Source organism: Chiloscyllium plagiosum, unplaced genomic scaffold (genome assembly GCF_037043375.1).
Source record: "Chiloscyllium plagiosum isolate Xiang-an unplaced genomic scaffold, Cpla_swu_hap1 HiC_scaffold_3, whole genome shotgun sequence".
Classification (NCBI taxonomy): domain Eukaryota; kingdom Metazoa; phylum Chordata; class Chondrichthyes; order Orectolobiformes; family Hemiscylliidae; genus Chiloscyllium; species Chiloscyllium plagiosum.
In genome coordinates, this window is record NW_028270141.1 from 61,509,128 (window position 1) to 61,653,306 (window position 144,179).

Genomic DNA, 144,179 nt, shown 5'->3' on the forward strand with positions numbered 1-144,179 from the left:
TATTTCACTATGAACTCAAAGCTTTGTGTTTGTTCAAAACCTGGGTTGTGCATGTGAATTCTTTGCTAATTTGTTTTTACCAAAAATAAGGAGGAACAAGTACTGCACTAACGTTTCTTTGGGGTTAGTGCACGACAATGCTTTTGAAATTACATGTAATAACATGAGTTATAAAAAAAAATTCGTGCTGACAAAATTTTTGATGTCTGCCAACTTTGTTCCTTAGGTTCCATTGATGTAGATTTTTATAATACAGATGGGTGGCATTCAAATTCCACGTGTAAATGTGATTTGGCTATTTTGCATGCCGTATATAGTCAAGTAATAGCTGATCTCATGTGAAAGTTGCCCCCTATTTTTGGCCAAAAAAATCTGGAATTTTCCATAAATCTCATGTAAAAGTCAACCCAAGTTATTCACAGAAAACAGATCACATTTATGAGTCAGTGTGTCAGCTGTTGTGCTCTGCTCTGAGTTTTCAGAATTACCATAATTCATTGAAAGGCATGAATTTCAGCCACTCAAAAGTATTATCCATGTAGTCGTCGACCCCATAAATTTAAAAAGTAGTCAAAAAACATTGGCCAGTACTCGAATATATACGGTAATTAAGAGTTAATCAAGAAAATTGCAGGAGGTTTCTGCCTTCTGAACAGGAGCATTACTAAAGATTGGATGGAGTGACACAGGTGGCATGCCTGTCACCTTTCTGCTTGAATTTTGCCCTTGATGGGTAAGGTGGCAGCTGATACCCCTGCACTTAAGCAAATTGAGATTCTGCAGTGGCTAAGGAAGACCAATTTTAACGCAAAAGCTTGCTGCCAGTAATATTTTACCCACATTTCGCTACATGGAGAGATTCCCAGGCATATTCTGCTATCCTCTATGCAGGCTTGGGGTTCCCTCTTGAGATTGTGAAAGTTGTTTTGTAAATGTCTACTCTTTGCAAGTGCTTTGAGCAGCCTTAAGTTGATTACCAACAACAGTTTAAATACAAATAAGTCAAATCACTGTTCAAGGTAGATTCAGAAAAGGGAACACTGGCTAATTTGTTTACCTTCTAATTTATAATGCAGTGGAATTCATTTCATTGGGGCACCTTTCTGGAATGTTCCTGCTCTGCCATACAATAATGATCATGACCGATGTGCTTATAGTCTGAATTTCACTGCTCCTCAACTCGTGTCCGATTAGCAGTCTGCAAAGCCATTCATCTGGTCGCACTCTCCTACCTTTTCCCAGTAACCCTGCAAATGCTTATTTTCAGATAATTATCCTTTTGGAAACAATGACAATTTGCCACTGGTTTGTATTCCAGATGCTAACCACAGTATGGGAAGTAAAGTTTTGGAGCAAGACCAAAGAGTGAAATTGTCAGAGACAGCAAGGCCCAGGAGTGAAATAGTCAAGGACAGCAAGGCTTGAGAATGGAACAGAAGTGGTGAGAGGAGCAAACATATCACAAAGACAAGGCAACTTCTGAAATGAATATTTGGTAAAATTTACATTTAAGATAAGTTAATAAACTATAAAATGAGATTGGATCAATTAATTACCAGAAATACATTTGATAATACATTTAAATACAATTTGTATTAAACTAATTAATCGCATAGGGGTTCCAATTAAAATAGTTCTATGATTCTGTAAGGAATTGTGAGATTAAAGGACTATGAATTTTTGAGTGAACTAAAAATATAAGATATACAGATAATAAGAGTTGAGTAAAATACTCAATTAATTTCTATAAAATGAAGTCACATCAGCTGATTGGTGAGTAGCTTCTGAATCTTTATTCAAGTGCTACAATTTTTATATCTAATCAGTTAATAGTCTGTTAAACAAAGGAATGATAAAGAATCTCAGGCCCATCCTGCTCCACACTGGAATTTGTGATGAGCATGAAGTGTCATTAACTGGTGGCTAATGTCATGATGGTGCATTCTCAAAACTGAAGGTTTCGCAGATAACAGATTTCTGGATATTACAAATCAATAGTTTAATGGCATGAAAGTAGGGAGGAAATGAGTGATCAGCAGGCAATCAAGAAGGAGAAAGCTGCTATCGCAGAAGTTCCCTGAGTGCACCTTGCACTCGAACTGGTACTGGTGAGCATTATACATCCCCCAGGGCACAGATCAAGAGCTAAGTTTGTGGAGTAGGAGGTTAGTGTAGGGTTGGAGGGAGCGGGGGGGGGGGGGGGGGGGGGGGGGGGGGTTAGTGAAGGCAGGGAGTTTGGGATGCAGAAATTTGAGAAAGAAAAATTTTATGACGTAAAATAGTTCCATAGTTGATGATTGTTGCCCACGTAGGTACCAATGGCAACAATAGAAAAATAGTGAAATCTTGCTTGAAGAAAGAAATTAGCAAGCAGGATCTCAAACATAATAAGCTCCAATCCAGTCCCGGAGACACATGCCTAGGCATATGAAATTGGATATGACAGATGAATGCATAGCTGGTGTACTGATGCAGAAAATTGGGCTGTAGATTCCTAAGGCATTGGGACTGGTTTTGAGAGATGGAACCTGTTTAGGCATGACAGGTTGCATCTAAATACAGCAAAGTTTAATATCATAGGACAGTTTCCTAGTGCTGTTGGGAGGGTCTAAACCAACTTGGCAAAAGGATGAGAACCAGTGTGTAGCATGAGGAAGAGGAAGCAGAACACAAAGGATTAGTTAGCACTAGATTAAGGAATAATCAAGTATTAAATGAGGTAAGAGTAAGAGGGAATGCAATAGGGTACAACAGAAACCGTTGCCGAAACTCAGCAGTATCTATGGAGCTAACAAGAGTAAACTGTTTTGTGCATCTTCTTCAGAACTGTTCCTAAATATCTGAAAGGAAGAGAAAATGTTTCTTGTTAGATTGTCGATTGAGTCAGAAAATGAAGTAGAACTTGGGGAGCAGGACAGCTATGAATTAGCATGAGGATGGAGAGAGAGAGGTTGAGAATGTGCATATCATGGCACATGGCACTGAGTGTGGATTTCAAGATGAGGCAAGAATGTCTGTCCGAGGAGCGCTTTATGTCAAGGAGATACCCGTGATTCAAAACTGCAGCTGGAATCCAAATGGGGTGAACCTGAGCTGGAATCAGTCACTGAGGAACGAAATATGACTGTGAAAGTGAGTTTTGGCAAATACTTTGTCAAAAACAAGGAGTGATAATGAAAGTAATGATTGTGAACAGGAAAAAAGACGAGAAGTGAAATCCTGTTTGAGAGATGAGCAGAAGTTCTTCAATGTGGCCATACCTGGAAGAGATGTGGCAGAGACTTAAACATTAAAGTAAAACAAAGAACTGTGGATTCTGAAGATATGAAACAAAAACAAACATAACAGGTGAAATTCATCAGGTCTGGCAGGATTTGTGCAGAGAAAGCAGAGTTAATGTTTCGTATTAACTGACCCATCTTCAGAACAGGTTCTGCATCTTAATATATGCTACGAGTGTAAACAACTAAGAGGGGAAAACCTTTCTGGAGTACGTGCAGAGGAATTTTCTAGATCATTATGTTTCTAATTACATGAGGAAGAGATCTACTGTTGGATCGATTTCTGAGAAATGAGTTTGGTCAAGCGGATCTAGAGTCAGTAAGGGACCATTGAAGAAGCAGTGATCTAGTATCATAAGGTTACGTTGGTTATAGAAAAGGACAACAATCTAGAGTAAACTAATTAATTTGAGGAGGGTCAATTTCAATTGGAGAGAATTCCAACTATTTCGCCTTGATAATCAATTGCATTGACATCTCTTAATCCTCCAATATCAATATCCTGGGTGGTTACTGTTGACCAGAAACTGAACCACTCCAGCCATAGATGTACTGTGACTACAATATCAGGCCAGAGGCTGGAAATTTTGCAGTAACTCGCTTCCTGTTTTCCCAAAGCCTGTCTACCATTTACAAGGCATAAGTTATGTTTCAATAAGCACTAGGAGGCCAGTTTTGAATGACAGCAGATTTAGTATGGACGCATTCACTCCACAGGAAGCAAGATATCATGACATCACAACAGTCAATAAGATGTTCTGGATGAAATTGATTTCTGTTTGTACCTCAGGCATGTGTTTGTTTCTTCCATTGGCTTTAACTTCGTTCTGACAATGTCACAGTGGACTTTCTGTACTTTATTTAACATGTTTCCTGAGCTGTGGTGGAATGTTGACCATCACTCCCATAGGAGACATCCTGCTTGTATGGATTGTTCTAGATTCACGTGACATATAACTTCAGCTCTGGGTTATTCCTATCTTCTTGCCACAAAATATTTCAATTTTGATAGCAGCGGATCACCTCTTGTGTCTGTCTTAATTTGTTCTGCCATTACTAGAGTCTTCTCTACTTGTCTGAGATAGAAAACATCTATAAGGACTGTTTCTCATCATTCATTCGGCAAAGGTAATCTAAAAAGTCCATCAGCATTCCCAAGAAAATTTGGCTGCCAATACTTAATTACGTAAGTATGAGCTGATAATATTGCCCATCTCTGTATAAGAGTAGCTTGCTAGAGAAAGTACCCTGTATGAGGCCCAAATATTGTGGTCAATGTTATGCAACTTGTTAAAAGGGTAAATTCCTGACCATATAGGTATCATTGGCATGGTGTAATGCCCAAAAATAGTTCAGAGAATTTCTTTGTCAATCTGTGTTTGGTTCATTTCTGCTTTAACGATCTGGACGTAAATTGGCTTCTCTTCACCATGAGTGAGAAATGACTGCTCCCACTCCAATTAGTGTTGCATTACTTGCAAGTTCCAGCAGTAACTTTGTGTCAAAATAAGTCAGGATTTCTCAATTAAATAAAGCATCTTTGTCTTGTGTAAAGGCTCTTTCATATTGTTCTTTCCAATTCTAATTCTTGTTTTGTCATAATAAATGTCCAATCACTTGAGAATGGTTGGAAAATTTGGGTCAAGCCTACCACAGTAATTTAACAAGCTCAAAGATGATCATAGTATGGTTTACATTTCTAACTGCTGGTATCTCAGTTATCATTTTTACTTTTGAAAGTGACTTCTGTAGTCCCTTAAGATCAAAGGCATGGCCAAAATATTAATAGGAGGATTTTAAAATTCACCTTTGTTTTTGGATATATTATCCCTACAGTGTGGAAACAGTCCCATCAGCCCAACAAACCCACACCAACCCTCCGAACAGTAACGTATCCAGACGCATTCCCTAACCCTATTATTCTATATGTACCCCTAATTAATGCACCTAATTCACGCATCTCTGGACATTACGGGCAATTTAGCATGGCCAATTCACCTAACCTGCACATCTTTGGACTGGGAGGAAACCGGAGCACCCGGAGGAAACCCACACAGCCACAGGGAGCACATGCAAACTCCACACAGTCGTCCGAGGCTGGATTTGAACCCGGATCATTGGTGCTGTTTGGCAGCAGTGCTAACCACTTGAGCTATCGTGCCACCCTAACTCATACATTTTCTCACTCATACGGTCATACAGAATGGAAACAGACCTTTCAGTTCAATAGTCCATGATGAGCATAATCCCAAAATAAACAAGTCCTACCTGCCTGGTCCTGGCCCATATCCCTCCAAACCTTTCCTATTCATGTATCTGTCCAAATGTCTTTTAAATGTCATGATTTTACCCACATCCACCAATACCTCAGGAAGTTCATTACACGGCAACCATCCTCTGTGTAAAAGATTTGCCTCTCATGCCTTTTTAAAAATCTCTTTCCTCTCACCTTAAAAATGTGCCCCTTAGTCTTGAAATCTTTCATACTAGGGTAAAGACAACTACCATTAACTCTATCTATATCTCTCATTATTTTATAAACTTCTGTCAGATTGCCTCTCAACCTCCTACGCTCCAGTGAAAAAGGTCCTAGTCTATCCAGTCTTTCTTTATAACTCAAACCTTCCACACCTGACAACATCCTGGTAAATCTCTTCTGAACCATCTCCAGCTTAATAATCTTTCCCATAACTGGGCAACCAGAATTGGGCACAATATTCCAGAAGAAGCCTCACCAATGTCCTGTACAACCTCAACATGACTTCTCAACTCCTATACTCAAAGGACGGAGCAATGAAGGCAAGGGTGCCAAACACCTTTTAACAACTGTCTCTATATGTAATGCAAATTTCCAAAGAATTATGTACCTGTAACTCTAAGTACCTGTAACCCTTCAACACTAACCAAGGCCCTACCATTAATTGTATAAGCCCTACTCTTGTTTGTTGTACCAAAATTATCCAGATTGAACTCCATCTGCCATTTTTCAGCCCATTGACCCATTTGATCAAAATCCCTTTGAACTCTTAGAAAACCTTCTTCATGGTCTACTAGGTCACCGATTTTGGGATCATCTGCAAACATATTAACCATGCCTTCTACATTCTCATCCAAATCATTTATATAAAAATGACAAACAAAAGTGGATGCAGGACACCTGTGGAACACCACTGGTGACAGACCTCCAGTCCGGAAAGCAACCGTCCACCACCACCCTCTGTCTCCTGCCATTAACCCAATTATGTATTCAATTGGTAAGCTCACCCTGAATCCCATGTGATCTAACTTTACTAATTAGTCTCCCATGCAGAACTTTGCAGAAGGTTTTACTAAAATCCAAATCAACATCTACTGCTCTGCTATCAACGATCTTTTTGGCAACTTCCTCAAAGAACTCAAGTTTGTGAGACAGGATTTTCCTCACACAGAACCATGCTGACTATCCCTAATCATTTTTTGCCTCTTTAAATGAACATAAATCCTATCTTTTAAAATCACCTCAAAACACTTACCCACAACCTAAGTCAGACTCACAGGTCTCCAGTTCCCGGTTTCTCCTTACAACCCTTCTTAAACAAGGCACATTAGCCACCCTCCAGTCATCAGGTAACTCACCCGTAGTTACCGATGATGCAAATATTTCTGCAAGGGGTCTCATAACTTCCTACAACATTCTAGGATAGATTAGATAAAGTCCCGGAGATTTATGCGCCTTTATATTCCCTAAGACACCCTAAAATTCCTCTTCTGTAATGTAAACTGTTTTTAAAACATCAAGGTGTATTTCTCTGCATTCTCTAGACTCCATTTCTTTCTCCACAGTAAAAATTGATGCAAAATATTTAGTATCTCTCCCATCTCTTGGTGTTCAACACAAAGACAACTCCTTGATCTTTAAGAGGCCCTACCTTCTCTGTAGTTACCCTCTTGCTCTCAATGTATTTGTAGAAGCTCCTTAATTATCCTTAACCGTAATCTGCCAGTGCTATCTCATACTCCCTCTTTGCCTTCCTGATTTCTTCTAAATATAAAAAGTAAAAGCAGCATTCTTAAGGGATACAACTGAACCAACCAATCATCTTGGTAACACTGGATTTCTTTCAAACTACTTAAAATCTGATCATGGCATGGTGGAATAAAGTAGGTGCAGATATGATTTCAAATGGAAGTTTCTTGTATTTCAATGTGTTACAATGTGTTTGAGGTGTACCTGCTGCCTTAAGAACCTCCTTCCCACCCTTAATTTGATCTTAAATCACAAGACAGACTCTCTAATGGATACTTCTGGGAAGACTGTGCACGTAGTTGGAACTCTAGGGTGGGGAAACTACAAATTGTCCTGTTACGGAGAGTGTAAGATCAGAAAATACTGCAGTGTAAACCTAACATTTTCACCAATTCTTGAATTTGATGCTTTTCTGCATTACCTCAATAAATGAGCTACACTTTCAGTTGTGATTCACTGAAATCACACTTTCCACTTTCACTTCCTCGAACTCTTTCAAATTTGATGGTAGTAAACACTGAAAAGCATGGTTTGGAAAATGTTAAAGAATAAACTTGCAAATATATTTGGATTTTGAATGCTCTTTTATTTTTTTTAAATATACAAATTGAGGAAAAAAGACATCAAGTCCAATAAAACCTTCAAACGCAAAAATCTGAAACTTAATGCAAAATTGTTGCTCGATATAAAAAAAAGTAGACACGTTTTGCAATAAAGTGGCCACCAAGAACTTTTAAAGACACACATACTCCTCATTTAAAAAAAAATGCATAAAAGTAATGGAATTGCTTTTTCATCTTTGACCATCCATCACTATACTGACGTCAGTTTGGTTTACCTTATTATAAATTATAGAATTTGCACAATTATGCCAAAACATCGGAGGCCACTCTATCCTTATGAAAATGTAGCTTTTAATGAAGTGCTATAGCATGAAAAGAAGTCAGAAATGCAAAACAAATGTTTGCACAATATCCAAAAACATTTACGCTATGATTAATCACCTTTCATAGCGTACAGAGTGTTTGATCAGATGATGGATGTTTTGAGATAAACTGCATTAATTCTTTACAGAAACAGAATCAGGTTAAGACATTCAATTTTGTAAATAGTCTACAAAACAAAATTCTTCAGATTAAATAAACTGCAAGTAGAATACAGCTTATTACACAACTCATTCAACAACATTATTAAATAACCTTCAGCTATCTCCATTTTTAACTTGAGTACTGAAGAATATTTTAAGGCTCTAATAATAATTTTTAAAAGATGAATTGAACATTTACTCTTTCCCTCCCATCTTTGCACAAAGTACACATTTTATCAAGAATAAAATTCAGAACTGAAAGTTTATAAATAAATAATAGTTCAAATGAAATACTCTGCCCTGTATGTTGGCAGCCCTTTGTAACAGCACTCTTCATCTAGACCAAACACTTCTTCAGGTTACCATCAACCATTACATTTTATATTCTTGCTGCACAAGGTGCGCAGCGAGCCATAGCAGTCAGCCTGGTTCAAGTAGAGAAAAAGGACTATTTACTCAAAAGTGATCTAAATTTTGTCATCTAATGATGTTCTTATATACATTGGATCCCCTTGTAGATTCTGGTCCTTCAAAAATCTTTCATTTTTCTTTAATTTGTTTGCATCAGCCTGCTATCAGTTGTATAGAAATTTAGCATTGTGCAGACCAGCTCAGAAAGATCATATTCATGCTTCCAGCCCCAGTCTTGACGAGCATTGTGGTCATCGAATTCCATTGGCCAACTATCAGCTAAAAACAGACAGACAAATGGTAAACTTGAGAAAAGCTTTGAACATTTCTACGTGCCGCAATTGTGGATAAGGAAGCTTGTCCAAGATTTTCCATCATTGCAGATGATTATTCTTAAATTCATGACAAGTCACCTTTATGGACAAATTCCAGAGTATCTGTCAGACTACATATCAACTTGTACCTTGATAACAGACTCAGCATTAAAATCCAGTAGCTACATCTACCCATTACAAACATAACTGAAAAATTGTTGGAGCTGGTACGTTCATATCTCAGTGAACTTTTACATTTTAATGATAATTCATAATTACTGCAAAACATTCTCTCTGGCTCTGAATTTTAATTTTATAAGGGTGCAATTCCATTTCTTCAGAAGTTACTGTTGATTAGATCTGTGAGGATTCTTCAAAATGGATTGATTGAAAAGCCACTATGGCAGTTGCCTGACTTATTAATTCATTCATAAATTAAACAGAATAAAGTTCATTTTGAATACAGTGCATCACAAGGTCAAAATATACATTCCAGGGATGAATACAAATCAACCAAAATATACAGTGTAATCAGAATTATGTACCAGATGGATCTGCAAACTCTACACCACACAATACTGATTGTTACACATCACTTACCAATTGCCTGGCGCATTTCATCAATTTTGTAGGTGATCTCAAGGTCAGTCAAGTGCTTTCGAACGTCAGCCACCAGCTCTTCAGGAGTGAAGCTCATAGCACTGATATTATAGGTTCTCATGGTGAGCTGTTCCGCTGGTGCTTCCAGGATTTCTAATGTTGCACGTAGGCAGTCGTCAATGTACATCATGGGAAGCCTTGTATCAGGCTTCAAGTAACATTCAAACTTCCCTGTCTTTACAGCGTCATGGAAAATTTGGACTGCATAATCTGAAAAAAAAAGCAAACGTCTAATGGTCGAATGTGGCATGAAAGCTTTCATGCTTCAGTTAAACTGTGAAAAGATTTGCAGTGTAACCATTGCAGTTAATCACCTTGTTTACGTGGACATATAATCTGAAGAAACATTTGAGCTTTGAAGCTTCACAATTAGCAGGGTCAGAGATGCACAGCACAGAAACAGACCCTTTGGTCCATCCCAAACAGATATCCTAAATTAATCTGGTCCCATTTGCCAACACTTAGCCCATATGCATCTAAACCCTTCCTATTCATATACCTATCCAGATGCCTTATAAATGTTGTAAATGTCCCAGCCTCCACCACTTCCTCCGACAGCTCATTCCATACATATACAATCTGCGTGAAAAAGTTGCCCCTCAGATCCCTTTTAAATCTTTCCCCTCTCACCTTAAACCTATGACCTCTAGTTTTGAACTCCTCACCCCAGGGAAAAGACCTTGTCTATTTACCCATCCATGCCCCTCATGATTTTATAAACCTCAATAAGGTCACCCCTCAACTAATGTGGCTATCCACAAATAAATTCTAATATGCCTTCTTGACATCGTTTATCAATTTGTAAACTTGGAACTAAATAATGTTTGCTATTGCTTCAATTCACCATTATTTCAAAATGTTACTCAGCTTTTGTTAGATTTTGAAGGAATTTAAATTTAACGTTTTCCATTGTGCTGTCTAATCACCTTCATGTGCGCTAAATATGGATTATGGAATGGGTAGAAGTCATATTGCAAAAGATTTCCCCCTCTCCATCCCCAATATGCCTCTACCCTCTAGCAAATTCACTTTGCCTCTTCTTTCATAAAACTTGCTAACCAAAGCATCTTTACAAAGTTGTGAGAAAATTTCTAGCTCAGGTAGGTTTACTCGCTCAGCTGGAAGGTTCGTTTTCAGGCATTTCATCACCATACCGGGTAACATCTTCAGTGAGCCTGTGAATAAAGCACTGGTGATGTAGCTGGCTTTAACAATTCTTATAACAAGTGTTTCCCCAAAATTCATAAACCAAGACCCTCCCACAGACCCACAGTCTCACTACCTGGAACACCAACTTACAGTTTGGCCAAGGAGCTGCAATAAAGACTAAAACACTTAGTAGGAGACTCATGCCACTCCATCCACTCCACCCAAGAATTCCTGAAGGCCAAAGACACGAAGATAGAAGAGGATGAATAATAGTCTCCTTTGACGAAACCATCTTATTCACATCCATCAACATCAACGTAGCCAAGGAAACACTGACTACACTATTAGAAGTACCAAAGACATATACACCAAACACCACCAACTTCATCAACAAGGAGAATATCATCAAGCTAGTGGACCTGTGCCTTACCACCCACTTCACCCTCAACAACAAAACCTACCAGACAAACCAACAGAAAACCCATGGGATCTCCGATATCAGGGTTCTTAGCAGAAGCAGTAATGCAGAGACTCAAACAAATAGCTCTGCCAACCATCCAACACAATCTTTGGGTCCACTACGTGGATGACACCTTTGTCATCACTAAACAAAACAAATTAGAGGGAACCTTCAATACCATCAATAATACCCTTACTGGCATAAAATTCACAAAGGGGAGAAAAACAACAACAAACTGCCATTCATAGATGTTGCAGTAGAGCAAACAGCCAATGGGGAACTTCAAACCAGTGTCTACAGGAAAACACATGCAGACCAAATATGGAACTACAGAAGCAATCATCCCAACATCCACAAATGAAGCTGCATTATTTCAATGAGCCACTACACACTGTAGAGCAGAGGAACTATGAAGAGCAGAGGAAAATCACCTATACAGTGTATTCAAAAAGAACGGGTACCCAACGAACACAGTCTGCCGATTTCTCAGCAACAAATCCAAACAAGCAGACAAGACACACCCAGAAACCCTAGCCACTCTCCCCTACATCAAAAACATCTCAGAAATGACTGCCAGACTACTCAGACCCCTTGGCATCATAGTAGCCCACAAACCCACCAACACACGAAAAAGGCAGCTAATGAACTTAAATGTCCCTGTACAGACAACAAGCAAAAGTAGTGTCATTAACAAAATACCTTGCAAGAACTGTAACAAACACTACATTGGACAAACAGGCAAAAAACTAGCCACCAGGATATATGAACATTAAATCAGCCACAAAAAGACATGACCCATTCTCACTAGTATCCTCACATACAGGTGAGGAAGGACACCATTTCGTCTGGGCCAACACATTCATCCTAGGACAAGTTAAACAGAGAGACAGATGAGAATTCCTAGAAGCAAGGCATTCCAACCAGAATGCTAATCAATAAACATATTGACTTGGATCCCATTTATCACTGAGAAAAAGAACAGGAAATGACATCACCAACCCAAGAAAACCCAAACATATAAACAGAAAGCAGGCTAGACCACCAGTGCTTCATCCAGAGGCTCACTGAAGATTTTACCTAGTATGGTGACAAAATGTCTGAAAACAAACCTTGCAGCTCAGCAAGCAAACCTATATCCAGATGCTTTGGTCCATGCCTTTGCCCTACAAATCCATCCTCTCATTCAGAGCCTGCTGATTTATGCTTAAGGAATGATAAAAAGGATGTCAAACAACTGGATGTTGTTACTAAGTTTTTAGCAACAGATCAGGAAAAAACCTCCAATCTATGCCAAATTTTCTCAATCAGGATTCCTGAAACTCTCAAATAATCTACAAACACTGCTCATAAGTAAATTAAGGCAGATTTCAGTAACAACCACAACTGGCTTTAATACTCAAGAGCATTTTGACAGCATAACAATTTATGGAAGTTTCACAAAGGATTTCAGGAAAATACTGAAGAATAACACTTTCAGAATACGATTATCATAACTACTGCTTTTTACTTGATTTTTCAGTTTTTGTTAGGTGCTGTCTCCTTAGAAGTATTCTTTATTCTGATAGTGAATTGCCCTGGATGATTCTTCGAGTTATAGGTGCTAAGTACAAGTCATTTATAACTGTAAATGTTAATTTGCTTCAAATAAAAATTGCAGATACATTTCATAGTTTATCACAGAAACTAAACAGACTAGTTTCAGAATTTATTTTCTGGACTTCACAGAATTATAGGGTCCCTGCTGAATTCAATGTTAAATCAATTATGAGTGCTATTAAAATTTAAAACATAAACACTATTATTTGTTTGTAGTAAGTTAATTGCTAAAACTCTCACGGGTTTGGTTTATCTAAGTACAGATTATCAACTATGTCCGATGTAGATAGTGAAAACAGTCTAAAATTACTTGACTGTAATAGAGCGGTTTCAGGAGGTAGTGTGTACGTGCTGGTTTATTTTGGGACTTAATTGCAAAGGATCCTATTTCCTTAAGTTTCAAATGTTGTGTTTCTTTTTGCCATGCCATACTGTACAAATCAACACAATCTGACTACTGTAAACTTTGGCTACATTATTTTAATTTATATACAGAGCCTTTATTGTTACAGGACTTTCCTGCCATTCCACAAAAGTTTATACAGTTTCTAAATCTATTTACCTGATGGTAACAATGCAAAAAGGAAACACAATGTTTGCAGAAAGAGCTGGAGTCAAAAGATAAGAACAGGATTCGATGGGGAGAAACAGAACTTTAGGGAGACAGCAGAGAAAGTTCAGGAGAACATAAAATGTCAAGTTTTATGTCAAATGCACAAAAGCACGTGGAACAGTGATCTGGGAGTTTTCATACCCAGCTCTGACTCCTTTGACTCTCTTCCCACTAAACTGCTTTTCATCTTTCTTATTTGCTGGTCCTCTCATTAGCTGATTTTGCCAACAATTCACTATTCAGATATTCTCCTTTTCTTTATTTAGAAGTCATTATTATCTGTGATCGTTTTTTTCTGAAGATATACTACTATCCCGTATCCTATCTTCATTTGCGAGAGTGTTGTCACCTCTCAAATACCCACATTTCCTGGATTTCTTTGTTTCAATTCCTTCCATCTAGTTTTTGTTCCTATCCCAGTGCTGAAATAGTTCATGAAAAAGTCACAAGTGATATCCAATGCAATTGTGACCATAGTAACCTTTCCCTTCCAGTCCTCCTTGATCAGCCTGCAGACTTTGACAGGGATGACCACACCTTTTTGTTTCCAGCACCTCTCCATCATCCTGCTGGTTGGGAAAGCACTCAGCCTAGTTCCAGTCTTATCCAATTATTATTGAAGCAACTGAAATAGCTCATTTTCACTCTTGCAGCTACCTTGAGCGTTGCCAAAAAAATAACCAATTCTTAGTCCTCTTCCCGTGGCGATGTCACCAATGAGCTTGTAATACTTATCAGAAATCTATTAATCACAGTCAGTTCTGTTTCACTAGTACTTCTCTACAATTACTAAATTCTGTCAGACTGCTTGCCCAATAACCAGTACTGAATAAGTAAAAAAATTCCTACAATGAAATATTGAAAAGATCAAACATGTCAACATTTGGTCTCCACTTCAAACTAGCTACTGACTCCACTACCTCTTTCACTGTCACTTGAGATTCAATGAACTTGGTAACACCAAGATTGCAAACAATATGGGACTCTAACCACACATCTACACATTAAGATCACATCCACCTTCTGAACCTTGTCAGAATCTGCCTCTGCCTGTCTCAGTCGATCTGCTGCTAAAATCTGTGAACAATCTTTCTGTTACCTCTATTCTTGAAAATCCCAATGCACTTTGGCCAGTCTCCCATCATGTACCCTGTATAAATGTGGTCATTCAAATGTCTGCTGCTGTGTGCTTACTCACACCAAGTCTTGTTCACACATCATGCCTTTGTTTGCAGACCTAAAGTGGGATCCTGATAAGCAAAACCTTGATTTTAAAGTCCACACATTTGTTTTCAAATATTTATATGGTCTTATTCCTCATCTATAATCCTCCTCAGCCCCAAAAATGCATGCTTAACTCTGGCATTGAGCACCCCAAGTTTAATTCTCCCACAGTTGGTGGCCACACTCTCAGCTGGACAAATCTTAAGCTCTAGAAATCTCTCTTTACGTCATCTCAATTCATTTTCTGCTTCGAGTCCTCAAAACCTGCCTCTGCCGAGCCTGTTGGTCATCTGCTCAAATGTTACTTTATTTGGTTCAATGTCCAGTTTTGCTTTAAATGTGACATGCATTGATGTTGTTACTTTAAAATACACCATATAAATGCTCCTTGTTGTTATGTTCTTACATTTTGTAGTGTAGTCAAATCTCTGATTAACGATGGCAAATACAAAACGTTGTAGAAGCAAACAGGCTGACACAAACATTTAGAGAAGATGAAGTAATCAATTTTACTACTGAACAGAATATGTGATTTTCACCTTAAAAAAGGTAGGAAAGAATTTCAAGAAAGCAAACAGCTTTGCTTCAGTTCAAGTACGTAGCTTGGAATAGAAGTTAGGTGAAGTCAGTGACACAAAATATTTGTAGTGTTAGCTGAAATAGTTGCTTTAGTTTTTCCTGACGTTGAACTGAAAGATGTCACTCAGTCAGGATTAAGCTCCACAAAGTACATGTAAATCAACCACTATAAATGACCTGAAAAAGAGTAGCACAAAGATAAATAGGAGGAGCCAAGAAGTCATACATCAGAGCTATCAATTCAAGGCAGGAACTGAAGGAATTGCTCAAGATGCACTGGTTGCACTCAGATAAGATGAAGCAGTACATGAGAGGGACAGATGATAAGCCACATCAGGTTTCCTAATTATTTGAAATCACATGCAGTCCCCTAAATGAACAAGTCCTCCACATGCTTTATGGTTTTTTTTTCAAAGATTGCTCCTGATCTGACGTTTTAGCACAAATCCTTCTTAAAATAACAAAGCATCAGCTATAACAATTGAGATCAGCGGGGGCATTCTCGTAAATATGCTGCTACAATGGAGTCTAGATTTAAATGCAATGCAGAATGCAGGACAGTTAAAACTCTATTGGCTGAGAATTCTGATATACGATGGCTTTTTCCACACCACAGTTCTCCACCACAGGCAGTTCCCGGATTGTGAACAGGTTGTGTTCTGGATCCGTTTGAATTGTGCAGAATTTGGAACCCAATGGAGGGCAGCTGTTTCTAAGTACAGGAAATGTTCGTACACCAAATCTTTAAAATTACAATCATGCATGGCATTACATTTGTAAATGAACATTCATAAGTCAGATGTTCATAAACCTGCACTAAATATGTCTTTACATGATGCATAACTAGTGAGTATTGTATTAAATCAATATTGTTCATTGCGTAAAGATCACAAAAGAAAGCTGATATACCTGTTGTGCCGCCACCTGGTTGGGTGTCTGCAGAAATTATGCCAGGATACCTCAGACATCGAAAATCCATGCCGTACTTGTGATGGTAATACTATTGAGCAAACAGCATATATTTAAATTCAGCACAGAAAGTAAAATTCTGCTCTACCACTGATATTGTTGCATAATTATATAAGTAATTTTTAGTGCAAGCTGACAGGATTTAATCAAACTTGTTTTGATTTTGCTGGTTCTCTGCAGATACAAATATAAAAGGGACTGAGTTAATACTTCTCTTCGGAGTAGCCACAGTAGCAAATAATTGCTCCCAAACAAAATATGTTGCATGCACAATGATACATCAGCTGTACAGGCTTTGTAAATAGAATTGGAAACAATTTGCCTGGAGCGGGGATCAAATGGAAGGGGAGAGATATTCTGGAAGAAAAAGTTACAAAAAAAAACTTAAAAGTCAACAAAGGAGGATTTATGGTGAATCACATCAGAATAATTAAAATTGAACAAATACTTGTTCATTCTCAGACCATTCATTGAATCAAGCATATTCTTGATTTAAATATTTAAAAATACATCCTTATTAAAACTAGAATGGGTTTTATAGGGTAGAGTGTTTTGAAGATACAGAGCACTGAGATACATACCTCACCCATAAGCTCAGCATGCACTTTGGAGACGCCATAGATTGTTCTAGGTCTCTGTACGCACAGATCAGGAGTTGGGTTTCTGGGAGAAGTTGATCCAAATGCACCAATTGTGCTGGGAACAAACAGGCGAAGGTTATGTTCCGCAGCAATATCCAGAATATTATGCAGACCTGTTAATAGATAATGTTACACATAAAACTTCAGAAACACATTGAGAGATTTGTTCAGTACAATTCACTAATAAAACAAAACAAAATACGTTGGAAGAACTTTAAAACACCTCAATTAAATATGTCACTTATAAAATGACAAACTAAAACCTTCATTTTCGAAAACAGATTTGCTCTTGCAGAAGTGTAGCTCAAAGTTATACTTGCAAACAAAACATTTAAACTGCACCTTGGTGCATTATTTGCCAAGTTAAAATTTCAAACAGAGGTCAAATTCAGCTAAATATATAAATGGAATATTTACAGAAGTATCAATTGTTGCACATTCCTCACCGGTTATATTGACATTGCGTGCTAGAGGGACATTTGCTTCCCCAACTGCACTCAGCAGAGCACTGTAGTGAATTAGCCATGTGATACGATTGTTGACGACAATTTCACGCAGATTCTTATAATCCAAGATGTCAGAATATATACATGGTCCTAAATAAGCAAGATGTGATTTGTTAAAAATAATCTGAATGTCTCTTTAAAAAAATGTGTTTTCTGCTTTTAAAGTCTGAGCACTTACCACTGTGGAACACATGATCTGGGGGTTTCCTGATGTCAGAGAGAATTACGTTGTTTTTACCAAAGCGATTTCTGTTGAAAGAATCAATATATTCTTGTTAAGATGTTTAACTGAGGTATATGAACAAAGAAAATTACAGCCCAAGAACAGGCTCTTCAGCCCTCCAAACCTGCACCAATCCAGATCCTTTATCTAAACCTGTCGCCAATTTTCTAACAAGCTGTTTCCCTCTGCTCCCAGCCCATTCCATGTATACATGACTAATCCAAAAAAAAACTTGCACTTTCTCAAAATGTTTTTCTTGCTCACTTTATGGGCACATCAATAAAATCTAGAATCTATACAAATTAGCCACAGAAATTAAGTAAAAGGTTCCATTTGAATAGATATCATAAAAATTTGGCATGCTTTCCTTAATCTGAAAGCTTTAGACAATTTACAAGACCAACTGGCATGAAAAGATTAAGATTATTCATTATCAGTAATGGTCTGATTCAGGCTAATTAATCTTGAAAGAGCATGGAAAAACACCAACACAACTGGTTCCAGGTCTAGTTCATTTAACTTAACGTTTTCTGATCTTCTGTTGGTTTGACAGATTCCAAACAGCTGAAAAGGTACAGACTGCCCCATCTGAGTGGGAAACTTATCTGCAGTCTTGTCAAATACATAAATTGTTGCACATTTATCATTTAAATTGCGTGAACTTTCTATATTTCAAACTTTACTCACATACCTTAACAAGTTAGCAAGCCCCACACCAAGCTGTCCTAAGCCACCTGAAATACAGAAGGTTATTAGCACAAAATTTAAAACAACGCATTTAACTTTCACTAGCAGTTTTGCTTGCTTGGAATAAATCCATATGCAGCTATTGTGGCAAGATCAGTTCATCCTTCAGGTAAGAATTCCAAAAATACCCAGGTCAGGTTCAACAATTGTTCATCTTGATAGATTAGAAAACCGCAAGAGTGACTATAAGCACGATTAATATGACATTAGTTGCACAGTGTGCAAAATGAAAGTTGATTTATACAAACAGTACACAAACAAAATATACAATTCAACAGGCTGCATGACTTAACATATTTAGGCATGAGAATAGAAAGCTGATTTACTTTGATGCACGAAACTCGTAAATATGATGTTTGAAGAGCTCTGCTCACTTGCACAGTGAACACCAATTTAGCAGAGGAACATGCAGCAATTCGGAAGATAAGTGTGTGTTGGTTTTATTATTGTAACGAGATTGGAATGAGAATACAGAAGTCTTTCTACAACTGGGCAGGGCTTTGGCGAGAACTACCTGGAAAACTAAATGTTTTGATATTTAAATTCTGATAACTAAATTGCATATTTAATTTTCATATACTTGTATTTGAGGTGGTGCAGGAGAGGCCTGTTAGATTGGTACCTGAAATGAGAGTTGTTCTTTACAAGGCTGAGCAAATTGGGCCGATACTGGAGTTAAGAATGAGAAGTGATCTTATTTAAATACAAATCTCTGAAGGGATTTGATAGCATGAACATTGGAAACAAAATGTTTCTCTGGCTGAGAAACCTAGAATTTGGGGGCACAATCTCAGGATACAGGGTATGAGAAATTTGGTAAGAATTCTTGAAATTCTCTGCTTGAGAGGCTGCAGAAGCTTCATTGTTTGTTAGACTTAAAACTGAAATGCTTTTTGGTTTGGGGAAAGGGCAACAAAGATGGTGAAAATTAGCCACAACCATATTGAGTGACAGACCAAATTCTAAGAGTTTTACTGTTCACTCCTGCTTTTACTTTTGAGATTTATTATATAGCTACAAGTATTTATGTAAACAAACAAATATATTCATAACCGAATTGTTCCAAGACAATTGTTAGATTGTCACCGATGTAGAAAGATGTACACAGCTACAATCTCATCAGATAAGAAAGACTATTGTGCAGTAAATTTCATTTCTCTGATCTGGAGTGATTCCTGTAACCTGTTTACTTCATTTGTTTTTTTTTGTATAATTTTACGATGTAGTGTGAATACATTTATTAGAATGAACTTGAATATCTGGGAACTAAAATCTCAAGTCTTCCAACACTGGAGACAACAGCAGTGCCTCTGATGATTGAGAATTTTATATTGGGTATGCAGACTACCTTGTATTAGTTGTATTCAGCTGTAGTTGACATGGGACTCTTACAACGGTTCTCAAGTGTCCTTGAATTTGGATAGAGTTAAAAATGTTAGCTGGATTCTGATTTCAAAGTGACTCAAGCACATGTGGTTTGGCATTTAAAAGGAGGACATCAGATATAATCATGCTAAATATTGTAATCAAATACACTGTTATTATTCACAGCTGCAACTCGTGCTTCAGGAACAAAAATTGAGCATGGTGTTTGGAAGGCGGTGGATTGGGAAGAGAGAGAGCGCAGTGGGGTTATCTATAAAACCATATCCAAAAGATGATAACTAGCTTCATAGGGGCAAGACAGAAAAAATGCACAGAAATGAAGTAAAACATAAACCTGGGCTGGAAAACCTGTACCTATTGCACATATCATGTTTTAGATTAGATTAGATTAGATTACAGTGTGGAAACAGGCCCAACAAGTCCACACCGACCCGCCGAAGCGAAACCCACCCATACCCCTACATTTACCCCTTACCTAACACTACGGGCAATTTAGCATGGCCAATTCACCTGACCCTGCACATCTTTGGACTGTGGGAGGAAACCGGAGCACCCGGAGGAAACCCACGCAGACACGGGGAGAACGTGCAAACTCCACACAGTCAGTCGCCTGAGGCGGGAATTGAACCCGGGTCTCTGGCGCTGTGAGGCAGCAGTGCTAACCACTGTGCCACCCACGGTGTTAATAGTTAGCAAGATAGTAAGTTGTTTTCTTTCTCCTCCAAGTCAAAGATTAGAATTTAAGGTAATACTAGTGTCTAATTTTATATAGGCTTCTTTATTCTAAGTATCGAAATGAAATCAAATTTAAAACACCACATACCTGTGATAAGAACACGGGGATGATCCGATTCAGCAAAAGACACAGAGTGAAAGCTTGCATCTACATTTATTTGCCTTGGAGAGCAGCTCATCAGTCTGACTGACACAGCAGGAATCTGGCAACTACAACCATTGCTCAGTAGCACTTTTTTAGCAGTCTTGGCCAAATTCCTGAAAACTGGCATTCTTCACGTCTGAGAATAAAAGATGTAAGTTCAAGTAGGCAGTTAAAGTACTACTCCAAAACATATTCAGTAATTTTAAATGAATCTTTATTGACATGCTTAAACAGTCTACAAAAGAGAAATAGATCATTCTAGAAATAACTCATGCCATTTCACACATCAGCCTTACTCCATTCCTCTTCTTTTGTCAGCAGATCCTTCCAATAAACTTACCTTGTTCACCTATCTTCCTCTCAAATTCAGGAGTGGCATGTATCTTCACAGCTATGTTATATTTGCATATCCCTCGTTCTCAACACTCCTGGCTAAAGAATTTCCCATTTGATATATTATATTTAATGTTTATAATTTCTAAACTTAGATACTCATTTGGTTTAAAACAAATTATGTCCTTTGACCTTGCTGTTCTATTCAAGTTTCAATGCACATTATTTGCTGGTACTATTGATTGCTCCTTGGATTATTCCAGTAATCCATCCAATTCTCATTCCTTCATGAATATGTAAAAGCAAATATCTTAGTTGATGTGTTTATAATGCAGCACTTGACAAGTACAACACTGGCATCATATCAACATCTTTACCAGTAGTAAATTCAGTGTAAAGGATATAGCCAGCTAGATTGAGAAAAATTACAAAGGGTAAAAACATTGGTAAATTCATGCTGATCGAGGAAAATTACAGATTACAATGCAAAAAACAAAAACAAAAGATAGAAACAATATTGTCTGCATGCTATGTATATCCAACTAACAATTCAAAAAAAGGGTGCATATAGAGAACAATGCCTTTAAAACAGTGATAGCAAGTAAAACATCTACATCAATTGTCTGACACTGACTGCACCACTGCAAGATGCCCTCTTTCTTTATAATTTTAAATTGTTAACCATCAATGCTTTCAGCAAATGCTTCCAGATGTTATTTGCTTATGCATGCTGATGTCTGTGGAACAAATTACTCTGAAACACACTGCACCTAAAATAAGCTGAATAAACAAAACAAGTTATGTGCAACATTGGGCGGCACGATGGCACAGTAGTTAGCACTGCTGCCTCACAGCGCCAGAGACTTGGGTTCAATTCCGGCCTCAGGCGACTGACTGTGGAGTTTGCACATTCTCCCCGTGCCTGCGGGGTTTCCTCCGGGTACTCTGGTTTCCTCCCACAGTCCAAACATTTGCAGGTTAGGTGAATTGGCCGTAGTGTTAGGGGAATGGGTCTGGGTGGGTTGCGGATCAGTGTGGACTTGTTGGGTCTAAGGGCCTGTTTCCACACTGTAAGTAATCTAATCTAATCTGATCAAAAGTTCCAACCTCGTAAATAATATTACCTTATACCAAAGTGTACAAAACATTCTGTTGATCCTCACCAGACTACATCCATTTTTATTTGCTGTAATGGTAGCTGATCAACAATATCCACAAAACAAATCCAATTGGAAGCTGGTCAAAACTTTCGATGACATCAAGTATCAATCTAGTTCATAAATCAGAATTCAGTTGGTACTAACTGCTGTACCAACTATTGCCTTATTAGTAGTCTGCAAACAGTGTCACACTTTTCATTGCTCTATAACAAAAGGTTTTAACAGCTGCCAAAAACTGAGATTTAACTGGATTAATATAGTACTGGGACCAGATAGGCTAAAGGATATTCAGTTCTGTAGTTGGAACTTGACAATGTAGACCAAATTCTTTTCTGAGGACCCATTACAGAGCTATTTTATAAAACATTCAGATTTCACAAATTTGTAAACATTTAGCAGCACAAAACCTCTCCCCCGGAGATTCACTGCTCTCGGGAAAAACTACAAGGCAAGAGGTCAGATAAATTAAGCTTGCTGTTATCCAGGTGTCTACTCCAAACACCATTCAGTACCCTCTCTGCTCCATTTATCAGCTAAATGGACAAACCTACAACATGAGCAGAAAATGTGTTGCTGGAAAAGCGCAGCAGGTCAGGCAGCATCCAAGGAACAGGAGAATCGACATTTTGGGCATAAGCCCTTCTTCAGGGATGAGGAAAGTGTGCCAGCAGGTTAAGATAAAAGATAGGGAGGAGGGACTTGGGGGAGGGGCGTTGGAAATGCGATAAGTGGAAGGAGGTCAAGGTGAGGGTGATAGGCCGGAGTGGGGTGGGGGCAGAGGTCAGGAAGAAGATTGCAGGTTAGGAAGGCGGTGCTGAGTTCGAGGGATTTGACTGAGACAAGGTGGGAGGAGGGGAAATGAGGAAACTGGAGAACCTACAACATGATAACATTTCAGAAATGTGCGTGCATTTTGCACTTCTTGAATTCCCCAATCGGTTGTAAATCAAATTATCCTGTAGAAACAGCACCAGTTGTGTAAAATGCTTGCCCCTATAGTGATGCCATAAAATGTTGTACTCTGTGGAAATGTTGGCACCTGTTGTACTTTCATTGCTTTACTTCTCTCCTGGAATATGTACAGTGCTGGCTGGGCAGCATTGATTGCCTCTGCCAAGTTACCCATGACAATTTGAATTTGGGAGTTACTTGCGCATGCCCACTGTGAGCAGTGCTATTGGGAGCATATTAATAACAAATGAAAGAAATTCGCAAATCCATGCTAATGGATTTTAATGTAGGGAAATGGGAGGTCATCTAGTCTGGACTGAAACAGAGAACAAAAAATCACTTCCAAAGTAGTTTAAATTCAGAAACAGTGATGGTCCAAAACAAAACTTGGACATTCACATACACCGATAATTAAAAACATCATTAACAGGTCACATAATAGGTCAGATGACCAAAGCTTGGTTAAATACATAGCAGTTTAAAGGAGGAAAACAGGGTAGAGGGGCGATTAGGGAGGGGAATTCCAGAACTCGGGACCTACACAACCGACAGCATAATTTCTGGTCATGAAACAATCAATATCAGAAATATTCAAGTTCGTGGAATGATATCTAAAGTCCAATTTTTAAATTGCAAATGCAGATTACACAAACTAAATGTTATTCCCTGGAACTTAGGAAGTTGATTTGATGAATATTAAAGCTATCTACCCTATTTTTGTTGGTGAGGCAACTTAAAAATAGAGGTCAAGAGTTCAATAATTTGACACAGCCCTTTCAAGGACAAGCCACTTCTACACTTGAAAGGTGGAACATTCTTCCACAATAGATGAATCAATGTTAATTTTAATTCTGAGTGATTAATTTTCCTTAGCCAAAATATTTAAGGTATACAGAGTTAAAGAATTTTGAACAAAGAACTGCATTGACCGGAAATCTGAAACAATAACAGAAATTGGTGGAGAAACTCAGCAACTGTGATTGCTTTCTCTGCAGAGAAAGCAGAGATGGAGCAGAGCAAATATGGAGTTAGATCACAAATTAGGTTTCCCATCAAATGGTTAAAAAAGGTTGTGAGGGATGAAGAGCTTCTAAGTGGAGGAGCACAAAGGATGGGTCAGTTCTGCAAATGTACACCAAATATTTCTATTACCACTCTACTGGGTATTTATTACTTAATTTGAACATCTTCCTTAAATGCAACAACTATTTGGGGACCTCAGATGAGCGCATAAAATATCAATGCAAACCTGAATCTAAGACTGCAAAGGAAAATAAGAGTCTTAATTGAAACTCCAAAGTAAGTGACTTTGTTTGGAAATAATTTGCAAGTTTCACATAATTAACACAATAAATGCCACTAACACTGACAAAAGCTAACTGGGGTAAATGTTTCTTCCTCACCTTACCCTGTTTAACTATTAGGTAAAAACAATGACTGCAGATGCTGGAAACCAGATTCTGGATAAGAGTGGTGCTGGAAAAGCACAGTGGTTCAGGCAGCATCCGAGCAGCAGGAAAATCAACGTTTCGGGCAAAAGCCCTTCATCTATTCCTGATGAAGGGCTTTTGCCTGAAACATCGATTTTCCTGCTCCTCAGATGCTGCCTGAACTGCTGTGCTTTTCCAGCACCACTCTAATCCTGTTTAACTATCGCTGGAGTCGAAACACTAAGTCTGATTTCTCATCACAGGTGCTGCCACCTCCTGCTGAGCTTTTCCAGCAATTCCTGTTTTTGTTTTTGACTTACAGCAGTTGATCTGCAGTTCTTTTTCCTCATCTATTTAACTAACTTCACCTTGAAGACATCTGTTACTAGCCTCAGTAAGTCACGTGTGTTAGTGCAATCTACATTCTAATCACTTTCTGGGCAAAGATATAATCTCCTAAATTCTTTATTGAATTTTTGACAATTATTTTACGACTTTTATTCTTGGTCCTAACATAACTGGAAAAATCTTAATGTCTGCCCAATCAAATTGGGAAGATTGATAAATGCCCTTGTACTGTCAAACCTAGAAACCAATTCAGCGGAATTAAAATATTTATAAACAGCTGTGGATCAAATTAATTTTGATTCTTTGAGAAAACATCTCTATCAATTTCTTAAGTGTTCAATAATAGATTGTAAAATTCATGGGCTAATGGGAAAGTTTGGAAATCGCCTTTTAGACATTTACAGAATAAAAATGAAACTGTTTGCCAGTACACACATTTAGTATTACAAATAGATGTAAACTTTTTTCCCCCCTTCTTTGCCATTGTAGTGTCACTTCAGATAATCTCTGTTCTTAATTCTCTGAATCATATTTATGGTGAGGATGATCTTCAGCCACTTATACTACGTAATTCTTTCCTCGGCCACAATAGTTACTTCCTCTTAAAATTTTAGGTTTTCGAAATCCAGGTCAAACGTCATTTCATTATTACTTCCTCGTTCCATTTCGATCACTGGAACGGATGCGCGCTCCCTTAGAAAGGAGAGACTGACGGACACTGTCACAGAAATATCATTCTCAATGACAAAGAGAGCAACATTGCCCTGTCTTCTCACTGATGTAGTTCAACTAACGAAAGGGCAGAATCACATCATGGGTTTCCGCTTTTAAAAAACCCAACAGCGATAACATTGGGGATGAAATTAATCGGAAGGGGTTCTTGAAGCTGCAGTACCCATTCACATCGGAAATGCAGTTCGGTTCTCATTCAGCTGGGGAGAAACAGCTTCTGAAGAAGGTCCCATAAATTACAGAACACACTGACAGGCAAATAACCCTGAATGTACATTACGTTCAGGCACGTAAGGTGTCTAAAACGCTGCAAGAGATTACCACAGTGAGACAGACATCCGCCTGCGACATAAAGTTTCCGCATCCACACCCCGCCCGCGGCCAGAGCCGATCCCACCGCCAACGGGGCGTGAAAGGTATTACCTCCCGCTCAGCAGCAATGGCCTCTGGCAGGGAAAGAGGAAGCCAAAGTGGCACTGCCCTGCCCGGCCTAGCTAAGCGCATGCTTAAAGCGGGGCGGCCTAGAGCCCGTGCCCGGGAACACCAAGCCCTACCTCAGACGCCTCGATCACGAACTGTCTGGCCCCAATCTGATTGCATCAGCCGCTCCGCACTACTCTTTTAAATGACGGGTGTGGGGGTGGGGCCAACACCTGCCCGCGATTGGTTGGTGGTGCCCTGCCTCCCGGTCCATTGGTCCATCGGGAAGAGCCTCGCCTGTTTCTGTCCCGCAACCACCAATCGGTTTGCAGTAACCGCGGACCGGCTTCCCGGCCCCCACGTGGCGCCGGCTTTCCCGGGTAGAGGGCGAAAGACAGATGGGTACTTTGGAGATAAATGCTTCTCTTCCCTTTGTCTGAAACACAACTAAGAAGTTCCACTTCTAGGGTAAACTGTAGCACGTCGTTACTGTTATCAGTGTCACTGAGAAAGCAGGTGGCGAGTTAAAACAACATCTTTAATTCTGACTTATCGCCTCCATCCTCCCGGGCAGGGCAATGCCACTTTGGCTTCCTCTGTCCCTGCCAGAGGCCATTGATATCGATTGGGAGGTAAGCCCGTTGGCGGTGGGATCGGCTCTGGCCGTCGGCGAGGTGTGGATGCCCAAACTTTATCAACTTGCCCTAACGCACCAGAAAACTTCCCTTCCAGCAACAAAATTTACACACAATTCCATAGTACAGTGAGTCACAAAAGTTAGTATGTAGGCGTACTAAGTGATTAAAACATCATAAAAGCTAGAAAAAAAACTTTTACAATCTTTATCTAAGGTAGGACCTTTGCAGTCAAACAGGAATTTATAATAGGGAACAAAGTTATGAACTAAACTTATTGTGAAAATAGCAAAGTAAGGATCAAATAATGTACCAGAAATAATGTGGAACAACAGAGGGTTTAGAAAGAGGAAGGAACTGAAGCAAATCTACATTAGTACAGAACTTGTGTTGAACAAATTAGGATTGAAGGCTCATGAATCCCCAGGTCCAGATAATCTGCATCCAAAGTACTGAAAGAAGTAGCCAGAGAAATATGGATGCAATGATGGTCATTTTCTAAGATTCTTTAGTCCCTGGAAAAGTTCCTACAGATTGGAGGGTAGCTAATTTAACCAGACTATTTAAAGTAGAAAGTAGAGAGAAAACAAGCAACTATGGACCAGTGAGTCTGACATTAGTCTGTGAGAAAGATACGAGAGTTCATTATCAATGATTTTACAGCAGAGCATTAAGAAAACAGGTAGAATTAGACACAGTCATAATAGATTTACAAATTAGGAAAATTGTGCTTAATAAATTTTTGGAATTCTTTGAGGCTGTAATTGGAGTTGATCGGGGAAGCCAGTGGATGCGGGTTATTTGACTTTATTGAAAACCTTGTAAAGTCCCACATAAAATAAAGTAAAATTAAAGTGCATGGGATTGAGGGCAGTGCATTGAGATGGATTGAAAATTGGTTAGCAGTCAGGTAACAAAGAGTAGGAATAAACTATTCTCTTTCTGAATGGCAGGCAAAACTGCATACATGTGAGGAGGAGGCAGAGATGCTTGAGTGTGATTTGGACATGTTTCAGTAGGCAAATGCATGCCAGATGCAGTATAATGTGGATAAATGAGAGGTTATCCAGTTTGGTAGGAAAATAGGAAACATTATTATTTGAATGGATATAAATTGAGAATATTCAATGAGCCCTGAGTGAATTCCTGCACCAGTTGCTGAAACAAGTGAATGGGTGCAGCAGACAGTGAAAAAGGCACATTGTATGTTAGTCTTTATAGCAAGAAGAGTCGAGTACAGAAAGAAGGATGTCTTATTGCAGTTAAACAAGGCATTGGCGAGGCCACACATAGAATAAGGTGTGCGGTTTTGGTCTCCTTATTTGAGGAAGGATGTTCTTGCTATAGTGGGAGTGAGTGAAAGTTTACCAAATTGATTCCTCAGTTGACAGGACTTTGAATGAGGAGAGATTGAATCAGATAGGTGTTTTTTTAATCAGAGTTTAGAAGAGTGAGGGGGAAATTTCATAGGAGCCTATACAGTTCTAACTGGACTCGAGAGGTTAGATGCAGGAAGGATATTCCTGATGATGGGTTAAATCCAGAAGCAGACATGAAAAAACAATAATAATTGATCATCAGTAGTGGTCTGATTCAAGCCAATTAATCTTAAACACATATAAAAGATCATGGACAGACGCCAACACAGTAGTTCTGGGTCTAGTTCACTTAAGTTCAAAATTTTCTGATCATTGTTAGTTTAAAGGTTTTAATTATAGCGTTATGAAATCCTAGAGATGTACATCACGGAAACAGACCCTTTGGTCCAACTCATCCATACTGACAAGATATTCTAAATTAATGTAGTCCCATTTGCCAGCACTTGGCCCATCTCTCTCTCAACCCTTCCTATTCATACACCCATCCAGATGTCTTTTAAATATTGCAATTGTACCAGCCTCCACCACTTCCTCTGGAAGCTCATTCCATACTTTCAGTCCACCACCTTTTGCATGAAAAAGTTGCCCTTTAGCTCCCTTTTCAATATTTCCCCTCTCACCCTAATCCAGAATCCTCTAGTTCTGGACTCTTATACTCCGAGGTAACCTTCTTCGCTATCCACTACACCTCCAATTTTGGTGTCATCTGCAAACGTATTAACTATACCTCCTATGTTCACATCCAAATCATTTATATAAATGATGAAAAGCAATGAACCCAGCACTGATCCTTGTGGCACAGCACTAGTTATGGAGCTCCAGTCAGAAAAACATCATCCTCTGCCTTCTACCTTCAACCCAGTCCTGTATCCAAATGGCTAGTTCTCCCTGTATTCTATGTGTTTTAACCTTGCTAACCAGTCTATCATGAGGAACCTTGTCGAAGGCTTGACTGAAGTCCATATAGATCACGTCCACCACTCTGCCCTCATCAATCATCTTCTTTACTTTGTGAAAAAACTCAATTACGTTAGTGAGACACAATTTCCCACATACAAAGCCATGGTGACTATCCCTGATCAATCCTTGCCTTTCCAAATACATGTAAATCCTGTCCCTCAGGATTCTTTCCAATAACTTGCCCACCACTGACGTCAGGCTCACCGGTCTATAGTTCCCTAGCTTTTCCTTACCACCTTTCTTATATAGTGGCACCACGTTAGCCAACCTCTAGCCTTCCGGCACCTCATTGTGACCATTGACAATACAAACATCTCAGCAAAGGACTCAGCAATCACTTCCCTAGCTTTCCACAGTGTTCTAGGGTACACTTGATCAGGTCCTGCGGATTTACGCTTTACATCCAACATCACCTTTGTAAAATGGACAGCTTTCAAGATGTCACTATCTATTTCCCCACATTCTCTATGTTCCGTGTCCTTCTCCACAGTGAACACTAATACAAAATACTTGTTTAGCATCTGCCCCACCTCCTGCATTTCCACACATAGGATGCCTTGTTGATCTTTGAGAGGCCCTATTGTTTCCCTAGTTACCCTTTTGTCCTTAAATGTATTTATAAAATCTTTTTGTATTATCCTAACCCTATTTGCCAAAGCTATCTCACGTCTGCTTTTTGTCGTCCTGATTTCCTCCATACTCCTATTGCCTGTATACTTTAAGAATTCACTTGATCTCTGCTGTCTATACCTGACGTATGCTTCCTTCTTTTTCTGAACCAAAACCTCAATTTCTCTATTTATCGAGCATTCCATATGCCCACCAGCCTTGCCTTTCGCCTTAACAGGAACATACTGTCTCTAGACTCTCATTATCTCATTTTTGAAAGCTTCCAGTTTTCCAGCTGCCTCTTTACTTGTCAACATTCGCCCCCAATCAACCTTTGCAAGTTCTTGTCTAATAATGTCAAAATTGGCTTTGCTCCGGTCTATCCTTTTCCATCACTATTTTAAAACTAATAGAATTATGGTCACTGGCACCAAAGTGCTCTCCCACTGACACCTTGCGGCCTTATTTCCCAAGAATAGGTCAAGTTTTGCATCCACGTATGGAAATAGAAAATGTTCTTGTACACACAAATTCCTCTCTATCCAAGCCCTTAAAACTACCGCAGTCCCAGGTTGTGTTTGGAAAGTTAAAATCCCCCACCATAATTACCTGATTATTCTTACAGTTAAATGAAATCTCCTGACAAATTTGTTTCTCAATGTCCTGCTAACAATTGGGAAGTCTATAGTACAATCCAAATAAGGTGATCATCCCTTTCTTATTTCTCAATTCCACCTTCCACCAGATAACCTCCTTGGATGTATTCCTCCCTTAGTACTCTTGAAGTAATGTCATCCCCTTCTTATGTCTCAGGATTAAATTCCATTTGCTACTGACCAGCCCATCCTGTACTCTCAGGCGTTCCTCTTCATTATTTACCACAGCACCAATTTTTGTGTCATCTGTGAACTTATTGATCCCACATCCTCCATTCAAGTTTAAATCATTCATGTACACAACAAACAGCAAGGAACCTAGCACTGAATCCTATGCTATGACACTGAACAAAAGGTTTCCAGTCACAAAAACAGCCGACAACTGTGTTTCTTGCTATGAAGCTATTTTGAATCCAATTTGCCAAATTGCCCGGGATCCCATGGGCTCTTAATATCTTGATCAGTCTGCCATGAAAAAAAGTTACCAATGTACAAATGGACTACTATATCAAGTACACTACCCTCATCCACACACTTAGTCACCTCATCAAAAAATTCGACTCAATCTTTTATACTCACAAAGCTGTGCTGACAATTTATTCCAATAGCTTCCCTATCACAGATGCTACACTCACCGTAGTTTGCTAGTTTATCCTTATCACCATTCTTTAATAATGGTACCACATGAACCAGTCTCCAGACCTCTGCCATCCCTCCTGTGGCCAGACAGGATTTAAAAACTAATGCCAGAGTTTGCAAATCCTCCCTTCCACCCATTGTAGCCTAGGATACATCTCATCTGGGCCTTGGTATTTATCCACTTTTGAGTCCACTAAAACCACCATCACCTCCCTGTCAATGCTAAGTTGTTCAAGTATATTACAAACTATCTTCCCAATTTCCACACCTACATGATCCTTCTATATGGAAACAAGGTCATTAGAAATTGCTACCCTCAATATCAAGGTAATATTGAACCAAGTATAGAACCGCCACTTCGCAGGAAGACAGGTAACATCCAGGATGGGTCAATAAATTGCCAGCAGCATTTGTATCCATGTACTCAGTAACGATCATCTGAAATTCAAGCAAACTTTAGCCAAATCCACTTGACTCTCAATCACAGAAAGGAATGCAATCTTTTCACAATGCCCTGCTGTTTCCAGGAATTAAAGATTAATTACACAGATTAATGTGAACAACCCAAGAGGAAAAAAAATAAAGAAAAATGTTTTCCTGTAATAATTTGTCATAAAATATTGGACTTTATTGTCCTATAGCTCTTAAATGTTTACTTTTATTCATGAAAGTAATAACTGAAGACTTAAAATGTTAAATATAACAGAACTGAAAAATGGGACGAAGAATTGCTCACTTACATAAATAGGATGCTTTCAACTTGGAAGCAGAATGATTAAGATAGTCCAAATAATATTTCCTTAATTTATATAATGGTTCAGTTTATTTAAAAATGTATAATACACTGAAAGTTGTCACATACCAAAGCAATTAATGAGCCTCTACACTTTTAAAAAAAAAGCGATTTCATCTGACTGCCGGATTTCAAATAGTCACTTGGAAATACAGTTCTCGGGTATTGTTGAAGAAAAGGGGGAGATGGTGTCCGAGCTTTTTATCTTGCACTCATTGGGACAGAATTTTAAGAATACCTAGTTGTTCTTAGAATTACATTAATATCGAATCCAAGGTAATTATTCAAGGTGCGTGTGTATTTATGGGGTGGGGTGGTTGTGGTGGTGTCAGCATTCCCCAAAGCAGTTCCTTGACCAGTCAACTTGCTGATTTCAATTTAAACAAAAGCTTGGCATTTAATGCTTCTCTGTAGCAATGCCTCTATCAGAATTCACTTTCCAACCAATTAGCATCCAATTTTCATGCAGAATTAAAATGTTGTTCCATTTGAGATTTGGCACATTTGCAATCAAGATGAAAAGCTTCAACGGCATGTCTGCAATATCCAAGTACCTTAACATGCTTCTATTACAATATTCATTTTTAAATAAGATGGGTTTAAACAATGGTATAATTTCTTTTTTCCACCCATTCATAAGATATGGGCTTAGCGGTCAGGCCAGCATTGTCTTTCTCCCTATAATTAGCACATATTTGACTATATTAACATTGTTCATTTCTTCAAAAAACATTACTTTAAACATTTACTAAAACAATTACTTATCAACTAAAATTAGTTCTTGTATGTTCTCCAAAGTGAGCAATGTCTCAAATAACAAAAAAACGTTTTAGCTGAAAAACCTTTTGTAGAAGCTCTAAAAGATCACATTACATACCTGCAAACATATATGCTAACAGTACAAACATTTCAATGCTTGACTTTATTAAAGAAAACCATTGCTTCGAAATAAAAAAAGACTTGTAATTGTTCAAGAATATGACTACAGTGTTAGGATAGCTCTAAAAATTCAAATACGATAGACCAACACACAATAAATACATAAATAGGAATCAGTTACCTTGATTTTGAGGGCCAGATGACTAGGGTTCAGGACATGTGGCCCCAGGACTGCACAATGGACAACCCTGAACTTGATGGTCCGGTTTGCCCTCATCTGACCTTATCTTTGTGAAATGATTTGTAAGGAATTCAGGAATGTTACTGTACACCTAAAAGAAAAGAATGGTCCTGTCAGAACAAGGCAAGATGCAACATCCTTCAAACAAGGATTCGGCTGTTCAAAATGAGGGGTATAAACAAAGCAGACAGAAAGACTGGCTCCATTGGCACAACCAGAACCAGAAAACACCAATTTAAAGTGATTAACAGGAAACAGTATCATGACAATTTGTCTCAAAAAAAAACAAAGTGGTTCGGATCTCAAGTGCACTTCCTGAAGCTGTCGTGGAGGCCAATGGAATTGAAGCTTTTAGAAAGCAATTAGAAAAGTACGTGGAAAAAAATGGGAAAGTATTAGAGTCTAAAGTAAGTAATAAAAGAGCATTTAGGAATACATAATATGATCAGGATCCTGAAGGGGAATCCATGCCCAACAAATCTTTTAGACTTCTTTGAGGAGAAAACTGGTTCGATAGACTAAGGACAGCAGATGTAATGTCTTTTGGTTTTTATAAGGTATTTGATACGGTACACACATTAAGCTATTTCTTTTTCGGAATGGCAGCTAGTGACAAGTGGTGTCCCGCTGGATTCAGCGTTGGGGCCGCATCTGTTCACTTTATATATTAATGATCTGGATAAAGGAACTGGGGGCATTCTGGCAAAGTTTGCCAATGGTACCAAATTGTGTGGAACAGGCAGGTAGTTCTGAGGTGGTGGGGAGGCTGCTGAAAGATTTAGACAGTTTAGGAGAGTGATCCAAGAAATGGCTAATGAAATTCAATGTGAGCAAATGAGAGGTCTTGCACTTTGGAAAAAAGAATACAGGCACGGACTACTTTCTAAACAGTGAGAAAATTCATAAAGCTAAATTACGGTGGCACAGTGGTTAGCACTGCTGCCTCACAGCACCGGAGACCCGGGTTCAATTCCTGCCTCAGGCGACTGACTGTGTGGAGTTTGCACGTTCTCCCAGTGTCTGCGTGGATTTCCTCCGGTTTCCTCCCACAGTCCAAAGATGTGCAGGTCAGGTGAATTGGCCATGCTAAATTGCCCGTAGTGCTAGGTAAGGGGTAAATGTAGGGGTTTGGGTGGGTTGCGCTTCGGCAGGTCGGTGTGGACTTGTTGGGCCGAAGGGCCTGTTTCCACACTATAATGTAATGTAATCTAATCTAATCTACAAAGCCATCTAGGAGTGCTAGTCCAGGATTCTCTAAAGGTTGACTTGCAGGTTGAGTCAGTGGTTAAAGAAAACATAATGTCATTTAATGTAAAAGCAGCGATGTGCTACTCAGACTTTATAAAGCTCTGGTTAGGCCCATTTAGAATGCTGTGTCCAGTTTTGGGCCCCACACGTCAGGAAGGACATACTGGCACTGGAGCATGTCCAGCAGAGATTCGCACAGATGATCCCTGGAATGATAGGCCTAACATATGATGAACGGCTGAGGATCCAGATATTGCATTTATTCAAGTTTAGAAGGTTGAGGGAAGATGTAATAGAAACTTACAAGATAATGCAGGGCTTAGAAATGGTGGATGCTGGGAATTTGTTTCTGTGAGGTGGGGAGATTAGGACCCGTGGGCACAGCCTTCGAACTGGAGGGTGTCAATTTAAAATGGAAATGAGGAGACATTTTTTCAGCCAGAGAGTGGCGGGCCTGTGGAATTCATTGCTACGGAGTGCAGTAGAGACCAGGACATTAAATGTCTTCAAGGCAGAGATTGATAAATTCTTAATTTCACAAGGAATTAAGGGATTACGGGTAGAGTGCGGGTAAGTGGCGTTGAAATGCCCATCAACCATGATTGAATAGCAGAGTGGACTCGATGGGCCGAGTCTTATTTGATAGGGTCATAGGTATTGTGTTAGCATGGACAGAGGATTGGCTACCTAATAGAAAATAGAGTTGGGATAAGTGGGGCATTTTCAGGATGGCAACCTCCAACTAGTGGAGTGCCACACAGGTTAGTTCTGGGGATACAATTATTTATAATATGCAACAATGATTTGGATGAGTAAAGCAAATCTAATATAAATAAGTTTGTGGATGACAAGAATAAGTAGAAGGTGAGAGGTGAGGATAATTCAGAGAACCTGCTAAGAGATATAGGCAGCTCAAGTTAGTACAGAAAAATTGGTATATGAAAATTTGATAAAGTTACAGCACAGAAGTCCTCATAAAAATATACAATTTCAGCAGGGAATATCAGTCTTTATTGCAAAGGAAGTGAAGTTTGAAAATATGGAGGAGCAATTAAATCCATACTAGTTGGACCACAAGAGGAATACTCTGTATAGCTTTGGGCTCCTTGTGAAAAGGGAGATTGACTGGCTTTGGAGACAGCCCAGAGAAGATTCATGAGGCTTTTCGTGAGAATGGAGGGACTGTCTAAAGAGATGTTGAATAGATTGGACTTTTACTCTGTGGAGGTTAGACAACTGAGAGGTGACCTTATTGAAACATGCACAAGTTTCTTAAAATAAATTGACAGAATAGATGCGGAGAGGTTGTTTCCCCTTTTTGGAAAAACACAACATGTCAGGCAGCAAGAGAGTCAACATTTTGGACATTAGCCCTTTATCAGGAGAGCTGAGTTTAGGATTGCAGAGCACAAACTCAGAATGAGGGCTGACCTATTTAAAACTGACAAGGATGAATATCTTCTTTGTGGATAGTGAATCTGTGGATTTCTTTACCATGGAGGAAAAACAAGGCTGGGTTGTTAAGTATATTCAAGGCTAAGATAAACAGATATTTAATTGGGAATCAAGGATTATGGGGGCAAGGTTGGAAAGTGGACTTGAGAATTGTTAGATTAGCCATGAATTGTCAGAATGGCAGAGAAGACTTGATGGGCTGAATGGCTTAGTTAGGATGGTAAGTAGATTGAGCTTAGATGCTTTTGCAAGAGTTTCCATCAACTAGGTCCGTTGAACACTTTCCTTCTAAGCTGTGTCTATTTTATAACTGTATAATATTTAAAAGTAATCACATATAAACAATTCCAGAGCATAATTTTGAATTTTATTATTTCAAAAAGTCATTTAGAACAATGCATGGTGCCTTTGCAGAATACAAGTGCTAATGAATGCAGCAGATAGGCTCCATGTAATCTCAAGTTTGGTGTCATTCGAAGTACAAAATTCAAGCCAACATATGCAATAAACTACTTCTACAGCACATACTGAATTACAGCAACTCACAGCACTTCTCATGATTCCTGAACTTCACTGTCTAAAGTTTACAATTTTGATAGTAATTAAGAAAACATGCACTTGAGTATCTTGGAAAGTTTAACTAGTTTTTAAATATACACAAAAACATTTGGTTCACATAATTGAATAGATTGAAGGCAGTATAGTTTAGCACAAAGGAATGACAGCAAATGACTGCAACACAGAATGATTTAACACCATTACCAAGCTTAGAATAATTTTTCACAAAGCATTATGACAGTGCAACATTCTAATATAATTTTTTTTCCAGTTCATGGAAAAATGAAAGAAAAGTAATTCCATGCTTCTATATGCATCCCGTTGACACCAAGTTAACCCTACCAACAACACAGAAAATAGATAAAAGGACAACTTGGTAGAATGCGAAGAGAATTTTTTGCAACAAGCCAGAAATCTAACATTCATGCTATCTGCTTCAAAGAAAGGTGTCCTTAGCATTGGCAAACTATACCCTAGATTTGATGAAGCTTAGCTGAAGAATGTGATCCTACTTTGTTAAAAGAATTAATTTGGTGTGTCACAAAATTCTGCCAGCAACAATCACAACCACCTTTGGAATAAAGAGCAGACTACTGGTGTTAAAAATACGTATACCCAAAAATCTGACATATGGAATGGCTGACAAGATGATAAAATCTTTTCTCATCTGCGAGATGAAGTGGGATTTGGGGGTAAGAACAAGAGTAAAAGGCACTCACTTGATTAAACCAGATAATGACATCCATCTTTTAAGCACAATAGAAACATTCAATTACTTCACTGACTCAGAAGGCCTCAAGTATGTAGGTTGCGTGTTATCCAATACAAACTTTAAAACCATCAAGGTAAACTTTTATTTTATTAACTTTGTTCATCTGTTACATTTGAAAAGAAAAGAATTAAATGTAGTGTGAAATATAAATACTTTTTAAAAGTCGGCATGATCATATAAAGATCTAGTATTACGATAGCTGTACAAGCATTTGCATAACTGAAGATTATTAGTGAGTGACATTAACTTGTTGTTAACACTGCTCTGCAGCATCAGTGACATTTACTTAAAGCTCACTTCAAATGTCACAAACAATGCCCTTGAACACAAGAGGAGCAAGCTCAAGTTTAAACAGGAATATCTTCTGATGCAAGGATATAAAGTGCTACTTCAAAAGAAGACTGGAAACTTCTATTTTGCTACCAGCCACAAATTGACAACATTTTAAACTGAACCTCCTAATCACAAACATTTAAATGAAATAAATCTCCAGCTCCGCTAGATCTTGAAAATATACACTGTTTGATATGGTCGCAATTCCTTTGAATATATTTAAAGAAAATGTAGAAATGGGTTTCATACAGCACTGTTACAACCAGACAATACAAAGGTAGATAAAGGTAAAGTATATTCTTCAATAGGTGCAGACAATGATACCAGAAGTCCAAAATCTCAGATTAGATGCATATAGAGGTCTTGTTTATTTGTTGAACCATGTTTAATATTCTCAGGAGGCATAGTTTCTGTATCTTTTTTAAACTGCTAATAACTGTGCGCTAGAAAAATGTAACATTATCTGCTTTCCAGATTAGAAGCTATTTTGACTGCTGACTGTCTTCACGTGAAAATGATCGAACCATTTAATTTAACGTTGTTATAATGCACCTGAAACCAATTACAAATCATTTACAATTCACACATGTAGCAATAAAAGATCTTACTTGCAAAATCCATCTCAACAGAATCAGAATTTAGTTTGAACTTTTTCTTATTTCAGGAAGTGGATTGTTAAGCTGAGTATTCTAAGGCTTTAAATTTTGAAATTTGGCATGAGTAGACGTACACAACTGTTTGGCTGAGCTTGCAGTGACCTTTGCTTGTAACAGGTTGAGATGGATTATTTCCATGTGAAAAAATTTCGACTGCTACTAGTCAAATTAGGAAACTTCTTAGGAAAGTTATTTCTATCAAAGTGCAGGACCATCAACCAGTTTAATAACTGATGAGGTATATTCTAAAATCAATAATTTTCTCACTCAAAAGATTCAGACTTTACAGTACTCATAATTGCCTTAAATTGCACAATCAACAATTTTGATGTCGTTGTCAATCCAGTTAAAGCTACGTGTTGACTTATGTTTAAAAAGCCATACAGAACAGTCTAATGTGAAGTGTACAGGAAAGGTAATTTAAAGAAATTTTCATATGATCTGTGCAATACTTAACCCAAGCAAAAAATGCCAAACCACATTTACTCCACAGGATGGTCAGCTCCAAAGTTTGCACAAATGATTTTACTTTAAAACCATACCTGTAAATACTCTTCTACAAAAAAATCAATCAAGACATCATCTACATTATGAATGTTACCAATAACCAGAATTCATCGAAAGGGTCTTATTGTAGAGAACTCGACATGCCAGTATACTCAGGGTTTAAGACATGCACATCATATCCAAATTATTACTTCTAAATGTAGTAAATGTAATGATTCAAAGATTGCTGTCAAGGGCTTTCAAATCTTAGTCTTCTGTTTGCAGTTCAGCTAGCTGTCGTCGAAGTGCATTTACTTTTGCCTGTAGATCCTTATTATATTCAACGATGTGAGTTATTTCATCCCAGGCCTCATTTAAGTATTTTAAGGAACGGTTCCATCGGAGAAACACACCTTTTAATTAAAAAAAAAGTAGTTTTCAAGACATATAAAGCATTCTTTCCAACCTTTGGTTTAAAGTATTACAGCGTTTTCAATGGGAAAATATATTCGTTGAAATATAACACCAATAGAAAATACAATAAAATATAAAAGGAATAAATCCTAGTCAAGTCAATAAGTTATTTATCTTTTCTAAGAGATACGATTTGAGAATGTGCTTTAATGATACATATGGGTTGCACTGTATCTGGATAAAGTAGGAGGAAGTGAGGACTGCAGATGCTGGAAATCAGTGTAGCGCTGGAAAAGCACAACAGGTCAGGCAGCATATGAGGAGCAGGAGAGTCGCCATTTCGGACATAAGCCCTTCATCAGGAAAGTGGGGAGGGAAGGTGGATGAGAGATAAGTAGGAGGGTGGGGACGTAGCTGGGTAGGCGATAGCTAGATGAGGTGGGGGGGTGATAGTGATAGGTTGTAGGGGAGGGTGGAGCGGATAGGTGGGAAGGAAGGACAGGTAGGACAGTTCAAGCAGGCAGTGCCGAATTGGACATTTGGATCTGGGATGAGGTGGGGGGGAACAGGAGATAAAGGAAACTGGTGAAGTCGACGTTAATGCCATGTGGTTGAAGGGTCCAAAGGCGGAAGATGAGGCGCTCTTCCACCATGGAACATAACAGCGCAGTACAGGCCATTCAGCCCCCGATGTTGCACCGACCCGGGGAACCAATCTGAAGCCTATATCTCTAACACTACTCCGCTTTCATCCATGTGTTTATCCTATGACCATTAAAATGCCTTTAAAGTTGGCGAATCTACTACTGTTGCAGGCAGTGCATTCCACACCCCTATTACCCTGAGTAATGAAACTACCTCTGACATCTGTCCTACATACACCACTGCTCAATTTAAAGCCATGTCCCCTCGTGCTAGCAATCACCATCCAACGAAAAAGGCTCTCACTGTCCACTCTATCTAACCCTCTTGTATGTCTCAATCAAGTCACCCCTCAACCTTCTTCTCACAATTGAAAACAGCCTCAAGTCCCTCAGCCTTTCCTCGTAACGTTCCCTCAATACCAGGGAACATTCAAGTAAATCTCCTCTTCACCTTTTCCAAAGCTTCCACATCCTTCCTGTATTGCAATACTCCAACTGCTGCTGCACCAAAGTTTTAGACAGCTGCAGCATTACCTCGTGGCTCTGAAACTCAATCCCTCAACCAATTAAAGCTAACATACCATGTGCCTTCTTAACAACCCTATCAACTTGGGTGGCAATTTTCAGAGATCTATGTATATGGACAGCGACATCTCTCTGCTCATCTACACTACCAAGAATCTTACCATTAGCCCAGTACTCTTTGTTCCTGTTGCTCCTTCCAAAGGGGATCACCACACACTTTTCTGCATTAAACACCATTTGCCACTTCTCAGCCCAGCTCTGCAGCTTATCTATGTCCCTCTGTAACCTACAACATCCTTCAGAAATATCCACAACTGTATCGATCTTAGTGTCATCCACAAATTTACTAAACCATCCTGCCACACCCTTATCCAGGTCATATATAAAAATGACAAACAGCAGGAAATGACAAAACAGATCCTTGTGGTACACCACTAGTAACTGAACTCCAGGATGAACATATTGAGGGCAGCATGGTGGCTCAGTGGTTAGTACTGCTGCCTCACAGCACCAGGGTCCCAGGTTCGACTCCAGCCAGGTGACTGCCTGTGTGGAGTTTGCACATTCTCCCAGTGTCTGCGTGGGTTTCCTCTCACAGTCCAAAGATGTGCAGGTCAGGTGAATTGGCCATGCTAAATTGCCCATAGTGCTAGGTGCATTAGTCAGAGGGAAATGGGTCTGGGTGGATTACTCTTCAGAGGGTTGGTGTGGGCTGGTTGGGTCGAAGGGCCTGTTTCCACACTGTTGGGAATCTAATCTAATCCCATCAACCACCACCCTCTGTCTTTTTTCAGCTTGCCAATGTCTGTTCCAAACCACTAAAATCGCCCTCAAACACATGCCTCAGTATTTTCTGCAAAATCCTACCATGAGGAACCTTATCAAACGTCTTACTGAAATCCACATAGACCACATCAACCACTTTACCATCATCCACCTGTTTGGTCACCTCCTCGAAGAACTCAATAAGGTTTGTGAGGCACAACCTACCCTTCACAAAACCATGTTGACTATCCCTAATCAACTTATTCTTCTGTAGATGATTATAAATCCTACTTTGTATTTCCTTTCCCAACACTTTACCCACAACCAAAGTAAGGTTCATTGGTCTATAATTACCAGGGTCGTCTCTACTCCCCGTCTTGAACAAGGGGACAACATTTGCTATCCTCCAGTCTTTTGGCATTAATCCTGTAGACAATGATGACATAAAGATCAAAGCCAAAGGCTCTCTAATCTCCTCCCTGGCTTCCCAGAGAATTCCAGGATAAATCCCATGTGGCCCAGTGGACTATTTATTTTCATACTTGCCAGAATTGCTAACACCTCCTCCTTATGGACATGGATCCAGTCTAGTCTAATAGCTTGTATCTCAGTATTCTCCTCAACAACATTGTCTTTTTCCAGTGTGAATACTGACAAAAAGAAATCTTCATTTAGCGCTTCCCCTATGTCCTCGGACTCCACGCACAACTCCCCACTGCTATCCTTGATTGGCCCGAATCTTTCTCTAGCCATTCTTTTATTTCTAATATATCTATAGAAAGATTTAGGGTTTTCCTCAATCCTATCTGCCCATGACTTTTCATGTCTCCTCCTGGCTCTTCTTAGCTCTCTCTTTAGGTCTTTCCTGTTTAACCTGTAACTCTCAAGTGCCCTAACTGAGCCTTCACATCTCATCCTAACATAAGCCGCCTTCTTCCTCTTGACAAGAGATTCAACTTCTTTAGTAAACCACGGCTCCTGCGCTCAACCACTTCCTCCCTGCCTGACAGGTACATACTTATCAAGGATACGCAGTAGCTGTTCCTTGAATAAGCTCCACGTTTCAGTTGTGCCCATCTGCAGTTTCCTTCCCATTCTATGCATCCTAAATCTTGCCTGATCTCATCATAATTGCCTTTCCCCCAGCTATAACTCTTGCCCTGTGTTATACACCTACCCCTTTCTATTACTAAAGTAAACATAATCGAATTGTGGTGACTATCACCAAAGTGCTCACCTATCTCCAAATCGAACACCTGGCCAGGTTCATTACCCAGTACCAAATCCAATGTGGCCTTGCCCTCTTGTCAGCCTGTCTACATACTGTGTCAGGAAACCATTGTGCAGCCATTGGACAAAAACTGACCCATCTAGAGTACTCACACTATAGTATTTCCAGTCAATATTTGTAAAGTTAAAGCCCCATAACAACTACCCTGTTACTCTCACTCCTATCCAGAATTATCTTTGCTATCCTTTCCTCTACATCTCTGGAACTATTCGGAAGCTGATAGAAAACTCCCAACAGGGTGACCTCTCTTTTCCTGTTTCCTATCAATCATCGAGTGGCTTGAATTTGGCAGTGGTGATAGCCCAGGACTTGCATGTCCTTGGCAGAGTGGGAGGGGGGTTTGAAGCAGTCGGTCATCGGTCTGCATTCCGCAGAGACCCTTCCCTCAGTGACTCCCTTGTTAGGTCCATGCCCCCCACCAACTCACCCTCTGATCCCGGCACCTTCTCTTGCTACTGCAAGAGGTGAAAAACCTGTATCCACATCTCCCCCCCTCAACTTTCATCCAAGGTCCCAAAGGATCTTTTCACATTCAAATACCTCATCTACTGTGTATGTCTCTCTCAGGGAAAGAGGATGCCAACTCTCAGAACGTTTCAGGGAACATCTCTGGAACACATGCAACAAACAACCCCCACTGCCCTGTGGCCGACCGCTTTCACTCCCCCTCCCACTTGGTCAAGCACATGCAAGTACTGGGCTGCCTACAATGCCAAATCCAAGCCACCCGACGACTGAGGAAGAATGCCTCATCTTCCACCTTGGGACCTTTCAACCACATGGCAAAATCGGTTTCACCAGTTTCCTTGTCTCCCCTACCCCCACCTCATCCCAGATCCAACTCTCTAACTCAACACTGCTCTCTTCAACTGTCCTACCCGCCCATCATCCTTCCAAACTATTCATGCCACCCTCCCCTCTAACCTATCACTATCAGCCCCTACCTGCATCTAACTATCGCCTTCCCAGCTGCCTCCCCCCTCCCCCCACTCTCCTATTTATCTCTAAGTCCCCTTTCCACAACCATCCCTTCCCAACATTCCTGATGAAGGGCTTACGCTTGAAACGTTGATTCTCCCGCTCCTTGGATGCTGCCTGACCTACTGTGCTTTTCCAGCGCCACACTTTTCGGATCTGGATAAAGTAGGCTTCTAAGTACCATAGTCAATTAAGATCGCAAACAAACGTTCAAATATAAAATTCAGCTGTAATAGTATCATGACTGAACAATGCTAGAGATTCCAGTGTGGTTTAGTGGTAGGCTTTAGACCAAGTTTTGTATTGATTATGCAATTTAGAAAACATTACAACAACGGGGAAACAAAACAAAAACACGTCTTAATAGCCACGAGGATACTGCAAACAGCGACTTCAGCCAACTCTTATCAATTATTTCAAATGTACTACAAGGACAGGTGCAGTTACAATTGTAACTTACTCTCATTCTAAGAATTTAAGAAGCATTTAGTGGTCTGGATCAAACAAATAAACAATTTTATAATTTACTATGAGCACCTCGGAGTTGTATGAACGTACTTAAGCAGTAAACTAAAAAGTTCTTTAAAGTAACTTAATGCATACATTTATGTGCACCAAATTAATTTCATAAAAAAAGATGTACACATGTTGAGAGAAAAGCACAATACTTCAAAATAATATGGTAAAATAAAACACCATGGGAGACTAATCAGCAAGGTTAGATCTCATGGAATACAGGGAGAACGAGCCATTTGGATGCAGAATTAGCTCAAAAGGTAGAAGACAGAGGGTGGTGGTGGACTGTTGTTTTTCAGACTGGAGGCCTGTGACCAGTGGAGTGCCACAAGGATCGTGCTGGGCCCTCTACTTTTTGTCATTTACATAAATGATTTGGATGTGAGCACAAGAGGTACAGTTAGTAAGTTTGCAGATTACACCAAAATTGGAGGTGTAGTGGACAGCGAAGAGGGTTACCTCAGATTACAACAGGATCTGGACCAGATAGGCCAATTGGCTGAGAAGTGGCAGATGCAGTTTAATTCAGATAAATGCGAGGTGCTGCATTTTGGGAAAGCAAATCTTAGCAGGACTTATACACTTAATGGTAAAGGCCTAGGGAGTGTTGCTCAACAAAGAGACCTTGAAGTGCAGGTTCATAGCTCCTTGAAAGTGGAGTCGCAGGTAGATAGGATAGTGAAGGCGGCGTTTGGTATGCTTTCCTTTATTGGTCAGAGTACAGGAGTTGGGAGGTCATGTTGCGGCTGTACAGGATATTGGTTAGGCCACTGTTGGAATATTGCGTGCAATTCTGATCTCCTTCCCATTGGAAAGATGTTGTGAAACTTGAAAGGGTTCAGAAAAGATTTACAAGGATGTTGCCAGGATTGGAGGATCTGAGCTACAGGGAGTGGCTGAGCAGGCTGGGGCTGTTTTCCCTGAAGCGTTGGAGGCTGAGGGGTGACCTTATAGAGGTTTACAAAATTATGAGGGGCATGGATAGGGTAAATAGACAAAGTCTTTTCCCTGGTGAGGGGGAGTCCAGAACTAGAGGGCATAGGTTTAGGGTGAGAGGGGAAAGATATAAGACTATAAGACATTCAGCCCATCGAGTTCACTCTGCCATTCAATCATGGCTGATGCGCATTTCAGCTCCACTTACCAGCGTTCTCCCCGTAGCCCTTAATTCCTCTAGACAACAAGAATCTATCAATCTCGGCCTTGAAGACATTTAGCGTCCCGGCTTCCACTGCACTCCGTGGCAATGAATTCCACAGGCCCACCACTCTCTGGCTGAAGAAATGTCTCTGCATTTCTGTTCTGAAATGATCCCCTCTAATTTTAAGGCTGTGTCCTTAAAAGAGACCTAAGGGGCAACATTTTCACACAGAGGGTGGTACGTGTATGGAATGAGCTGCCAGAGGATGTAGTGGAGGCTGGTACAATTGCAACACTTAAGAGGCATTTGGATGGGGTATATGAATAGGAAGGGTTTGGAGGGATATAGGCCGGGTGCTGGCGGGTGGGACCAGTTTGGGTTGGGATATCTGGTCGGCATGGACCAAAGGGTCTGTTTCTATGCTGTACATCTCTATGACTGTTGGTGAATTGTTGTAGATCTCTACCATCATGTAGAGAGTACAGGCTGCTGTTATCATGTCAGTGGTGGAGGGAATGAATGATGAAGATAGTGGATGGACTGCTGATGAGAGGCTTTTTTGTTGTGGATAATGTCATGTTTGAATGCTATTGAAGTCTTAATCATCCAAGCAAGTAGAGAATATTCCATCATTCTCCTGATTTGCACTCTGGAGATGGTGGACAGGTTTTGGAGAGTCAGTCGGTGAGTTACTCTCTTGTTTCTGGTTTCCCTTTTACTGGCAATGATCATTGCATGACACAAATGTTGCTAACATTGATTAGACCAAGCCTGACTGTTGTCCAAATCTTGCTGCATTTGAATATCGACTGTTTCAGTATCTGAAGAGTCTCCAATGGTACTCAACAGTATTTGCTGGTGACGATACATCCTGACCACTGAACTCCTAATGGAGGCATTGAGATAGCACAACTATGTTCAGCTGCTTGATCAGGGACTTGTGGTGCAGTGGCAGCATCCCTACATTCGAGCCAGAATGCCTGAGTTCAAGTCCCACCAGTTCCAGCCGTGTGTCAAAACACGTCTGAACAGGGTGATTAAAGATAGATACCTTGAGGTGCTCCTGCAGCGATATCCTGCAGCAGACAAGATTGGAGGACCTACATAGGATTCATCCAGCAGAACCTGTCCCCTTCAATTCCCATTCACTCCAGTTTTGTTGAGGCTCCTTGATGGCATACTAAGACAAATGCTGCCCTTGATTTCAAAAGCAGTCACCCACACTTCCTCTTAAGGGCTGCACGGAGGTTCGGTGGTAGGCACTGCTGCCTCACACTCCAGAGGCCCGGATTGAATTCCAGCCTCGGGCTGTGTGGAGTTTGCACATTGTTCCGTGTCTGCGTGGGTTTCTATTGGGTGCTCCGGTTTCCGCCCACAGCCTATAAATGCGCAGGTTAGGTGGACTGATCATGCGAAATTGCCCATAGTGTCTAGGGCTTTCTCATCCACTTTTGGACCAAGACTGTAATGAAGTCAGGTAGAGAGTTGACCTAACAGCATTCAAACTGGGCCTCAGCAAGGAGGTTATTCTGGAGTTAAGTGCTGCTTGATAGCACTGCCAAAACCACCTGACATCACTTTGCTGGTGATTCAAAGTAAACTCACCTGGCAAGGTTTACCTCGGTTGGATTTGTTCTGCTTTTGTGGATAGGACACACCAGGGTAATTTTCCATGTGGCTGGGTTTAAATGCACAGGGAATGCATAGCCAGATCTGCTGCACAAGTCTGTTATTGGAATACTGCCAGGCCCTACAACCTTTAATTATTACATGATATCATATGAAGTGATATACTGGTAGCTGTGAAGAGGAGACATCCACTTGACACTTCTAGTTAGAGGGACTACGAATGCTTTAGCCTTGCCTTTTGCACCTAAGTTCTTATTTATCCCATCATTTGGAATGGAGATAATTTTTGAGCCCTCATCCTCCAATGAGTTGGTTAATTGCCCACCAGCACAGATGATGGGATGTGGCGGGACTGCAGAGCTCAAATAGGATTAGTTGGTTTTCAGGCTTTGTCTATCACATGCTGCACCAGATTGACATCTTATTTGTAAGCATGTCTGGTACTGCTCCTGGCATTCTGTCGTTCCCACTTCGTTGAATCTGTTGCTTGGTGTTAGTAGACTGGGAGATTTGTGAAAGGTTCATGAAAATATTGAACGAAAAGCAAAAGAACTGCAGATGCTGTAAATCAGAAACAAAAACAGAGGCTGCTGGAAAAGCTCAGCAGGTCTGGCAGCATCCGTGAAGAGAAATCAGAAGTTAACGTTTTGGGTCCATTGACCCCTCCTCAGAACGGGTCACCCGATGTGGGTTTCATCAGATGTTGCAAAGAAGCTGAGTACTGTCTGCTCACCACCTGCCTTCCTGGATCCTATCCTTCCTATACTTAACTTTTTAATATACTTCATCTTTGTGGCATTACCATTTATTATATATTGAATAGAGTTCCCTTTATTTTAGTCTCTAATCCAATGAGGTGATGATAGTTTGCCCCCATGTTTACATTATTCTTATGTCTCAGTGGTATAACAGAATCCTTGATCAACACTGCACTGCATATACCCTTTTCCAACTTTATCTTTCTGAATATTTTGTCATTTGGAATGCTCAACATAACCCAAGTTCGAGATGATGGTCAGTTATTGCACCATACCTTCAGAGCAATCTGTGCTTCTACTTCACCAACTATGTTCAACATACTTTGTGCCTTTGTAGACCCGATTCAAACATGATTCAAATACTTATTCAATTCATATCCTCTTGAGTTTTACCTGACAATTCTCTTCTCCAACCATGCAAGCTCAGAGATATCTGCACTCTAATTCTCGACTCCTGAGGATCACCAATTTTAATAACTCCATCCTTGGTGGGGTAAGCTATGGCTCTGTGCTCAAAACTAGAATTCCAACCCTAAATCCATTATTTACTTCAGTCATGCTTTAAAACCAACTGCTCAACTAAGATTTGGGCACCTGTAAAGCCTTGATGGCTATACTGTTTTATAATGCTCCTGTGAATCAGCTGAGGATTTAAACTCAAGTTTCAAAATTAATTACATTAAAAATGCTCAATAATAGATGATGCTTGCTCTTTCATTCATAGCATCAGAAATTAGCTGTTCTTTGACCCTATCTTTCCTTTAACATTTACAATCTAAACCCAATTCGTTAGTCTATGATATATATTTTAAAAGTGTAATTCCATCTCTCAACTCTTCACATCTGACCTTGCAACCCAAGACTGGGCATCCATAAGACCAGTGGGCCACCATCAGCAGCAGAGTAGGACTCTAACCTCATGGTTTGGCATTTTTCCCCTTTCTACCATTGCCATCAAGCTAGGGGATCAACCCTAGTTCAATGAAGACTAGCATCAGGCATTCCCAAAACTGACGTGTCAACATGGTTAAGCTACCAAACAGGATCTCATGTCGACCAAACAGCATAAGTGATCAGACAAGTAGATCGAAGCTCTGCAGTCCTGCCATTTTTGGTCGTGAGCGGTGGAGGACAACCAAACAATTCACTGGAAGAGGTGGTTCCACAAATATCCAAATCCTCAATGATGGAAGAGCCCAACGCATCAGTGTAAAAGATAATGTTGATGCATTTGCAACAATCCTCCTCCAACTGACTCTAGCATCAAAAGATGCAGTTCTTCAGTCAATTCTATTCACTCCACATGATAACAAACACAGCTTGCAGCACAGGATAATGCAAAAGCTTTGGGCCCTGACAACATTCTGGCAATAGCACTGAAGCCTTGTGCTCCAGAACCTGCTGCACCCCAGCTAAGCTGATTCTGTGCAACAGTGGCATATAGACAACAATGTGGAAACATTCTCCAGTTATGTCCTGTACATAAAAATGAGGACAAATAAATCTTGACCAATTACCGCACCAAGAGTCTGCGCTCGATCAGCAATCAAGTTATGGAAGGGGTCATCAATAGCGCTTCCAAGCTGCATCTGCTCAGCAATAACCTCCTCAGTGACGCCCAGTTTGGGTTCTGTCAAGTTTCAGCTTCTGACCTCATTACAACCTTGGTTCAAACATGGGCAAAAGAGCTGAATTCCACAGGTGAGGTGAGAGTAACAGCCTTTGATATCATGGCCACATTTGACTTAGTGCAACATCAAAGATCCCTAGCAACTCTGGAGTCAATGCGAATCAGGGTGCAAACTCTTCACTGGTTGGAGTCACACATGACACACAAGATATTTGTGGTTGTTGGAGGTCAGTCATGTCAGGTCCGAGACATCTCTGCAGGAGCAGCTATAAATAGTGTCCAAGGCCCAACTATCTTCAGCTGCTTCATCATAAGGTCAGCAGTGGGAATGTTCTCTGATGATTGTAAAATATTCAGCACCATTTGCAACTCTTCAGATACTGAAGCAGTCCATGATCAAGTGCAACAAGACATGGACAATATCCAAGCTTGGGCTGACAAGTAACATTTTCAGCACATAAATGCCAAGCAATGACCATCTCCAATAAAAGACAATAAAATCTAACCACCACGCCTTGGCATTACCATCACTGAATTCTTCCACGAACAACATACTAGGAGTAAACATTGACCAAAACTTCAACCTGACTTGCCACATAAATAGTGGCTGTATGAGCAGGTCAGAAGCGAGGAATACTGCAACAAATACTTCACCTCCCAACTCCCCAAACCCTGTCCACAAAGCACAAGGCAGGAATGAGATGGAAGAATCCCTATTTGCCAATAGCTCCAACGACACTCAAGAAACACCATCCAGAACAAAGCAGTCTGCTGATTGGCATCACATTCACAAACATCCACTTTCTCCACAGCTAATACTCAATATCAGCAGTGTGTACCACCTACAAGATGCACTGCAGAAAACTGCCAAAACTCCTGAGACAGCATCTTCCCACAACTCCTTCCATCTAGTTGGACAAGGGCAGCAGATACTTGGGAACACTACCATCTTCACATTCTCCTCCAATCACCATCTTGACTTGTTCCTTCTCTGTTGCTAGGTCAAAATCATAGAATTCCTCCTTGATGGCATAGTGGGTCTACCTACAGACCATGGATTGCAGCAGTTCAAGAAAGCTGCACACCACTACCTTCTCAAGGCCGACTAGGGATGTGGTCAGCAATGCCCACATCCCATGAGTGAATTAAAAAAAAGATGGGCATTACACGGGCTTAGGGACACACTCCGAAATGTCTCATTATGATCTATTCTAAGATTGGAGAACTGCATTATAACAACTCATTGTTGCTATTTCTTTATTAAATGCTTCAAGCTATCAGTGTACTTTTCAGAAGAATGCCCTCAGCAAAAAAAACTATTTTTGTTTGGGAGATGGAATGTAGCTATACAACGTTCCACAGCAAAAAAATTACGTTTTAAAAACCAACGGACTCAATCATGGGAGTTTAATAAAAATAGATATTGTTCTAGCTATAGTACTGTATTTTATCTAACACTTTTTTTATTTATCAGTTTGCTGGAGGTGTCTCTCACTTGAAACTCTCTCTAATCAGATGAATCCTGTGCATCGCCCCACTAAATCCAAGATTTAGGATAATAGTCATAAACTTAAAAATAAATCTACTGGAAGTACAATAAGGCATTTCCATAAAAATAATCATCCAAGTAATACATTGATACAATCCTGTGAAACAAAACAGTGCTTGCTGGCAAATAATCACTGAATATTTTCATGGAAGTGATGCTCTTTTAAAAGAAATAAAGAAAAACATTAACTACCAATGAATTTCTAGTTAAAAAGGAACACAATCCTTTCCTCACCTTCCCATAGCTGCAAACTTTGTGGTGCCACTGAAGGCCAGATAACTAGGCTGTTAGCTTCATATAGGGGGTTGAAGTACTTCTCCAGTTCTTTTGGTCTATTCATCCAGGACCACAGAGATACAGTTTTCTGTTGAAGTTTCAGTTTTCGTCTAGAATATAATGAAAAATAACTTTAGATTACGATTGTTCACAAAAAAAATCAAGACAATTATCATGAAAATATAAACCTACCAATGTTTCATTATATTCAAAATATAATGGAACGTCGGTGCAGTCACGATGAATGGGTGCAGAACATGAATGTGTAATTCAAAGGATGGCATTTCAATCAAGAAAGAACACTTTTTCCTGCATATTGAACTTTGAGTGTTGGTTGCACTGCAGGTATAACTGCATAATTAACAAACTAATCTATTTTTGAAACTTCAGTTTTTTGGAGGCCACTCCAATCAGTGGATGTTCTAGTTGCTTTAGTCAATGACAAACGCCAAATAGTAAAGATAGGGGATTCAGTTGTTGAGGATTGTATTACTGTGAAGCGATGTTGCATGAATATTACTTGCCATTCATCAGCCTAAGCCTGAGGTTGTCTAAATCTGTATTTAGCCTTGACTGCATGTTTCTGCAATATCCTGACTTCTAACCATGATGGAGGGAATGTAATTGATGAAGCAGCTGAATATGATTGGGACACAAGCATCTTCTTTTAAGCTCAGTACAATTTCAGACAGTGAAACTTTCATTCTCACTCATCCCAATGTTATGAGGACTTCTTGGTGTCATGCTTAGCCAAATTCTGTTTGTGTCACGCACAGTTAACCATCTAATCCTTCTCTGCCATTTTTTATAATCTGTCCAATTATCAGACCTTCCACCAATCTGAGAGTCATAGAGATATACAGCACTGAAACAGACCCTTCCAGTCCAACTCGTCCATGCCGACCAGATTTCCCAACCCAATCTAGTCCCACCTGGCACATATGCCTCCAAACCTTTCCTACTCATATACCCATCTAGATGACTTAAATGTTGCAATTGGACCAGCCTCCACCACTTCCTCTGGCAGCTTATTCCATACATGTACCACCCTCTGAGTGAAAAAGTTGCCCCTTAGGTCTCTTTTATATCTTTCCCCTCTCACCCTAAATCTATGCCTTCAAGTTCTGGACTGCCCAACCCCAGAGAAAAGACTTTGTCAATTTACCCTATCCATCCCCTTGTGAGTTTGTAAACCTCTAAAAGGTCACCCCTCAGCCTCAGACGTTCCAGGGAAAACAGCCTATCCTATTCAACCTCTTCCTATTGCTCAAATCCTCCAACCCTGACAATATCCTTGTAAATCTTTTCTGAACCCTTTCAAGTTTCACAACATCTTTCTGATAGGAAGGAGACCAGAAATCACAGCAGAAATAACTCACCAATCTTGAGTTCCCTCTCTCGCAGTCTTGTCAGAAGAACATACTGTAAAAACATAATAATCACAGCAGTAGGCCATCTGGCCCCTTGGACCTGCTCTGCCATTCATTAAGATCATGGCTGATCTTTCTCGTGAACTCAGCTCCACTTACCCGCCCTCTCACCATAACCCTTAATTCCTTTAAAACATAGAACATTACAGTGCAATACAAGCCCTTTGGTCCTCGATGTTGCGCCGACCCGTGGAACCAATCTGAAGTCCATCTAACCTACAATATTCCACTCTTGTCCATCTGCCTATCCAATGACCATTTAAATGCCTTTAAAGTTGGCGAGTCTATGACTGTTGCAGGCAGTGCTTTTCACATCCCTACTATTCTCTGAATAAAGAGACTACCTCTGACATTTGACCTGTAACCATCACCCCTCAATTTAAAGCTATGTCCGGTCGTGCTAGACAGCACTAGAGGAAAAAGGCTCTCACTGTTCAACCTATCTAACCCTCTGATTATCTTGTATGTCTCTATTAAGTCGCCTCTCAACCACATTCCCGTTAATGAAGACAACCTCAAGTCTGTCAGCCTTTCCTCGTAAGACCTTCCCCCCATACCAGGCAACATTCCAGTAAATCTCCTCTGAACCCTTTCCAAAGCTTCCACATCCTTCCAATAACGTGGTGACCAGAACTGTATGCAATACCCAAATGTGACTGCACCAGTTTTGTACAGTTGCAGCATGATCTCATGGTTCTGAAACTCAATCCCTGTACCAAAAAAAGCTAACACACCATATGCCTTTTTAACAACCCTCTCAACCTGGGTGGGAATTTTCAAGGATCTATGTACCTGGGCACCAAGATCTCTCTGCTCATCGACACTGCCAAGAATCTTACCATTAGCCCAGTACTCTGCACTCCTTTTACTCCTTCCAAGTTGAATCACCTCACACTTGTCTGCATTAAATTCCATTTGAAACCTCAAGCACAGTTCTACAGCTTATCTAGGTCTCTCTGTAACCTACAACATTCTTCATTCCTATTCACAACTCTACCAATCTTAATGTCATCCGCAAATATACTAACCCATCCTTCTTTACTTTGCTCAAAAACTGCATACATTCATGTAGAACTCTGAGCTCAAAAATTGCATGAATTTATGTAAAACTCTGTTATCTCACTTTTTAGATTAGAATCAATCTAAACATCATGGCATAGACAGAGAACACAGGGGGCCAACACCTTCAACATATTGTCTAGCTATCACCATTGTTAACAGCTAACCCGAGAATGCAACTTTAAAAAAAAGGTTTTGTGATTTACACAGGAAAGAAGTGAAACTATCACTGTATTCTAAAAGATGAAAAGCTTAACAGACAATCAATTTTTCAATGTATAATTTCAGTTACATCACACTGTAAATTTTTGCTATAAATTCTGTGTTACGATCGAGCCCTCCACTATCACCTGATGAAGGAGCGTCGCTCCGAAAGCTAGTGTGCTTCCAATTATACCTGTTGGACTATAACCTGGTGTTGTGTGATTTTTAATATTGCAACAATGTTATCCTTGATTAGCTGTATTACCCCTCTAACTTTATCCAGCTTCCTATTCCTCCTGTATGCCATAATAAGTGACCCAATCATTGTCATTGTGCAGCCACATCTCCACAATGTTTCTCAGATCATATTTGTTAACTTCAATGTAATTTTATTTCATGACACAGCATGGTGTTTAAAAAACGTGAAATTCAAAGGCAAGACATGACCTTGTAAAAGATTCATTTTGCAGACAAGTTCAAATCTTAAGAAAATTGCACCCCCTGCTGGAAACCAATAAACCACTTTCTTTTAAAACAGTACTATATATTTGTAACGAACTCCAAAATAAGACATATCCAAATGGTAGAATTTGCTCAATCTTTTCCCAAATTAACTGCTATTAAGTGCAGATTTTCTTTGGATCTTATATTTGGAGGTTTCCCAATATATTCTTTTATAGAAAAATGGTGACTCAATAAACTTTTAATGATTCTGAATCTGAGAGCTACTAAAATGAAATCAGTAGTTCAGTGCTACTGATTCCAACTCATTAAACTTCAATCATCTCAATAAAAGGCATGCACATATATCATATATACAACAAACAGATGGAAATACATCAATTTTCTCTCAAGCTACACAAAACTGTGATTTGATCTTTCACTCTTGTTGGGAAAATACTCTGACAGTCTCTACCTAACACCATGGAAGTAGTTTCCCCACATGGAGTGCAGCAATTCAAGAACTTGTCTTATCATCACTTTCAAGAACAATTAACAAGACTCTCATACTTCGAAATGAGCAATGTGTTTTTTTCAAATTCAAAACTACTGACCACCACTGTCATTTATAACACATGAACACATGAATGTCAACTTAGATATTTTTAGAAATTCATGAACGTCACTTGAGTAGTATGAGATTTATATGTATAAAAGTATACTTTTTAAAACCAATGGTAAACGAGTTGAGCTATTTTTGAGATAGGGTTTCATAATTAACTCGGCCACATTTTGAGGAACCACGGTTTTAAACCATTACGTGTTAGAGGGCATATGATTGAAGGCTTCCTGGAGTATTCATGAATGTTTAAATAAGAGTTTTGAGAATATTAAAGTTCTGGGTGTAAGTTTGCTCACTGAGCTGGAAAGTTTGTTTTCAGATGTTTTGTCACCGTATTAAGTAGCATCATCAGTGAGTCTCCAGTGAAGCACTGGGATTAGTGACCCGCTTTCTATTTATGTATTTAGGTTTCCTTGGGTTGGTGATGTCATTTTCTCAGAGGGTGGTAAATGGGATCCAAGTCAATGTGTTTGTTGATAGAGTTCCGGTTGGAATGCCATGCTCCTAGGAATTCTCATGTGTGTTTCTGTTTGGCTTGTCCTAGGATGAATGTGTTGTCCCAGTCGAAATGGTGTCCTTCCTCATCTGTATGAAAAGATACTAGTGGGCATGGGTCATGGCTTTTTGTGGCGAGCTGATGTTCAAGTATCTTGGTGGTTAGTTTTCTGCCTGTTTGTCCAATGTAGTTTGTTACAGTTCTTGCACGGTAATTTGTAAATAACAGTACTTTTGCTTGTTGTCTGTACAGGGTCTTTCAAGCTCATTAGCTGCTATTTTAATGTGTTGATGGGTTTGTGGGCTACCATGGTGCTAAGAGGTCTGAGTAGTCTGGCAATCATTTCTGAGATGTTTTTGATGTAGGGGGAGAGTGGCTTGGGTTTCTGGGCGTGTTTTGTCTGCCTATTTGGGTTTGTTGCTGTGAAATTGGCAGACTGTGTTCATTGGGTACCCATTCTTTTTGAATACACTGTATAGGTGCACAGAGGAACTACGAAGAGCAGAAGAAAATCATCTATACAGCGCATTCAAAAACTGATACTCAATGAACATAGTCCGCCAATTTCTCAGCAACAAACCCAAATAAGCAGACAAAACATGTCCAGAAACCCTCGACATTCAACCATCAACACACTAAAACAGCAGCTAATGAACTTGAAAGACCGTATACAGACAAGCAAAACTAATGTCATTTACAAAATATCGTGCAAGAACTGTAACACACACTACATTGGACAAACAGGCAGAAAACTAGCCACCAGGATATATGAACATCAAATAGTCACAAAAAGACACAACCCACTCTCACTAGTATCCTTACATAAAGATGAGGAAGGACACAACTTTAACTGGGACAACACATCCATCCTAGGACAAGCCAAACAGAGACACCCACGAGAATTCCCAGATGAATGGCATTGCAACCGGAATGCTATCAACAAACACATTGACTTGGACCCCATTTACCACCCTCTGAGAAAAAGAAGAGGAAATGACATCACCAACCCAAGGAAACTGAAACACAAATAGAAAGCGGATCACTAACACCAGTGCTTCACTGGAGGCTCAATGATGAGGTTACCTCGTATGACACGAAATGTCTCAAAATGAACCTTCTACTCAGACAGCAAGTTTACATACAATGTTGAAATACATTGCAGGAGAAACAAAAATTATGACATCAGGTTAGCAGAAACTACAAGGAACAAGTCTGTTTAATCATTTAGTTAAAAACTGCTGACTTCAGTTTGAAGGAGACATCACTGAAGCTCCATGCATGAATAGTCTTTCCCTAGAAAGAGGAGCTTGCTCAGAGCAGTTAAGGAAGTAGATTACCTTGCCAAGGGTTTCAGTTTGTGAAAACTTTCAGATCAAGATTGTTTGGTTAGAAATCTGCATTGGTTATCTCAAACTGAGAATGCTTAAGATCTCATGAAGATTCATGATATAGGAGGTACAAGGATTCAAGAAAAGACTTCACAGCTCACAGGGCAGGAACTGAGGAAAAAGCAGTGATGTCAAAACAACAGATTAAGCAGGGAAGGAAAATGTATTTTTGTGTTACCTTAGAGTTGTGGTGCTCGAGAGTAGTTGGCACTTTATTGCAAAATGTTTCAAACTGTTATAGAGAGGTACAGCACAGAAACAGATCCTTTGGTCCAACTTGTCAATGCACACCAGATTTCCCAAATTAATCTAATCTTATTTGCCAGTACTTGGCCCATATCTCTCTAAACCCTTCCTTTTCATAAAACCATCCAGATGCCTTTTAAATGCCTCCACCACTTCCTCTGGCATGACCCTTTGTATGAAAAAATTGCCCCTTAGGTCCCTTTTAGACTTTCCCCTCTCACCCTAAACCTATGCCCTCTAGTTCTAGACTCCCCCCAACTCAGGGAAAAAGACCTTGTCTATTTATCCGTTCCATGTCCCTCATGATTTTATAAACATCTCTAAGGTCAACCCTCAACCTTCAACACTCCAAGGAAAACAGTCTCTCCCTGTAGCTCAAACCCTCCAACCCTGGCAAAATCCTTGTAAATCTTTTCTGAACCCTTTCAAGTTTGTATTTAGATAGTTTGTATTTATTTATTTTTATTTCTAATGGGATAATCTTCTGATTTACTGTTAAAACTAAATGTGGAGCCTTGTGTATTTATGCTTCAGTGAAAGATTGCCACATTAAATTCTGAAAAATATGATCTATTATAGCCAGATTTCAATTTGGGATTTGACTTGTCCAGTAGTAACATCACAACACTGCTTACAGTCTCAGATTTTAAAAGATAATCAATCTCTGCCTGCCCTACTGACAATGATTACAAATTCAATCTCACCACTGGATGATAACTAGTGAATCTAAACATAACCAATGAGTTTCAACAGGACTTGCAAGAAAAAGATGAGCTCAAGCTAAATAAACATATTAATAGTTTAATCATCAATACAGAAAAAGATGAACTTTCCGGCTTTCATGGTCGAAGAAAAAGTGACTCCAGGAAAGAACAAAAGGTTATGCAGAATAAAAAGTAATTATCCTGGCTTCAATATTGAATCCCCAAGCCCACACAAGAGCAACAAAACAAAATTCTCTTTCTAACGATCTAGGCAGCATTACAAACCTTTCATTTTCATTGTTGCCCAAGAACGTTCCAAATTGGGAGGCATAAGCATGTTCAAACAACACTATTAGAAACTGTTCATTAAATTCAAAAGAGCATGGGAACTGGCGCTGGATCTGCCAACAGCAATCCAGGAAGAGGAGAAATGTAGGAGCTTCATTCTTCTGCTTAGAATTGGAATAGGCTGACTGAGCACATCGCTGCTGGAATGGATGACCAGCCTGGAACAAATAAACCAAATGTGAATAAAATTTCCCCAAGAGAGGAGTAAGTAGGTGACAGGCAATAACATCTTTAAAAAGTCAGAAGTGACCATGATATGGAGCAACTGGTGTCCACTTTAAAAATTGATTGAACTTACCATTAGCCTCAAAAACAAGCAGAATTCTAGATTGCCTTAATGAAATTATTAACTACAATAAATTTAGCCTTACACAGAATCTCCTAAATCATCTCACTTCAAAATCTTTATGATACAAGATTCCCGCACAATGGCTCAACGTGAAACAACTGCAATCATTTTACTTTTACTGTTGTATCACTGGAAAACTACTCCAAAACCAAAAAAAACAAATCAATTGGGAGATCAGTTATGCACAGTTATTGATGTGGAGATAGACCAGCTTTTCATCTTCGTCTCTAATCCCAGCAACATGTGGTGTGTTATATTTCTGCCTGGAGGTGAAAAGCCGAAGCCAAATTATCAGCGAGTGTTGCTAACTTGCACAGCTCTGACAACTTGTCTATATTAATGTGGCCTCCAAATTTAATTCTTCCAAAAAAAAATCATGGAGTTAGACCACACCAGCTTGAACCTAAGAGCTCATTTATGATGGCTGCATTTAAGCTTTATTTTTAAATTTCCTGAATTACACTCAATCAATAGAAATAATATCACAAATGAATTCAGGATTCTTATCAACACTTTTCACAATGAATAATGTTGTTAGCCACATAGCCAAAAAGAAAGTCATCTAGTTTTAATTACTAACCTGTAACCACTCACGTTCAATCAAGGCCTCAAAACCATTAATCGTTCTGCATTGTGGATCTAGAATAATGTGGGCAAGAGAAGTGACTTGTAAAGTGGAGTCAACCCCTTCACCACCATGAACCAGTACAGATGCACCTTCCCTGAAACAGGAACAAAAGTATAAACACTGTGAATACATGTTAGAAAAGGTATAATTTGCACTATTAGTATAAAGATGTGTTTTCTAAAATACCTATTGGACAGGCATATACTTGGTTCTTTTCAAAAAGCAAAAGTAGCAACAGTGGTGCATTTTTCAAATACACTAATCTTTTCTGAAATGCAGACAGTCTGCAGTATTATCAAAGAGATCTCATGATACAGTTTGTAGGTAGAACAAAACATTGGTTCTCAACAATATGATTTGCCACAGACCAATCGTTTTCTTTCTTTCTTCCTCTGAAGTCTCTCTTGAAATTGCATGTTCAAAAAGATTAAAAGGCCACATCACTTTAAGTGGAAGGTTCTGATAGATGAAATCTGAATTTATACAACTGTCTCTGGGAGAAAAAAAAATCAACCACTCGTAACTGATTCAGGAAGAAACCCAGTGCTAACAGCTTATGTGGCAAGTGACCAGCTGAATAATATTTGACAGTCTGTGAATATGCATTTTCCTTGACCTAAATTTAACTGTTATATAACCAAAGTATGTGTAAGGTAATACCCCATAGCATATTCTACCCCCTCAGGTTTTGGAGCTGAGCACGCCTGGGAGGGGAGAGATGGGCATGGATAGTTGAATATGTTTGCACACTTCAAACCTTTAAAGCGTAACACGAATATTTAAACCCAAAGAATTTAAACCCAACAACCAAGTTATATAATTTTTGTTTTGTTGCCACACAGCAGATTTCAGCCTTTTCATGTTTGGATATCAACTTACAGTATTAAGCAGCTGCAATACCTGGGAAAACTGGGTGAAATATAGTGCAGTAAGGTTCATTTTTATATCTCTTGTGCTCTTTGGCTTGTTTTAATATCAAGGCAAGTGTTCAGCTTAGAGAACACGTATTCAGGAAATGGAGTTGTGTCATACAGCACAAAAACAGACCCTGTGGCCCAACTCACCCACACTGATCAGGTTTCCTAAACTGAATTCGTCTCATTTGGTTACTTTTGGCCCACATCCCTTTAAACCTTTCCTTTTCACATACCGTTCTCTGTTGTAACTGTACCTGCCTCGACCACTTCCTCTGGCAGCTCGTTCCATGTAAGCACCACCCGCTGTGTGAAAAAATTGCCCAAGGTTCGTTTTAAATCACTCACCTATGCCCTCTCGCTTTGGATTCTCCTACCTTAGGGAAAAGATCTTTGCTATTCACCTTATCTCTGCCTCTCCTGATCTTAGATACCTCTAAAAAGGTTTTTAACTCTTCAACCTCTGAGGGTCCAGGGAAAAAAGCTCTGGTCTTTCCCGCCTCTCCTTATAACTTAAACTTTCCAGTTCAGGTAACATCCTTATCAATGACTTTTGAACTCTTTCCAGTCTAATAACATCCTTCCTATAGCTGGATGCCCAGAACTGTGCGCAGGACTCCAAATGTGACCTCACCAAATACATCACATAATTTTCATCACCATTGCCTTCTTTAGAAATTGGCCTACCTACACCCTTGGTTCTTTACTAAAACAATTGTCCAGAATGCAAATTGAAGGTAACCTCTGTTGTGCTGTATGGCATTACCATGTTAAATAGAATGAATTTAGAATAGTTCCAGCAATTCAAAACATTCAGCATCCATGAAGTACTCTGGGCCACCAGCAGATCTGTATTCAACCAAAATTTGTAACATCACAGTTTATCAAATACCTCACTCTACCTTTACCAGTAAGCCAGGGAATCAACCTGACTTCAATGAGGAATATACAGCAGCACCAGGCATACCCAATGATGAGGTATTAAACTAATGAAGCTATAACAAAGGACTGCTTATATGATAAATAACCAAAGAAGCGGCAAATAAACAACTATCAGGAGGTGGAGGCTCCGTAAATATCCCTATCCTTAATGATGGAGGAGCCCAGCATATCAATGTAAATCACAAAGCTGAAGCATTCAACTAACCTCAGAAGTACCCTGTATCAGAGGCCAAATTTAAGCCAACTCAATTCACTCTACATGATATCAAGCAAGAGCTGAAAACATGAGATAATACAAAAGCAACAGAACCATCAACTTTTCAGCAACAGTCTGAATGATCTGTGCTCCTGATCGAGGTAAGCCAAAAATCAGTTGTTTTAAGTACAGCCAAAGCAATGGCAGCCAACCAATGTGGTGATTGCCCAGGTTGTGGTGTCCTAACAAAAATAAACAGGACAAATCCAATCTGGCGAAACACTGCTCCATTAGCCTACTCTCAGTCATCAGCTAAATGAGGGAGGAAGTGTCATTAGTTTTATCAAGTGGCATTTGCTCAGAGTCAACTTGCTTACTGATACTCAGTTTGAGATCTAAAAGGATCACTCAGTTCCAAACCTCATGACAGCCCTGGTCCAAATATTGTCAAAAGAACCAAACTTAAGAGGTAAGGTGAATGTAATTGTTCATGAATATCCAGGAGTCCCAGCAAAATTAAAATTAAATGAGAATTAGGAGAAGACTCTGTAATGCTGCATGGGATTCAAAAAGTAGTACAATGGTGGTGGTGGTGTTTTTTGATTGCCAACTCAGTCTCAAGACATTGGTGCAGGAGTTCCTCAGAGTAATGTGCAAAGCCCAAACATTGTAGGCTCCCAACAGTGATAATGCAATATTTCACACCAAGTTGAAATTTCCAAAAGGTAATTAAGCAGCATCAGGAACCCTCCTCAATCACTCACACCGATTATCTCCTTGCTGAAACCCAAAAATTCCTTTTTCTACATGGGTGCAGACACCCGAACCTGTCACCTTGTAGACAGCACCAAGCACACACTTCACTGGAATCAGCCACCCAACCATCACACATCTCCTTCCGCATCAGACATAAATTGCTGCACACCCCAACTCATGACATCACCCCCATCCCAACATCCCTTGCCATTTTTGCCCAATGACCACTGTTGCTTGACACTACTCTCCCATAAATGACATCCAGTCCTTCTATCTCCAACCCAAAGCCCAATATTCCTGAATGTCTGGCTGCTCACCCTGATACCACTCTTTCCCTACAACCTTGGTCATCATATCCCAACTCTGCTATTGCTAAATTACTTAACACACCCTCTCCCTGCCTTGTTGCTACACCTGCATGTCCTGACAATCGACACACTCCCTGCCTCATCTCACTGTCCACCTTCCCAAAAAAAATCAAACAATCCCATTAACCCCACCTACTTCCTGATATCCAACTCCTCTCCCATCTCCACCTGACAATATCCTTCAATCAGTTGCCCTTTCCATCACCTGATAACCTCTCCCTGCTCTCAAAACCTGACCCCTTTTCCCACCTCTATCCATCTATCCACTCCAAAGCCAAACAAATGTCCATATTATGTCTTCACCTCTATCTTCACCTGATATTTTTTCCAATCATGTCCAACCCTTGACATGCCATGGCCCCTTGTATCAATCCTCCCACCCCGAAGACTGGCATTCCTCTGAAATGCTCCCCCATGAAACCCAACTCCTAACATCTGTATATGCTTTTTTACAATCATACACACATCTACCTGACCACCACACCCTGACCCTTTGGCTCCTTCCCAAGCATGACGACTCCACTCATACCCCAGATGCACCCCTTACTATCCTATGAGTCTCACTGCACAACCTCCAGCTCTTGGCCTCTATCTCTAGTCACACAACCTCACTTAACATGCCACCACGTACTCTGTCATCATTGCCTCTGACACCAGACACATACCTGATTTCTTTAGCATTATGCCTGCTGGTATTCCATCTATACCTCTCACTCCAGATACCCTTTGTCCAAAATGCACCAACCTCTTCCTCACCTTACACACACCCTCATAGATCAGACACCCATTCCCCTGTCCTGACTGCACGCGCCTGACACAGCCACATCCCATCACCTCTGATGCATGCTATCCAGTCCTCACCTGTCCTCTTGCCAAATGCCCTTTACCCTTAAAGAATAGGATGTCACCCTGTCCCCAACAGCCTGCATAACACGTGACACCTTCAACTTCCCTCTTCCAATAAGCTCTGCCCTGTTATGCCAGATGAAGGCCACAGAGGTCTTACGGTCATTTGCCTACTCCCATCCCTCAGCCCCAACATATGCCCCACAACTTTGCTATATCACCCTAAATATGTATCCACAAAGGTCTTCCCCAAAGTGCACCAGCTCTGCCACCAACATCCGTTATATGTCTTGCTCCCAATAATCTTGCAGCAATAGGCAGCCTAAATACGCCTTGGACAAGCCCTTTTAACAAATCCCAGATACACAAGCCCTTAACCAAAGGGACCTTCCACTTGCCTCACATTGTTAAGTCCTTGATCACCCTCTTGCACCATGTCCACCCAACTAGCACTGACCACCTGCTGAGTTCCACCCCACCTGATGAATGCCTGCCCTCACGCTGCTAGATTACCTGCGTCCCATCTCCACTCCAACAAGCCCTGCTCTCACATCCCAGACCCCCACCTGCTACCTATAACTCCAATACCTTATTTACCCTATTCATGCAGAGCACAGAAGTTGCATTGAGACCTTTAAAACATGCAATGTGGCAGTTGCTGTCATTGTGGTTTCCATAACATTTCACTCTGCTGCTACCTGCAAGAGTTATTAAACTGCTTCTGTTATGAAGTTTCCTGGTTCGGAAGACTGAAAGATTTTGGGGCTCCAATCCAATCTGAACAGGTGCTGTCTGTCCGGGTGAGAAGTTCACACATTTACTGTTTTTGTTAATCATGATCTATATCCCAGGAATGAATAAGAAATGCTTCCTCATGCTTCCCCAGTTCCTAGATAATTTTCATTGGTTATGTTATTTTTGCCACTCTTTTTAGCTTTGTGGTTAAATACTGAGTGACTCAAGCAGCTCTACTGAGCAGCTCGTCATAAACAATGTCAACTGTTTATCCAATTCACAACTTTAAAAATCAGTTCTGCAACAGTACTTCAGGACAATCATCAGTATTTCTGCACAATGGTTTACATATTTTGTCCTTACAGGTAGGCTGTATTCTAGCCATGCTCCGACACTCCAGGGGAAAAAGAACAGCCCCAGCCATTTCAGCATCTCCCTATAACTCAAACCCTCCATCCTTGTAAATCTTTTGTGCCCATCCAACATTTCCTCCATCCTAGCTATCAGCTGAGGGAACATCCTCTGACTGTTTTAAAAGGTGTCTGATTTTGCATCTGAAGTCCTTTAACCTCCACTGATATGGATCAAGTATTCAAAATTGAGATCAGGACAAATGATACAGTTTCCACTCAGCATAGACATGATGGGCAGAGTGGGTGCCTTCTATGCCACAGTTATTCCTAAGCTTTCTAATTGCCTTGAATATCTGAAGTGAAAAATGTGCAGGATGTGGGGAAGAGGGTACAAACTGTGAATTGGTTCTTAGCAGAAGCAGTACAGACAAGATGGGTCTAATGGACTATTTCAGTGCTGTAATGATTCTATGGTTCTATTTTATATAGATCCTAATTAAGTGAGCCCCAGCATGGATCACTGTGGCATTTCATTAATAACATGCAGTATAAAAAAGGCAATAAAAGACAAAGAGTTTATTTCGTGGTGAAGGACTTGTATTAAGCTATTAGGTAAACAAAATGGCCAATTAGAAGCCAATGTAGAGATGTAAAGGTAGAAAGACAATTTAAGGAGGTTGCTTAAAAATAGCATAGGAGATCCTTTGCTTTAGGGGGCAAAGAATACAAAAGCAAGGAGGTCTGCGACACTTGTTTTTGTTAGGTGTTGGCTAGGCATTATTAATGCAAAAAAATGAAGAAACTAAAGAATAAATTTAAATAAGGATACTACCGTCATTCTGAAAGTTTATAACAGCCACTTTATATTCCTTCCTAGGCATAAACATCTCCCTCATTATTCTTATATTCCACTCTTATTCTTCACTTCCCTTTACAAGTGTGAAGGCTGTCTATTGTTCTTAGTTAACAAATGATAGCAGCCTGTGTCTTTTAGTTGACATAAAAATGGTCAAAGATTATTAGTGGAGGCAATCATTTACACAGTGAAAATCGTGGCCTTCATATTTACTGCAACCAGAAAACAAAGCATCTTGTTAAAAAAGAAAATCACACAAGATCTTACTAAGAAGCAACAAAGATGTAGACATTGCTTACGCAGAGAGACAGTTTTCATTAGAACCATCCTTGAAAAGCACAGATAGAAGCCCCTCTTGCAAGCCAATTCAAAATTTGTGTTTTCATATTGGACAGAAGAAGGGGAAAAGCTCAACTCATATCAGATAAGATCCGTTAGAAGATTGTAATCACATACACATAAATAAACAATGAAGGTTTAGATGCAAAAGTCCTCTGAATTACAGACCAGTTACTCTTGAGTCTGTGGTGGACAAAGTATTGGAGAGGATTCTGAGAGATGGGATTTACGATTACTTGGAAAACCACAGCATGACTTTGTGAGGGGCAGATCATGCCTCACAAACCTTAGTGAATTATTTGAGGATGTGACAAAACACATTGATAAAGGTAGAACAGTGGATGTGGTGTAATGGATTTTAGAAAGGGGTTTGATAAGATTCCCCATGGTAGGCTCATTCAGAAAGTAAGGAGGCATGGGATACAGGGAAACCTGCCTGTCTGGATACAAAGTTGGCTGGCCCATAAAATACAGAGGGTGGTAGTTGATGGAAAGTATTCAGCCTGGAGCTCGGTGACCAAAGGTTTTTCGCAGGGATTGGTTCTGGGACAAGATGCAGAACTGGGCTAATAAGTAGCAGATGGAGTTCAATCTAGAAAAGTGTGAAGTTATTTAACTTGAAAGGTCAAATTTGAATGCAGAATATAGGATTAAAGGCAGTGGGGAGGAATAGAGGGATCTTAGAATCTACATCCATAGGTCCTTCAAAGTTGCCACCCAGGTTGATAGGGTTGTTAAGACGATGTTTGCTCTCTTTAGCAGGAAGATTGAAGTTAAGGGCCACGAGATTATGCTACAACCCTATAGAGTTCTGGTTAGACCACACTTGGAATATTGTGTTCAGTTCTTGTCACCTCATTATAGAAAAGATGTGGAAGCTTTAGAAAGGATGCAGAGGAGATTTACCAGGATGCTGGACTGGGGGGCATGTCTTACGAAGAAAAGTTGAGGGAGCTAGGGCCTTTCTCATTGGAGTGAAGGATGAGAGGTGACTTGATGCTGAGACACACGATAAAAGTGGATCGACAGAGACTTTTTCCCATGGCGGAAATGTCCATCATGAGGGAACATAATTTTAAGGTAAGTGGAAGAACACTTAGGAGAGATGTCAGAGGTAGGTTATTTGCACAGAGTGGTGGGTGTGTGGAATGCACTGTCAGCAATGGTAGGAGGGTCAGACACATTAAGGACGTTTAAATGATTCTTGGATAGGCACATGAAAGTTGGTTAAATGAAGGGTCTGTAATTAAGTCTGATCTTAGAGTAGGATAAAAGTCCGGCACAACATCGGGGGCCAAAGGGCCTGTACTGTTTTATGTTCTAAAAGACATGAAGGGATTTAATTGAATTATGGCCTGAGAGAGTAGGGAGAAGTCCCCAGCTGTTAGCAGAGAGGATTAAATATCAGGTGCAAAAGTCAGCATTGGAATGCTGTTGAATAAAATGCATTGTGAAAGTGCAAAGATAGGTGATAAGGGTGCCTGGTCAACATCCTCAGATTATGGCAACACCTATAACTGTATGTCAACTGATCATGCAGTCAAATGATTGACCTGATAGAATGTGAATGTAATCAAATCAATAACACTATCGGTTTGCAATTGGCTTGTAAACACCAAGTCTAGCTGAAAAGTGATGTACAAAGATTAATGTCTTTCCTTTGTTCAGTGAAGAAACCTTTAGATCCTCAGAGGCTTTTTTCCTCCCCACCAATGTAACATCAATATGTTACAAATGGACTTCATTTAGTCATTCTGCCCCAACAGGCTTCAACTAAAGTACTGCGTTCAATTTGGCTTATTATACTTCAGGAAGGACACCAAAGCCTTACAGAAGGAACAGAACAAACTGAGTAGAATTGGACCAGCTGGAGTTGCTTTCCTTAAAGGCGAGAAGGTTTAGAGGAGTTTTAGTAAAGGGGCTCAAAATCACAACTGACTTGATTTATTCTTATTTACTATTTCCAGTAGAAGAAAGTTTTTACCACACAGGTGAGGTTATTGGCAAAAAAATCTTTAACAAAAAACTTGAATAAAAGTAGCAAACTGTTGCAATCAAGAATACATTACCTGAATATGGCTCCACTAACATATCAATGATCCAACTCTGTTTTCAATATAGACAATGTTTGAAGGAAACAAAGTTGTAGACTGTGTCATTTTAATTTTCTGTATTTTTGACTGTGGACTAAGATGGGAAAAAAGACCTTTAAAAATCAAAGATTGCTGCAACTCTTCCCTCCCCCCGCCCCCAAAAATTAAATTGGTGCTCATTTTATGTGCTGTTGGTGAAGATGCTTATTTAAGCAACAGTGGAAATCTGGTTTGCAGACAAGCAGGAGCCAAGTGATCAGCATGGAGCTTTGACTGGCAACAAGTAGCTGATTGGTCTGTGGAGTGGTGACCAGATGCCTTCTGCCGACCAACTACGTGAATTGCTCCCAGCTACTTGAACAGTTCGAGGCTAGGGAGATTACAGAGAAGCCACGGCACCTCTGAAAGGACAGAGCCATCTCTGTCTTCTGTAGTAAAAAAAATAACTAAAACCTGAAGATAGCCAGTTTATTTTTCCTTCAGCTTATAAGTTGGGCTCATAACTAGTAAATCAGAGGATTTACAAGCATGAACCTGCTATACAGCCCTGTAAGCAAGTGAAAATAGCTAGAAGAGGAGGAGGAGGATAATGATCATGGAATCATGTATCCTGAAAAGCCAGAAGCACCACATAAGTGAATCTTGTCTATTGGGACCTTGAACTGCCTTCCAAGTCTTTCCCACCACCTATAACACCAGTGTTTTGTTTTCCAATTCCATGTCTCTGTGTAAAGGGGATTTTATAAAGGAGTTAGAGATCAACAGAATTATTTGTTGATGGTTCATAACTGTTTATCTGTGTTGAGAATCTAATTATTTGTAATATATAGCAATTCTTGTTGAGTACGAATCCTGATCATTGTTGTCAACCTGGCCCAGATGACAGGTAAATGGAAAATTCTTCACACTTTTAAAATGTTTTCACTTGCGATGATTCAGGAATAGCTTGATTTCAAATGTGCTATCCAGTGAGGCATAAAAATTTACACAAAACGTTTTGTGAAACAGGTGAATGAGGTTAACAAATAGCTCGAATAATGAACTGATGCAGGCTGTGAAAGGTAACAGGAAAGGACCAACCATTTCGTACAACTCCTTACCTGTCTATACACTGTGCAGCCAGACAAGCAGTGGTTAATATTTCTTTAACATGGGTCAGCCAGCTAGAAGCTTCCAATTTGCTGAGCCATCTATCCATGTTGTGGGATTGGTCATTTGAAGCTTCTACCAGTTTAATTAAACTTTCCTGAAGAATGTGATACCTGGTCAAAATAAAAACCATTATAAAAGTAAGCATTCTTGTTTCTTACTAAAAAGTCCTTTATTAGGCTTTGATTCTCGATACTTTGCTTAAAGAAAGCATTGAAATAACCCCAAACATTCACTTGCTTTTTTGTCCAAATTTCTTCATCAACCACAGCCAAAAAGGTTATAATTGTGGCACTAATGAGTGACGTACTCCACCACCACCACCTCTTCTCTCTTCAACCCATATCTCTAGCTTAGTGAGCGATACTTACTTCTTACCAACTTCTCTGATCCTTAAATGCATCTTTCATGAATTTGTAGTCTCACTCCCCAAGAACACCACACTTTTTTGAAAAAAAAATCTTCCTCAGTCACATTTGGATTTCCCAGGCTTTATACAGTTTCTATACAGGACTGGAATCAAATTTCCCCCTTTACTCTTCATGATTTGGATCACAAAGTTCATAAAGATCTGAAAACAGAGGCACAGGAATTTTGATGTGCCATTAGCTTGTGCCGATTGCTTCCAATGTAGGTAGCCAACCCCAAATGCACTTTTAAGTGACTGCATGCTTGAGCACAGGGTGCGAGAATGGATACCACAAGTTCATAAGCACAAGTCTAGCCTTCACCTCTTAAAAGCTTGGAACATTTTGACTGGAGCCAACACTATTAGTTATCCGTAATTTTGATCTGGGAAACGGCATATGGTAGAGGGAGAATGCCAAGGATGGAAAGTATTAAGAATTACAGTGTACCTATACAGATTCCTTGTCTTCAAGTCCCAGCTCCCACTAAATTTACAACCTCTTTAGGAGCATACATGATCATAGTGAATGGCAGAACAACCGAAAGGACACGAGTGATTAAAAAGAAAGTATGTTAATTCAATTACATCCTTTCAATTATAAAGGTGAGAAGTGAGGAGGCTGGATGATGATCCACACAGTTTGCACAATTAGTGACCTCTGTGCCAACATACAAATGCTACTGGAAGGATAGAAAGGGAGGCAAAAGAGGAGGGGGAGCGGTATTTTTGATAAGGGATAGCATTACAGCTGTGCTGAGGGAGGATATTCCCGGAAATACATCCAGAGAAGTTATTTGGGTGGAACTGAGAAATAAGAAAGGGAGTTGAAACTTTATTGCTGGAACAGCACAGCAGGTCAGGCAGCATCCAGGGAACAGGAGATTCGACGTTTCGGGCACAGGCCCTTCTTCAGGAATGAGCAGAGTGTGTTCAGCAGGAGAAGATAAAAGGTAGGGAGGAGGGACTTGGAGGAGGGGAGTTGGAAATGTGATAGGTGGAAAGAGGTCAAGGTGAGGGTGATAGGTCGGAGTAGGATGGAGGCGGAGAGGTCAAGAAGAAGACTGCAGGTCAGGAAGGCGGTGCCGGGCTGGAGGGATCCGGCTGAGACAAGGTGGGGGGAGGGGGGATGAAGAAACTGGTGAAGTCCAAGTTCATCCCCTGCGGTTGGAGGGTTCCCAGTCGGAAGATAAGACGCTCCTCCTCCGACCGTCGGGTTGTTGTGGTTTGGCGGTGGATGAGTCCAATGACCTGCATATCCTCGGTGGAGTGGGAGGGGGAGTTGAAATGCTGTGCCACAGGTTGGTTGGGTTGGTTCGTCCGGGTGGCCCAGAGGTGCTCTCTGAATCGCTCCGCAAGTAGGCGGCCTGTCTCCCCAATATAGAGGAGGCCACACCGGCTGCAGCGGATGCAGTAGATGATGTGGGTGGAGGTGCAGGTGAATCTGTGGCGGATATGGAAGTTTCCCTTGGGGCCTTGGAGAGAAGTGAGGGGGGAGGTGTGGGCGCAAGTGTTGCACCTCCTGCGGTTGCAAGGGAAGGTGCAGGGAGTGGTGGTTGGGTCGGTGGGGGGTGTGGATCTGACAAGGGAGTCGCGGAGGGAGTGGTCTCTACGGAAAGCTGATAGGGGAGGGGAGGGAAATATATCCTTGGTGCTGGGGTCTGTTTGGAGGTGGCGGAAGTGACGGCGGATGATGCGCTGTACATGGAGATTGGTGGGGTGGTAGGTGAGGACCAGTGGGGTTCTGTCCTGGTGGCGGTTGGAGGGGCGGGGCTCAAGGGCGGAGGAGCGGGAAGTGGAGGAGATGCGGTGGAGAGCACCGTTGACCACGTCGGGGGGGAAATTGCGGTCCTTGAAGAAGGAGGCCATCTGTGTTGTACGTATTTTGAACTGGTCCTCCTGGGAGCAGATGCGGCGGAGACGAAGGAATTGGGAGAATGGGATGGCGTTTTTACAGGGGGCAGGATGGGAGGAGGTGTAGTCCAGGTAGCTGTGGGAGTCGGTAGGTTTGTAGTAGATGTCCGTGTTGATTCGGTCGCCTGAGATAGAAACAGAAAGGTCTAGGAAGGGGAGGGAGGAGTCCGAGACTGTCCAGGTGAATTTGAGGTCGGGGTGGAAGGTGTTAGTGTAGTGGATGAACTGTTCAACCTCCTCGTGGGAGCACGAGGTAGCGCCGATACAGTCATCAATGTAGCGAAGAAAAAGATGGGGGGTGGGGCCAGTGTAGTTGCGGAAGATGGATTGTTCCACATACCCTACGAAGAGGCAGGCATAGCTGGGGCCCATGCGGGTGCCCATGGCTACTCCTTTTGTTTGGAGAAAGTGGGAGGATTGGAAAGAAAAGTTGTTCAGGGTGAGGACCAGTTCGGTCAGTCGAAGGAGGGTGTCGGTGGAAGGGTACTGGGTGGTACGGCGGGAAAGGAAGAAGCGGAGTGCTTTGAGTCCTTCGTGATGGGGGATGGAGGTGTACAGGGACTGGATGTCCATGGTGAAGATGAGGCGTTGGGGACCGGGGAAGCGGAAATCCTGGAGGAGGTGGAGGGCGTGGGTGGTGTCACGAACTTAGGTGGGGAGTTCTTGGACTAATGGGGACAGGACCGTGTCGAGGTATGCCGAGATGAGTTCGGTTGGGCAGGAGCAGGCTGAGACGATGGGTCGTCCGGGGCAGTCAGGTTTGTGGATTTTGGGCAGGAGGTAGAAACGGGCGGTGCGGGGTTGTGGGACTATGAGGTTGGAGGAGGTGGATGGGAGGTCCCCTGAGGTGATGAGGTTATGGACGGTCTGGGAGATGATGCCTTCGTGATGGGGGATGGAGGTGTACAGGGACTGGATGTCCATGGTGAAGATGAGGCGTTCTCAAAGCACTCCGCTTCTTCCTTTCCCGCCGTACCACCCAGTACCCTTCCACCGACACCCTCCTTCGACTGACCGAACTGGTCCTCACCCTGAACAACTTTTCTTTCCAATCCTCCCACTTTCTCCAAACAAAAGGAGTAGCCATGGGCACCCGCATGGGCCCCAGCTATGCCTGCCTCTTCGTAGGGTATGTGGAACAATCCATCTTCCGCAACTACACTGGCCCCACCCCCCATCTTTTTCTTCGCTACATTGATGACTGTATCGGCGCTACCTCGTGCTCCCACGAGGAGGTTGAACAGTTCATCCACTACACTAACACCTTCCACCCCGACCTCAAATTCACCTGGACAGTCTCGGACTCCTCCCTCCCCTTCCTAGACCTTTCTGTTTCTATCTCAGGCGACCGAATCAACACGGACATCTACTACAAACCTACCGACTCCCACAGCTACCTGGACTACACCTCCTCCCATCCTGCCCCCTGTAAAAACGCCATCCCATTCTCCCAATTCCTTCGTCTCCGCCGCATCTGCTCCCAGGAGGACCAGTTCAAAATACGTACAACACAGATGGCCTCCTTCTTCAAGGACCGCAATTTCCCCCCCGACGTGGTCAACGGTGCTCTCCACCGCATCTCCTCCACTTCCCGCTCCTCCGCCCTTGAGCCCCGCCCCTCCAACCGCCACCAGGACAGAACCCCACTGGTCCTCACCTACCACCCCACCAATCTCCATGTACAGCGCATCATCCGCCGTCACTTCCGCCACCTCCAAACAGACCCCAGCACCAAGGATATATTTCCCTCCCCTCCCCTATCAGCTTTCCGTAGAGACCACTCCCTCCGCGACTCCCTTGTCAGATCCACACCCCCCACCGACCCAACCACCACTCCCTGCACCTTCCCTTGCAACCGCAGGAGGTGCAACACTTGCGCCCACACCTCCCCCCTCACTTCTCTCCAAGGCCCCAAGGGAAACTTCCATATCCGCCACAGATTCACCTGCACCTCCACCCACATCATCTACTGCATCCGCTGCAGCCGGTGTGGCCTCCTCTATATTGGGGAGACAGGCCGCCTACTTGCGGAGCGATTCAGAGAGCACCTCTGGGCCACCCGGACGAACCAACCCAACCAACCTGTGGCACAGCATTTCAACTCCCCCTCCCACTCCACCGAGGATATGCAGGTCATTGGACTCATCCACCGCCAAACCACAACAACCCGACGGTCGGAGGAGGAGCGTCTTATCTTCCGACTGGGAACCCTCCAACCGCAGGGGATGAACTTGAACTTCACCAGTTTCTTCATCCCCCCTCCCCCCACCTTGTCTCAGCCGGATCCCTCCAGCCCGGCACCGCCTTCCTGACCTGCAGTCTTCTTCTTGACCTCTCCGCCTCCATCCTACTCCGACCTATCACCCTCACCTTGACCTCTTTCCACCTATCACATTTCCAACTCCCCTCCTCCAAGTCCCTCCTCCCTACCTTTTATCTTCTCCTGCTGAACACTCTCTGCTCATTCCTGAAGAAGGGCCTGTGCCCGAAACGTCGAATCTCCTGTTCCCTGGATGCTGCCTGACCTGCTGTGCTGTTCCAGCAATAAAGTTTCAACTTTGATCTCCAGCATCTGCAGACCTCACTTTCTCCCCAAATAAGAAAGGGATGATCACCTTATTGGGATTCTATTATAGACACCCCAGTAGTCAGAGGGAAATTGAGAAACAAACTTGTAAGGAGATCTCAGCTATCTGTAAGAATAATAGGGTAGTTATGGTAGGGGATTTTAACTTTCCAAACATCGACTGGGACTGCCATAGTGTTAAAGGTTTAGATGGAGAGGAATTTCTTAAGTGTGTACAAGACAATTTTCTGATTCAGTATGTGGATGTACCTACTAGAGAAGGTGCAAAACTTGACCTACTCTTGGGAAATAAGGCAGGGCAGGTGACGGAGGTGTCAGTGGAGGAGCACTTTGGGGCCAGTGACTATAATTCTATTTGTTTTAAAATAGTGATGGAAAAGGATAGACCAGATCTAAAAATTGAAGTTCTAAATTGGAGAAAGGCCAATTTTGACGGTATTAGGCAAGAACTTTCGAAAGCTTATTGGAGGCAGATGTTCGCAGGTAAAGGGACGGCTGGAAAATGGGAAGCCTTCAGAAACGAGATAACAAGAATCCAGAGAAAGTATATTCCTGTCAGGGTGAAATGGAAGGCTGGTAGGTATAGGGAATGCTGGGTGACGAAAGAAATTGAGGGTTTGGTTAAGAAAAAGAAGGAAGCATATGTCAGGTATAGACAGGATAGATCAAGTGAATCCCTAGAAGAGTATAAAGAAAGTAGGAGTATACTTAAGAGGGAAATCAGGAGGGCAAAACAGGGACATAAGATAGCTTTGGCAACAGAATTAAGGAGAATCCAAAGGGTTTTTACAAATACGTTAAGGACAAAAGGGTAACTTGGGAGAGAATAGGGCCCCTCAAAGATCAGCAAAGCGGCCTTTGTGTGGAGCCACAGAAAATGGGGGAGATACTAAATGAATATTTTGCATCAGTATTTACTGTGGAAAAGGATATGGTAGATACAGACTGTAGGGAAATAGATGGCGACATCTTGCAAAATGTCCATATTACAGAGGAGGAAGTGCTGGGTGGCTTGAAACAGTTAAAGGTGGATAAATCCCCAGGATCTGATCAGGTGTACCCGAGAACTCTGTGGGAAGCTAGAGAAGTGATTGCTGGGCCTCTTGCTGAGATATTTGTATCATCGAGTCACAGTTGAGGTGCCGGAAGACTGGAGGTTCGCAAACGTGGTGCCATTGTTTAAGAAGGGTGGTAAAGACAAGCCAGGGAACTATAGACCGGTGAGCCTAACCTCAGTGGTGGGCAAGTTGTTGGAGGGGATCCTGAGGGACAGGATGTACATGTATTTGGAAAGGCAAGGACTGATTAGGGATAGTCAACATGGCTTTGTGCGTGGGAAATCATGTCTCACAAACTTGATTGAGTTTTTTGAAGAAGTAACAAAGACGATTGATGAGGGCAGAGCAGTAGTTGTGATCTATATGGACTTCAGTAAAGCGTTCAACAAGGTTCCCCATGGGGAGACTGATTATCATGGTTAGATCTCATGGAATACGTGGAGAAGTAGCCATTTGAATAGAGACTGGCTCAAAAGGTAGAAGACAGAGGGTAGTGTTGGAGAGTTGTTTTTCAGACAGGAGGCCTGTGACCAGTGGAGTGCCACAAGGATCGATGCTGGGCCCTCTACTTTTTGTCATTTACATTCTGTCTGAGGTACAGTTAGCAAGTTTGCAGATGACACCAAAATTGGAAGTGTGGTGGACAGCAAAGAGGGTTACCTCAGATTACAACAGGATCTGGACGAGATGGGCCAACTGGCTGAGAAGTGGCAGATGCAGTTTAATTCAGATAAATGTGGGGTGCTGCATTTTGGGAAAGCAAATCTTAGCAGGACTTATACACTTAATGGTAAGGTCCTAGGGACTGTTGCTGAACAAAGAGACCTTGGAGTGCAGGTTCATAGCTCCTTGAAAGTGGAGTCGCAGGTAGATAGGATAGTGAAGGCGGCGTTTGGTATGCTTTCCTTTATTGGTCAGAGCATTGAGTACAGGAGTTGGGAGGTCATGTTGCGGCTGTACAGGACATTGGTTAGGCCACTGTTGGAATATTGCATGCAATTCTGGTCTCCTTCCTATCGGAAAGATGTTGTGAAACTTGAAAGGGTTCAGAAAAGATTTACAAGTATGTTGCCAGGGTTGGAGGATCTGAGCTAGAGGGAGAGGCTGAACAGGCTGGGGCTGTTTTCCCTGGAGCGTTGGAGGCTGAGGGGTGACCTTATAGAGGTTTACAAAATTATGGAGGGGCATGGATAGGATAAATACACAGTCTTTTCCCTGGGATCGGGGAGTCCAGAACTAGAGGGCATAGGTTTAGGGTGAGAGGGGCAAGATATAAAAGAGAGCTAAGGGGCAACGTTTTCACGCAGAGGGTGGTACGTGTATGGAATAAGCTGCCAGAGGATGTGGTGGAGGCTGGTACAATTCCAACATTTAAGAGGCATTTGGATGGTTATATAAATAGGAAGGGTTTGGACGGATATGGGCCAGGTGCTGGCAGGTGGGACTAGATTGGGTTGGGATATCTGGTCGGCATGGACGGGTTGGACCAAAGGGTCTGTTTCCATGCTGTTCATCTCTATGACTCTATGCAGCAAGACCTGGGTTGCTAAGCAGCAAGTAACATTACTGCCATACACATGCTGGACAATGGCCATCTCCAACGAGACAGAATCTAACCATCTGATGTAGGGCATTTTGGCAATAGGCTAACAAACTTGGATACCAATAACAAAGCCACTTACACACCATACTGTGCCACTTGCCATGGATCTTTTGACATGTGTTGGTTTTCTTTTTCATTTCTACTAATTCAAAATATTCCTGCTTCCTGGACTTTGATATCGTTTTACCCCACCTCTTTACCCAATATTAGTGGTCTAAAGTACCTTGCCAAATTGTTCCCGAGTCTTGATGATGAGTGTCAGCATTTCTCTTGAATTATGAGGATGTGTTCGATATCACCTTGGGCGACTTAAAACTCCACCAAGACATTCTCTGAGTGTATGCAAGGATCTCCTCCAAGTCCTCTGGTTTCCTCCCAAAGATGTACAGGTTAGGTGGTGTGGACCATACTGAATTGTCTGGTAGTATCCAGGGATGTCTCAGTTAGGTAGATCAGTCATGAGAAATACAGGATAGGTTTGGGCACTGGGTCTGGGCGGGATGCTCTTTGGAGGGTTGGTGAAAATGCAATGGGCCAAGTGGCCTCTTTCTGCACAAAAACGATTCTATGATTCAGAAAAAGCAGTTTTCAAAAAGATAGTTGCAAATGCAGAGGGGCAACTGATTATGGTTTCGGCAAGGTCATTTGCTTCTGTGTTCTGCAATTACAGAGTACCTGGGAAAGCTAACTTTTTCTAAGCTGTACTTTCCTCACCAATAGTCTTTGGGTGAGAAAGTGCAGCAACATTGCATATTGTACAGGGGGAGAATTCACAATGTGATTCAATGTTGACATATGCTTTAATTACTAGCATTGACAAAATGCATGATTTAGAAATAGTGAGATGCAAAGGCAGTTAACAGACTGGAAATGCATGCATATGGAAGACTTCATACTGTATGCATATGAATGAATTAACTTTGATCTCTGCTTGAGTTACAAAGACAAGAACACAGCCTCAATAGATTCCAGAGCTAAAAGGCAATGTGTTGTGAAGGAAATCTTGGGAATCTTTGCATATTAGAGAATCATGCTGAAATAGCTGGTCATGATTCAAGCTTTAACTGAAAATGCCGATTTTCTATAAATCAGATATCAAAACTATTGCAATTTAAAAATAAAGACTTTGCAACACATCAATTATGACTGAATTAAGGGTATAAAAATCAGAAGTTAATGCCACTGACGTGGTTTGAGCTTACCTCTCTATGGACTTGTGAATTCGTCTCCACTGAGGGTAATGTGCTTCCTGTTCAAAACCACCTCCTTTGGTTCTGGCTTGTTGAGCAGCATTAAGTGATCTCGTGTCAATGATATAGCCACGTTTTCCTGCCCACAGCGTGGCATTGATCAATTTTTCATCATCTTTACACCGTCTTCCATTGGTTCCAGTCAATGGCTGCGAACTGCGCATCATTACCTAAAAATGTTTCATAATTAAATTGGGAAATTAAATAATGACAATCCCCTGACATAACAAAAACCTTAATCTAGGTACCATATAAGATGGGTGTTATGACATGGCAACGAACCCTTCTGTTAATTCAACTAAACGACCAGAAAAGCTCACCTCGTCTCATAATCTTTTAAAATATCTCAGATACAAGATGACAGTAAATGAGTTACAGTCAGGGGACAGAAAGAGAACCGGCAGGCAATGCAGGGAGCCCCTGTGGCCGGTCCCCTCAATAACAAGTATACCTTTTTGGATACTGTCAGTGGGACGACTTACCGGGGTAAGCAATAGGGCACAGGTCTCTGGTACAGTTGTCCCTGTTGCTCAGAAGAGAAGGGGGAAGAGGAGCAGAGTATTAGTCATTGTGGACTCCATAGTTAGGGGGACAGACAGAAGGTTCTGTGGGAATGAGACACTCATGGTTGGTGTGTTGCCTCCCAGGTGCCAGGGTTTGTGATGTCTGTTTTTTTGGGATCATTGTGGAGGAGGGAGAGCAGCCTCAAGTCGTGGTCCACATAGGCACCAACGATATAAGTAGGAAGAGAAATGGGAATTTAAGGGAAAAATTCAGGGAGCAAGGGTGGAAGCTTAGAGCTCGGACAAACAGAGTTGTTCTCTCTGGTTTGTTGCCCATGCCACGTGCTAGCGAGGCGAGCAATAGGGAGAGACAGAAGTTGAACACGTGACTACACGGATGGTGCAGGAGGGAGGGTTTTGGATTCCTGGATAATTGGGGCTATTTCTGGCGTAGGTGGGACCTCCACAAACAGGATGGTCTTCAGCTGAACTAGAAGGGTACCAATATCAGGAGGGGGGGGAAATTTGGTAATACTCTTCGGGTGGGTTTAAACTAATTCAGCAGGAGGATGGGAACCCAAATTGTAGTTTGAGTGTAGAGGAGGTTGAGAGTAGGGAAGTGTAAAATAAGGTTTCAGATTTGCAAGAGGGCACCAGCAAGCAAAAGGTTGGTTTGAAGTGTGTCTATTTCAATGCCAGGAGCATTCGAAATAAGGTGGGGGAAACTTACAGCATGGGGCAGTACCTGGGATTTTAATGTTGTGGCCATTTCACAGACATGGGTAGAGCAGGGACAGGAATGGTTGCTGCAGATTTTGGGATTTTGATGTTTCAGTAAGAACAGAGATGATGGTAAAAGAGATGGAGGTGTGGCATTGTTAGTCAAGGACAGTATAACATTCGAGGACTCATCAACTAAGGCAGTATGGGCTGAGATTAGAAACAGGAAAGGAGAAGTCACCCTGTCAGGAGATTTCTATGGGCCTTCAAATAGTTCCAAAGATTTAGAGGAAAGGATAGCAAAGGTGATTCTCGATAGGAGCAAGAGTGACAGGGTTATTGGGGATTTCAACTTTCCAAATATTGACTGGGAATACTACAGTTTAAGTACTCTAGTTTTTGGTCCATTGTCTGCATACTGTCTAACACAGTATGTAGACAGGCCAACAAATTAGATTTGGAGGTAGGTGACCATGATTCAGTTATGTTTACTTTAGCGATGGAAAGAAATAGGTATATAACACAGGGCAACAATTACAGCTGGAAAAAAGGCAATGACGATGCGATTAGACTAGATTTAGGATGCATAGGATGGGGAAGGAAACTGCAGACGATGGGCACAATTGAAATGTGGAGCTTATTCAAGGAACAGCTACTGTGCGTCCTTGATAAGTACATACCTGTCACACAGGGAGGAAGTTGTTGAACGCAGGAGGAAGAAGGCAGCTTATGAGATGTGAAGGCTCAGTTAGGGTGATTAAGAGTTACAAGGTAGCCAGGAAAGACCTAAGAGAGAGCTAAGGCGAGCGAGGAGGGAACATGAAAAGTTGTTGGCAGATAAGATCAGGGAAAACCCTAAAGCTTTCTATAGGTATAAGGGATAAAAGAATGATTAGAGTAAGATAAGGCCCAATCAAGGACAGTAGTGGGAAGTTGTGTGTGGAGTCAGAGGAGATAGGAGAAGTGCTAAATGAATATTTTTCGTCAGTATTCACACTGGAAAAAGACAACATTGTCGAGGGGAACACTGAGATACAGCCTACTCGACTAGATGGGATTGAGGTTCACAAGGAGGAGGTGTTAGCAATTCTGGAAAGTGTGAAAATAGATAAGTCCCCTGGGCTGGATGGGATTTATCCAAGGATTCTCTGGGAAACCAGGGAGAAGATTGCAGAGTCTTTGGCTTTGATCTTTATGTTGTCATTGTCTACATGAATAGTGCCAGAAGTCTGGAGGATAGGAAATGTTGTCCCCTTGTTCAAGAAGGGGAGTACAGATAACCCTGGTAACTGTAGACCACTCAGCCTTACTTCAGTTGTGGGTAAAGTGTTGGAAAAGGTTACAAGAGATAGGATTTATAATCATCTTGAAAGGAACAAGTTTGATTAGGGATAGTCAACACAGTTTTGCGAAGGGTAGGTCAGGCCTCACAAACCTTGAGTTATTTGCGAAGGTGACCAGACAGGCGGGTGAGGGTAACACTGCTGATGTGGTATATATGGATTTCAGTAAGGTGGTTGATAAGGTTCCCCATTGTAGGCTATTGCAGAAAATATGGAGGCATGGGATTGAGGCAATTCAGCAATTTGGATCAGAAATTGGCGAGCTGAAAAAAGACAGGGTTGTGATTGATCGGAAATGCTCATCCAGGGGTTCAGTTACTCGTGGTGTACCACAAGGATCTGTTTTGGGTCCACTGCTGTTTGTCATTTTTATAAACGACCAAGCTGAGGGCACTGAAGGACGGGTTAGTAAATTTGCAGACAACACTAAGGTCGGTACAATTGTGGATAGTGCCAAATGGTTTTTAAATTCCTTAAGTGTGGAAACAGGCCATTCGGCTCAACTAGTCGACACCGACCCTCCAAAGAGTAACCCACCCAGACCTAGCCAAGATTTACCCCAGACTAATGCACCTAACACTACGACCAATTCACCTGATCTGCACATCTTTGGATTGTGGGAGGAAACTGGAGCATCCGGAGGAAACCCACGCAGACACAGGGAGAATGTGCAAAACTCCACACAGTTGCCCAAGGCAGGAATTGAACCTGGGTCCCTGGTGCTGTGAGGCAGCAGTGCTAACCACTGAGCCACCGTGCCAGGTGTTGTAGGTTACAGAGGGATATAGGTAAGCTGCAGAGCTGGGCTGAGAGGTGGCGAATGGAGTTTAACGCAGAAAGGTGTGACGTGATTCACTTTGAAAGGTGGAACAGGAATGCAGAGTACTGGGCGAATAGTAAGATTCTTAGTAGTGTAGATGAGCAGAGAGATCTCGCCGTCCATGTACATGGATCCCTGAAAGTTGTCACCCAGGTTAATAGGGCTGTAAAAGAAGACATACGGTATGTTAACTTTTATTAGTAGAGGGATCGAGTTTCTGAACCATGAGATCATGCTGCAGCTGCACAAACCTCTGGTGTGGCCGCATTTGGAGTATTGCGTACAATTCTGGTCACCGCATTACAGGAAGGATGTGCAAGCTTTGGAAAGGATTCAGAGGAAATTTAGTAGGATGCTGCCTGGTACGGAGGGAAGGTCTTATGAGGAAAGGTTGAGGGACTTGAGGCTGTTTTTGTGACAAAGAAGACGGTTGAGAGATGACTTAATTGAGACATATAAGATGATCAGAGGGTTAGATAGGGCAGACAGCGAGAGCCTTTTTCCTCAGGTGGTGATGGCTAGCATGAGAAGGCATAGCTTCAAACTGAAGGGTGACAGATACAGGACAGATGTCAGAGGTAGTTTCTTTACTCAGAGAGTAGTAGGGGCGTGAAACATACTGCCTGCAACAGTTGTAGACTCACCAACTTTACGGGCATTTACGTGGTCATTGGATAGGCAGATGGATGAGAATGGAATAGTGTAAGTTAGATGGGCTTCAGGTTGGTGCAACATTGAGGGCTGAAGGACCTGAACTGCAATGTAATGTTCTATGTTCGATGAATGACAGAGAATTCCCAAATTCCACCATTTAAAGAAAATAATATCAATTTATTCCTTAACTCAAAGTGAACATTAAACAACTATTCACAATTTTAAGCCACCCCTTTCTCTTAAATGTTGTTATCTACCTGCCTCCAACTCTATAACAATATATTGTTCCAATAAAATACTTATTAAAATTACATCAACTTAATTTCAATAACCACACAGCGGCTTTTGACTTCAATGCCTGTCTTCCTCCAGCTGAAGATCTCCCTGGGTAAGTCTTCTTTCTTTTCACTGCGAATATGTTTTATAAGAAAAGGTACCTCTGTTGGAGTGTTTCAACATCTTGGGACTCTCTCTCTATGACAATTACTCTGATTTTCAAAATGCCTGCCTCTTTATATCCCCAACATCGGATCATCTCATTGGTTCAATGTTGGCAAAACAATAGGTTTAAACTCGATTGGGCTTTAGTATCCTTGGGCATAACTTAAATTGATTGGTTAAATTCGAATTGTTGTCAAAACAGCAACCAACTCAGGTATCTATTTCACAGTCAAATTGTCCATATTTTCAAGCTTCCAGGACACTGAGACTGCTCTTGTAAGCCCTCAGTGCAGAACAGCATTAAGTCTCTCTTAAAGGTACAGTACATGCCTTCAACTTCATAATACAACAGAATGTATTAGTCAAGTATAGGAATACTTTATTTTGCATTTTAGATTTATGGACACTGAGAATATTTACACTTTTATTCATGTACACGAAAGAAGTATCCCTAGCCCATACTAAGAATAAGCACAGATTCAGATTACAGGTACGCAAACAGAGGTGTTCACAAGATGATCTTTGGTGTTCGTCATGTAAACGATCTCTACTTGCTGACTTATGATTTATAACTAATTGTATGACATCAGACTGTCATCCAACAGGTTTATTTGAAATCACAAGCTTTCAGAGTACTGCTCATTCGCCAGGTAAAGGGATGTTTTACATTAGCTATGGGAAGTACGGGGTTACACGGATACTTTTGGAGGCTATGTCACCTGACAAAGGAGCAGCGTTCCAAAGATTGTGATTTCAAGTAATTGGATTATAACTTAGTGTCATCTGACTTCTGATTTTGTCCATCCCAGTCCAACACTGGAACTCTATATCATGGCTTAGAATTCGATTTTATTGTCACGTGTACTCAAGTATAGGAACACAAGACTATAGTGAAAAGTGTTCAAAGCCACATTGTTTCGGTTCGCTATATACATATTTCTGCAAGTCTGCTGACGGCACCACCATTGTCGGCCGAATTTCAAAATGATGAGACAAAATACAAGAGACAGTGCTTGGTGACACAGTGTAAAAATAACAATCTCTCCCTCAACATTAATGGTGCTGAGATGGAGATGGTCAAAAGCATCAGGTTCCGAGAAGTCATGATCACTAAGCTGTCCTGGTCATCCACATTGATGTGACATTGAAAAAGCACAACAATGCCTCTATTTCCTCAAGAGGCTAAAGAAATTCAGCATGTCCATAATGACTCTTAGCATTTTTTATAGAATGCTTTCTGTGGTGCATCTATCATAGAGTCATAGAGCATGGAAACAGAATCTTCGGTCCAACCCGTCCATGCCGACCAGATATCCTAACCCAATGCACTCCCACCTGCCAGCATCTAGCCCATATCCCTCCAAACCATTCCAATTCATATACCCATCCAAATGCCTTTCTAATGTTGCAATTGTACTAGCCTCCACCACTTCCTCTGGCAGCTCATTCCATGCACGCATTACCCTCTGCGTGAAAATGTTGCCCCTCAGGTCTCATATCTTTCTCCACTCACCCTAAACCTATGCCCTCTAGTTTTGAATTCCCCCACCCCAGGAAAAAGACTTTGTCTACTTATCCTATCCATACCCCTTATAATTTTGTAAACCTCAGCCTTCAATGCTCCAGGGAAAACAGCCCCAGCATGTTCAGCCTCTCCCTGAGCTCAAATCCTCCAACCCTGGCAACATCCTTGTAAATCTTTTCTGAATCCTTGCAAGTTTCACAATATCTTTCCAATAGGAAGGAGACCAGAATTGCACGCAATACTCCAACAGTAGTCTAACCAATGTCCTGTCCAGCCACAACATGACCTCCCAACTCCTGTACTCAATACTCTGACCAATAAAGGAAAGCATACCAAATGCCTTCTTCACTATCCTATCTACCTGTGACTCTGCTTTCAAGGAGCTATGAACATGCACGCCAAGGTCTCTTTGTTCAGCAACGCTCCCTCGGACCTTACCATTAAGTGTATAACTCCTGCTAAGATTTGCTTTCCCAAAATGCAGCACCTCACATTTATCTGAATTAAACTCCATCTGCCACTTCTCAGCCCATTGGCCCATCTGATCAAGATCCTGTTGCAATCTGAAGTAATCTTCTTCGCTGTCCACTATGCCTCCACAATTCTGGTGTCATCTGCAAACTTACTAATGATACGTCTTGGGCTCACATCCAAATAATTGATATAAATGGTGAAACGCAGTGGACCCAGCACGAATCCTGGTCATAGCACTCCACTGGTCACAGGCCTCCAGTCTGAAAAACAACCCTCCACCACCACCCCCTGTCTTCGACCTTTGATCCAGTTCTGTATCCAAATGGCTAGTTCTCCCAGTATTCCGTGAGATCTAACTTTGCTAACCAGTCTCCCATGGGGAACCTTGTCGAATGCCTTACTGAAGTCCATATAGATCACATCTACCGCTCTGCCCTCATCAATCTTCTTTGCTACTTCTTCAAAAAATTCAATCAAGTTTGAGAGACATGATTTCCCACATACAAAGCCATGTTGACTATCCCTATCAGTCCTTGCCTTTCCAAATACATGTACATCCTGTCCCTCAGGATTCCCTCCAACAACTTGCCCACCACTGATGTCAGACTCATTGGTCTATAGTTCCCTGACTCATCCTTACCACTCTTCTTAAACAGTGGCACCATGTTAGCCAACCTCCAGTCTTCCAGCAACTCATCTGTGACTATCGATGATACAAGTACCTCTGCAAGAGACCCAGCAATTATTGCCCTGGCTTCCCAGAGTTCTAGGGTACACCTGATCAGGTGCTGGGGATTTATCCACTTTTATGCATTTCAAGACATCCAGCACTTCCTGCTCTGTAATATGAACATTTTTCAAATGTCATCATCTATTTCCCTACAGTCTATACCTTCCATGTCCTGTTTCAAAAGTAAATACTGATGCGAAATACTTGTTTAGTATCTCCCCCATTTTCTGCGGCTCCACATAAAGACCACCTTGCTGATCTTTGAGGGGCCCTATTCTCTCCCTGGTTATCCTTTTGTCCTTAATGTATTTGTAAAAACCCTTTGGATTCTCCTTAACTCAAAATTCATATGGCTTGGTATGGTAACTGCTCTGCCCAAGACTATAATAAACTACAAAGAGTTAGGAACCTTTACACAGCCCGGTCCATCAAGCAAGCCAACCTTTCATCCATTGACTCCATCTATATTTCTTGCTGCCTCTTCCATTGGACAGAAGATACAAAAGCTTAAACATACATACTAACAAGTTCAACAACAGCTTCTTCCCCGCTAATACTAAACTTCTGAATGGACCTCTAAAATTTTAAATTTAATGTTGATCTTGCTCTTTGTGCACCTCCTCTGCAGCAGCAATGTTACATCCCTCGCTCTGATCTATTATGCAAATGCACTTTGCATTGTATGATCTGCCTGTACTGCATGTAAAACAAAAAACCTTTCACTGTACCCAAGTACATGTGACAATAATAAAATCAAGTAAATCAAATCGAATCCATGCTCATAAAATGGCTTGCACTATTGGTCTCATTGACATTGTCTTGTAGAGATTAGGAGGCAGCTTTGGACCAGACCCGAAAATAGGTGAAGTACATAGAACAGTATTGACACAAATCTCAAAAAAAAAAAAATGTATTAGACTGTCTTACACTTACTGGCCTTCAAGTAGTTGTTCTTCCACACCTGAGCTCCAAGACTGGTTTTCGGTTATCATGATTCCAGTGAGCAATGACTAGGTCATTTTTTGCCAGTCTCTCCCCCCACCTTTATCCTGCAGTATGCAGTCCTTGCTAGTCAGCTGCTTCCATTTTCCTCAGCTGATTCCTGCCCAAGTTCTGATATGGTTTGTTATTGTTTCCCATTCTGCAGTCAGGTGCTATGACTTGTCTGACTAAATGAATATAATTTCAAATTGCCCCAGTGGCTGCCATCATTAATTTTCAGCTGTACTCTGACAAGAACAAGGCGATCTGTTAAAGCCCGAAACTGTTTAACATTATTTTTCAACTCAAATTATATATTGCAACATAACCACGAGGAATTTGGCTGCAACTTGACACTTCAGTAAAATGCAGCTGGATGCGAGACTAATTGAGGGTCTCAAGATGAAATCATTCAAAACTTGGAGCGCAACTTGTGCTTTTGACAGGCTGAACTGAGAAGGAAGACACTCCCCTACTCAGAGTAATACAACAGATGTAATTCACCACAGATCAACTGAGTTTGTTCAACCACTCAAAAACAACATCTGAGAAGCACACTTAGGCTTGCTACCTGGAATAAGCTTCAGCTTTAAGTACAGAATGAGAATCCCATTTTTACTGAACTCCTATTCTTGCTGTAATTTAGATTCTGTCCAGTACTCACTGGCAGTCAGGTGTTTTCCTGCAAAGGACAGTAAAAGGAGAGATAGATTAGCTCATCAAAATGCTGATAGCTGACTGACTGAGACAGGCAGAGACAGACAGCTGGCCCCACCACAAGTTACTCTCTGCTTCTACTTCATGCATTGTTCTTGTAGCCAAACTACTTACCACATTGCCCTCCACTTCAATTCTTCCTTATCCATCTCCTGATCTTTCCCCTTCAGTTCTTCTCCACTCACCTCTCCACTTCCAGCCCTCATCACCTCCACTCTCCCACCCCATCATACTTCCCCAAATACTTGCATCAATGAGTTATTAAAATGATAACATAGGTGCAGCTTTAAAATGGAAGTCAAGTTACACCGGAATGTCATGGTACACTACACTCAAAATCTGCTATTTTTGAGGTCACAGAAGATCAAAAGCCATGTGTTCCAATGTGGTTGTATTCTCCATTGACAATTCCTGCAGAAACAGGAATACTAAGTTTTAGTATTTTCTGGCAATATTTTCTTGTGGTTATTGAAACTCTTGAACAGGAGTCCCACTATTGGTCAATAATAAGATTTAGCAAAGGGTCCATCTCACCATCACATGAAACCTGCGATCTTCTGCCACAGCTACTACTATACAGCTCCACCTGCTGGACCAAAGCACTTAACATTAGTTTTACCTTCAGAAAAGGTGGTAGTGAAGCTTGGGTCTGAAAACTTCCATTTGCCATTCTGTTCAGTTGGGCCTATAACCCCACTAAAATGATGAAAGTACACAGGAAACAAAACCTTTTTTTAAAAAAAGAAAAATGTAAAAAATGCTCAACTATATAGAAATTTAACAAGATGTTTTTGTACGTATGGATTGCTGTAAAGAGAGAACAAAATCTGAAAAACAAACTGAGCCTGATAATAGCTCAAACATTTCAAGTTGTTTCTTTTTTCAGAATGTTACATTGATTTTTGACTGAGATAGTAATAACGGATATATATATACATCAGGATATAGATCAGTTGGAGGCAGAAAAATGACAGATGGAGTTTAATCCGGATAAACGCAAGGTGATACATTTTGGAAGGTCAAGTACAGGTGGAAATTATACAGTGAATAGCAGAACCCTTAGGAGTATTGATATGCAGAGAGATCTGGGCGTGTGGGTCCACAGATCATTGAAGGTGACAGCACAGGGAGATAAAGTAGTAAAAAGGGCCAATGGCATGCTTGTCTTCATTAGAGGGCCATTGAGTATAAGAATAGACAAGTTATGTTGCAGCTTTATAGAACTTTAATTAGGCCACACTTGGAATATTACATACATTTCTGATCACCACACTATATGAAGAATGTGAATGTTTTGGAGAGGGTACAGAAAAGGTTTATCAGTATGTTGCCTGAGGGATTTTAGCTATGAAGAAAGGCCGGATAGACTGGGTTTGTTTTCACTGGAATGCAGGAAGTTGAGGGGTAAGCTAATTGAAGTTTAAAAGACTGTGAATGGCATGGACAGAGTGGAAAACAAGGCTTTTTCCCAGGGTGGAGGGACCTGGTTCAAGGTGCAGTGGAGATGTGGAAGGCAGTTTATTCAAAGAAAGAGTGGTGAGTGCCTGGAACACATTGCCAGGAAAGGCGGTGGAAGCAGACACAACAGCAGCATTCAAGAAGCACCTGGACGAATACATGATTAGCAAGGGAATAGATGGATATGGATCCTGTAAGAGATGGAAGGGTAAAATATGACGGTCCAGGGGCTGAAGGGGCTGTTCCTATGCTGTATTGTTTTATGTAACCCGTACTTGAAAAAACAGCTGCCAAGGAGACAAAAAGCACTTATATCTGATAAAAATAATCAGATGCTTCCATCAGCTAACTGCCAGTTGCCATACTTCTAAATGCAATCAAATGTGTTGAATTAAGCCAGCCAACTGTCATGGTAAAGCAATTCATGGCCAAAAGTTTTATTTTACTGTGAACTTTAGATCATAGTTGCTGCTTCAAAGTGTGGCTGGAGTGCTTACAGTGTGTGCAGGTGCAAATGATAGCCACAGGATAGGGCATAATTGATGAAAAGCAAGAACAAGGGCAGGTAATGAGAGGCCCATGTTGCCAAGCCTTCCATCAACATTTAGAGAAAGAACTGAGAGGAAAAGAGAAACAAAAAGGCAAAAGAATAATCACGGCCAGGATAAAAATAACTTTTCATTTAAGGACTCCAAGATTTTCTTAAGTGCTACTTTTTTCATTTTCACTGACTCATTTAATAGATGATGTTGTAATGCACTAATAATAACTTTTCTACACCTGTGATAGTTGGACTCAATAGAACAGAATTAGAATAAGTCAACAATAATTATCATTAACTCTCCATGAACTGTAAAGCCACACATAAAAGGAAAACATTACTTTAATGGACAATGTACTTTGAATCAAGACAGACAAGTTAAGAAAAGTATTTCTCCAAAATAATTGATACACACTTCCACACATCTTAAACATATCCTCTACAGACTGGCAAGGTTACAGCTAATATATTGCCATTATACAGCCCATTAAACAAAGCCAGAACATTTTAGCTAGACAGAAAGAACCCTATTTACTGCATCTTGGATCTCAGTCTCGAGCTTAAATTTAACAACTGACAGTGCTCATTACAGTCAGATCCACAACATTTTTGTGTAAGATTTAGTATTCTTCACACTGAACAACTAGCAGGAGCACAGGAGGATGGCAAGGGCACAATGTACACCTTGGGTGCAGGAATTAAATCTCCAAGCGTGGCTTGGTAGTAACATGACTGCCCTGTGCTACCCAAGTTATAAAGGATGTAGCTGCCACAGGTGAGAAAGGAACCAACGTGGGGGAAAAAAATAACTATCAGCATGACAGTATCAGAAAAGATAATCATTACACAGTCCTTGTGGATAGCACTACTATTGTGATACATGGGGAAAATTTTGAACAGATCTAGGATTCAAACCTGGCATTCCTGAGGCCCTGTGAGCAAAGAGACAATGGAATTGTAGTAAATCACAATTTATAAATTCGGTACAGCTTATCTATCATTCCCCATTACCATCAAGGCAGGAAATCAATGCTCGTCGAAAGGCAGCAGGAGAGCATGCCTAAGAAGTGAGATTTAAACTTAATAGGCTACATAGGACTACAGCTGAAAATGTGTTGCTGGAAAAGCGCAGGTCAGGCAGCATCCAGGGAACAGGAGAATCGACGTTTCGGGCATAAGCCCTTCTTCAGCAGCGAACAATGGCAACCGAGTATTGGCAACTTCATCATTGGTTAGGTCCGGTGCTGGCGGTGTCAAAGCAGTGGCGGAACGGAATCACAGTGGCATTGACCAATGGTCCCAGTGGCAACAGATGCAACTCTGATGTTGGTGGGTCCAATGCAGGCGATGGTGAAGCTGTAGCAGAGAAAACTTGGTCTATGGCACCTGAAGAGTGGTGATTTCAACATTGGTTGAGCCTGGTACAGATAGTGGCAAGGCGGTGGAAGATGGTCGGGGGTGCAGGCGTTGATAATAATGAGCTGGCTCAGTGCTGATAGGCTCTGTTTAAACTATATCTTTTTCTTATTCTTTAAAACTGTTCAAAATGATACTAGTGGAAAAGCTTTTCACTGTATTTTACTGTTTTTCTCATTGTAACACACACGATAATAAAATCACTAATTCATTACCTTCCACCAAAGACGGAGAACATACAGGTGTTGTAGTAGATGGGACTGTATTTGCTAAAGCAGTTTGGCTGATATTCCATCCTAGCTGCGTACTCTTCTGCTTGCTTAGTAATCGATGGGTTTTTGAACTCAAGTGATGTGTGTTCTTCTTTTAAGTCAATAGTAGAGTCATAGTGATAGAGTCCAGCACAGAAATGGAAAGAATGTCAACTGAAGACTACAAAATAGCCTTTTCATGGGAGTGCAGCTCACAATAGTGTCCAGTCATGTCAACATACAGAATATTGTACAGTTTGGGGAATGGAGGGCTTATGCCCAAAACGTCGATTCTCCTGTTCCCTGGATGCTGCCTGACCTGCTGCGCTTTTCCAGCAACACATTTTCAGCTCTGATCTCCAGCATCTGCAGTCCTCACTTTCTCTACATAGGACTACAAACAATGCAAGAAGTGAACAGTTTCCAAGGCAAAGCAATTCCACAACCAAAAGATCAGATTTAAGCTCTACAGGTCTACAATATCTAGTTACAATGACTGATGGACAGTTAGACTAGCAGGAGGAGATGGCAGCACAAATATCCCAATCTCAGCTATGAGGCAGCCAGCACAAGCCAAGTATCCATCTCCATTTTCAGCTAGAAGTGGAGTAAATGATTCAACGTTGTCTCCTCTTGAAGATCCCTGCATCACAGATGTCAGTCTTCAATGGATTCAATTCACTGCATTTTAAATCTTAAAGGGTTGAAGGCACTGATCATGAAGGAGGATATGGGTCTTGACAAAATTCCAAAAATAGTTGTTAAGTCCCTGAATCTGAATGAGCTACACACTAACCTAACTGCTTCAGCACCGCTACAGTTACAACACTGACTTGAATATAGCAAATTGCCCAGGTTATGTCCTGTCCACAAACAACAATAAGACTAATTACTTAGGAGAAAGTGAGGTTGGATAAAGGGCTTCCTGGTGAAGGGTTCTGGCCCGAAATGTTGATTGTCCTGCTCCTCAGGTGCTGCCTGACCTGTTGTACTTTTCCAGCAACACACACCCAACCAATTAATTCTTTATCAGTCTAATTCTGATCAACAACAAAGCAATGAAGAAGTCATCAATTGTGCTATCAAGTACAAACAATAACCGGCTCACTGACACTCAGTTTGGGTTCTGCCAATGCCACTCAGCTCCTGACCTCAACAGAGCCTTGGTTAAAACATGGGCAAGAGAACTGAAGAGAGTGACTGTCCTGGTCATTAAGGTTGCATCAGAGTGCGGCACCAAGAAGCATGAGTAAAACTGGAATCCATAGGAATGGGTACAAACTCCCTGCTGGTTGGAGTCATACCTGACACAAAGAAAGATGGTTGTTGTTGTCTGAAGTCAATCATCCCTGCTCCAGGACATCTGTGTAGGAGTTCCTCAGAGTATCATATTAGGTCACCATTTTCTGCTACTTCAATAACATTTCCAGTGTCATAAGAACAAAAATGGGGATTCCTGCTGATAGTTGCGCCAAGTTCAGTACCATTCTCCTCTGATGGTGAAGTAGCCCATGTCCAAATGCAATAAGACTTGGACAATATTCAGGTTTGACCTGACAAGTAGCAAATAACATTCACACCAGTTAAGTGCCACATAATGACCACTCCGATCCAGAGAACATGTAACCATTGCCTCTTGATATTCAGTAGCTTTGCCATCACTGACCACCTTCAACTACCTTCCAAACTTCCAAATCACCTCCCCATTAGCACTGCAGGTCTAACTACACTAAATGGACTGCGTTGGATCAAGAAGGCAGCTCACCACCACCTCAAAGGCAACTAAGGATGGGCAATAAATGCTGGTGTAATCAGTAATGACAAATTCCATGAATGAAAAAAAATAAATCATGCACTGACTGTACAAACATAGATTACTCTAACAACACAAACCCCAAGTGCCAAATCCCAGAATCATAACTTGAAGCCTCGATATTCCCCAGATCCAGCCAAACATTGAACTGTGTTCAGTCCCCTATGTACAATTGCTGAATGTGATCATTGTTTTCCAATATCAAGCTTTTTCTCCCCCACAAACCTGCATACAGAACGAAAGAAAAATGTTGATTGTATGCTATGTTTTGTGAAGTGGTGAGTAAATAGTGTAATTTGGCCTGCATTAATCAAGGTGATGTATTATTAATTATCAAAGTTTCCTTAGTTTAAACACAGCCTATGTGTAGAACCACAGGAGATGGGGAGATACTAAATGAGTATTTTGCATCAGTGTAATTGTGGAGAAGGACATGGAAGATAGACTGTAGGAAAATAAATGGTGACATCTTAAAAAATGTCCATATTACAGAGGTGGTGATGCTGGATGTCTTAAAACACAAAGGTGGATAAATCCCCAGGACCTGATCAGGTCTACCCTAAAACTCTGTGGAAAGCTAGGGAGGTGATTCCTGGGACCCTTGCTCAGATACTTATATCATCAATAGTCACATGTAAGGTGCCGGCAGACTGGACATTGGCGAACATGGTGCCACTATTTACGAACGGTGGTAAGGAAAAGCCAAGGAATGATAAACCAGAACCTGATATCGGCGGTGGGCAAATTGTTGGAGGGAATCCTGAGGGACAGGATTTACATGTACTTGGAAAGTCAAGGACTGATTAGGGATAGTAAACATAGTGTTGCATGTGGGAAATCGTGTCTCACAAACTTGACTGAGGTTTTCTGAAGAAGCAAAGAGGATCTATAAGGGCAGAGCAGTGGACGTGATCGACATAGACTACAGTAAGACATTTGACAAGGTTCCTCATGGTAGACTGGTCAGCAAGGTTAGATCGCATGGAATACAGTGTGCACTAGCCATTTGGATACAGAACTAGCTCAACGGTAGAAGACAGAGGGTGATGGTGGAGGGTTGCTTTTCAGACTGGTGACCTGTGACCAGTGGTGTGCCACAAGAATCAGTGCTGGGTCCACTGCTTTTCATCATTTACATACATGATTTGGATGTGAATATAGGAGGTACAGGTAGCAAGTTTGGAAGTGTAGTGAACATCAAAGGCGGCTACCTCAAGTACAACGGGAGCATAATCAGATGGGCCAATGAGTCGAGGAATGGCATAGACTTTAAATGTGAAGTGTTGCATTTTGGAAAGTCAAATCAGGGCAGAACTTCTACACTTTAGGGTAAGATCCTGGGGAATGTTGCTGAACAAAGAGACCTTGGGGTGCACGTTCATAGTTCCTTGAAAATAGAGTCACAGATAGTTATGATGTGTGAAGGCAGCGTTTGTATGCTTCCCTTGATTGGTCAGTGCATTGAGTATAGGAGTTGGGAGGTCATGTTGCAGCTGTACAGGACATTGGTTAGGCCACTTTTGGAATCTTGTGTGCAATTCTGGTTTCCCTCCTATCAGAAGAAACTGGAAAGGGTTCAGAAAATGTTACCAGGTTTGGAGGGTTTGAGCTACAGGGAGAGGCTGAATAGGCTGGGACTGTTTTTCGCGGAGCATCAAGAAGCTGAGGGGTGACCTTATAGAGGTTCGTAAAATCATGAGGGGCATGGATAGCATAAATAGACAAAGTATTTTCCCTGGGGTGGGGTAGTCCAGAACTAGACGGCACCAGTTTAGGGTGAGAAGGGAAAGATTTAAAAGGCACCTAAGGAGAAACGTTTTCACACAGAGGGTGGTGCGTGTATGGAATGAGCTGCCAGAGGAAGTCGAAGTGGTTGAGGCTGGTACAATTACAGCATTTAAAAGGCATCTGGATGGGTATATGAATAGGAAGGGTTTAGAAGGATATGGGCCTGGTGCTAGCAAATGAGACAAGATTAATTTAGGATATCAGGTCGGCATGGACGAATTGGACTAAAGGGTCTGTTTCCGTGCTGTACATCTCGATAACTCTATGACCAATTGCAAATCAAAAACCTGAAACTCGGTCCAGATTTATCAATGGGCAATGGCATAAGAATTTTTAATTTACTTATTAATTTCAATTTATTTTCAACAGGTTTTGAGGTGTAGTTTTGAGGTTTGCTCCCAAAAACAAAATCTAGTTGTGAAGCAAAAACCTTCCATAAAAGATTAAGCAACAAAACAACACGTGGAGGTCATACACTGCTATGCTATGCTCAATATCCTCTACTTATTCTAATTTATCCCTGCTGCTTTTTCCTGGTTTACTTTGGTTGTGCTATCAACCTGAAAAGACAGATGCTCATTTTCTGTCATTGTACACATTTAAAACAGGTGTTTAAACAACGAATTAGTGAACAGTGAGGGTTATTTTTCCTCATGTTTTGACATTTTCAGTTAGTTTATGAACAAATCTATCCATTGGCACAATGTTCTGTTTCTTCAATTACATTTTATGGCTTCAATTCCAATGGTTCTAAAAACTGAATTGCTTTTGCAACTCTATATTCTTAAACCCGCTGTGCCTAAAGAATATAAATGATTGTTGAAAAACCCACGGAAGGAAACAGCTTTTGTTCAGTGCTTCTCCAATTCTGGAAAACTTAATGACTTTATATTCTAGTTTATGCTAATGAGATTGCCATGAAGTTCAGGCATAAATTCAAACGGATAAAAGAGGCATAATTTCACACATATCTCATTACACCACATGGAAAATCCACTCTTGTAGGGGGACAACCTCTTTTCCGTTTAACAAAGGAACAAAACATTTCAGACCAAAGGGAAAAAAATACTATTCACAACTAATGATTTGAAACATTTCAACTGGAGCAAAGAGGAAACAAGTATACAGGAAAAATGTTCACAAATATATACAATGCTGTCAAAATATTAATTGTAGAACACTTGCATGCCAGAGTTGCTTGACGCCATTTCTCAGTTTCCACAGCACAGAGAAACCATAAGAAATAGGAGCACAATTAGGTCATGTGGTAGAGTCTGCTCTGCCGTTTGATCATCACTGATGTTTCTCAACCCCATATTCCAGCCTTCTCCCCATAACTCTTAATATCCTTCTGATCAAGAACCTCTCTGTTTTAAATATACTCAATGACTTGACTTGTGTGGCAATGAGTTCCACAGATTCATTACCATCTGGCTGAAGATCTTCTTCCTCTCTGTTCTAAAAAGCCATCTCTTAGGAGACTGTGCCCTTGGGACCTAGTCTCTCCTACAGGTGGGAATACTTTCTCCATGTCCATTTTATCAAGGCCTCTCACTATTAGAGTCATAGATCCGTAGCGTTATATTGCATGGAAACAAACCTTCAGTCCACTTCATCCATGCCGACCATAATACCAAACTGAAACTAGTCCCACCTGCCTGAGCTTGGCCCATGTCCCTCGTCCCTTCAAGTACTTCTTATTCATGTACTTATCCAAATGTCTTGTCAATGTTGCAAACGTACCTGCATCCACCACCTCTGCTGAAAGTTCATTCCACACACAAACTATTGTCTGTGTAAAAAAAATGTGCCTCATTTCTTTTTCATCTTCCTCGCGCCTTAAAAATGCCCCCAATCTTGAAATACCTCACGTGAGGGAAAAGTCACCTGCCATCACATTATCTAAACCCCTCATGATTTTATAAACCTCTATAAGGTCACCCTCAACTTCCTTCGCTCCAGTGAAAAAAGTCCCAACCTATCCAGCTCTCTCCATAACTCAAACCCTCCATTCCTGGCAATATTTTGGTAAATCTCTTGTGAACCCATTCTCTAACTGTCAATCAGATCCCATCATCCTTCCAAATTCCATTGAGGAGAGACCAACTCATTAACCACTTGTCACATGACAAGTGCTTCAGCCCCAACATCACTCTTCTAAACCTCCCCTGGAATTCCTCCAATGGCCAGTACACCTCTCCTTAGGTACGGGACCCTAAAACTGTTCAATATAGTTCAAATGCAGTCTGACCAGAGCCTTACATGACCTCAGTTGTATATCCCTGTTTTTATATTCCAGCCTTTTTGAAATGAATGCTAAATTGCATGTCAACCTTAAGAGAATCCTAAGTCCCTTTGAGATTCAGATTTCCAAAGCCTTTCCCAATTTCGAAAACAATCCATTCCTCTATTCTTCCTACCAAAGTGCATCACCTCACACTTTCCCACACTGTATTTTATCTGCCACTTCTTTGCCCACACTCCCAGCCTGTTCAAGTACTTCTGCAGCCTCTTTGCCTTAACATTAGACAAATAATTGAGTGTCATGTAATCTGCAAACTTAGCAACAATGCCCTCAGTTTTTTCATTCAGATCATTCATGTACAACATTAATTGGTGAGGTCTGAACTACACTAGTCACTGGCTGACATTCTGAAAAAGACCCCTTTACCCAATCTCTGGCCAGTGAGCCAATCTCTTTCCATGTACCTTGTCCCCAGCACCATGGGCTCTTATCTTATTTAGCAGCCTTGTGTGTGACATCTTGTCAAAGGTCTTCTTTATCCAATTTGCTTGTCACCTCCTCAAAGAATTCTAATAGATTTGTCAGGCATGACTTCAGGGTGGCATGGTGACTCAGTGGTTAGCAGGACTGCCTCACAGTACCAGGGACCTACATTCGATTCCAGCCTCGGGTTGTGTGGAACTTGCACATTCTCTCAGTGTCTGCGTGGGTTTTCTCTGGGTGCTCTGGTTTCCTTACATAGTCACAAAGATGTGCAGCTTAGGTGAACTGGCCATGCTAAATTGACTATGGTGCTCAGGGATGTGTAGGTTAGGTGCATTAGTCATGGGAAATGTAAGGTTATAGGGTAGGGGAATGCATCTGGATGGGATACTCTGGAGTGGTTTGGCATGGATGTATTGGGCCAAATGGCCCATTTCCACACTGCAGGGATTCTATGGACTTGCCCTTGACGAAGCCATGCTAACTCAGCCCTATTTTACCAAGCACTTCCAAGTACTCTGCAATTTGATAATACTACATAATAATGGACTCAGATGAGAGATGATTCAATAGCCAGCAACTTTTTTGGGATGACTATAGCTAGTTTTTTTTTGTTGCCATTACTTCATAACATTTCAGTCGGTGCAATCCAAACTTCAGCCTGGAATTTGACGGAGAAGAAAAATTATGTAAAATCCTAATAATTTAAAGACATCACAGTGAACTGGTCTTCCCCATTCAGTAACCATGTGAACTATACAGCTGACATGAAAATAGATTTCCTTACCTCAGTAACATTAATATTGGTACTTATTTGGTTAAAAGCATCTTTATCACAATTTGTTATGCTAATCTCTGCTCATTTTTACAATGTCAAATCCTTCATTCATTCCCAATTTACTAGCTAACAATACAAAGTCATTAAACTGCTTATTTTTCACATATGGAAAATAACGATAATTTTATGAATGAAATCCTATTTATAGAGTCATCCAGCATGAAAATGCAGCTTTGTCAAAGTTACAAAAGAGGATGCAGCCTTCAGTTGCCATTTTTTGAATCCCTGATTTTAACTTTTAGGTGATATATCAGTGTGTAATAATATGGGAAAACTGGCCCACCTACTCTTCTGACATACTCCCATTGCTCCATTGCTCAACCATTAAATTTATATTCTCCAATAGGACTTTAGATACCTTTCCTTTGGCTAAACTGTTAAACAGAGTGCCAAGTTTCAAGTGGCATTAAAATCCATGACACTATACAAAGAAATATAGAGAGTTGACCCACTGTGCTGATCACATTCCCTCAGATTAGCTGTCCATTCATTTCAGTGAAATGAACCGTTGGATGTTGTTCCTGAACAACAGCTATCCAATAGTTACTACACATCAGAAGGATTCTATTGCATGACACACTTCTCGATGTTTGACAGCGGACTAATGAAGAATAGGAATGCCATGTTGCAGCTGTAAAGGACATTGGTGAGGCTACTTTTAGAATACTACATACAATTCTGATTGCTCTTCTACAGTATGTTGTTAAACTTGAGAAGGTACAGAAAAGATTTGCAAGGATGTTGCCGGGAATAGAGGGTTGGAGTTATAGGGAGAAGCTGAATACGCTGGAGCTTTTCTCCCTGAGGCATTGGAGGCTGAGGGTTGATCTTACAGAAATAAAACAAAATTAATAGTAAACTGGAGATTATCAGACTATCCTTTCCAAAATCGGCAATCATCTTTTATGCTTACCATTCCATTCTTTTTATGATAATAGCTGAGAACAGGAAAGCGACCACCTTGACGAAACGTAGCAACTTTTTTCAAAATCTCATCATCCGTTGACTTTGGCACCATGACAATAGGAGGATAGGAAGGGCAAACAGTGAAATCTTTGTTAACATAGCTCAGTCTCCATTCATCTGTCTGAGAGAAAAGCAAATATTGTTTGTATTCAAAATGCTTCCTTGCTGTTTAAACTTTACTTGTTACAAAAACTGCAGCTTTTAAAATATTCATGCCAACAGACCTTTATGACAACTTATGCCTTTGAGTAACTTATGTACCAGCCAGATTTCAGGGAATGCCCATATTTGCAATTGCAAAATTGAATGCATATCAAATATCATTTTTAGATTTCAAATTAATGTTATTAGGCCACTAAGGCCCAAAGGTCCAGGGTTTCCTCCCTAAATCTGAGGCTTTACCTTGCTTTGTTCCTCCAAGCCTATCCATCTGGGCAAGCTTTTGGTCAAATGCCACAGTAATAAGTTGTATCCCTTAAAGTAGAACTTTTGTTTGACACACTTGGCACTGTGTTTTTACAAAATGATAGAAAAATCCATTTGCTCCTATTCAAATTCCGTAAGAAAATTATTTTTAAAACCAGATATAAATAAGTACCGTACATACTCAAGTAATAGGCAATCTCATGTAAAGGTCGACCCCCTATTTTTGGCCAAATAATTTGGAATTCTCCATATATCTCATGTAAAAGTTGCCTCTAGTTCTTCACAGATAACAGATCAATATTTATGAGTCAGTGTGTTGGCTGTCACGTCCCGCTCCAGCTTTCCAGTCTGCCGGTTGTTTCACTCTTGTTCCAGTCCACTAGTTGTTATGTTCTGCTCCAGGTTTTCAGAATTACCATGATTCATTTTCTCCCTCCTTATTTGTTTAGAGATCAATTGCGCTTCTGCTAATGATAAGGTATGAATTTCAGCCCCTCAAAAACAGTATCCATGTAATAGTTGACCCCATAAATTTAACATTAAAAAGTAGTCAAAAAAATTTGACTATCACTCGAGTATATATGGTAAACAAAAATCAGCCAAGGCAAATTACCCTTCCAAAATAGAAGTTCTTTCTATCAAAAAGATTCTTCGCATTTCAAATCAAATCAACGCTACATAACTTGATAATACATCAATTAATTTACCAACTTCATTTTTTTTTAAACCATTGTTTGGTCTATTTTCCTCTTTCCTTAATTTAACTGCAATTATTATAAATTGAATACTTTAAAATAAAGGAAATGGCCTTTATAACCTTATGCTTGCAATCACACCCAATAGCCAAATCACAAATTAGTTACAGAGTGGCACATTCACTCTGCTGGGTTTGTGTTGGCATTCCAAAGGAGCAATTTGCCTCATGCCACTCACCAAACTTCTCCCTGTTCATTTTTCCTTCAGATAATATTTCAATTTTCTTGAACCTCTCAAATGAATCAGCTGTCACCTTACACTGAGGCCGTGCATTTCGGATCCTAACAAAGAGGGCAGCACAGTGGTTAGCACTGCTGCCTCACAATGCCAGGGACCTGGGGTCAATTCCCTCAGGCGACTGTCTGTGTGGAGTATGCACATTCTTTTCGTGTCTACATGGGTTTCCTCCAGGTGCTTCCGTTTCCTCCCACAATCCAAAGATGTGCAGGTCAGGTGAATTAGCCATGCTAAGTTGCCCACAGTGTCGGGTGCATTAGTCAGGGGTAAAATATAGGGTTGGGGAATGGGTCTGGGTGGATTACTCTTCAGAGGGTCAGTGTGGACTTGTTGGGCTGAAGGGCCTGTTTCCTGTAGGGAATCTAATTTAATCTAATCAAGCTCATTGTGTAAAAACCTCATGCTTCTTTTTTTTTGTCAAATGCTAAATCTGAATCTGTCTCCTCTGGTTCTCAACCTTTCTACAGATAAAGAATTTTCTCCCAAAACCCTCTGTCAGACACCTCATGACTTTCATCACCTGCCAAATCAAAATCTTCCTTCAACCTTCAATTTTCCTAACAATCCTTACATTTCCAAATTATCTTCCTCACTGAAGTTCCTTTTTCCTGGAAACATTCTTGCACTACCTATTGCTCCCTATTCTTCCTGAGTTGAATTGTGGTACCCAGAACTGAACATAATACTCCAGTTGAGGCCAAACCAATGTTCAACACAACTTTAACGTAATGTCATTGTTTCTATACTCCACACACCATTAATAAATCCTTGGGATACTGCATGCTTTACAAACTTAGTTCTCAACTATCCTGCCATCTTCTGTTATTTATTCACATATGTACCCAGGTCCCTCCCTACCTGCACAGCCTTGAAAATAATATATTCAGAATTACACAGAATTATTTTATACTGCCCTTTCATGTTTTTCCTACAAACTCAAATAACTTCACACCTTAGTCCTTTAAAATTTATCTGCCATTTATGCATTTATTCCACCAACCTGTCTGCAGCCTTTTGAGGTTCTGTCCAATCTTTCTCACAATACTCAAAGTGAAAGACAGCTCAGAAATTTTGAAATTATGCCCTGTTTAATTTCAGATATAGGTCATAAATGCATATATCAAAAAGCAAAAAGTCTCAACACTGATCCCTGAAGAACTTTATGCTTGCCCAAAAACATCCATTACCTCCCTCCCTTTGTTTCCTGCATCAATGTTGCTAATGTTTCTTTTATTCCACAAGTTTAACTTCACTCATATGTCTGTAATGCAGCACTTTGATTAAAAGTCCTTCAGAATTGTACATAATCCACATCAACATCTCAAAATTCCAGCAATTCAGTTAAACACAATTTGCCCTCAACAAACCATGCTGACTTTTCTTAATTTACATTTGCCCAAGTGATTATTAATTTCATCTCAAATTATTGTTTGGAGAAGCTTTCCCAGCACTAAAGTTAAACTGACTGCCCCATAGTTTGGGGCCTTATCTTAATGCCTCTTATTGAACAAGGGTTAACATTTGCATTCTCCAGTCCTGTGGCACCAAAGTTGAAGGAAGACTGGAAAATTATGGCGAGTGTCTCTGCAATTTCCACTCTTATTACCTTCAGTCTCCTTGGATGCAATGCATCCAATCCCTGTGTTCATCAACTTTAAGTGATGATGAGGAGATACCAGAGTTTAACTGGAGATGCACGAGGTCAAAAATCAAACTACATCAGGTTATAGTCCTACAGGTTTGTTTGAAATTGCAAGCTTTCAGAGCTCAGCTCCTACGACGCCGAAGGAAAGAGCTGAACTCCAAAAGCATGCAATGCCAAATAAACCTGTTGGACTATAACCTGGTGTAGTTTGATTTTTAACCTTATCAACTTCCAGTCTATCCAATAACTTCCAGTTTAATCAATTTTAAACTTTAAGAATGTGAATTATCTCCTCTTTTATCATGATCTGCTTAGCATTTTCTCCTTGCTAATTGAGGTTTCAAAGTATTAATTTAATACTTTAGCAGTTTCTACTGTCTTCACATATAAAACCCCATTTGATTTCTAATTCCCATTGCTCGGTGAAAATATTTATCATGAATCATGTTCACGTCTATGACTTCCATAATCAAGTTACCTTTTTGGTCTCTAATTCATAGTCAGAGAATCCCTACAGTGCAGATAGAGGTCAATCGGCCTCATTGAGAAGAGCATCCCACCCTATTTCCATAATTCCGCATTTACCATGGCTAATCCACCCAGCCTGCACACTCCTGGTCACTACGGGTTAATTTAGCATGGCCAATCCACCTAAACTGCACATCTGTGGACCAGAAACCAGAGCACCTGGTGGAAACCCACGCAGACACAGAATGAACAAAATCCACACAGGAATTGAACCCGGGTCCCTGGTGCTGTGAGATAGCAGTACTAACCACTGTGCCGCCATACCGCCAAGCCAATTCAATACCTCATTTCAATTGCAAAATACTGCAGGATTTTACTTGGTAATACCTGCTAGTACTCCGTTCATGTCTACTTTTTTGCTTTCCTAATTTCTTTTTTTCATTTCACCCCTGTACTTTCAATACTCCTTTAGGTTTTCTTCAAGACTGAATTCTTGGAATCTAATAAATGTTTTTTGTTCCTGGTCTGACAATGTATATTTTCTGACATTTGCACAAGTCTAAGTTTGAGTTCAACTCCTGTTTCAGAAATAACACCCTCTCTCTTGTTTGGCTTGCTACATACTGAAAAAATATAATGCCCCGAATGAATTAGAAATTCTGTATCCTGAGTGCAATTAACACTAATTTACCTCAGTTGTTACAAAGATGGTTGAAATTCCAGACTATTACTCCTTTTTTTTCCAAGTTGCTTATACGTTTGCCAAAATAGCCAGAATTCAAAACCATACCAGTAGTTGGAACAAATTTCGACACCACACTTGCAAATAGTTAAAATTAGACTCACCGACACAGAAAGCAAAGTAAACTCATGCTCAGGAAGGAAGGAGTGCCATCCATCTTCCAAGACCTCAAACATAGGTCGATAAAAGAAAGGATACATCAATGTGGTAGAATCCAAAGTAGATAAGGCCTGAACAAGGTAAAACAAATAAAGCATGATCACTTCCAAGATTATTCAGTCCCATTATCACAGCAAACTTATAGGCCAAGTTATTTTTTTAAAAAGTCTTCATTTCCCCTGAAAAATCATCAAATCTTCCTGTTGTAATATGGTACCAACGGCTACCTTCATCATACTGAAAATGCAGCAAACTTGTACATGCATACAATCAGCCACAAGATAACCATTAGGAAAAAAGTCTGAGTGACTATTTCTTTTGAGTCATTTGCAGTATCCAACACCCCAAATGGAACACTGATAAGTTTAATGTCTTAACAAAAGGTGTGCACGTCAAATATTGCAGCTTTGTTAGTACTGGAGTACCAGCATGAGTCTAAGCCCAAGTCCTTAAATGTAACATGATGCAACAACATTGCTTGATAATAAGGAAGTGTTCTCCTAACCAAGCGAGACTGTTAAAATAATAGTACAGATGTAATGATTTCTGCTGATGCTTCAATAACCAAAGCTATTCTTGTAATCTTTTGCAGGCACTGCTAACCCATTAAAAATACAGCAAAACCAAGTTCTATTGAGCTCCAAGTTGAGGCAATATTAAGGAAATCAAGTTTACCAATAATAAACAGATTATCTACATGAGCAAGCAGGACAAGTTTTGATACTGTCCAACACAAATAAACAACCTATAAAATTCATGAAACCTATTCAACAATGTGTTCTTAATGAAGCATGCCATAATTTCCGGAGTGTTATGTTCGATACACCATACATCAGTTACTTAGATACATCACCCTCAAATGAGTAGGAAATTTACTCACACAGGAAATATGAACACAAAGCTTATGAACTTTCCACAGTGAGCATGTATCTTCCAAAACTCAATTTAGGAAAAAATAAATTAGGACACTTCATTATCTTAAAAGGCGGCCCGAACACAGAAGGTGACTTGCACACCAGCTAACAATTGGAGACCAAACTGGTTAAAGCTTTACAGTAGACTTGTGGTGATTATAAAATCCAGACACACTTTGAAACTGTCTCATCAAATGAAGTAGTTAAGTCCACGCACAAAACTGGAAATTCTTGATAGCATGAACCAATCCTTAAAGGATTTACTGTATATACTCCTGTATAGATCGATCTCATGTACAAGTCAACCCCTTATTTTTGACCAAAAAATCTTGTATTTTCCATATATCTCATGTATAAGTTGACCCTAGTTCTTCACAGTTACAGATAAACATTTATGAGTCAGTGTGCCTGGCCGTTGCACTCCGCTCTGGCTTTCTAATCTGCGGGCCGTACCGCTCCGTTCTGGGTCTTCCAGTCTGCCGGCCGTCAGGATTACTGAATGATACGACAGTATAGGGCGACCGCCGTATCCGCAGAGTTGGTTTCAGTTAACTGCTGCCTGAACATATTACAGGAAACGTTCTAGAACCAGGGACTGGGAGCTGCTAGGAAGGTAACTTTCCCATTTTACATATTTTGTAGATGAATATTCATCCCTTCAAAAACAATACATCGTGTATACGTTGTCCCTCTAATTTCAGGTTTAAAAAACCGTCTTCAAAACTCCACCTATACACGGTAGAACAAGCTGTCAAAGTAATTACACTAGGTGGCGATCTGTTCTGAAAAATGGGCAAACAATGCACCTATCATTTAATCAAGTCAGAATAGTATTTAATATTGAAAGAAAGCAATCTGTATTCATGGTCCACCATGCTTGTCCATCAGTACAATCATCCCTGTGAAGTGACTGAAGTTTATTTTCCTCTCAGCTTCAAATCAATATATGGAAGCAATATTGATTTTCTTTCCTAAAGAAAATTGAATGTATCTTGCATGAATTTCTATAAGCAGAGATAACTTAGCAGGAAATGTTCACCAAAATTTTAATTTATGAATGTTGTTCTTTTGCAAATGCACCCGACATCCAATTTTGCGACGGCTGTGCATGAAAGGCACATGGTTTACTTTATAAATAGCAAGGGTTGCAAGCAACTGTATAGTTGACAGTAGTTAAAAGTTAAAAGGATACCGTCCACAATTATTCTGTATTTTACACTGTTCTTCAGTCTCTCCATATTTGTTCCCAAATCCGAGCACCACTGCCAACATCGTGAGTCCTTCTATTAGTACATTATCCAAACTGATTAATTAAAACTAAATTAAACTACACAGGATGAGGCTTGGTCCAGCTCTCATCTGGTTAAAAAGATAAATTTCTAGCTTTTCATGGATTCCTTACAGAGCAGAAAGAGGCCATTTAGCCCATCGAGTTTACACCCAAACTCTAAAGAGGATGCCAACTGGGCCCACCCCCACCCCATAATCCCACATCAGATTTTTACCATGGCCAGCCCACCTAAACTGCATATCTTCAAGGCAATTTTTAGATTGGCCAATCAACCCAACTTGACATCTTTTGACTGAGGGAAGAAACCAGAGCACCTGGAGTTAACCCACGCAGTGAGCATGTGCAAACTCCACACAGTATCCCAAGACTGGAAGTGAATGCCGGTCCTTAACGCTGCAAGACAGCAGTGCTAACCTATAAGCCAACATGCTGCCCTTCTCTAGTTATCTTCTAGATATTCTTTAACTAACATCTATAGAAGGATTTTATTTTAACAAGTAAAAAACAGCAAGTTATGAAATCTTCATTAATTGATTTTTCACTGATCAAGAACTGCCCACTAAATTTAACAGATGTGACAAATTTCAATTCTTCCTGAATACGAGAATGGCAAATGCAATTCTGTTTTAGAGTCATTGGGATGTACAGCATGGAAACAGACCCTTCGGTCCAACTTGTCCATACCAACCAGATACCCCACTCTAGTCCCACCTGCCAGCACCTGGCCCATATCCCTCCAAACCCTTCCTATTCATATACCCAACCAGATGCCTTTGAAAATGTTGCAGCCTCCACCACTTCCTCTGGCAGCTCAGTTCATACACATGGAAGTTTCTCTCTCACAGTTTCTTCAAAACCATCTCCAAACTCAACAATTTACACCACACAGAAAGACAAGGCAGCAACTACAAGGGAACACATGAATTGGACATACATTATTCTTCCATCAATGCTGGTTCAATACGCTGGAAATTCCTGTCTAATCACAATGGAAGTTCCTTCAGATCACCACCATCTTGAATCATTAAGGTTAGATAAGAGCGGGATGTCAAGTAGGGGCTGATGGGAAGGCAAATCACTGACTTAAAAACTTACCTCATGAATAGGCGGAGCATACACTGAGCAGGAGCAGACACAGGAGTGCTGAATAAGTGAAGTCATCTATGTGGGTGGTTGTGTTACCCGAAACACTACTTAGGTAGTGTGTTCCAACCATCCTCCTCCTCCTCCTCTAACCCAAAAAAAACACTATGCACCGGATTGGTAAGATAACTAGTTTTTTTTTTATTATGTATTTTTATACAGCCTCTTTTCTAATTCAAAACAGTGGTTGATGACAGTTAGGGCAGTTGAACGTTCCTCCTGCAGAATGTGGGAGGCAAGATTCACCGCTAGTGTCCTGCTGACTTCCTCTGCAGGAAGAGCAGCCAACATCACCTCCTCAAAAAACGCGCTATGGAACTTCAGCTGGAGCTACATGAACTTCAGATCATTCGGGAGGCAGAGGGAATTATTCAGAGGAGTTACAGGGAGGTAGTCACACCTCAGGTGCAAGAAAGAGGCAGATGGGTTCCAGTCAGGGGACAGAAAGGGAACCGGCAGGCAGCGCAGGGAACCCCTGTGGCCGTTCCCCTCAATAACAAATATATTGTTGTGGGCATTGGGGGATGACTTACCGGGGTAACCCATGGGGTGCAGGTCTCTGGCACAGAGTCTGCCCCTGTTGCTCAGAAGGGAAAGGGGGAGATGAGCAGAGGATTAGACATTGGGGACTCCGTAGTTAGGGGGACAGACAGGAGGTTCTGTGGGAACAAGAGTCTCTCACGGTTGGTGTGCTGCCTCCCAGGTGCCAGGGTTCATGATGTCTTGGACTGTGTTTTTGGAATGCTTGAGGGGAGGGGGAGCAGCCCCATGTCGTGGTCCACATAGGCACCAACGACCTAAGTAGGAAAAAGGATGTGGGTTTAAGGCAGAAATTCAGGGAGCTAGGGTGGAAGCTTAGTGCTAGAACAAACAGAGTTCTTGAGAGTTGAGAGTTACAGGTTATCCAGGAAAGACCTGAAGAGACAGCTAAGAGGAGCCAGGAGGGGACACGAGAAGTCGTTGGCAGACAGGATCAAGGAAAACCCTAAAGCTTTCTATAGGTATATCAGGAATAAAAGAATGACTAGAAAAAGATTAGGGCCAATCAAGGATAGTAGTGGGAAGTTGTGCTTGGAGTCAGAGGACATAAGGGAAGTGCTAAATGAATATTTGTCATCAGTATTCACACCGGAAAAAATCAACGTTGCCAAGGAGAATACTAAGATACAGACTACTAGACTGGGCGGGCTTGAGTTTCACAAGGAGGAGGTGTTATCTATTTTCACACTTTCCAAACTTGCTAAATCCCCCGGGCTGGATGGGATTTATCGTAGGATTCTCTGGGAAACCAGGGAGGAGATTGTAGAGCCTTTGGCTTTGATCTTTATGTCATCATTGTCTACAGGAATATAAGACTGGAGGATAGCAAATGTTATCCCTTTGTTCACAAGGGGGAGTACAGACATCCCTGGTAATTATAGACCACCGAGCCTTACTTCGGTTGTGGGTAAAGCATTGGAAAAGGTTATAAGAGATAGGATTTATAATCATCTCGGGAGGAATAAGTTGATTAGAGACAGTCAACATGGTTTTGTGAAGGGTAGGTCATGCCTCACAAACTTTATTGAGTTCTTTGATATGGTGACCAAGCAAATAGATGAGGATAAAGCGATTGATGTGGTCTATATGGATTTCAGTACAGCATTTGATAAGGTTCCCACGGTAGGCTATCGCAGAAAATACGGAGGCATAGGATTAAGGGTGATTTAGCGGTTTGGATCAGAAATTGGCTAGCTGAAAGAAGACAGAGGGTGGTGGTTGATGGGAAATGTTCATCCTGGAGTTCAGGTACTAGTGATGTACCGCAAGGATCTATTTTGGGGCCACTGCTGTTGTCATTTTTGTACATGAACTAGATGAAGGCATAGAAGGATGGATTAGTAAATTTGCGGGTGACACTAAGGTCGACTGAGTTGTCGATAGTGCTGAAGGATGTTGCAGGTTACAGAGGGACATAGATAAGCTGAAGAGCTAGGCTCAGAGGTGGCAAATGGAGTTTAATCCGGAAAAGTGTGAAGCAATTAATTTTGGAAAGAGCAACAGGAATAAAGAGTACTGGCTAATGGTAAGATTCTTGGTAGTGTAGATGAGCAGAGAGATATCACGTCCATTTATACAGATCCCTGAAAACTGTCACCCAGGTTGATAAAGTTGTTAAGGCATGCAGCATGTCAGCTTTAACTGGTAGAGGGATTGAGTTTCAGAACCATGAGGTCATGCTGCAGCTGTACAAAACTCTGGTGCGGCCACACTTGGAGTATTGCGTACAGTTCTGGTCGCTGCATTATAGGAAGGATGTGGAAACTTTAGAAAGGGTTCAGAGGTGATTTACTAGGATGTTGCCTGGTACGGAGGGAAGGTCTTATGAGGAAAGGCTGAGGGACTTGAAGCTGTTTTCATTAGAGAGAAGGAGGTTGACAGGTGACTTAATTGAGACATACAAGATAATCAGAGAGTTAGATAGGGTGGAGAGTGAGAGCCTTTTTCCTCGGATGGTGATGGCCAGCAGGGGACATAGTTTTAAATTGAGGGGTAATAGCTATAGGACAGATGTCAGAGGCAGTTTCTTTACTCAGAGTAGGAGGAGTGTGGAATGCACTGCCTGCAACAGTAGTAGACTCGCCCACTTTAAGGATATTGGATAAACATATGAATGAAAATGGAATAGTGTAGGATAGATAGGCTTCAGACTGGTTTCAAAGGTCGGCGCAACCTTGAGGGCCGAAGGGCCTGTACTGCGCTGTAATGTTCTATGTTCTATCATGCACGATCATCTTATAATGACTAACAGCAGAGAAAACAGCTGGAAAAGAGTAGGATTACACAATGAGCTGTGTGATAGGATTGAATAAGTACCTTCAACACTATACAAAAAAAAAATTAAAAAAGTTAAAGTTCGAGAGTTTATTATTGGTTCACTGAATTTGAACCCAGATTTGAAAGTCATAATTACCTCCACAAGCTGTAACAATTCAACAGAAACAAGTTTCAGCATCTCAATAAATTTTCTGATGTGTTCAAAATAAACTTGGACTATCCATTATAATTATTATTACCCAGAAAGCCAAATCAAAGCTACAGCAAGGGTGTGTGAAGTTAGAACAGAAGCAATTTACGGCCAAAAAAAAAATATTCATTCACCTTGTATCTAATCTATTCCACATCTGATCCTCAGTACTAAATCAAATGTTTTCCAAAACCAATCTATAATAACTTGGAAAACGACTGATCAAGAAAAAAATCTCACCTCAATTGAGCTTGCGATATTTAAACATTCTTCCATGCCAGGAATGTCCAAGTGAATGATACGCAGATCCTTACATTTAATTGTAATTGTACCCAATGTTCCCACAAACCTGGAATTAAAGAATTACAATATATTTAACAATAGTGGTATTTATGCCTAAGTTTTAAATATTTTCTGCACTTTCGAGAAATGGCTTTTTTAGTGTTAATGCCTCCTCTTGCCTAGAATTAAAGACTGCTTCAGTCAGGTTTATCAAGAACTAATGTTCATCGCACAATAGTGACCAAAAGGAGTTTGTATTGTGTACAATAGGATGGGTCCTGTTGCTGAGTTCTCTTCAAAGATGGAATATTTCACTGTCAGATGGTGTTTAACACTGCAGAGACAGAGCTTAAGTTATTTTTAATTGTTCAGTCCTGAGATGCAGCATTTCCTGCAAAATGACAAGTTAGGCTAGCAGTTACTTTTTTTGCAATAACTCAAATGAAGAGAATTATGATTTATTTTCTCCTTCTCTAATAACTGATTGCCCAAAGCTGCTTTCATAATATCATGGTTTAAATTAAGATTCAGAAAGATTGGGATTTAGGCTGCTAAATTATTTCTTTTATTTTGGAGACAAATTTACTGATCCAAGAAAGAGACCTATGGGTCTGCCACCAAAAGAGACTTGTGGAACATCTGGGGAGTAGATCTCAAGGTAACACTTATTGAAATGCACTTGCATAAATTTCAAGATTAGTCATTCATAAGGTGAAGAATCCTTCTGATCATTGCAAATTGCTGAGCCCTCCTCCATAGACTATGTTGGTGTAGTATTGCTTTGCAAACTGACTTTTTTTTTGAAAAGTATAATTAACTAGGTGACATTTCATGACATAGCTCACGTGGGAAGTTTAAAAAGGATGCCTTGTCCAGCAACCATCTGCACTGAATGTACCTTGCAACTCTCTTTGCTTAGAGTTTTCTATGCTATGACTCAATTTCAGCCTCAATGATCTTTGCAAACTCTTGGTCACTTCTATTATCCCTATTTCTTTCTACAGGTGTTATGCTTTCAAATTAATCTACATAAACTTAGTAATACTACATAAAAGCAAGAACTATGGAAGCTGGAAATGAACAAAAAACAGAAATTACTGGAGAAACTCAGGTCTGGCAGCATCTGAGGAGAGATTGCAGAGTCAGGTTTTGAGTCCAGTGACCTTTCATCAGACAAGTGACAGTTTAACAACTTTAGGAAGTAATGACTAAAGAGAAATGGAAACAAAGTCAATTGAAATACAGCTCCCACTGTTTCTAGCAGCCATGTTGATGTGAACACCATTTATCTACAGATGGCAAAATCAAAAAGCAAAGTAACTTCCACTGATATAAAACAGGATTTTCTAAATTATTTTAACAAATTGCACCTACAATCACATCACTCTTAATCCCAATTTGAGCAATTCCAATCAGCTGTTTACACCTTAAGTTCCCTTTTAAATTGGCAAATATTTATTGAACTTCTAGAAGTTGACAATGGATTTAATTAATCTCATAGTTGACAACTATCACAATTTTGCTTGATATAGGCAGCAGGTGAGGATTAATGAACGTGAAGGGAGTGAATAAAGACATCTGCCGGTGAAGATAAACAAATCAAATTCCTCCCACAGTCCAAAGATCTCCAACATAGGCGGATTGGCCATGCTAAGTTGTCCAGGGATGTGCAGGCTAAGTGGATTAGCCATGGGAAATGCAGGGTTATATAGAAAGGATGGGTCTAGTTGGGATGCTGTTTGGAGGGTCGGTGTGGTCTCGATGGGCTGAACAATATGCTTCCAGAGTATAGGGATTCTATGATTCCCACTCTTAAATGTGCATAGTTCAAACAAAAGACAAATGCGTGCAAGTATTGTGAGAGACTTTTTGAAAGTCGCTTAACCGCAAAAACAACCTGCACTGGCAGATTCCTGGTCAATATTCAAAAAACAGGACATTACAGTTGAAGGAGACACAGGAGTTACATTTCCATTGGAGCTGATAGAGCAAAGCTGAATGTTAGTAACAAGGGTGAAACCTCTAGAAAAACCCAAGGAAATGGGACGAGCGTCTAAACTGATCCAAAGAACTGGACATGGGGATACAGTCATAGTCATAGAGATGTACAGCATGGAAACAGACCCTTCGGTCCAACTTGTCCATACCAACCAGACATCCCACTCTAGTCCCACCAGCCAGCACTTGGCTCATATCCCTCCAAACCCTTCCTATTCATATACCCATCCAGATGCCTTTCAAAATGTTGTAATTGTACCAGCCTCCACCACTTCCTCTGGCAGCTCAGTTCATACATGCACCACCCTCTGCGTGAAAAAGTTGCTCTCTTTTATATCTTTCCCCATCACCCTAAACATTTGCCTTCTAGTTTAACTGACTTAATAATTTATTTATAAGCTATAAATGTCTGTGGGTTCGTCGTCAAATCTGTTGAGACATAAACCGTACAAATGAGGTGACGTCCGTGTGTTCGGGGTGAGGTCCGGTTGCTTCCCTCCCTCACAGCCTCCGCTGCTCGGAGCCCGAGCTCCAGGCTCACTCACCTTTTCTCGATGGCGTCGATGTTGCTGTGTAGCAGCCAGAGCTCCTCACTGTTATCCTGGCGGGAGGAGAGGATCAGGTGGTGCCCGGTCAGACACAGAGTGCCCTCCACCCGTGGCAGGAAAGGCCGGTGAAGGACCACATTGTCCACCCGCGGAGTCTTAATCAGTTCCGCGAACTCCATCGTCCTCCCTCCCAGAAATCGCAGCGCCCGGACTAGAATAACCCGCGGACCAACTACCCGGCGGAAGTTTCTGGCCCCCGAACAACTGCTTCCCGAGTCATGGTTCCGGTCAGAATTCTCTAATTGATTGACGTTTCTGCTTCACTGAGAGCTGGGTCAGCAATGGGTTTGGTTAGAAGGACTGAGACTGGTTATAATTCGGCCTGCGGCAATCTGCCGAACACCTTCTACACCTTATACCCACCACAGAAAACACACAAAGTGTTCGAGAAAATGGGCAGTCTGGTCGCAGTAACAGACCGCCGTGGACACCCAGGTCCAGCACGTTCAGTGTTTGTCAAGTATTGGCATGGATTACACTCCATTGCTCTATCCATTGGTACTCAGCATCAATTGCAAGGTAATATGGGGGATGTGGAAACTTGTCCTCCCTCCAAGTGGCCCTTCCTCTCAGGGAGACAGGCTGGTGCCAGCAGGTATCAAGAGGTAGAGAAACCACACACATGACCCCCAACGAAATTTCTGCTCAGGACAGCTCAGAGATGTATGGTCTTCCCAGTCTGCTCATCTCTAATCCAAGTCTGCAACTGTCTGATTTGAGGAAGATTAACCTGCATCTTGGCAGGATACTGTCAGCAGACCTGGGTCATGTAGGCCTAAAGGCCAATTTGGCCATGCTAAATTGCCCGTAGTGTTAGGTGAAGAGGTAAATGTAGGGGAATGGGTCTGGGTGGGTTGCGCTTCGGCGGGTAGGTGTGGACTTGTTGGGCCGAAGGGCCTGTTTCCACACTGCAAGTAATCTAATCTAATCAAATCTAAAACAGGCACCAGGGAACAACTGCCCAAATCTTCAGAGCAACCACATAACATGTTTTCTCTGACCCAGTTGCAGAGGTCAGAACTGCATTTAAAAGAAGTATCAGGCAGATGAAAAAAATAAACTACTGCGGGCATCTAGGAAATTTAGGGGAAAAAAACAACCTTTCACTTTTGTAAATGTGTGTTCATTTGCACTGTTACAATATCTATTGAGTATCATTTTTGCTGCTGGACCTGGTTAAGTATCATCCATGTGAGAGATGAGCAGCATCTTCCAAAACCCCAAGGTTGAAAGAAGTTCTGATTGCCAAGTATTGTTCATCACTCACAAGCAACTGACTGGTTGAATGCAGATAGTCTCAGCAATCCTTAAAATATAACATGAAGGACTGCAGCTAAGCTTGATTTGAGGAGGACTAGCCTGCACCTTGGCTGGATACTGTCAGCAGACCTGGGTCATCTAGACCTTTCGGAGCAACCACGTAACAGGCTTCCTCTGACCCAGTTGCAGAGGTCAGGACTATATTTAAAAGAAGTGGCTATCGAGGTTTATAAAATCATGAGGAACATATATAGGGTGAATAACCAAGGTCTTTTTCCCAGGGTAGGGGAGTCCAAAACTAAGGAACAAAGGTTTTAGGTGAGAGGGAAAGATTTAAAGAGTTCCTGTGGGGCAGCTTTTTCATGCAGAAGGTGGTGCATAAATGGAATGAGCTGCCAAAGGAGGCGGTGGGAGCGAGTGCAATTACAATATTCAAAAGGCATCTCGATAGGTACATGAATATGAAGGGTTTAGATGGCTATAACTCCATTCCTGATGAAGGGCTCCGGCCCGAAACATCGTTTCTCCTGCTCCTCGGATGCTGCCTGACCTGCTGTGCTTTTCCAGCACCGCTGTAATCTTGATTCTGATCTCCAGCATCTGCAGTTCTCACTTTCATCTAGGGGCCAAATCCTGGCAAATGGGACTAGATCAGTTTAGGATATCTGGTTGGCATGGACAAGTTGGACTGAAAGGTTTGTTTTCATGCTGTATAACTATAACCCCAGGTACTGCATTCTTCACGTGAGATCTGTGAGCAGATAATCTGTGCAGAATACAGATAAATACCAAATTTTATTGAAGGAATGGTAATTCTCACATCCATTGCAATTGATGTAACATGGTCCTACACAGCAACAAGTCCAATCTCCTTGACTGTTCAGTGCTCTCCACCATCACCATCTCGCCTTAAACTCATGCTCATCAGAATTTTATAAATCTCTAGAAGATTATCCCTTAGCCCCTGACACTCCAGGGGGAAAAAGCCCCAGTATATTCAGCCTCTCCTAATAGTTCAAACCCTGTCATCCCAGCATTAAAATGTATTGCAAGCTACAGAGGTTGGCACACTGTAAGTGAACACCGAGGACTCTGTGTAAGAAAGCAATGTGAGCCACAAAGACCAGAAAACCTGTAAGTCGCTGGTAAAGTCAGTGAATGTGCGTTAAGAAAGCTTAGATTAGATTACATTACAGTGTGGAAACAGGCCCTTCGGCCCAACAAGTCCACACCGACCCGCCGAAGCGCAACCCACCCATTCCCCTACATTTGCCCCTTACCTACCACTACGGGCAATTTAGCAAGGCCAATTCACCTGAATTGCACATCTTTGGATTGTGGGAGGAAACCGGAGCACCCGGAGGAAACCCACGCAGACACGGGGAGAACGTGCAAACTCCACACAGTCAGTCGCCTGAGGCGGGAATTGAACTCGGGTCTCTGGCGCTGCGAGGCAGCAGTGCTAACCACTGTGCCACCGTGCCGCCCAGTCGCCCAAGCTGTGTGAAATATTCAGAGGCTGACTGCCTTCAAGTATGCACAAAATGAGTGAGTGTAAGAGCTGAAAGACACTGCCATCTAGATGCATGTGTGACCCTGTGTGCAAAATGACCTGGTAGAAACACACAAATTGTAGATGTTCCTAAATGCCAAACTGTTGAAATGATGTGTGATTCCAGATCAGATCTAATCTCCGCAATCTTGCCAATCATGAATGTTGGTGAATAATTAGAAACTCAATGGAAGAATTGGCTTCACAAACATTCTCATCCTCAACAATGGGCAGCCCAGCAAATCAGTGGCCAAAGTAAGACCGATGCATTTGCAACAATCTACACAAGCTTCCTCCAGTGGTTCCCATCATCACAGAAGCCAGTCCTCCCTCAATTTGGTTCACTCCGCACGATGTTAAGAAATGGTTGGAAGCACTGGACATTGAAAATGCTATGGGCCTTGATAATATTCTGGCAATAGCACTGAAGACATCTGCTCCAGAACTTTCAGCGCCCCTAACCAAATTGTTCCAGTACAGCCACAACACTGATACCATCCTGACAATGTTGAAAATTGCCCTGCTATGTCCTGTACAAGCAAGGCAAAACAAATTCAACCTGGCCAATTTGTACCCTCAGTCATTAGTAAAGTGTTGGAAGGGATCAACAACAGTGCTATCAAGTAGCAATTGCTTCAAAATACCCTGCTAACTGATGTTCAGTTTAGCTTCCACCAGGGTGACTCAGCTCCTGACCTTATTACAACCTTAGTTCAAATAAGGACAAAAGGACTGAATTCCAGAGGTGAAGTGAGAGTGACTTGCATTTGACCGATTGTGGCATCAAGGACTACTAGCAAAACTGGAGTCAGTGGGAATCAGGCTCTCTGCTGGTTGTAGTCATAACTAGCAAGTAGGAAGGATGGATATGGTTGGTGGAGGTCACCCAACTCAGTTCCACAACTTCTCTGCGGGAGTTGCTCAGGATGCTGACGTCAACCCAACTACCTTTCATTAATGATGTACCCTCTGTCGTAAAGTCAGAAATGGAGATGTTCATTGATGATTGCACAATATTCAACACCATTCATGATTTGTCAGATTTTGGAGTAGTCCATTTCCATTTCTTGGAAGCAGCAAAGAAGCCCTACAGTGTGGAAATGACATTGAGTTACACATCCCACCCAGACTCATCCCCTACCCTATCCCTGTAATCCTGCATACCTTGTGGCTAATCCACTTAACCTACAAATCCCTGGACACTATGTGCAATTTAGCATGGCTCATCCATCTAACCTGCACATCTTTGGACTTTGAAATCCGTACTGTTACTCTCAATGTTTTTTCCAGTGGGAACAGTTTTGCATTATATACTCTGTATAGACCCTTCATGGTTTTGAAAACTTCTTTTAAATATCTCCTCAGCCTTCTCCAATCCAAATTTATGACTGAAAATTCTCACTGCTGGAGCCCTTCATATGAAGATTGTTTCTCCTAACTTGCAAGTATTCCCTTTGTTCCTTCTTTCCAGCTCAAATCGAATTAAACCTGGAATTAGTCTTGTGTTCCATTCTGGTTTCTGAGTCTCTTCATGCTGAAGTATTAACTGTGATCAAACATTGGGAAGAATTAAGCCACAGTTTCCAATCCCTGCTTCAATCTTCATTCTTGAACAACTGGCTGCCATCCCTCTCTCGAACTCACTGAGATTCAGTCAGGGTGTTTACAACTTGGTGTCAAATTTGATAATGAAAGGAGCTCCTACTCTCCTATCTGTGCCATCACTAAGACCACCTCTGTATCAATCGCTGTCATCCCATTTGAGCCTGTCTCTATTTCAGAGTACCTGCTGCTAAAACTCTCATTCAATTTTCTACCTCCATGCTCAATTATTTTAATGCTGTGCTCAATGAACTTGCAAGTTCAACCTCTGTAAACTTGAAGTAATTCCAAAACTTTCTTGTCAAGTCTTAATCCTCTATCACTGCTGCATTCAATGACTTACAATGACTCCCATTCAAGCAATGTCCAGATTTTAAAATTCTCATCCTTGTCATCAAACTCCCTACACTTTTTTATCTAATTGTCTTATATGTATTTGTGACTGTTATTGTTTTGTGATGGAAGTGGGATTTGAGGTTTCTCCTTATTTCCCTGAAAACTGGTTGAACGGTGGGATTTGCGGCTTAGCTTTGCTGTTCCTCTCCCTTGTAAAATTGCTGTTTCTGTCTATGCAGCTGATAATGTTAATTGTTTTGTAAATTGTATTGTTTAGTAAAATAAAACAAAGGAGCGTAAGCGAGTCTCCCCATTCTAGGGACTGACTCTCTTTTGGGAGAATCTGATTCCTAAACTGGCTGGTTTACAAAGCCAGTTTTGTTAACTGGTATTCCTTTTTTTTATTGAGGACTGATTTCTAAACTGCCTGATTTACACAGTCAGTGTGTTTCAGATGTAATTCAGTTCTTATTAGGGAACTGTTGTTTCATTGGCTGGGTACAGTCTGTGTGTTACTCTTTTCTGTTTTACTTTGAGGAAAGGACTATGTTGATTTTGTGGCAGGGCTTAGCCCTTACATTCTGGTTTTCTTTGCTTTTTGTATATGTTTTCACTTTTGGTGTTTGAACTGACCCCCTGTGAGAAAATGCACCTTTCCAGATGAGTTGTTCTTGTAGGTAGGTCTGGCCCTTTGTTAGTGGTTTAGGCCTCTGTAAAGACTGAACACCTGTGTGTGGGCTTGGAGGTGAACATTTGCTACATCCTGGAGTTTGGGAGTGGACAAACCCTGTAAGTTAACTGCACCTTTACAGTGTACTGTGTTCCTGTGAGTGGGCCTGGTTTTCTATGTATAGGCCAGGCCTATATGGAGACCAAACACCTATGTGCTGTGCGGTGTGCATTTGCTGCCTTCAGGAATGGATTTTGCCCTCAGTTGTGGACTGTGCTTTTGGTAATGGACTCTGCATTTTGGAGTGGCCTCTGTTTTTGACAATGCACTTTGTATACTGGAGTGGACTCTGTTCCTGGGATTGGACTCTACATTTTAAAGAGAACTGTTTATTGAAATGAACTCTGTACCAGAAGGGTCTCTGTTTGTTGATAATTGACCCTCTTGTTGCTCGTTTCGTTTATCACCTGACCTGTCTTGTGTCTGGCAGGCCTCACTGTGGGCTGGAAGGCTCATAGGTCATCCCGAAAGCTGTCACCCCAAGAGCCGGAAGGTGGCTAGGCCATTCTGAGCGCTGTCATCCCTAGAATGGGTAATCAGGACGGGCGATCCTTGAGGTGGTCGGAAGGTGCTTTAGAGCGGCCGTGAACCAGAAGGTACATAGGGGCAGGCCGAGATCCGGAGGGCTTGTGGGCTGTCCTGTGCACTGTCATGTCAGGTAAGGGGACGGGCTGTCCTAGAGGTGGCCAGAAAGTGTGTCAGGGCAGTCTACAGGCTGGATGGCACGTCAGGTTGGGTAAGAGCCAGATGGTACGTAGGGGCAGACTGAGAGCAGAAGGCGGGTGGGCTGTCCTCCGCATTGTCACCCTGGGCAGGTACTGGAGCGGGCTATCCTAGAAGTGGCCAGAAGGTGCGAAGGGCGATTAGGGAAACTGGAAGGTGAGTAGGCAGTCCTGATGGGGGTGTTGGGGAAACAGGATGGGCTGTCCTAGAGGTGGCCAGAAAGTGTGTCAGGGCAGATCGAAAGCCGGAAGGGGTGTAGGGGTGGGCTGCCTTAGAGTGGCCGGAAGGTGGGAGGGACAGGGGGCTTGCCGAGTTACGGGGGGGGGGGGGCATGTCTATACTCTATGCACTGTTTCTTCTCTAATTGGACTGTCTTGTATGTACCTGTTACTGTTTTTGTGATGAAAGTGGGATTTGAGGTTAATCCTCATTTCTCTGAAAATTGATTGAATGGTGGGGTTTGGCATTGCCGCTCCCCTCTCTTGTAAGTTCCTGTTCTCTATATATAGCTGTTATTGTTAATTGTTTGTAAATTGTATTGTATAATAAAACAAAAAAATAGCCTGAGAGTCTCCTCATTGTAGGGACTGACTCTGCACTGGATGGGCCACAGTCAGTGTGTTGCTGCTGCTGTTAGAACATAGAACATAGAACAATACAGCACAGAACAGGCACTTCGGCCCACAATGTTGTGCCGAACATTTGTCCTAGCTTAAGCACCCATCCATGTACCTATCCAATTGCCGCTTAAAGGTCACCAAAGATTCTGACTCTACCACTCCCACAGGCAGTGCATTCCATGCCCCCACCACTCTCTGGGTAAAGAACCCACCCCTGACATCTCCCCTATACCTTCTAACCTTCACCTTAAATTTATGTCCCCTTGTAACACTCTGTTGCATCCGGGGAAAAAGTTTCTGACTGTCTACTCTATCTATTCCTCTGATCATTTTATAAACCTCTATCAAGTCACCCCTCATCCTTCGCCGTTCCAACGAGAAAAGCTATTCTCGTACGACCTATTCTCCATTCCAGGCAACATCCTGGTAAATCTTCTCTGCACCCTCTCCAAAGCTTCCACATCTTTCCTAAAGTGAGGCGACCAGAACTGCACACAGTACTCCAAATGTGGCCTAACCAAAGTCCTGTACAGTTGCAACATCACTTCACGACTCTTGAATTCAATCCCTCTGCAAATGAACGCTAATACACCATAGGCCTTCTTACAAGCTCTATCCACCTGAGTGGCAACTTTCAAAGATCTATGAACATAGACCCCAAGATCCCTCTGATCCTCCACCTCACTAAGAACCCTACTGTTAACCCTGTATTCCGCATTCTTATTTGTCTTTCCAAAATGGACAACCTCACACTTGGCAGGGTTGAACTCCATCTGCCACTCCTCAGCCCAGCTCTGCATCATATCTAAGTCTCTTTGCAGTGGACAACAGCCCTCCTCACTATCCACAACTCCACCAATCTTCGTATCATCTGCAAATTTACTGACCCACCCTTCGACTCCCTCATCCAAGTCATTAATAAAAATTACAAACAGCAGAGGACCCAGAACTGATCCCTGCGGAACTCCACTTGTAACTGGGCTCCAGGCTGAATATTTGCCATCTACCACCACTCTCTGACTTCGACCGGTTAGCCAGTTTTCTATCCAAGTGGCCAAATTTCCCACTATCCCATGCCTCCTGACTTTCCGCATAAGCCTACTATGGGGAACCTTATCAAATGCCTTACTAAAATCCATGTATACTACATCCACTGCTCTACCCTCATCCACATGCTTGGTCACCTCCTCAAAGAATTCAATAAGACTTGTAAGGCAAGACCTACCCTTCACAAATCCGTGCTGGCTGTCCCTAATCAAGCAGTGTCTTTCCAGATACTCATAAATCCTATCCCTCAGTACCCTTTCCATTACTTTGCCTACCACCGAAGTAAGACTAATTGGCCTGTAATTCCCGGGGTTATCCCTATTCCCTTTTTTGAACAGGGGCACAACATTCGCCACTCTCCAGTCCCCTGGCACCACCCCCGTTGACAGTGAAGACGAAAAGATCATTGCCAACGGTACTGCAATTTCCTCTCTTGCTTCCCACATAATCCTAGGATATATCCCGTCAGGCCCAGGGGACTTGTCTATCCTCAAGTTTTTCAAAATGCCCAACAGATCTTCCTTCCTAACAAGTATCTCCTCTAGCTTACCAGTCCGTTTCATACTCTCCTTTTCAACAATACGGTCCCTCTTATTTGTAAATACTGAAGAAAAGTACTCATTCAAGACCTCTCCTATCTCTTTCGACTCAATACACAGTCTCCCACTACTGTTCTTGATCGGACCTACCTTCGTTCTCGTCATTCTCATGTTTCTCACATCCACATAAAATGCCTTTGGGTTATCCTTGATCCTATCCGCCAAAGATTTTTCATGCCCTCTCTTAGCTCTCCTAATCCCTTTCTTCAGGTCTCTTCTGGCTATCCTGTATCCCTCCACTGCTCTGTCTGAACCCTGTTTCCTCAACCTTATGTAAGCCTCATTCTTCCTCTTTACAAGACATTCAACCTCCCTCGTCAACCAAGCTTCCCTCACACGACCATTTCTTTCCTGCCTGACAGGTACATACATATCAAGGACACGTCGTATCTGTTCCACATTTCCACGACATCCTTCCCTGACAGCCTATGCTCCCAACTTATGCTCCTCAGATCCTGTCTTACAGCATCGTAATTAGCCTTCCCCGAATTGTAAAACCTACCCTGTTGCACGCACCAATCTCTCTCCATAACTAAGGTGAAAGTCACAGAATTGTGGTCAACATCACCAAAATGTTCACTCACTAACAAGCCCATCACTTGTCTCGGTTCATTACCGAGTACCAAATCCAATATGGCCTCCCCTCTGGTCAGACAATCTACATACTGAGTTAGAAAAGCTTCCTGGACACACTTCACAAACACCGCCCCATCCAATCTACTTGATCTAAAGAGCTTCCAATCAATATTTGGGAAATTGAAATCGCCCATGACTACTACCCTGTGGCTTCTGCACCTTTCCAAAATCTGTTTCCCAATCTGTTTCTCCACATCTCTGCTGCTATTGGGGGGCCTATAGTAAACACCCAACAAGGTGACTGCACCTTCCCTATTTCTGACTTCAGCCCATACTACCTCCAAAGGCAGATCCCCCTCGAACTGCCTTTCTGCAGCCATTATACCATTTGTAATTAGCAACGCCACCCCCCCCCTCCTTTTTTACCACCCTCCCTAATCTTACTGTTGGTTTCTGCTTTTTTTGAATGAACTTGATTCTTAAACTGGCTGGTTTACAAAGCCAGTTTTGTTAACTGGTATTCCTTTTTATTGAAGACTGATTTTTAAACTACCTGATTTACACAGTCAATGTGTTTCAGGTGTAATTCATTTCTCGTGAGGGAACTGTTGTCTCACTAGCTGGTTACAGCCTATGTGCTACTTTTTTTTCTCTTTTACTTTGAGAAAAGGACAATATTGATTTTGTGGCAGAGCTTAGCCCTTGCATTCTGGTTTTTTTTTTAAAATGTTTTTTCAGTTTTTTTGGTGTTTGGACTGACCCCCTGTGAGAAAATACATCTTTCCAGATGAGCTGTTCCTGTACGGGTAGGCCTGACCCCTTGTGGGTAAAGACTGAACACGTGTGTGTGTGCGCGCGCGCTGGGAGGTTAGCAATTGCTGCATGCTGGAGTGGACTCTGGCTTCTGGAGTGGACTCAACCCCTGTGAGTTAACTGCACCTTTACAATGTACTTTGTTCCTGAGAATGGGCCTTTGTTCTTTATGGATGGACCAGATCTCGATGGAGACTGAACACCTGTGTGTGTGTTGTGGGGTGTGCATTTGCTGCCTTCAGGAGTGGACTCTGCCCTTGTTCGTGGACTCTGTTTTTGGCAATGGACTCTGCAGTTTGGAATGGACTCTATTTCTGACAATGCACTTTGTACACTGGTGTGGACTCTGTTCCTGGGAATGGACTCGACATTTTGAAGAGAACTGTTTATCGTAATGGACTCCCTGTATCAGAAGGGACTCTGTTGGTAATTCACTCTGTCTTGTTGCTTGTTGGGTTTATCACCTGCACTGTCTTGTGTGTCCTTGGGTGTGGCAGGCCTTACTGTGAGCAGGGAGGCTCACAGGTCGTCCTGAAAGCTGTCACCCTGAGAGCCGGAGGGTGGGTAGGCCATCCTGTGAACTTGAAGGTGGGTAGGCTGCACCGAAAGCCGGAATGTGGATAGGCTAGCCCCCTACTAGTTGCTCCAAGAGCCGGAATGTAGATAGGCCGTTCTGAGCGCAGTTGCCCTAAGAAAGGGTAATCAGGACGGGCTGTCCTAGAGGTGGTTGGAAGGAGTGTCAGAGCATCCGAGGGCCAGAAGGTGCAAAGGGGCAGGCCGAGATCCAGAAGTCTTGTGGGCTCCCCAGGGAAGGGGACGGGCTGTCTGAGGGGTGGCCAGAAGATGTTTCAGGGCAGTCACAAGCTGGATGGCACATCAGGGCGGGTGAAAGCCAGTTGGTACATAGGCACTGACTGAGAACCGGAAGGTGTATAGGCTGTCCTCAGTGCTGTCACCCTGAGCAGGTACCCAGGGGGGGTCTGTCCGGTGGCCGGAAGGTGTGTCAGAGCAGTTAGGAAAGCCGGAAGTTGGGTAGGCCATCCTGATCGCTGTCGTTCTGGGAGGGGGTAGGGGGGATGGGGAAACTGAAGGGTAGCCGGAAGGTGTGTCAAAGCGGACCGAGAGCTGGAAGAGGCATGGGGTGGACCAAGAGCCGGAAGGGGTGTAGAGATGGGCTGCCTTAGAGTGGCCGGAAGGTGGGAGGGACAGATGGGTTGCTGGGATGATGCATATCCTATGTACTTTTTTAAATCTAATTAGACTGTCTTATATGTATTTGTTACTGTTACTGTTTTGTGATGACTGAAAGTGGGATTTGAGGTTTGTCCTCATTTCCCCGAAAACTGGTTGAACAGCGGGGTTTGGATTTTGGCTTTGCTGCTCTCCCTTGTAAAATTGCTGTTTCTCTGTATACAGCTGTCATTCAAAGTCCTGGGCTGGAGGACCCACAATAACGTTCATCTAGTTTGGGATCTGATCCATTTTTCTCAGAGGACTAGTCTGTTGAGTGCTTTCTTGTCCCTGACCAAGAGAAGGTGTTTGACAGGGTCATCATAAGTATCTGCTCGGGACTCTGCATTTTAGGATCCAATTCATCACAGTTCCAACTTTTGTACATTGCCAAAGTGCATCAGGGCTGCACCTTGACTTGCAAACTGCATTCCTTGCGTGGAGCCTTTCCTATGCCTCTTGCAAAGGAGGTTGTCAGGGCTGGCTCTGCATGTGCCATACATAAGGGTGGTTCTTTTGGCTTATGCTGATGACGTACTCATGTTCACTAGCCTAGCTGACCTGACGAGGACACTGGAGTGCTAGCCACTGTACTCTGATGTCTTCTGCCAGGATTAACTGGGCCAAATGTTCTAGACTGCTGTTTGGTACGTGGCGAGTAGGTTCTTTGCCAGAGGAGTTAGTGGGCTTCAGCTGGAGCATCAACCATCTCCTCTATCTGGGTTTTACTTTAGCCCGGCTGGTAAATCCTGGCCAGCGAATTGGCAGGAGTTGAAGTCTTGGCTTGCTTCGGCTGCTGGACAGGACTGTTTCAAGTACTGTTGTGGCACCAGCTGGTCTCTTTGGTCCCTCCTCCTGATTTTGTCACAATAGTCCAGAGAAGGTTAGTTCATTTATTCTGGGACAAAAGGATGCACTGAGTCATGGCAGAGATTAAGATTGAGTCTCCCTTTTGAGGTGGGGGTCAGTTTCTGGTGTGCGTCCACACTCAGTTGGTGACTTTCCGCCTTTAGACCTTGCAGCAGTACCTTTATGTTGAGCCTCTTTTTAGATGGTGCATCTTGGTGATTTATTTTCAACTGGGTACATGACCTCAATTACAACACACAGCTCCTGTTTATTGACTGCAAGGGTTTGCAGGTTGCCTGCAAGTTGCTGCTTCTCTTTTACTAGGACCTGATCAATGTCTGGAACATGGTGTATTCACACCGAGTCCACTCACTATCAGGAATAGTGTCTATCATCAGAGAGACATTGCTCAGGAATCTGCACCTCCATCACTGTTTCACTGGCTGGTGGCTGTGGCTGCGGGGTTGCTTTTCCTGGTGGTGGAAATTTTGAATAAAAACATGTTGTTTTTACTGAGTCCCTGCACTTACACATACATACAAAAAAGAACCCATCATTTTTTAGCTACCATCAGTTCTGAGGAAGTGTTGCTCGACCAAAACATTAACTCTGTTTTCTCTCCACAGATACTGCCAGACCTCTGAGCTTTCCCAGCAAATTCTATTTTTGTCTCTGCTTGTTAATGTTTCACTCACCACATTGATGCATTCCTGTTGGTGGAAAGTATAAAATAAAGTTCTTGCAATGTGGTATATTTTTACCGAATCACTCCACACAGAACCACAGGTGTTGTGGGGAAAATATAAACACTGCTGCTGGGATCCCTTTGGTAGTGTGAGGAATTTAAAAAAAGGGTGACTTGGTGACAGGATACCTGCCCCCTTGGAGTTATTTCAGAAAGGGAAATCACATTTTTAAAAAAAAGATTAGTTTCTTCTGGGATGTAACTAGTAAAGTTTGTGAGAGGGAAAATGGAGCTGGATTTTCAAGAAGTATCCACACACAGGTTATTTTATAATATTTGGCCTCGTGGGCATGGCTTAAAGATTTGTTAACAGACCCAACCAAGAAGAGAAAAAAGCAACGGGTTGTACTGCAAATATCAGTGCCAAAGCCTAAGTTGTTCATAAATTATATCTAGGTTTAGATAATGGCAAAAAGTGACAAAGTTCACTGGGGAAAAAAGCTGAAAGCATGATGCAAAGAGCCTGGAAAGGATTTAAACAGGTTGAATCACTGGACAAAATGTGACAGATAGAACATAATGTTGGTACTTGTAAAATAATTCATTTTGACAGGAAAAAGGAACAGATATTTGGCACTGATATTTGCAGTACAACCTGTTGCTTTTTCGTCATCTTGGTTGGGTCTGTTAACAAGTCTTTTAACAAAAATCAACATAAAAATATTTTATAAATGACATGAGACGAGGAAATATTGAGGTTCAGAGGAATCTTGATGACCTTGCACAGGTTATAGAAATTAATTATTTGTAAAGAAAATTGTATCTTCGTCACTATTGCAAAGGAATTGGAAGAAAGTTGTTACAATTTATAGTTTGCTTAGAGTGTCATGCTCTATCTTGGTCTCATTTGTTCTGAGAAGGGTGTAAAGAGAGTACAAAGTGCACAAGATTCATGGAATATGAAGAGAAAAATCATTGACTGGAAGGTGATCTAACAAAAACATAAAGGGTGGCAAATTCATTTGCATAGCATCACGACAAATACAGGGTGAGTGGCCAATCAGTCACTGACCAAATTTTATACAGGCCAGTTCTGAGGAAGGGTCATTGAACTCAAAACATTAACTTTGATTTCTCTTCACAGATGCTGCCAGACCTGCTGAACTTTTCCAGCAACTTCTGTTTTTTTTTTACACAGCGCAGGCCCTGCTAATTGTTCATTCTTTCAAATAAAGCAGTTACTTTTTATTTAAGGCACTAGGGATCTTGATTGCAAGTGACTGAACTTTAATGAACCCATTTCATTTGAAAGTGCAAGTACTCTGGGTGAATTTGAAAGTGTTTTGGTGTCCCTGCTAAGGAATGGCTGAGAAGTCAGACAAATACACACAAAGACAGCAGGTTTAGTGGCAAAAATAGCAACTATTGTGGCTATGAAAAAAGTGAGATGGATCAGTGGTTGTAAAGGGATACAAATCTCTCAATGCTGCTTGTCAGTGACAAGAGGCAAGCCGGTCAATGCACCCAGCATCTTGGTGTACAGGTTCATCAGAGCTGTCCTGTACATTGTCCAATTGAGGTTCTTTATTTGTAACAGAAATCATTTGTGAAGCCCCTACACCACCCCCTGCTCAGTGAGCAAACAGCTGAGCCATTTTTTAAACCTGATCGAAATTACTTCCACAATACAGATTATGACTTGCTACTTGTCTTCGAGCTAAGCCATTATTTGAGCGGGTGGCTGTGACTGTTAGATTGTGACAAGACCTCTTCATTTTGTTATGCAACTGTAGTTAGGTAGGTGGTCGTTCTTGGGTGTCTGAACACAGGAACTCCTAAGAGATTCATGAAGGACATGAGTTAGGATGGAAAGCAAGAAGTCCATGATCATCCAACAGACAGTTTGAACATCATGTGAAATAGCAGGATGAGAATCTTCTGAGGGTTGCAGGGAGACATAAAGCCATAAGATGCCATAGTTATCAGCAATGTCAGATGCTGGAGGCCTTGTTTGAGGTCAGAGCTGATGCAGAGCAGCATGTCCTGTAGAGGCTGCAAGAATTGTAAGTATCCTGGTCTCTCTGATTCTGTTCTGCAGTCTGCTATTCTTTGCCACCTTGTCTCACAAGAAAGAAATCAGAGTTATTGTGGTTGTGTTGCCCTGTGTTTATGTCATATTTCCACCAAGTTGAATGGTTGGGGAATGTGAAGCTGGCACCATTGGTAGATGTGCAAGAATGAACTGGAGTACAGGTATTCATATATTAGGTGTGAATCTTGAATGCCAGAGAGGGCTGCAGGATGAACAATGGAGATGTTGTGTACTGAACATTGTGAGAAGCTGCTGATGTGGTGGGAAGGTTGTATTCACTAATGGTGATCACCTGCTGAACTTTTCCAGCAACTTCTGTTTTTTTTAAACACAGTGCAGGCCCTGCTAATTGTCCATTCTTGCAAATAAAGCAGAGTCACTTTATTTAAAACACTAGGAATCTTGATTGCAAGTGACTGAACTTTAATGAACCCATTTCATTTGAAAGTGAAAGTACTCTGGGTGAATTTGAAAGTGTCTTGGTGTTCCTGCTAAGGAGAAAGTGAGGACTGCAGATGCTGGAGATCAGAGCTGAAAAATGTGTTGCTGGAAAAGCGCAGCAGGTCAGGCAGCATCAAAGGAGCAGGAGAATCGATATTTCGGACATAAGAGGGTGGTGGTGGAGTGTTGTTTTTCAGACTGGAGGACTGTGACCAGTCGTGTGCCACCAGGATCGGTGCTGGGTCCACTGCTTTTCATCATTTATATAAATTTGGATGTGAACACAGGAGGTATAGTTAGTAAGTTTGCAGATGACAACAAAATTGGAGATGTAGTGGACAGCAAAGGTTTACCCCAGAGTACAACAGGATCTTGATCAGATGGGCCAATGGGCTAAGGAGTGGCAGACGGAGTTTAATTTAGATAAATGCATTCCTGAAGAAGGGCTTATGGCCGAAACGTCGATTCTCCTGCTCCTTTGATGGTGCCTGACCTGCTGCGCTTTTCCAGCAACACATTTTTGTTCCTGCTAAGGAATGGCTGAGAAGTCAGACAAATATACACAAAGGCAGCAGGTTTAGTGGCAGAAATAGCAACTATTGTGGCTATGAAAAATGTGAGATGGATCAGAGGTTGTAGAGGAATCTAAATCTCTCAATGCTGCTTGTCAGTCAATGCACCCAGCATCTTGGTGTACAGGTTCATCAGAGCTGTCCTGTACACTGTCCAATTGTGGCTCTTATTTATCTGTAATGGAAATCATTTGTGTAGCCCCTACCCCCCCACCCCCCACCCCCCCCCCCCCCAAGTGAACAGACACTGATGGTCATCACCTACGTGAGGTGATCTTAGCTTATTGTGGCATGTCTGCTTTGCAAATGGGTTCAGTCTGTAGCTCGTGATTTTCCTGGTTACATGCTCTCACTCTTGGCTGAGCAGTGACCCTGATCCCCCACCCATTGCAACAATCTTTTAATCTTTACGAATAAGCTGGCCTTTAAAAGAAAGTAGGCACTATATGGTGCAAAGCAAAGGTTCTAGAACCTCTGCTATGTTCAGACCATGTGGTAGTTTTGAATAGAGAAAACCAGCAATGGAGGAACAGGAACTAATCAATCATTCAGACAAGGCTTGTGTATGAATTCTGACCACCTTGAACAGGGACTGACACACAATGTATCACAGCAAATGTCAAACAATTGGGGAAAATGAATCTTGTGCTCATAAAATTGATAGGCAAGATACCAGGTAAATGTTTAGACTGACTGCAGTCCAGAATTTTCAGTCAACAACTCAGATTAAGAAACAGTCATTTAGGATTGCGATAAGATTTTTTTTTCAGTTAAGGATAAACCTTTGGAATTTTCAACATCCGAGAGTAATGGATGTTCAGTCACTGAAAATATTCAGAAGTATAAGACAGAGGGTGGTGGTGGAATGTTGTTTTTCAGACTGGAGGACTGTGACCAGTCGTGTGCCACAAGGATGGGTCCACTGCTTTTCATCATTTATATAAAATTGGATGTGAACACAGAGGTATAGTTAGTAAGCTTGCAGATGACAACAAAATTGGAGATGTAGTGGACAGCAAAAGTTTACCCCAGAGTACAACAGGATCTTGATCAGATGGGCCATTGGGCTGAGGAGTGGCAGATGGAGTTTAATTTAGATAAATGCAAGGCGCTGCATTTTTAGAAAAGCAAATCAGAGCAGGACTTATACACTTAATGGTAAGGTCCTGGGAAGTGTTGCTGAACAAAAAGACCTTGGAGTGCATAGTTCCTTGAAAGTGAAGTCGCAGGTAGATAGGATAGTGAAGAAAGTGTTTGGTATGCTTTCTTTTATTGGTCAGAGTATTGAGTATAGAGGTTGGGAGGTCATGTTGCTGCTGTACAAGACATTGGTTAGGCCACTTTTGGAATATTGTGTGCAAGTCTAGTTTCCTTCCTATCGGAAGAATATTGTGAAACTTGAAAGGGTTCAGAAAAGATTTTCAAGTATGTTGCCAAGCTTGGAGGATTTGAGCTATAGGAAGAGGCTGAATAGGCTTGGGGCTGTTTTCCCTGGAGCATTGGAGGCTGAGAGGTGATATTATAGAGCTTTATAAAATCATGAAGGACATGGATAAATAGACAAGGTGTTTTCCCTTGGGTGGGAAAGTGCAGAACTAGAGGGCATAGATTTAGGGTGAGAGGGGAAAGATATAAAAGGGACTTAAGGGGCAACGTTTTCACACAGAGGATGGTGCGTGTATGGAATGAGCTGCCAGAGGAAGTGATGAAGGCTGGTTCAATTTCAGAATTTCAGTCATCTGGATGTGTATATGAATAGGAAAGGTTTAGACAGATATGGGCCAAGTGCCAGCAAATGGGAGTAAATTAGGTTGGGATGTCTGGTTGGCATGGACAAGTTGGACCAAAGGATCTGTTTCCATGCTGTACATCTCTATGACCAAGTCAGAACTAGATACAACTTTGGATACTATGGGCAGGAATGGTGAAAGGAATTGTAGAGGATGGTGTCAACAAGATAATAGGTTAGCCATAATTTTATTGAACAGTGAAATAAGCTTAATGGGCTCAGTGAAATATTCACTCATTTTGTTGGTACTACTGTTCTCTTCATCAGTCTTATTTCCTGCTGCATATCCTCCAGATAACAAATGATACAGAAAATTTCCAATTACTTTGCTTAAAGTTATTAACAATACAATAAAGAAAGCCAATAATATTTTATAAAATGTGATGACACTGAGATGTTATGAACAGGAAAGATGGATCTTTTACATTGAGCAAAAAGGTTATATTACTAACACAATAAATAGAGTAAGATTAGCGCCAATCCGAGATAGGAGAGATGCCAAATGGATATTTTTCATCAGAATTTACCCTGGAAAAAGACAATGTTTTCAAGGAGAATAGTGAGATACGGGCTACTTGACTGGATGGGATTGAGGCTCACAAGGAGGAGGTGTTAGCAATTCTGGGAAGCGTGAAAATAAATAAGTCGCCGGGGCTGGATGGGATTTATCCTATGATTATCTGGGAAGCCAGGGAGGAGATTGCAAAACCTTTGGCTTTGATCTTTATGTTGTCATTGTCTTCAGGAATATTGTCAGGAGAAAGTGAGGACTGCAGATGCTGGAGATCAGAGTCGAGAATGTGGTGTTGGAAAAGTACAGCAAGTGAGGAGAAGGAGAATCGATGTTTCGGACAAAAGCCCTTCATCAAGAATGAGGTGGGATAGTGCCAGAAGATTGGAGGATAGCAAATGTCCCCTTGTTCAAGAAGGGTAGTAGAGACAACCCTGGTAACTATAGACCACTCAGCCTTACTTCAGTTGTGGGTAAAGTGTTGGAAAAGGTTATAAGAAATAAGAATTATAATCATCTAGAAAGGAATAAGTTGATCAGAAATAGTCAACACGGTTTTTTGAAGGGTAGGTCATGCATCACAAACTTTGATTCTTTGAGAAGGTGACCAAGCAGGTGAATGAGGGTAAAGCAGTTTATGTGGCGTACAGAGAAACCTCGATTATCCAAATATCAATTATCGGAATATTGGATTATCCAAAGGTGATCTCGAGGTCCCGATAGAAACATTACATGAAAGAGCTGTTTCAACACTGATTGCATCTTGTGTTTACATTGATTTAAAAACGATCTTGGCTCATTGAAATGCTGCCAAGAACAGTCCTGGACATCAATGGGAGCCCAGGCACCGTCTCCAAATGACTGACCTCCTGCCTTCTCTCCCTCTCTCCACACTTTCCTTGGAGTTCTACATAGGGGTGAACCCTAAAGCCCTCCCTTTTCCCCAGATATTCTCTTTAACATTGCCCTGTACAGGGCAGAGGTGGAACTTGTCAAAAGTTGTAGAAAAAGTGTGTGTGCACGTGCACGTGCACACGCTATTTGGAGACTCACCCCACAAAGGCAGCAGCAGTCTTACTGTTGGTGTCCAGTCCGGCTGTCCTGGAGGGAAGCTGATGATGCAGGGGTGCGGATGGGAGTCAGACAGTGGGTAGGGGCGGTGTTGGATGGGGGTGGGCGGGGGAATGCATTTGGGGGCAGACAGAGGGTGGCATTGAATGGGGTTGGTTGGCAGAGGGCAGTGGTTGGGGTTGGGGATGGATGGGTTTGGGGGGCGGTGTTGGATGGGTTTGGGGTGGATGGGTTTCGGGAGTGGGGCATAGGAGCAGGTGGAGGTGGTGTTGGATGGGTTTGGGGGTGGACGGGTTTGGGGGGGTGGGAGGCGGTGTTAGATGGGGTTAGTGGACAGACAGGGTTGGTGGGCGTGTGGGGACTGGTGGACAGGGTTGGGGGCAGGCAAGGGGTGGTGTTGGACGTGGTTGGGGGCAAGCGAGGGGCAGGGTTGTTAGGTAGGCAGGCAGGGGCAGGCGAGGAGGGGGTTGGTGGGAGTGGGAGTTCGCGCGAGGTAAGCTGCCGCCTAGTCTCCTGAATGGGAAGCAGACTTAACAGAAAACTCTGAGCCCCAGAGGAGAGGCATTGAATCGATTCACCGAATAATCAGTTATCTGAATGAAATAGTGCCCGCCCACCTCGTTGGGATAATCGAAGTTCCTCTGTATATGAATTTCAGTAAGGCCTTTGATAAGATTCTCCTCAGTAGGTTGTTGCACAAAATATGGAGGCATGGGATTGAGGGTGATTTAGCAGTTTGGATTAGAAATTGGCTAGGTGAAAGGAGACAGAGGTGGTGGTTGATGGGAAATGTTCATCCTGGAGTTCGGTGGTGTACCACAAGGATTTGTTTTGGGTCCGATGCTTTTTGTCATTTTTATAAACATCTTGAATGAGGGCCTAGAAGGATGGTTCAGTAAATTTGCGGATGACAGTAAGGTCAGTGGAGTTGTGGATAGTGCCAAAGAATGTTGCAGGTTACAGAGGGATATAGATAAGCTGCAGAGCTGGGCTGAGAGGTGACAAATGGAGTTTAATGTGAAGAAGTGTGAGGTGATTCACTTTGGAAGGAGCTACAGGAATAAAGAGTACTGGGCTAATGGTAAGATATTTGGCAGTGTAGATGAGCAGAAAGATCTGTGTCCATATAAATAGATCCCTGAAAGTTGCCACCCAGGTTGATAGGGCTGTTAAGAAGGTGCACAGTGTGTTAGCTCTTATTGGTAGAGGGATTGAGTTTCGGAGCCATGAGGTCATATTGCAGCTGTACAAAGCTGGTCACCGCATTGTAGGAAGGATGTGAAAGCTTTGGAAAGGGTGCAGAGGCAATTTAGATTAGATTACATTACAGTGTGGAAACAGGCCCTTCGGCCCAACAAGTCCACACCGACCCGCCGAAGCGCAACCCACCCATATCCCTACATGTACCCCTTACCTAACACTACGGGCAATTTAGCATGGCCAATTCACCTGACCTGCACATCTTTGGACTGTGGGAGGAAACCGGAGCACCCGGAGGAAACCCACGCAGACACGGGGAGAACGTGCAAACTCCACACAGTCAGTGGCCTGAGGCGGGAATTGAACCCGGGTCTCTGGCGCTGTGAGGCAGCAGTGCTAACCACTGTGCCATCGTGCCGCCCCAGAATGGATATTTACTAGGATGTTGCCTGGTATGCAGGGAAGGTCTTGTGAGGAAAGGCTGAGGGACATAAGGCTGTTTTTGTTAGAAGAAGGTTGAGAGGTGACTTAATTGAGACATACAAAAGAATCAGAGAGTTAGATAGGGTGCACAGTGAGAGCCTTTTTCCTCGGATGGTGATGGCCAGCATGAGGGGACATTGCTTTAAATTGAGGCGTGTTAGATATCGGACAGATGTCAGAGGTAGTTTCTTTACTCATAGAGTAGTAGGGGCATGGAACGCCCTACCTGCAACAGTAGTAGACTTGCCAACTTTAAGGGCACTTAAATGGTCATTGGATAGACATAGAATAGATCGGCTTCAGATTGGTTCCACAGGTCAGTGCAACATCGAGGGCCGAAGGGCCTGTAATGCCATGTAATGTTCTATGTTTTATAAATAACAAATATCTGAAAGTGAGATTACAATCTATTTTTGGATTTTAGTTCATTATTAGATGACAGCTTTAGGTCTCATCTTTTAAATAGCCAGTGGTAATGGTGCACATTGATCCAAATAGGTAATAAAAAAAAAGGATGGGTCCTCAAAACAGAATATAGGGAGTTAGGAAGTAAGTTGAAAAGTAGGACCTCAAAAGTAGTGATTTTACAATTTCTACAAGTGCCACGTGCTGGTCAAAGTAGGAATAGCGCAGGATATATCTGATGAAGACGTAGCTAAAGAAGTGGTGTCGGGAAGGGTTTCAGATTCCTGGGACATTGGCACCGGTTCTGGAGGAGGGGCATCAGCACAAACTGGATGGGTGGGGTCGGTACTAATATCCCAGGGAGAGTACTTGTGAAACTAGTTGAGGAAGATTTAAAATAAAATGGCCGGGGGATGGGAACCCACGCAAGGAATCGGAGGAAGGGGAATCAAGGACAATAACAAAAGACAGAAAGTGGAACAAGAAAAGTGATATTCAGGGAAACCAAGGGCCAGGATCAAACAGGGACACAGTGAAAAATAATAGGAATGGGACGAGGAATCTTAAAAAGGATTTGTGCTTTAATGCACTGAGCATTCAATAAAGTAGATGGATTAATTGCACAAATAAATGAAAACATGTCAGATATACTGTGGTCAGGATTACAGAGACATGGGTTCAGAGTGATCAGGTTTAGGAACTGAATTATCTAGGGGTATTCCATATTTAGGATGGATAGACAGAAAGGAACTGAGACTGGACTTGCATTGCTGGGTAAAGAGGAAATTAATGCAATTGTGAGGAAGGTTATTAACTCCAATAATGTGGAATATATATATAGACAGGGATGAGAAAAATTAAGGGTCAAAGCCCTTAATGGGGGTTGTGATGATGATATTTGGAGTGGCATTAAACAGGAATTAGAAACGCACGCACTAAAGGATCATCTGTACTTATGGATGATTTTAATATGCATACAGATTTGGCAAATAAAATTAGTAACAATGTCAGAGAGGAGGAATTTCTGGAATATATATGGTTTGGTTTTCTAGACCAATATGTTGAGGGACTGTCCTGATGAAGGGCTTTTGCCCGAAATGTCGATTTTCCTGCTCCTCGGACCTGACCTGCTGTGCTTTTCCAGCACCACTCTAATCTAGACTCAATCAGAGAACAGGCCATCCCAGATGGGTAATGTATAATAAGAAAGGAATAATTGGCATGAGGGTGCTTGGGAATGAGTGACCACAGTAAGGTAAAATTCCTCATCAAGATAGAATATAAAATAATTGATTCTGAGACTCTGATCAAACTTGCATGGGATGAAGAGATTGAAGGGATTGAAGGCTGTTAAATCCCTAGGGCCTGATAATCGAAATCCAACAATAATAAAGTAGCCGAGAAATAGTGTCAGTAGTCGTCATCCAAGATTTTCCAAGGTACTCTGGAACAGTTTCTACAGTGTGGGGGTAGAAAATGGAACCCCCCTATTTAAAAAGGGAGGTAGAAAGAAAACTGGAAATTGTAGACCAGTCAGCCTGACTTCAGTAATCAGGAAAATGGTAGAATCCATTATAAATGATTTAATGCTGGACATCACAGTGAATCAGACAGCATCCACGGAGAGAGAGCAAGGTGACGTTTTGGGTCCAGATGACTCTTCTTCAGAGCTGACATAAAGTTTGGAGAGGGCAGGATTTATGCAATAGTGGGATGAGGGTGTCGGTAGAGTGAGGGCTTCTGATAGCACAGATTAAGTGATTTGGAATGTGAGAATAACATGACAATGGTGTGTATAACTGTCAAACAGGAAAGAACAGAGAGTGCCTTTGGAGTGGGGCTGGGGAGAGGAAAGAGAACACGGTGACAGAGAATGCAACAAGTAAAGTTAAAAGAAAGGGAAGGAATGGAAGTGTGCACACAGTCTGAAGGTGTAGATTATGTATAGAAGGTTGTAAACTGCCTTATCTGAAAATGAGAAAATGTTCCTCCAGTTTGCGCTGTGATTCACTGGAATTCTGCAGGATGTTGAGAACAAATGAATAGGCATGCGAGCACGATGCTGTATTAAAATGACCAGCCATGGGGAGGTTGTGGTCATGTTTGCACATGGACCAGAGGTGTTCTGCAAAGTGGTTACCAAGTCTGAGTTTGGTTTCTCCAATGTAGAGCAGGCAACATTGCTTACAGCGAATGCAATAGACTAGATTGGAGGAGGTACAGGTGAAATGTTGCTTCACCAGGAAAGACTGTTTAAGCCCTTGGGTCATGAGCAGAGAGGAGGAGAAAGGGCAGGGGTTGTGGTTACATAGAAAGATGCCGTAGGAAGGGGGGGGTTAGTGTTGGTGGTCAAGGAATGGGATATCTGGAGGGAACAGTCTCTGCGAAATGCAGGCGGGCGAGTGAGGGGAAGATCTTTTTGATGATGGTGTTCTGCTGGAGTTTGTCTGAAATAGTGGAGGATGATCCTTTGAAGGTGGAAGCTGGTGAATGAAAAGTGAGGATAAAGGGACCCGATCACACCAGTTAGTGATGGGAAGAGGCAAGGGCAGAAGCGCGGGTGACAGATCGGATTCATTTGAGGGCCCTATTGAAACCACATTTATAAAAGAAGACAGCCATGTCAGCAGCAATATTTTGGAAGGTGGCACCGTCTAAACCGATATGACCCAGGTGAAAGAACTGAGAGAATCGGTTGGAATCCTTATAGCACATGGGATGTTAACAGCTATAGTGAAGGTAGCTATGGGAATCAGTGGCTTTGTAGCGTATAGCAGTGGACATTTTATTCCCTGAATTGGAGACATAGGGGTCAAGGAAAGGAAGTGAAGTGTTGGAGGTGGACAATATGAAAGTTATAGAAGGGTTAAAAATTGGAAGCAAGATGAACAAATTTTTCAAGGTTCAGGCAGGAGCATGAAGCAGCACTGAAACAGTCATTGTTATACTGGGGAAAGAGTTGTGGGAAAGGGCCAGTGTAGATTGTTCCACATACCCCATAAACAGGCAGGTATAACTGGGACTGGGTGCCTATAGCCACTTCTTTGAGTTGCCGGAAGTGAGATGAATTAAAGGAGAAATTGTTCAGTGAGAGAACGTTCAGCCAAGCAGAGGAGAGTGGTGATGGATGGGGATTGCTGTGGCCTCCGGTCAAGGAAGATCTGCAGTAATTTGTTCCTTCATGAAAGATTTAATAGCTGAGCATTTGGAAAACCATGGAGGATCAGACAGAATCAGTATGAATTTTCAAAAGGGAAATGATGCTTCACAAAACTACTGAAATATTTCAAGGATCTAACTTGCACAGTTGATGGGGGGAGCCAGTAGATGTTGTCTATTTGGATTTTCAGAAGGTTTTCAACAAAGTTCTAAACACAAAATTAACACATAAAATTAAAGCATGTGGGATTCAGAGCAATGTATTGAGATGCATAAAAAACTGTTTGGCAAAAAGGAAACAAACAGGAGGACTAAATAAATCTTTTCCGTAATGGTAAGCAATCACTAGTGGGATACTGCAGGGATCAGTGCTAAGACCCCAAAAAATCACAGTATACATAATGGTTTAGATGAGGAAACTAAATGTAACATTTCTACATTTGCAGAACATACAAAGCTGGGTAAGCTGTGAGGAGGATGTCGAGATGCTTCAATGTGATTTGGACAAGCTGAGTGAATTGCAGAGGCAGTATAATGTGGATAACTGAATTTATCTACTTTGGAAGCAAAAACAGGAGGGTGAATTATAAATCAACGTAGAGGTGTTGGTGTTGCACTGGGGTGGACAAAGTCAGAAGTCACACAACACCAGGTTATAGTCCAACAAGTTTATTTGAAGTCACAAGCTTTCAGAGTGCTGCTCCTTCGTGGAGGTACCATGCACTTCATTGATGAAGGAGCAGCGCTCTGAAAGCTTGTGACTTCAAATAAACCTGTTGGACTATAATTTAGTATCGTGTTACTTCTGACTTTGTCCACCCCAGTCCAACATGGGCAGCTCCACATCATTTCAGGCAGCATCCAACGAGCAGCGAAATCGACGTTTCGGGCAAAAGCCCTTCATCAGGAATAAAGGCAGAGAGCCTGAAGCGTGGAGAGATAAGCTAGGGGAGGGTGGGGGTGGGGAGAGAGTAGCATAGAGTACAATGGGTGAGTGGGGGAGGAGATGAAGGTGATAGGTCAGGGAGGAGAGGGTGGAGTGGATAGGTAGAAAAGGAGCTAGGTAGGACAAGTCCGGACAAGTCAAGGGGACAGTGCGGAGCTGGAAGTTTGAAACTAGGATGAGGTGGGGGAAGGGGAAATGAGGAAGCTGTTGAAGTCCACAATGATGCCCTGGGGTTGAAGTGTTCCGAGGCGGAAGATAAGGCGTTCTTCCTCCAGGCGTCTGGTGGTGAGGGAGCGGCGGTGAAGGAGGCCCAGGACCTCCATGTCCTCAGCAGAGTGGGAGGGGGAGTTGAAATGTTGGGCCCCAAACCATCATCTCCCAGACCATTCAGAACCTCATCACCTCAGGAGATCTCCCACCCACAGCTTCCAACCTCATAGTCCGGGAACCCCGCACTGCCCAGTTCTACCTCCTTCCCAAGATCCACAAGCCTGACCACCCTGGCCGACCCATTGTCTCAGCATGCTCCTGCCCCACTAAACTCATCTCTACCTTCCTCGACACTGTCCTATCCCCCCCTAGTCCAGGAACTCCCCACATATGTTCGAGACACCACCCACGCCCTCCACCTCCTCCAAGACTTCCGTTTCCCCGGCCCCCAACGCCTCATCTTCACCATGGATATCCAATCCCTCTACACCTCCATCCGCCACGACCAGGGCCTCCAAGCCCTCCGTTTTTCCTCTCCAGACGTCTCCAACAGTACCCTTCCACCGACACACTCATTCGTTTGGCCGAACTGGTCCTCACCCTTAACAATTTCTCCTTTGAATCCTCCCACTTCCTCCAGACCAAAGGGGTAGCCATGGGCACACATATGGGCCCCAGCTATGCCTGTCTCTTTGTTGGCTACGTAGAACAGTTGATCTTCCGTAATTACACCGGCACCACTCCCCACCTCTTCCTCCACTATGTTGATGAGTGCATTGGCGGCACCTTGTGCTCCCGCGAGGAGGTTGAGCAATTCATCAACTTCACCAACACATTTCACCCTGACCTTAAATTTACCTGGAGCATCTCTGACACCTCCCACCCCTTCCTGGAGCTCTCCATCTCCATTAGTGACGACCAACTTGACACTAAAAATTATTTACAAACCCACCGACTCCCACAGCTACCTGGATTACACCTCTTCCCACAATGCCATCCTGTGTTCCCAATTCCTCCGCCTCTGCCGTATCTGCTCCCAGGAGGACCAGTTCTACCATAGAACACACCAGATGGCCTCCTTCTTTAGAGACCTCAATTTCCCTTCTCACGTGGTTAAAAATGCCCTCCAACGCATCTCGTCCACATCCCACACCTCCGCCCTCAGACCCCACCTCTCCAACCGTAACAAGGACAGAACTGCCCTGGTGCTCACCTTCCACCCTACCAACCTTCGCATAAACCAAATCATCTGCCGACATTTCTGCCACCTCCAAAAAGACCCCACCACCAGGGATATATTTCCCTCCCCACCCCTTTCCGCCTTCCGCAAAGACCGTTCCCTCCGTGACTACCTGGTCAGGTCCACGCCCCCCTACGACCCACCCTCCCATCCTGGCACTTTCCCCTGCCACCGCAGGAACTGTAAAACTTGAGCCCATACCTCCTCCCTCACCTCTATCCAAGGCTCTAAAGGAGCCATCCACATCCATCAAAGTTTTACCTGCACATCCACCAATATCATTTATTGTATCTGTTGCTCCCGATGCGGTCTCCTCTACATTGGGGAGACTGGGCGCCTCCTAGCAGAGGGCTTTAGGGAACATCTCCAAGACACCCGCACCAATCAACCAAACCGCCCCGTGTCCCAACATTTCAACTCCCCCTCCCACTCTGCCGAGGACATGGAGGTCCTGGGCCTCCTTCACCGCCGCTCTCTCACCACCAGACGCCTGGAGGAAGAACGCCTCATCTTCCGCCTCGGAACACTTCAACCCCAGGGCATCAATGTGGACTTCAACAGCTTCCTCATTTCCCCTTCCCCCACTTCATCCTAGTTTCAAACTTCCAGCTCTGCACTGTCCCCTTGACTTGTCCGGACTTGTCCGACCTGCCTAGCTCCTTTTCCACCTATCCACTCCACCCTCTCCTCCCTGACCTATCACCTTCATCTCCTCCCCCACTCACCCATTGTACTCTATGCTACTCTCGCCCCACCCCCACCCTTTCCTAGCTTATCTCTCCACGCTTCAGGCTCTCTGCCTTTATTCCTGATGAAGGGCTTTTGTCCGAAACGTCGATTTCGCTGCTCGTTGGATGCTGCCTGAATTGCTGTGCTCTTCCAGTTCCACTGATCCAGAATCTGGTTTCCAGCATCTGCAGTTATTGTTTTTACCCAGCTCCACATCATGACTACCGTTGACACCACAAACTGCCAGCTCATAGTGGAGTGGATCTCCAAGAAGAACATATAACTCAAAACAGACATCAAGTTTCTACAACCATGCAGGAAAGCAGACACTATCCTGAAAGGACAACAGATCACAAACCCACTCAAATCTACTTACAAAACAGACTATGCTAAGAGACCCTGCTGTCACACTTCTCAAGTTCCTCGACCATTTCATATATCAAAAAACAAAAACTTTGATATAGCCATTTTAAACACTTGAAAGATCTCCACCTGGTTTCTCTCTGTAGATAAGAGTTAGAGGATACTGAACAACGATTCGATCATGAAACTTCCTACAACAATAGTATCACTGGACAAATTAGATCCCAGAGTGAAACTTGGCTTGATAGACCATAAGTTTTGTTTTTTTTTGGCTGGGGTGGTGAGTCACTGAACATAATTCACAACAGGCAGCCAATGAACCACTAACAAGAAAACAAAAATTTATTCCACATAAAGAAAAGCAAAAAACATATTAAACTATACAAGAATTATTTGAAACTGTCTTAATACAAAGATCAGAAAAAAAATTAAACCATTTTAACCTCAGTAAGTACCATACAGCCACTAAAACTTCATAGAAAGGTCGCTACAATATTCCTCATTCACATGTTTGTATGAATGAACCTGTATACTGTTTGACTGCTTCCAGATTGTTATAAATTTCAAAGTTGTTGGACCCCTGTCCAATAGCAGTAAGGATTTAACAAAGGATTTCAGAATCATTTATACTCTTGGATTCCGTTACAAGAAATTATTATATACCAATTAAAAGGTGTACAACTATCTAAATTCACTCATTACTCTCGATTAGGTTTACATTTGTAATATACAATTGGTGTGAAGATACATACACACTAATAAATCTAATCTTATCACTGGCTACAATGTGTCCTTAATATGATGATTTATGTCTAGCTTGTGCATATCAATTATGCTCCCCTGTCCAATGCTCCTAATGTTTTAATGACTTCTTTCAAGTTTATCATTCTTTACTCTCTCATAGGTAACTTAGCATCAGAATTAATGGTAGGGTGCAATCAATGTTTTATTGTCTCAACTTCCAAACTGCAGTTTTGTGTCCCTGTGTATTTGTTCACAGCTTGCAATTTGCAGCTCGCAACTGTGTGCCCTTGAATATAATTTTGCAAGACTTTTTTAACCATCAGCTGGGATCTTTTATCCTTTCTAGGTCCAAAATTAATTACCTCACATTTGTTTACATTGAAATCTATTTGCCAACATTTTGCCATTTCACATAAATTTTCAAATATTTCTGCAATGTTATTCTTCTTAGATTTAGATTATGATTAGATTTAGATTACTTTACAGTGTGGAAACAGGCCCTTCGGCCCTTCTCTTCATCTCACTTAAAATACTACCTACATTTGTGCCTTAAGCAAATTTGGATCTATGGCTTTGTATTCCATCACCTAAGTTGTTGGCAATATCTGCACTTTTCATCTACTCTCTGTCTCATTCCACTGAATCAACTGCTCAACTCACCCTCAATGGAGTCAATAGCATCTGAGCTTAAATCCTCTCTCACAAGTGTTCTCACTTCATTTCTTATTAATAGTGCTACCCAACCACCTTTTCTATCCCTCTTGTCTCTCCAAAAGGTCAAATATCCCTGAATGCCAAACAAAGATACAGTTTTGATCTATATTTCTGTAATCTCTTGTGTTCTATTTCCCTCAATTCTATAAACTTCATCTTTAAATACCAATATTTTGTCAGGGGCATTACACCTTCTAGAAGTCCAAATAAATAGTACCTATAAACCGTTCCCTATCAACTCTTCATAAATTTTAATTGGATTTGTCAAGTATGGCCTAACCATTGAATTCATGTTGGTTTTCTCTGATCAACTGAAAATGTTCCAGGTGTTTAGTTACTCCATTCTTAATTTTTGTAATTTCTTGATACCAGATGTGAGGCCCATAATTTTTTGATTTCTCTCCATCACCTTAAATCATTGCATAGGCATGCAATTTTCCAATCTGAAGGAACAATTACTGAATCAAGAGAATACATAAATATTATAATTCATGTTAGTGCAATATACTCACTTACTGCCTTGAATTCCTGCAAAAGAAAACATCTCTCCAATCCTCAGAGATTATTCCTCTTTCAGGGAGGTTTTTTTACTTCGATACTATTATTTTGCTTCCAGTAATTTTGGGCATTTTTTGTACCTGATTCATTATAAGCTTCCTTGGAATGTCTGACAAGCTGATTTCTTTAGCTATTGGAAATATGGATGCTAAATAAATTATTTAGCACACCTTCCATTTCTTTATTTTCATTGATAATATCACTCTTACCAGCTCTTACCAACTGAATTGTTCGCAAATATAACTTTAGAGGCACTTCCTGTGGATTTTGATTGTTCCCTCCAAATTTATTTCCATATTCCATTTCTTTTGTCGTTTTTTTTTATTAAAATGTCTTTTGGTGGTTCTTATCTTTTCTAGTCATCAGTCTTTATGACAACACATTTAAGTGGAGACCATTGAACAATATAATTCATTTCTGACATAACATGCCCTTGTCTCATGAAAATTCCTTTCACAGATTACTCCTTTAGCCATATGTGCAGCTTCCTACTCTGTTTATCTTGTTCCAGTTTGCATGTGGTTCAGGTAATAGTTCAGAGATGATAATCTTTGAGGTCTGGTTCTCCATTTTAGCTCCTTGTTTGAGCGCTCCCAAAATAGAACCTCTTAACAACTCTTTGATGTTGGAAGTCCAAAAATAGAACACAAGACCTTTTGGAGAGACAAGAGGGATGGAAAAGGTGGTGGGGTAGCACTATTAATAAGAAATGAAGTGAGAACAGTTGTGAGAGATGATTTAGGCTCAGGTGCTATTGACTCCATTTGGGTGGGGGTGAAAAAACAGCAAGGGAAAGAAGAAATGGTAGGAGCAGTATACATACCCTCAAACAGTAACCACTCTGTGGGAAAGGCTATAAACCAACAAATGTATAAAGAATAATAATGGGTGACTACAATCTTAATGTTGACTGGACTGGGCAGATTGTAACTTGTAAAGTTATGACAATGAATTCATAGAGTGCATTCGACATAGTATCCTGGGGAGCCAACCAGGAGCAGGCTATTTTGGATCTGGTAATGAAAATGAGGCAGATTTAATAAATAATCTCAGAGGAAAATATCTCATTGGAAGTAGTCATCATAGCATGATGAATTTAATATTCATTTGACAATAAGAAACTTGAGTTGGACACAAATTTGTTTTAATAAAGGTGATTATAATGAAATGAGGATAAATTTGTCTAAAGTGAACTGGGTGGATAGATTGGCAGGAATAACATGCATTTTAATGAGGTAACTCATAACTCTCAGCAAAATTCTTTCCAGTAGGGAAGATTCTGATAGAGATAAACCAACATGGCAAACTAAGGAAGTTAAGCACAGTAATAAATTCGAAGAAAAAGCATATATAAGGAGGCCAAAGTCAGCAATAGCCCCCAAAACTGGGATAAATTCAGAATCCAGCAAAGGAAGACTAAAACAATAATAAAGACAGAAAAACAAATATGAGGGCAAACCAGCGAGGAACATAAAAACTGACAAAAAAGGCTTCATTAAATATACAATAAGGAGGAGAGAGGTCAAAATAGGCATGGCCCCTTAGAAAATGAATCTGGGAGACAGTATTGGCGAACAAGAAAATGGCAGATGAGTTAAATATATATCTTGCATAAATCATTATGGTGGAAGATATTTTAAACATTCCATTCATATTAAAGAATACAGGGGAGGCATTAAGTAACATCACCACCAATTGGAACAGTATTAGATAAATTAATAGGGCTACAGACAACTAAGTCACCTGGCACTGATGGCCTTCATCCTAAGAACCTAAAAGAGATCGCTACTCAGGGAGTAACAAGAAAACATCCTTCCTATAGAGTGGTGACCAGGATTGAACACAATATTCCAAACATAGCCTAACCAATGTCCTGTACAGCTGCAACATGACCTCCCAACTCCTATATTCAATGCTCTAATCAATAGAAGAAATTGGCACAGTAGTTAGCACTGCTGCCTCCCAGCGCCAGAGACCCGGGTTGAATTCCCACCTCAGGCGACTCTCTGTGTGGAGTTTGCACATTCTCCCCGTGTCTGCATGGGTTTGCTCCGGGTTCCTCCCACAATCCAAAAATGTGCAGGTTAGGTGAATTGGCCATGCTAAATTGCCCGTAGTGTTAGGGGAATGGGTCTGGGTGGGTTGCCCTTCGGTGGGTCGGTGTGGACTTGTTGGGCTGAAGGGCCTGTTTCCATGCTGTAAGTAATCTAATCTCATACCAAATGCCTTCTTCACTATCCTAACTAACAGCCATTCCATTTGCACTCCAAGGTCTCTTTGTTCAGCAACACTCCCCAGAATCTTACCATTAAGTCCTGCCCTGATTTGCCTTTTCAAAATGCAGCACCTCACATTTATCTCAATTAAACTTCATCTGCCACTCCCTGTTGGAAAACTATCGGAATCAATTATTAAGGAAATAATATCAGGTTATTTGGAAAATCATAATCTAATCAAGCAGAGTCAGCATGACTCCATGAAAGGAAATTGTGTCTGACTAATTTATTCATTATTTTGAGGAGGTATCAGTCAGAGAGGATAGAGGGATCAAGTTTTATTTTGGATGTACGGAAGGTGTTCGACAAGGTACTTCATGAGAGGTGAAGTCATGAGCTAAGAGCCCATGGTGTTGAAGGCAGTTGCACACAGGAAACAGCAAGTGGGGATAAAGAATTATTTTTCAAGTTGGCGACCCATGATCTGTGAAGTTCCACAGGGACCACAACTGTTCGCAATATATATTAATGACTTGGAGGAAGAAAGTGAATGCATTGAATCCAAATTTGTAGATGGCATTAAATTAGGGGGAAAGATAGTGTGTGAGAGCCATATTAACAGTTTACAGAGAAAGATTGGAAGTTGGAAAGAAGTTGTCAACTGGAGTATAATGTGGGAAAATATGAAGTTGTTCATTTTGGCAAGGAGAACAAACAACATAATATTATTTAAATGGAGAAAAACTGCATAAAGCTGGTACACAAATGGACTTGGGGGCACTTGTGCATGAAACACTGGAAGCTAACATACCACTGGAGCAGGTATTCAGGAAGGCTAATGGAATGTTAGTCCTTATTTCAATTGGGTTGGAGTATTAGAGTTGGCAACTGCTGTTGAGATCATAGCTAGAGGACTGTGAGCAGTTTTGG

General features: G+C 41.6%; 2 protein-coding genes across 3 annotated transcripts; both read right to left on the reverse strand.

Moving 5' to 3' along the window:
* Positions 1-7,852: 7,852 nt before the first annotated feature.
* tdh (L-threonine dehydrogenase) lies at positions 7,853-26,281 on the reverse strand. Its single transcript, XM_043682430.2, has 9 exons — positions 26,241-26,281; positions 20,676-20,868; positions 18,411-18,453; positions 17,675-17,745; positions 17,437-17,586; positions 16,931-17,103; positions 16,290-16,380; positions 9,700-9,969; positions 7,853-9,064 (listed from the first exon to the last, which is right to left on the reverse strand). The coding sequence occupies exons 2-9, from the start codon at positions 20,857-20,859 to the stop codon at positions 8,925-8,927; spliced, it is 1,122 nt and encodes a 373-aa protein (XP_043538365.1). The 5' UTR covers positions 20,860-20,868; positions 26,241-26,281; the 3' UTR covers positions 7,853-8,924.
* A 9,664-nt stretch (positions 26,282-35,945) lies between these two features.
* mtmr9 (myotubularin related protein 9) lies at positions 35,946-111,340 on the reverse strand. Of its 2 annotated transcripts, none has more exons than XM_087979805.1 (10): positions 111,122-111,340; positions 108,537-108,645; positions 101,887-102,012; positions 97,456-97,548; positions 76,754-76,971; positions 67,935-68,096; positions 58,389-58,530; positions 57,397-57,617; positions 50,480-50,631; positions 35,946-38,818 (listed from the first exon to the last, which is right to left on the reverse strand). In XM_087979805.1, exons 1-10 carry the CDS (start codon positions 111,301-111,303, stop codon positions 38,673-38,675), a joined length of 1,551 nt encoding a protein of 516 aa, XP_087835931.1. In that variant the 5' UTR covers positions 111,304-111,340; the 3' UTR covers positions 35,946-38,672. The 2 variants fall into 2 exon arrangements, with proteins under 2 accessions (XP_087835931.1, XP_043538371.1); XM_043682436.2 differs by having other exon boundaries at positions 97,456-97,629.
* Between the last annotated feature and the right edge of the window lie 32,839 nt (positions 111,341-144,179).

Coding starts and splice junctions, on each gene's coding strand:
- tdh (XM_043682430.2), bottom strand. CDS start 20,859: ATGCCAGTTTTCAGGAATTTGGCCAAGACTGCTAAAAAAGTGCTACTG. Junction 17,587..17,674: donor AGATCATGTGTTCCACAGTG/GTAAGTGCTCAG, acceptor TTGCTTATTTAG/GACCATGTATATATTCTGAC. Junction 9,065..9,699: donor TGAAATGCGCCAGGCAATTG/GTAAGTGATGTG, acceptor GTCTGTTTTTAG/CTGATAGTTGGCCAATGGAA.
- mtmr9 (XM_043682436.2), bottom strand. CDS start 111,303: ATGGAGTTCGCGGAACTGATTAAGACTCCGCGGGTGGACAATGTGGTC. Junction 102,013..108,536: donor ATATCGCAAGCTCAATTGAG/GTGAGATTTTTT, acceptor TACCTTGTTCAG/GCCTTATCTACTTTGGATTC. Junction 76,972..97,455: donor ATCATAAAAAGAATGGAATG/GTAAGCATAAAA, acceptor AAACATTTTTAG/GTAATGATGCGCAGTTCGCA.